The sequence below is a fragment of the Cervus elaphus genome, chromosome 9, assembly GCF_910594005.1.
Source record: "Cervus elaphus chromosome 9, mCerEla1.1, whole genome shotgun sequence".
In the NCBI taxonomy this organism is placed as follows: Eukaryota; Metazoa; Chordata; class Mammalia; order Artiodactyla; family Cervidae; genus Cervus; species Cervus elaphus.
Genome location: NC_057823.1, coordinates 74,124,877 through 74,269,055, shown reverse-complemented (window position 1 = coordinate 74,269,055; position 144,179 = coordinate 74,124,877). Strand labels below are relative to the sequence as shown.

The window sequence follows — 144,179 nt, the reverse complement described above, 5'->3', positions numbered from 1 at the left end:
TTGTATAGCAGAAACTAGCACAAACTTATAAAGCAATTATACTTCAATTTTTTAAAAAAGTTAAAAAAGAATACAGAACGTATGCCACGATGGGATTAGTAGAAGTGTGTGAGCTCTGGTTAGTAACATTGAACTCATAACTGAGGCTTGCACTTCACTTTGTTCTAAAGTAATTTTAATATCCACTAACTGTTTTGTTCAGTCTCTTTCCCCCTGAGCTTCTATGATATAACTGGTCCTGCTCCAAAAGAGCAGTACTCTTTCAAGATGGCCATTTTTTTTCCTAACCAATTTCAAGTCCATTTCTGTTGATTTTCCTGTAGCTAGTGTTCTAGCCTCCCAGAGTCTTGGGTATGCTATTATTTCCTCACTTGGGTTGGACTTCCTCTTGTCGGCAGAGTGTTTATCTGTTTCCCACTATCATTGGGCCTCCACTCAGTATAAGCTTGAGAGCAAGCTAGGCCAATCCTGGGCATTTAATTTCTTACTTACGTGTAAATCAACAGTAGTAGTGTAATTTAATTTGGTGGCACAGTGGTAAAGAATCTGCCTGACAGTGCAGGAGACTCAGGAGACATGGGTTCAATCCTTGGGTCAGAAAGATCCTTTGGAGTAGGAAACGGCAACTCAGTCTTGTATTCTTGCCTGGAAAATTCCATGGACAGAGGAGCCTGGGGAGCTATACAGTCCTTGGGATTTCAAAGAGGCAGACACAACTTAGCATGCAACTGACTGACTTGACACATAAGTTTATAATTTTGTTTTTCTTTGGAATTTCTGCTTATGGGTCAGCTTGTAAGGTTGTTGAAAAATATATTTTAATTTAATTAATTGTCATTATCCTATGAATCTGAAAAACCCACATTTAGGAATTCTGAAGCTTAGCTTAAGGAATCTAAAAGTCTACTCATTGCCAATCTGAGATATCAAACAATGAGACAATAATCTGTGGGAAAAAACAGAATTGGGCACCTCTTAGTATCAAAAATGAAAGCAAGTTATTTTTTTTCCTACTTTCTCTTTATGTTCCCTTAGTTGATTATTATTGATTATTTCCCCACTCTAAGTGAAGAAAAATGACAGTGGGAGAGTTCTGGGGGGAAAAAAAGTCTGTTAACATTTCTGAATAATTATTATGGCTATTTGATGGAAGCCAGATTTCTCCCTTTACTATGTAACCTGTGCAGGTTACACAATTTTCCATTTTAGTTACATCACAATTACTTAGAAATAAATTAGATAAGTTATGGCAAATCCTTAGAACATTCCCTGTACATGGTAAGAGTTCAAAATATGGTAGTTATAATTGTTTAAGAGAATCAGAAATAATTAAATTACATTTGAGTAAGTCATTCCCTACTTAACCGGCTTCTCAAGTTTCTGCCATTTCTTTTGCCTGTAACTCTGCCAGTATCATCTCTAAGTGCTCCAGAAAAACAGATTTGGCTCTTTGTTGAGCCAGTTTGTTTAAAGAGGGCCTCTTTGCACATATCCACAGAACTGAAGCAGCATGTAGATTCTGAGATGCATATATTAAAAGAGAAAAAAAGAAAGAGAGACATTGTGATGTTACATGGGGAGGAAAAGGACAGGAAGTACATGTGTTCTGGTTTTAAAGTTCAGAGTGTTTTGCATCACTGTGAAAATGACTAGTTTCTGAGGCTTGCCAAATTAAACCCTGCTGGACCAAATACTGCTAGAGCTCCTCCTAATGGAGGTAACTGATGAAGGCGGGAAACTGGTTGGTATATTATCCTAATGTCTACATGACTAACTAGTGAAAACCTAACATTTTTCCTATTTGCATTAGTGGGATGGTTCAGAGCAAGACAAATATTTCTTTTGGAATACTAGAAAAAAACCATTCTCGTTCCAGCAATGAGGAAAACTGTCCAATTATTTCTCTGGATATGGAAACACAATTGCTTTTAACTGAAAGAGAGCTGATCGAGTGTCGTCTTAATATAATTATGGGCATTTTTCTCACCTAAATCATTCCTTAGCAATTCATGTACAGAATATTCCTTTGCACAGTAATAAAAATATCTGTATTCAGAAAGCATACACATTCATTTAAACCATTAAAGACTGTCATGTTAACTTTGATGTGGGGCTCACAATACAATTTCAGAATTTCCTGTTCTACTTTAGAGCTAACACATGTCACGACCTGTTGCTTCAGTAAGAGTGACAAACAGTCTCAAGTTAATAAACCATTTCTTTTCCATGAAAATATTAGGGGTATTATTTACAGTTAATGCAATGATACATCTAGATTTCTATCTTTGTAGGTAAGTATTATTTATCCCCCTAATTAATTTAGATGCCTCTGTGGGTTTTTCCTTTGAAAAGGAAAAAGTCACCTTAAAATATTTTTGAAATAAATTGTTTTAAGGAAATGAATTGCTTTAAGACAATAAAACATAAGGGTTTATTATAGTCCTGTGAAATATTCTTAAATGGCTATCCTGTCAGATGAGTACAAAAAAGCATTAAGCAAATGAAAGATAACAAATATGTATATTATATATGATGAATAAATAAGCATTTTATCCAAAATATTATATTAATTGCCTTTCTCTTTTTATTTACAAAGGAAAAAAATGTTTGCCTCAGTGCATAAATCAAAAAGGATATTAATTTAGGAGCAAGGACTTTCAGAAACTATTGAGAGGTATATAATGCTAATGCATGCATTTGGCTATTTGTCACCTTGGAAAAGACCTATCTGATTGGTTATAACTGAGAATGAAGTTTTCTTCTTAAGAATAAAATACTTATCCATATAAAAGTGGAGACTATCTCTCCATTTTATCTATAACAAAGAATTATATCAATAGTGTATAATATTTATTGATTCTGGATCTTAGAAAGGTCAAACTACCTGATAACAAGTTTTTAAATGTCTACATTTTAATTTGAAAGAGAGATAATCTCCATGAAAAAGATGTCAATGGATGTATCTTAATATGCTCCTCTCTCCTTTTAAGGGAGGACAAATATTAATTTGAAACTAACTAATAGAAATCAGTAAATATTTTGACTGAATAAAATCAATGCTAAATATTAGGTTAAATGATAATTTGAATTCTGGACTTATAAAACAACAACAATACAATGGTTCCTTCAGGGTAGGGACTGTTTTTTATTAGTCTGTATATTGTTGATGCCTAACATGTACCTAACATATAACATATGTTCAATAAAGATTTATTGAATGAGTAGATAGTGGGTCAAATAGATTCAAGTTAGACTGGGCTCCAGTTCACACTTTTAAGTTTTGGGAGACTAGACTAGTGAGAAACACTAATGTCATATTCTTCTCTCATTGTTAAAAAATAAGATCTTTTTAAAATTGTACTTGTTGATTTATTTCTTGTTTGTTCATAAAACTGACTGAGAATTCATCCTTTGTCCATCATATCTGATATTCATACTCACTGTCAGACACTTGCTAAGTAATATTGATGATATTTCATAAAATTTAATTGGGTTTAAAATATACTTGGTCTGACAGTCTAAGAAACTTAAGTGATACTTAATAAAGTACATTTCTTTATAGTGTGATCTAGTGACCTTGCTAAATACTTCCTCCAGATTCTCCCAAATTTAAAAGGAAATCTCAAGTTCTGCTTGCTTTCTGAATTAAACTTTAGAAGGAACATGCAGAATCAAATTCACAGATCTTTAAATATTTAAGTAACAATATGGTATACTTTTCAAAAATGCCTCACATGCAGTAGACCTTCAAAAAACATTTTTGAGTAAATTACAAAATGTGTGAATGAGAAGTTGATGAGGTTATAGGCTGACTTACAGAATAAAATACATCTGTCACAATGGTGATGGAAAATTCAGCCAACTTTAATATTTCATTTTCACTGTTAAGTAATTCATCTTATTTTTTTCCATTAAATTTTAGCCTGCATTTCTGTTATATTTAATTCTTTAAGGAATCTTAAAGAGAAAGGAAAAATTAAAAAATCAATGGTAGATTTCTTATTGCAGAAATAAAAAATGGTACACTCATCTGACAGATTATATTGTGCTAACTGAGGATAATGGCTTCTTATAAAGAAAGCCCCTTCTCTTGAAGGCTCAGCATCAAAGACAATTCAGTTCAGTTCAGTTCAGTCGCTCAGTCAGGTCCGACTCTTTGGGACCCCATGGACTGCAGCACGCCAGGCTTCCCTGTCCGTAATAAATTCCTGGAGCCTGCTCAAACTCATGCACATGGAGTCGTAATGCCATCCAACCATCTCATCCTCTGTCATCCCCTTCTTCTCCTTCCTTCAATCTTTTCCAGCATCAGGATCTTTTCCAATGAGTCAGTTCTTCACATCAGGTGGCCAAAGTATTAGAGTTTCAGCTTTGGCATCAACATCAGTCCTCCCAATGAATATTCAAGGACTGATTTCCTTTAGGATGGACTGGTTGGATCGCCTTGCAGTCCAAGGGACTCTCAAGAGTCTTCTCAAGCACCACAGTTCAAAAGCATCAATTTTTCGGCACTCAGCTTTCTTTATGGTCCAACGCTCACATCCATACATGACTACTGGGAAAACCATAGCTTTGCCTAGATGGACCTTTATGGGTAAAGTAATGTCTCTGCTTTTTAATATGCTGTCTAGGTTGGTCATAGCTTTTCTTCCAAGGTGCAAGCATCTTTTAATTTCATGGCTGCAGTGATTTTGGAGCCCAAGAAATTAAAGTCTGTCACTGTTTCCATTGTTTCCCCATTTATTTCCCATGAAGGGATGGGACTGGATGCCATGATCTTGGTTTTCCGAAAGTTGAGCTTTAAGCCACTTTTTCACTCTCCTGTTTCACTTTCATCGAGAGGTTCTTTAGTGCTTCTTCGCTTTCTGCCGTAAGGGTGGTGTCACCTGCTTATATGATGTTGCTGATATTTCTCCCGGCAATCTTGATTCCAGCATATGCTTCATTCAGCCTGGCATTTCACATGATGTACTCTGCATAAAAGTTAAATAAGCAGGGTGACAATATATAGCCTTGACATACTCCTTTCTCAATCTGGAACCAGTCCATCGTTCCATGTCCAGTTCTAACTGTTGCTTCTTGACCTGCATACAGATTTCTCAGGAGGCAGGTAAGGTGGTCTGGTATCCTCATCTATTGAAGAATTCTCCACAGTTTGTTGTGATCCACATAGTCAAAGGCTTTGGTGTAGTCAATAAAGCAGAAGTAGTTGTTTATCTGTAACTCTTGCTTTTTCTACGATCCAATGGATATTTGCAATTTGATCTCTGGTTCCCTCTGCCTTTTCTAAATCCAGCTGGAACATCTAGAATTTCACAGTTCATGTACTGTTGAAGCCTAGCTTGGAGAATTTTGAGCATTACTTTGCTAACGTGTGAGATGAAGGCAACTGTGCAATAGTTTGAACATTTTGGGGCATTGCCTTTCTTTGGGATTGGAATGAAAACTGACCTTTTCTAGTTCTGTGGCTACTGCTGAGGTGAATTTAATTCAGATGACCATTATATCCACTACTGTGGGCAAAAATCCCTTAGAAAATGGAGTAGCTCTCATAGTCAACAAGAATCTGAAATGCAGTACTTGGATGCAATCTCCAAAATGACAGAATGATCTCTGTTCATTTCCAAGGCAAACCATTCAGTATCACAGTAATCCAAGTCTATGCCCCAACCACTAATGCTGAAGAAGCTGAATGGTTCTATGAAGAGCTACAGGACCTTCTAGAACTAACATCCCAAAAGATGTCCTTTTCATCATAGGGGACTGAAATGCAAAAGTAAGAAGTCAAGAGATACTTGGAGTAACAGGCAAATTTGGCCTTGAAGAACAAAATGAAGCAGGGCAAAGGCTAACAGAGTTTAGCCGAGAGAATGCACTGGTCATAGCAAACACCCTTGTCCAACAACACAAGAGACGACTCTACACATGGATATCACCAGATAGTCAATACCAAAATCAGATTGATTACATTCTTTACAATAAAAGACAGGGAATCTCTTTAATATCTCCACTACCTAAAACTAATATCTGTATGTCCTTTTTCTAACATTCAAATAACAATGAAACGAATTTTAAAGTAATAATTAATTTAATATTAAAATGATTAACATTCCAATTTATGCTCTAGAAAGCCACAAGGTAATTTTGCTTATTTAATCTTGTCAGGTGTGGCTTTATAAAACAAATAGTCTTTCTCTTTGAACACATCTCTGTGAAACTCTGTTTGATCATTATGAATTATTTCAGTCTGTTGTGATCAGGAAGCAGTATAAAAATTATAATACATGATTCTTATTGAGCATCATTAATTGTGCTCTCTCCTAAAGTACTATATTTTAGAAGAAATAATTCCTTTATTCCTAGCAACACTATACAGCAAGAATTTTACTACTGAATTTTTATAGATGAATAAACTGATACATAGGAAGGCCAAGAAACTATTCAGTTGTGACACAGTTAATAAATAGCAGTTAACAAGCAGCAGAGTTGAGATATGAACACTGACAGCTTGGCTTCTGAATGTCTTGTAGTTGTATAAAACAGAAGCTGAGATATGGTAGATAAAGTTCTGGTCCTAGTAGTCTTGGACAAGGTTTTTGACTGAGTTTCTCAATTTCAAAATAGAAATATTATTTATTCTCTATGGCATAATACAATGTTTGAGACCATAGATTTTGGAGCTACACTGGATTTGAAGCCAAGTTCTACTACTCGCCAGCTGCATCACTTGAGCAAGTCATGGAGCCTATCTGCGCAATGGTTTCCCCACTGAGCGACTGAACTGAACTTCCCCATAAATACTAAGGAAATAGTAAAATGCGTACCTCATTGATGTTCTTAGAATTAAATTAGTCTCCCTCTCTCCTTCCTTCTTTCTCTCTGTCTCTCTCTGACTTGGAGAGTCTGGTAAATGTAAGCACTTTAAAAGTACTTGTTAAATATCATAAAAAGACTAAATTAATTTGAATAAATAATGGCTGTAAAACCCCAAATAGAAACGAAATAGGAAATAGGCATTGTTGTCTTCAATAGAGTATAAATACTCAATAGATAATATCTCTATTTTCATGTTTCATCAATCTTATCCTTGGATTTTGTGCTTTATTCTAAGTTAATTGTAGTTACTATAAAATTCCAGTTTTTCTTCTCAATGCCTGGCCTCTATTTGTTCCCAATATCTGGACAACCTTCCTGTCTCAATATCTTTTCTCTCCTTCCTTATTGCTCTCTATTATCATCATTATCATGCGCTGTGCTTAGTCACTCTGTTGTGTCTGACTCTTTGGGACCCCAAGAACTGTAGCCTGCCAGGCTCCTCTGTCCATGGGGATTCTCCAGGCAAGAATACTGGAGTGGGTTGCCATGCTCTCCTCCAAGGGATCTTCTCAACCCAGGGATTGAACCCAGGTCTCCTGCATTGCAGGTGGATTCTTTACTATCTGAGCCACCAAGAATACTGGAGAGGGAAGCCCATCCCTTCTCCAGCAGATCTTCCCAACCAAGAAATCGAACCAGGATCTCCTGCTATGCAGGTGGATTCTTTACCAGCTGAGCTACCAGGGAAGCCCTAGTCATTTTCATTATCATCATTATGAAGCCCTCAGTCTCTCTGGGAAGGGTTCTCTGGCTTGTTCAAGATCAGTATGGAGCCCTCACTCAAGTATGTTCCTATAGCTCCCTATGTTGTTGCTGTCATAACACTCACCATCAGTCTACATGACAACTGATTTCCTACTTGCCTGTCTGTTACCTTCGATTAAGCACACCTTAAGAAATTCTCTATCTCTCTAGCACCTACCACACTTCCTGATGAAGCATTTTGTTCTGTATGTATACTGAGTACCTGGAATCTTTCTTTTCAATTGATGGGCACTAAGGTCTAAAGCAGTGGTTCCCAAAAGATGGTGTGTGGAAATATTTTCTCAGCCAGTGAAAATAAATAAATAAATGTATCTGGTCACTTTTCATAAAGATAAATTTATTTACTTTTTTAAAGTTCTTATGTTCATGATTTTTATAAAAATATTATCCATTAAATGAATAGGTTTATTTGTAGCCTTTTAGAAAATTAAAAGCATTCAACTTATTAACCCTAGAATCTTTATTTCTTAAAATTTAACTAAACCATCAAATCTAAAATTCTGGTGTCAACAGAATGAGGCATAGAAATATGGACCTAAGTGGGTGATGTAGAAAAGTATGATGGTGAAGAGATTCTAAAAAGGATATGTGGTAACTTTTTTTTTCACAATATTGCTTAGAATTAGTGTAAAATATACTGCAATAGTCATGAATTTTAAACTATTTATTGTAATCTAAGTGAATATTCTATTTGCTGTACCTGTCCCAATACCTAAGTCTCATAGATGGAAGTCATAGAGTTTCTGCATTTCAGTAAGGCATTTGATAGAGTTCCAAGAACTATTATTGGAACAGGTATAGAAATATTTCATATCTGATGATAAAAAAAAGCATGAATTCATAGCCTTTAAGTGATGGATATATGTCAATGTCAGCTTGAAATGTTATGGCATTTTCTTTGGCTCAGGAACATTCAAAATTTTATTATTGACTTGGACTGAGGTCACTGATAGCTTACCTATTTAATCTTGGTGTGACAGGTATTATAAAGAAACAAAGAGAAAATAATAGCAAATGAAGAAACAGACAAAGGATTAATCTCAAAAATATACAAGCAACTCTTGAAGCTCAATTCCAGAAAAATAAATGACCCAATCAAAAAATGGGCCAAAGAACTAAACAGACATTTCTCCAAAGAAGACATACAGATGGCTAACAAACACATGAAAAGATGCTCAACATCACTCATTATTAGAGAAATGCAAATCAAAACCACAATGAGGTACCATTACATGCCAGTCAGGATGGCTGCTATCCAAAAGTCTACAAGCAATAAATGCTGGAGAGGGTGTGGAGAAAAGGGAACCCTCTTACACTGTTGGTGGGAATGCAAACTAGTACAGCCGCTATGGAAAACAGTGTGGAGATTTCTTAAAAAACTGGAAATAGAACTGCCATATGACCCAGCAATACCACTTCTGGGCATACACACTGAGGAAACCAGACCTGAAAGAGACACGTGCACCCCAATGTTCATCGCAACACTGTTTATAATAGCCAGGATATGGAAGCAACCTAGATGCCCATCAGCAGATGAATGGATAAGGAAGCTGTGGTACATATACACCGTGGAATATTACTCAGCCGTTAAAAAGAATTCATTTGAATCAGTTCTAATGAGATGGATGAAACTGGAGCCCATTATACAGAGTGAAGTAGGCCAGAAAGATAAAGAACATTACAGCATACTAACACATATATATGGAATTTAGAAAGATGGTAACGACAACCCTATATGCAAAACAGAAAAAGAGACACAGAAGTACAGAACAGACTTTTGAACTCTGTGGGAGAAGGTGAGGATGGGATGTTTCGAAAGAACAGCATGTATATTATCTATGGTGAAACAGATCACCAGCCCAGGTGGGATGCATGAGACAAGTGCTCGGGCCTGGTGCACTGGGAAGACCCAGAGGAATCGGGTGGAGAGGGAGGTGGGAGGGGAGATCAGGATGGGGAATACTTGTAAATCTATTGCTGATTCATGTCAATGTATGACAAAACCCACTGAAAAAATAAATAAATAAATTTAAAAAAAAAGAAACAATAATGATGGAGAATCAGATACAAAAAGTAATTGACCATTTTAAGAAAAAAATATGTTAACTGATAATACAAATATATACTTGTATGCCAAAAGGAAATTCACAAGTTTACTCATTAAAAGAAAGGTAGATGAGATGTAGGAATTTTAATTCAAAATGAGCTAATAGTATGAAAGACTTAAAAATAGTTGTAATTTCCTTTTGTATTAATAAATTAAAGGGTAGGATAGGCACAAGGGAAAAAAAACAATTATTTGCTTTTGAGTAGTAGACAGATACCACAATGCAAGATGTTTTGATGAAGGCAATGCATATAAAGATGAGCTACCAAATGTTGAAAAGAATCAACCTGAAATTAAAGAAGATTTAGAAAAATTTTGTCTGTATTTTCAAATATTTATTTAACTTTTTTATTCTGGGGAGTATGTGTATAGTGCATGTGTGTGTATGTGTTTATACGTTGTCCACACTTACAGATTATAGAAAGGGATCCAAGAAGAAAAATGCTTTTCATTTATTTATAAAAATATTTCAGATTATATAATGTCAAAATAAATGTTTGTAGAGGCAGTCTATTATAAATGAAGTAATAATGAAGTCACTTTCCTACAAGTAAAGGTCAAAAATATAAGTATTTTACATCCTCCAAGCAACTGCTGAAAAATGCAATTACTTTTCAAACTTATTTAAATATTGAGAGCTGTGAAATATACATCCATTGTAATAAACTTGCATTTGATTTTTGCAGATAGGTAATGTCATAAGTGAGGTTGTGAGCAATATTAGAGGATAATAAGTCAGATTTTAATACCTTTTATACATTTCTTTCTCTGAAAATGCATTTTATTCATGTTAATTAAAGAGAATCAATAATAGAGTGCTGAGAAAATGGCTTTATAAAATACATTTGGTCAGTGTTGAACAGACATTCTGTCAGGGTACTGAACAAGAAGGAATGGAGTCAAATATGTCACGCTAGATGCTTTCTTTCCCCAAATATGGTTCTTCCATCTTGTTCCCACTTAGTCTACTAGGCCTATGAGGTAAAATAAGCATAGAGGTAAATTTGGAGTTACTGTAGGAGAGGAATACTCTTTAACTTGAATAAATGGACTTTTTTTCTTATTCACTACTTTTCTTTTACTACAGATGTCACACTTCGTTGATCCAGCCTACGGCCAATGTGTCATCATGATGAATGCCACCCAGTTCTATGAGACAACAGTCCAGTGAAATGAGGGCTTCATGATGAACTGTAGTTCATTTCTGATTTTCACATAGATTGGTTGAGTGACCTTGAGTAAATTGGGTCATGTCAGCATATTGGAGTTTTTGGCAGCATCCTTGCTTGCCTCATATATAATGAATGTATTGCATGTGGTAACCTTTCAATATGAATAATCAAAGTTATTAATAAGATGTAACAATATTGTACTATATAATTTATCTCAATAGCTAGTTTCTTTATTGAGATTATAGGAATGCTTTTCTACTTGTGTGTTGTATAATTTCTTTAAAATATTTGAAAAATTATTTTTCTTTATGAAGATATAATTGAAAGATAAATTATAAAGTATTTTAAGTATATAATATGATATTTTATGTATACACTGTGAAAAGCTTCCTCCCTACTGAGTTAATTAACATATCCATCATCTCACATATTTATTAATACAGTAGAAAGAGGATATCTTTGATAAGGAATGCACTGTTCTTCAGAAGCTCTAACTAAAATAAATAAACTGTAAAGGGAAAAACTGGTAATTTCCAAAGAGGAAAACAGGATAACATGAGAGATGTTAGAAACTTATAGACAGCCTAAAAATTAGAGTCGGATTTAGTTGCAAGTCATGTCCGACTCAGGACTGCAGCCTACCAGGCTCCTGTGTCCATGGAATTCGCCTTGCCTGAATCCAGACTTGCCTGAAAGTGTCCAGGAGTCTCCAGCAAGGCATGGATCGGCAGTGGCCTGCTGCAGGGCTGGGGACACCAAGTGTAGCAGTGCATGCATAGGACCTTTTGAAGGAGGTCGCCATTATCTTCATTACCTCCACCATAGTTTCAGTTCATTTCAGTTCAGTTGCTTACTCATGTCCAACTATTTGCCATCCCATGGACTGCAGCACACCAGGCCTCCCTGTCCATCACCAACTCCCAGAGATTACTCAAACTCATGTCCATTGAGTCAGTGATGCCATCCAACCATGTCATCCTCTGGCATCCCCTTCTCCTCCCATCTTCAATCTTTCCCAGCATCAAGGTCTTTTCAAATGAGTCAGTTATTTGCATCAGGTGGTCAAAGTATTGGAGTTTCACCCTCAGCATCAGTCCTTCCAATGAATATTCAGGACTGATTTCCCTTAGGATGGACTGGTCGGATCTCCTTGCAGTCCAAGGGACTCTCAAGAGTCTTCTCTAACACCACGGTTCAAAAGCATCAATTCTTCGGCGCTCAGCTTTCTTTATAGTCCAGCTCTCACATCCATGCGTGACTACTGGAAAAAACATAGCTTTGATTAGATGGACCTTTGTTGGCAAAGTAATGTCTCTGCTTTTTGATATGCTGTCTAGGTTGGTCATAACTTGTCTTCCAAGAAGCAAGTCTCTTTTTATTTCATGGCTGCAGTCACCACCTGCAGTGATTTTGGAGCCCCCCAAAATAAAATCTGACACTGTTTCCACTGTTTCTCCATCTATTTGCCATCAAGTGATGGGACCGGATGCCATGATCTTTGTTTTCTGTATGGTGAGCTTTAAGCCAACTTTTTAGTTCTTCTTCACTTTCTACCAGAAGGGTGGTGTCATCTGCATATCTGAGGTTATTGATATTTCTCCTGGCAATCTTGATTCCAGCTTGTGCATCTTCCAGCCAAGCGTTTCTCATGATGTACTCTGTGTATAAGTTAAATAAGCAGGGTGACAATGTATAGCCTTGATGCACTCCTTTTCCTATTTGGAACCAGTCTGTTGTTCCATGTCCAGTTCTAACTGTTGCTTCCTGACCTGCATACAGATTTCTTAAGAGACAGGTCATCTGGTCTTGTATTCCCATCTCTTTCAGAATTTTCCACAGTTTATTGTGATCCACACAGTCAAAGGCTTTGGCATAGCCAATAAAGTGGAAATAGATGTTTTTCTGGAACTCTAGCTTTCTCCATGATCCAGCAGATGTTGGCAATTTGATCTCTGGTTCCTCTGCCTTTTCTAAATCCAGCTTGAACAGCTGGAAGTTCACAGTTCACGTATTGCTGAAGCCTGGCTTGGAGAATTTTGAGCATTACTTTCCTAGCGTCTGAGATGAGTGCATCTGTGCGGTAGTTTAAGCATTCTTTGGCATTGCCTTTCTTTGGGATTAGAGTGAAAACTGACCTTTTCCAGTCCTGTGGCCACTGCTGAGTTTTCCAAATTTGGGGACATATTGAGTGCAGCACTTTCACAGCATCATCTTTCAGGATTTGAAATAGCTCAACTGGAATTTCATCACCTCCATTAACTTTGTTCATAGTGATGCTTCCTAAGGCCCACTTGACTTCACATTCCAGGATGTCTGGCTCTAGGTGAGTGATCACACCATTGTGATTATCTGGGTCATGAAGATCTTTTTTGTATAGTTCTCCTGTGTATTCTTGCCACCTCTTCTTAATATCTTCTGCTTCTATTAGGTCCATACCATTTGTATCCTTTATTGAGCCCAACTTTGCATGAAATATTCTGTTGGTATCTCTAATTTTCTTGAAGAGATCTCTAGTCTTTCCCATTCTATTGTTTTCCTCTCTTTCTTTGCACTGATCACTGAGGAAGGCTTTCTTATACCTTCTTGCTATTCTTTGGAATTCTGCATTCAAATGGGTATATCTTTCCTTTTTTCCTTTGCTTTTTGCTTCTCTTCTTTTCACAGGTATTTGTAAGGCCTCCTCAGACAGCCATTTTGCTTTTTTCCATTCCTTTTTCTTGGGGATGGTCTTGATCCCTGTCTCCTGTATAATGTCATGAACCTCTGACCATAGTTCATCAGGCATCCTGTCTATCAGATCCAGTCCCTTCAATCTATTTCTCACTTCCATAGTTTGGCCCCAGGTAAATAACAGGGAGGGAACACAGCCCCACCCATCAACAGAAAACTGAATTAAAGGTTTACTTAACATGGCCTTGCCCATCAGAACAAGTACCAATTTTCCCCTCAGTCAGTCTCTCCCATCAGGAAGCTTCCATAAGCCTCCTACCCTTCTCCATCAGAGGGCAGACAGACTGAAAACCACAATGACAGGAAACTAACCAATCTGATCACAGGGACCACAGCCTTGCCTGACTCAATGAAACTATGAGCCATGCCTTGTAGGGCCACCCAAGACGGACAGGTCACGGTGGAGCGTTCTGACAAAATGTGGTCCACTGGACAAGGGAATGGCAAACCACTTCAGTATTCTTGCCTTGAGAACCCCATGAACAGTATGAAAAAGTGATTATTAACCCTATATATAACACCAAACATATTAATAGGAACTTATATAAGTAAGGAGAAGGATATGGCAACCCACTCCAGTACTCTTGCCTGGAAGATTCCATGGGCGGAGGAGCCTGGTATGCTACAGTCCATGGGGTCGCAAAGAGTTGGGCACAACTGAGTGACTTTAATACATAAGTAAACATCAGTGGCACAATCTGTAAAAGGCTGGTAGTTTAATTATGCCAACCTATCCTGTAAGTTTCTGAAAACAAATGTGTTAGATGATTACATATAAGCCTTTGCGTATTGGATTATTTATTATTTCTGTCATGAGCATTCATTCTCCCTTCTTTTGGAAGAGGATATTTAGATGGGTCTGAACCCACTTTTGTCTTCTAGGTACCATATGATTCAGTCCAGGGCAATCAAAGCATAATATTCTCCATCTATAGTTATTAGTCTCAAGATAGACACGTGACCCAATCACAGCTAATTCTTGTCTCCATGTATAATGATTTTTCAAGAGAGAGACATTCTTTTCCCTATAGTCTTAAACCTCTCAATGTAGATACTGTCCTGCAGGCAACTATTTCACTTTCATGGGGAGGAAGAGAACAAAGCCAACATGTCTGAGTATTTGAATCCAACATGTGAAAACCTCCTCGTTTTTTATACGCTTAAGCTGATCATCCCCCCTGCTTTCTTAAATCGTTCCTGTTTCTTTGTCAATGTCTAGTTCAGATGTGAACAGCTCTCTTTACTCAAGTTCTTATTTGAATTCCCAGAGCTCATATGACCAAGATAACACACATTTTGGGCACTTCCTTCTAGTCTACCTTGGACTGCTGCAGCTGAATTTTTCCTGGGCCCATATCTTACCATTACCTTCAATGCTCCCCACCACAGACAAATGTACACACACACAGAACACTCACATACAAACATATACCTCGCTCAAACAGTATGGGGGAATGTACTTGTACACATTCTCCACAGATTTAACATATGTTACTTTTTCCTGACCAGGTGCTTAGAAAACACTAATTGATTTACACGTATTTCTCAAAATTTCTACAAAAGACACACAAAAAAGCCAAAATTATGAGCCTGATCCCATTGAGAGCTTTGATATATTCAGAAACCTACATTATTTTATAAAAGGGAATATGTTCTGATATTAAGACTAACTTGACTTGAAGAAATGAGAGTATGTCATTAAATATTATGCCAAATATGATATCCATACTTAGAGAGAAACCCCTCGGGCAAAGGCATATGTATGGCACCAAAGATAATTAGGAAATACTCTTTGAAATGTATCTGGGGCAGGGAAGAAAATTTAGATCCTAAGAACTATTTTGGAATTATGCTACAATTGCAAATATCAAAGGATCTATATTGCTTTTAAAATGAAATTTAATATGTTGAAACATTGTTTTAGACAGCTTTTGGAATCAATAAACATGGAGAATGAAGAGGCTGAGAATGCTACATAAGCATTTGTGTCACCAACATATGCATTGTCATGCCATGAAAATCAACTTAAGGATAAAAAATATATAGCAATATTAAATATATTTAGGCTTCAATGTACTACATCTACTAGCTATTTGAAAAGATCTTAGCTGGGAAAAAAGTATTCTGCTTTCTGTTTCTTTTTCCCATTTCTTTGATCTTTTACCCAGTAAGAGGTAAGCATTGATCAGTAGCCCTGATTATAGCCATACCTTTATATTAGATATATGTTTATTAGTTCTGTACATATCATTGATATCTTTTATAGCTACCTAATTTTAGAGGTTGCATTTGAAGATAACCCAGAAAATTGAACATCATTTTTTAGATGATACTGTTACTTTTTCCTTCAAAAAATCCTAAAGAAAACCAATTTATGCTTCATCATATTTCTTTGAAAAATACATGTGATTTTACAGAAATTACTGGTAAAATACATCTTAACATTATGCTTGCATGAGAAGTCCAAATACTGCAGAAAACAAGATTTTTCTTGTATTGGTTTAAAACTTTGTATTCTGTCACTTTTATTCTACTTGATTTTAAACATAATTTATTTTAAACTACATAATAATTATTCCTGAATGATTTGCATGTTCTTCATTTGGAAACATTTAAAATGTTATTTTCCAATGTTCTTAGCCTAAATTTAATAATATGTCATCCTTTTTTGATTAAGGTTTTTCTTTAGTGCGAATCTAAGTAAACATAAGCATGAGAAGATTAATTAGAATTAGTTACCATGGAGAATGTGTAATAGCAAATAAATAAACAGGAATATATTTAGCAGTCCAAATATAGGAAGAGTATCTTCAGAACACATCTTGATAGTATATGATTTGTTCTTCATGCATATGAGTCATAGTACTAACATGCATAAATCTTTTATCATCACTTGTCCTACAGTGGTATAGAGAATGCTGTATCAGCATATTGGAGGTTGTATTTTGTTCCATTACAGCTATTATCTTTTAAAAGATATTTTTCTGTACTGTCTTAAATAAAGTCAATTCATTATTAATACATTTGGGAAAAGGTACACAATATATTACAAATATTATTGTACCTTTATACAAACAGTTCAGTAATTGCATGGCCATTTTATGTGTCTTTTACAAAATATGCCTTTAAGTTTTATATTTTATCCTAACACCTCAGCTGCTTTGCTCTTAAGTCTCTAACTGAAAGCCATTTCAAAGGTAGGGCACTGTATGGATTTAGATATTAATCTTATTAAAGACAAAAACAATAGTAATAACTCTCCAATTATTACATGATGTACCATAAACAAAGTATAGTGCTAAGTAGTTTTATGAATAATTTCTGTGGTTCATACAGCAACACAAAGGACCTAAGAGTATTCTCCCAATTTAAAAATTGAGGAAATTTTTGAACTAAATAGTTTTAGTGACTTAAAAGATACTGCTGCTAATTAATGGCAGAGCCAGACTTGAGCTCAGGTGTGACTGGAGACTTGAATGGTTATAAACGGAAGACATGTATCAGGAGTATGATGGAGCTTTTCTTTGTAACAAGTTATGAAGATGAGAGCAGAGCAGGGCACATAGAAGTTTAAGAACATTTCTTTCTTAAGCTAGTAAATGGTTCTTAATTTTTTAAAGATGAAAATATAACTGTATTTTAAATAAGTCTCCTAGTCTAGAATAAGATTAGAGGTGAAATATACTAGCTGTATAGTTATATTTTAAATACGTATAATTTTTAATGAATATCAGAGACCAAATGAATTGTACAGCTGATGATTTTAATCCAGTGTGAGTGGGAAACAAATAGCATATGAAATGATGACCCCATCCTTTTGTTCATGCTCTTCTGAGAAAGAACCTTTTCACTCTCTGTATATTAGGGAACATGTTAACCCAATTATACCAACTTTAATGGATTTTTATCAATATGTGTTTTTTGATAGTAGCCCAATTAAGCAAATATAAGTCTTTTATTAATATTATGAACAGGACAGTTTAATACAATTTACAATGAAGATTTGCTTAATTTACTGAATTTTTGTTTATTTTGTGTCTTGATTGTAGTTTCTATGCTTTTGTTTCTTTTCATCTCATTGTATTTTATTTTCTAAAAATGAAATTGGTAATACATTAGTCTCATAAAGAAACAGTCCACAGAAAAACAATTTTTTTCAGGTATACATTTTGTTAGTAAGAATTGATTCTTCTGGCAATTTTAGGCAATGAAAACTTTACCAAGCAGTTTTAGAAACTGAAGTTTTACTCCCTGTTGATTGTGTTGATTGTGTCTGCAAAGTCATCTTTTACTGGGTCAGTTAGTGTTACTTTTAAATGGTATTGACATGAATTTTCTAATTGCTGTCAAATTTTCCTTCCTGAAGTGCTAACTACTCTATTTTACTTTAGGTTGATGTTCTTATGTATGATATGGCCTAAGATCTGAATGAAAGATTTATGATTTGTATTTTATTACTCAGATAATTTATAAAACTATCTCATACATTTCAATACTGAACTACGATTCAAGGTGGATAAATATTATTACTGTACTAGTTTTTCTTTGTATTTCTGAGCACTTTAAGTCTGAGGGGCTTCCCCAATGGCACAGAGGGTAAAGAATTTGCCTGAAATGCAGGAGACACAGGTTTGATCCCTGGGTTGGGAAGATCCCCTGGAGGAGGAAGTGGCAAACTGTACTGGAAATATCCATGCTATTTTCAAAACAAAAAGCAATTGAGTGAGAAGATCAAAATGCCTTCTTAGTAAACAGGTTCTTCTGACCAAGTTAATGTAGATAGAAAAGCAAAGTCAAGATTTGACTTTAATGGAAAAATGATACCAAAGTATTCAGAGTGGTTCACCTCTATCTGTGTGGTGCCGGTATGGGTAATTTTATCTTCTTCTTTTTGATAATCTGTCTTTCAATATTTTCTGTAATAAACATGTATTACTTTTGAAATAAGGAAAAGAAATGAGACAAGAAAGCAAGGAGACAAATGATATATGGAGTTAGAAAGGATTTCTGGGTGTTCTGTAAAGTTCTGTAAATGGCAGTCAACACATCACAATTGCAGAGGCAGATTCAAGTTTTGAAAAAAAAAAATAGCTATGTGTGCAGTCCCTAGAAAATGGACCATTGTGGAGGCTAGAAGCTCCGTTAAGTAGGCTATCATGGCATTGTGGGTGAGGAATGATGAATTCTTGAACTGAATAGGGCATGAAGATGGTGCAAAGTTAGCAGAGTAGCAAAGAGTTATAGCAGGAGAAAAACGTAACCCAGTATAAATAAGAAGTAACGTCCAAACGGAATGAGTTTCAGCCTTAGGCCATCAACTGACTCTCAATGTTAAGAAATAAACAAAACACACACACACACAAGAAGAAATAAATGGTTATGTGTTAAGAATCTTATAGGGAAAATTATTCATGTCTCTGGAAACTTTCATTCAAGTACGGGTATATCTCTAGAGAAAAGTTATTCAATCCAACCTGGAATGAGTTGGCTGGAAGTGGAAGCTGAGGCTGCCACTCCATGCCTGGATGGCAGCCTTTAGGGAATGAGCAGAAGAAAAGGCTGGGGATGTCCCAAGGTACAGTATTTTTACTTTATGTTGCCTGCAATGTCGTTTGGTAGGTTCCCCTATAAAAAGGCAGACCTTTCTGGTGTTTCTCCTCAACTCTCACTCATTCCATTACCTGATCAGGGAACATATCAGAGGGAACCAACTGTGCCCCGCACCACCCCTTCTTCTCTACCCTTTGGGAGCCAGCCTGACCACAATCAACTTCAGGTTCTCTGTGTCATAAATTTCACAGTGGAGAAGTCTACAGGAGAAGCCGAGAGCTTCAAAATTCTGAAATGATAAAGTAGGTAAGTCAGTGTAATTCCTCAGAGAAAAGTAAGGAAGTCTATCTTTGTTTCAGATCTAAAAGCATAACCTATCAAGTGGTGTCTGCTCATCATAAAGCTTATATTTTGATGTCCACCTACCTGAAATATGTCTATATCTCAAATTATTCTAAACTCAGATAGGAAAGAAGGTTGTCATTTATTAGGATTTTTCAAATCCCAAAACCACTATTGTTGGGATGCTATCACACCTGTTTCTTGGTGCCCCAGGGTGGAGCTTACCAGATTGAATTCATCCAGAGAATAAATCTACTGTCTGCCACTGGGTTGGAGAGCTGGCTTGCAGATGTAAGTGAATCAGGGAGAGGGAGGATGTGAGTCATGAGATCTAGGGTGGAAAGTGAAAGTCATTCAGTCATTTCCAACTCTTTGCGACCCCAGAATACTGGAATGGATAGCCTTTCTCTTCTTCAGGGGATCTTCCTAACCCAGGGATCGAACCTAAGTCTCCCGCATTGTAGGTGGATTCTTTACCAGCAGAGCCACAAGGGTGGAGGGGAGGTCTAAAGCTTCTTAAATAGTTTTCCAAGGTATTCAACTTTTTTGGTCCATTCCTCAAGTCCTACAGTTATAAGTATCTGGTATTTCCAGTGGAGAACCTTTTCTTTTTTAATTGAAGTATAGTTGATTTATAGTATTATATTTGTTTCAGGTATACAATATAGTGATTTAATATTTTTATAGATTATACTCCATTTAAAGTTATTAAAAAATAAGGACTTCCCTGGTGGTCCAGGGGCTAAGATTCTCTGCTCCTAATGCAGCAGGCCCAGACTGATCTTTGGTCAGGGAACTAGATACCATATGCTTCAACTAAAGATCCTGCATGTGACAACAAAGATCCCACGTGCTACCACAAAGACCTGGAGCAGCCAAATAAAATTTTTAAAAAATGAAATTTTAAAATAAAATTATTATAAAATAAAGGCTATATTGCCCTGTGTTGTACAATATAGTCATGCTGCTTATTTATTTTATAAACAAAAGTTTGTGATTCTTAATCCCATACCTCTATCTCTCCCCTCCCCACATCCCTCTCTCTACTATAAACCTCTAGTTTGTTCTCTATACTTCTGAATCTTTGTTTTGCTATTCATTCATTTCATATTCATTTTATTTTTTAGATTCCACAAACATGTGATAATGAAGTTTTTCTCTATGTGACTTATTTAACTTAGCATTATACTAGCTCCAACCACATTGTTGCAAATCCAAGTGGAAGAATGCTGAGTAATACTCATGTGTGTGTGTGTGTGTGTGTGTGCGTGTGCATGTGTATTTGCCAAATCTTTACCCATTAATCTACTGATGGGCACTTAGGTTGCTTCTATATCCTGGCCATGATAAATAATGTTGCTATGAACATTGGGGCACATGTATCTTTTCAAATCAGTTTTCATTTTCTTTGGATATATATCCAGCAGTGGAATTGCTAGATTATATGGTAGTTATATTTTTAGATTTTGAGGAAGCTCCATATTATTTTCCACAGTGGCTGCACCAATTTACATTCCCACTGACAGTGTAAAAGAAGTTCCTTTTCTCCACATCCTCAAGAACAACCAAGATGGCAGAAAAAGATGCTGCGCTCACCTTCTCTCACAAGCACACCCAAACCACAACTGTCTGCAGAATAACCACTGATGAAAAAGATGAGAACCTATTAGAAAAGACCTTCTCCAATATAAAGAAGGAACAGCAATGAGACTATGTGGGCTTCCCCAGTGGCTCAGCAGTCAAGAATCAGCCTGCAATGCAGGAATCGCAAGAGACTTGGGTTCCATCCCAGGCTTGGGAAGATCCCCTGGAGGACAGCATAGCAACACACTTGGCCTGGAGAATCCCACGGACAGAGGAGCCTGGCGGGCTACAGACCATAAGGTCACATTGAGTCATATAGGACTGAAGCGACTTAGAACACACGCACACAAGGAGACCATAGTGATGTAATCAAATCTCATCCCCCACTCCAGGTGGGCAACACATGCATTAGAGAATGATTTATTGCTGAGGTTCCCCTTAGGAGTGGGAGTTCAGAGCCCCATGTCAGGCTCCCCAGACCAGGGGTTCGGCACCAGGAAGATAAGCCCCCAGAGCACTCGGATTTGAAGCCCAGCAGAGCTTAACTGCCGGAGCCTCACAGGACAGAAAGGGAAACAGAGACTTCACTCTGAATGGTGCACACAAAACGCCAAGACAAAAGTAGTCGTGTGATAGGAACCTGACTGGGCCAGACCTACCTGCTTGGCTGGTCTTAGCGAGCCTCCTGGAGAGGCGGGAGGCTGTCACTCACCCTGGAAACGTTCCACTTCAGGAAAGCGGCGGCGGCCATGTTGACTCCTTAGCATCCGCACTCCACCTGGCCCCGCCCAGCGGCCTGTGGCGCACGGCCTGCGGTGGGATGCCTCCAGTCACACAACTAGAGGGGCGAACACAGCCCTCCCATCGGCAGACACGCCCCTAGACACGTGAGGGCTCCACGTGAGGGCCAAGCCCCAGCTCATTCTACCAGGGGACAGGCGCCAGAAGCGAGAAAACTAGGACCGGCCACGCAGGTCAGACCCTACCCTGGGGCCTGCTGGGCCCTGGCCCTGCCAACTAGTAGGTCATCCCAAACTTCCCTGACCCCCCATCCCTTACTCAACTATATCAGCAACTCTCTCCCCACCCCCACCCAACTCACCCCACTCTGACCCGAGGAACAATCCAAAAAGAGCTCTGGGCTCCCAGACCTGCAGCCAGACCCCAGGGAACAGCCCTGCTGCCAGTGGTCTGGCACTAACCCCAGGACCTGGCTGCACCTGCCAGTGGGTGGGCAGTAGCTCAGCGTCTCCCCACCAGTAAGCCAGCACTAGCCCTGGCACCCCCTGACAAAGTGAAGTGAAACCACTAGCCACTCAGTTATATCCGACTGTTTCATGATCCAGTGGACCACAGCCCACCAGGTTCCTCTGTCCATGGGCTTCTCCAGGCAAGAATACTAGAGTGGGTTGCCAGTTCCTTCTCCAAGGGATTTTCCCAACCCAGGGTTTGAATCTGGGTCTCCCGCATTGCAGGCTGAGTTTTTACCACCTGAGCTACCGGGGAAGTCCCCAGGGTTCCTCAACCAGCCGTCTCTACATCCTTGCCAACATTTGTTATTTGTAGACTTTTCGAAGATAGTCAATCTGACAGGTGAAAGGTGATATCTCATTGTGATTTTGATTTGCATTTCCCTGGTGGTTAGTGATACGGAGCACCTTTTATTATGCCTGTGAACCATCTGTATGTCATTTTGGGAAAAAGGCCTATTTAGGTACTCTGCCCATTTTGACCAGATGTTTTTTTCTTTAGATACTGAGCTATATGACGTCTTCATATTAATATGTTTGGAATATTAACCCCTTATTGGTTGTATTATTTGTAAACATTTTCTCCCATTCCTTAGGCTGACTTCTCTTTTTGTAGATGATTTCCTTTGCTGTGCAAAAATACTTTTAATCTCATTAAGTCCCATTTGTTCATTTTTGTTTTGTTTCTTTTGCCTTGGGAGACAGGTCCAAACAAATATTGCTCTGATTCAGGTCAAAGCATGTTTGGTCTGTGTTCTCTTCTAGGAGTTTTTTTATTTTAGGACTTATATTTAGGTCTTTAACCTGTTTAGGTCTTCCCAGATGGTGCCAGTGGTAAAGAATCCACCTACCAGGTGGATTCTTGCTATAAGAGACAGAAAGATAAAATGGTTCAATCCCTGGGTCAGGAAGCTCCCCGGAGTAGGACATGGCAACCCACTCCAGTATTCTTGCCTGGAAAATTTCATGGACAGAGGAACCTGATGAACTATAGTCTATAGGGTTGCAAAGAGCCAGGCTAAGCATGCACATACAATCCATTTTGAGTTTATTTTTGTATATGGTATGAGGAAATGTTTTAATCTCATTCTTTTATGTGTAGCATATGGCCTGTGCATAGCAGAGCTTCTTGCTGAGAAGTCATGGGCTTTCTCAAGTTCAGCTTTCTCTGCATTGTCATGTCAATTACCACTTGACCATATGTTTTCTATCTCCCAATGTTTTGTTGATAACTCTAAGCAATATTTGTTTTTCTTGCATACATTTCATCATTTTAGATATGTGCCTGTATTATTGGTTTAGGGAGATTTTAATGGAGGTATAGAGAGGGAACAGTGTTGATAGACCAGTGTTAAACTGGCTATATCTTACTGGCAGTTCCCAAGTGCCATTACCAGGTGTTAGCTAGCCAGAACTGAAGGTACCAACTTCTTCTACAAATAATCATTAATTATTAATAAATCTTAGCAATCATTTTAATTAGTTTATAGAAATGGTGGTCAGATGAATTTCTATTTCTTATTTATTAGTCTAAACTACATTCTGAGAAGAGTATTACAATTATGATGTATTGAAAAAGGTATTTAAGATAAATAAGAGAAATTTTGAGGAAAGAGTGCTGGTCTTGTAATAAGAAATCCCAGATTTCATCCTGGTTCTGTTTACTGACTATTTTGTAGTTTTGAAATGCTGGACCATAATTGTGCTGTGAATTGTAAAATGAAGGTGGGGAAGTGTTAGAATAGAGTGGATCTGCACTGACATTTAGTTTAAAATTTCTGTTTTCTTCCCTTTTAAATTTTAGTAATCATGCCTAAATCAAAAGTTTGAGTGCAAGTTACATGCCCATTAAAAACAAAAGGTTAAATAATTCAAAGTAACATGTATACACTTATTATTTACTAATGTTCTGTGTCTCAGTTTATTTGGGCTGCTGTAAGAAAATACCGTAGACAAGATGGTTAAAACCGCAGACATTTATTTCTCAGAGTTCAGGACCCTTGAGTAGTCCAAGATTAGGGTGCTGCATGGTAGGATTCTTGAAGGCCCTCTTCGTGGCTTGCAGGTAGGTGCCTTCTCCTTGTGTCCTCACATGGTGGAGAGAGGACGAGCTCTGGTCTCTTTCTCACTTTTAAGAAAGCTAATCTCATACAAGGGTTTCCCAGGTGGCTCAGTGGTAAAAATCTGCCAGCCAATACAGGAGATGAAGGTTCCATCTCTGGGTCAGAAGATCCCCTGGAGAAGGGAATGGCAACCCACTCAAGTATTCTTGCCTGGAGAAGCCCATGGACAGAGGAGCCTGGCAGGCAACAGTCTATGGGGTCGCAAAGAATCAGACATGACTTAGTGATGAAACAACAACAATCTCATTTAGGTGGCTTTGCCCTCATTAAATCATCTAAACCTAGTTACCACCCAAAAGCCTCACCACCAAATATCACATTGGCGGTTAGGGCTTCAACATAAAAATGTTGGGAAGACACATACATTGGGTCTATATATTATGTATTAATTTATTAATTTCTATACCAAAACTCTGGGACTAAGATCCTTTAATATCTCCCTTTAGAAGATGAGGCAATTAAGGCGCAGAGAAGTAGAGTAATCTGCCCTAGATCACACAGCTAGAAAAGCTTGTACCAGAAATTCAAGTTACAAAACCCATATTCTTAACCACTGTGCTGTATAACTGTGATGGATTAAATATTATGTAACTGCTCAGTAAAATAAGTTAAATCTTTATCTTTCTCATTAATTTTTTAATAATATACTGTTTTATTCACTCAAACAATTGATTAGTTTCAGGAACTGAAATGATCCTTGCTGTTGAGTATGCCGTGAGAATAAATTCTAATTCTTATTCTGATCTTTGTGCTTTTCCGAAATGTCCCAGGTAAAGTTAACAATAAAGTTTTCCAAAGTAATAGATTTTATGTTAGAATATAAAGCTCAAAAATGAGAAATACCACTAAATGCCACTATCCCCCCACCAAAAAAAAAAAAAAAATTCCTGTAATTCTGCATGAAAAAAAAAATTAAAGACAATGAATTCCTAATAGCTAAAAAATGTTTAAAATGAGTTTGCATTTTATTAGCTTCATTCTATTCTCTCTCTGCTTCCCTCTCTCCCTCTCCATCCCCCTTTCCCCCTCTCTTTCTCAAAGGACAATTTTCAATTTTGTTATATTAATTCCCAAGTCATTCAGTCTGACAACTCAATTTACCTTTAAGGAAAATGTGGATATTACATGATTTTGTGTATTGATTTTTGGAAAATGCTTCATAAATGATTTATGATATAATGATGATTTTTTTTTCCAAAGCATTATAACCAATGATGGAATCTGGAGCACTAGAATAGGAATAAAAATAAATAGTCAGTTGATGCTACAATGAGTAATTGGCAAAATAAACATTTAAATTCACATAAAAGAGGCAACCCATCTCCAGGTGCTTGTGTATAGGTGCTCCATTTCTAAATCTTACTGTTATGTCAGTTATGTCTGACTTTTTGCGACCCCCTGGACTGTAGCCTGCCAAACTCCTCTCTCCAAGGAATTCTCTAGGCAAGAATACTGGACTAGGTTGCCATGCCCTCCTCCAGGGGATCTTCCTGACCTGGGGATTGAATCCAAGTCTCCTGAATTGCAGGCAGATTCTTTACCATCTGAGCCATAGGAGGCAGATATTAAAACATAGAAGAATTGAGAAAATAGTAAGTTTACAAAAAAAGAAAGCAAAATATTAATACAAGAAATTGGTATTAAATATGATTAAAGAACTAAACATTTTATGAGAATAAGTAATGCAAATTCAGTTTTAGTATTCATATCTCACACAACTACAAAGATATATTACACATGTATGTAAAGTGAGTCACGAAGTGTGAAATATACTTGAAATCAATGCTGAAAATAAGTCTCATCATTTTAGAGGAGGGACTATAAACATAATTGCTATTGGGACCAGCAGCTGAAGATTAGTTACAGTGTAAGAAAAACTATAAAGTTTTATTTCAAGATAAAATTCCAAAATATTAAAGCATTCAAATCAGTTCAGGTCAGTTGCTCAGTTGTGTCAGACTCTTTATGACCCTGTGAAATATAGCACGCCAGGCCTCCCTGTCCATCACCAGCTTCTGGGGTTTACTTGAACTCACATCCATTGAGTCGGCGATGCCATCTAACCATCTCATCCTCTGTCATTTCCTTCTCCTTCCGCCTTCAATCTTTCCCAGCATCAGGGTCTTTTCCAATGAGTCAGTTCTTCACATCAGGTTGCCAAAGTATTGGAGTCTCAGCTTCAGTATCAGTCCTTCCAGTGAAAATTCAGGACTAATTTCCTTTAGGGTGGACTGGTGGGATCTCTTTGCTGCCCAAGGGACTCTCAAGAGTGTTCTCCAACACCACAATTCAAAGGCATCAGTTCTTCATCACTCAGCTCTCTTTATAGTCCAGCTCTCACATCCATACATGACTACTGGAAAAACCGTAGCTTTGACTAGATGGACCTTTGTTAGCAAATTAATGTCTCTGCTTTTTAATATGCTATCTAGGTTGGTCATAACTTTCCTTCCAAGGAGCAAGCATCTTTTAATTTTATGACTGTAGTCACCATCTGCAGTGATTCTGGAGCCCCCCAAAATACTCTGTCATTGTTCTTTTTCCCCATCTATTTGCCATGAAGTGATGGGACCAGATGCAATGATCTTAGTCTTCTGAATGTTGTGTTTTCAGCCAACTTTTTCACTCTCCTCTTTCACTTTCATCAAGAGGCTCTTTAGTTCTTCTTCACTTTCTGCCATAAGTGTGATGTCATCTGCATATCTGAGATTATTGATATTTCTCCTGGCAATCTTGATTCCAGCTTGTGCTTCATCCAGCCCAGCGTTTCTCATGATGTACTCTGCATATAAGTTAAATATGCAGCCTTGACATACTCCTTTCCCAATTTGGAACCAGTCCGTTGTTCCATGTCTAGTTCTAACTGTTGCTTCTTGACTTGCATACAGATTTCTCAGGAGGCAGGTCAGGTGGTCTGGTATTCCTATCTTCTTAAAATATTGCACAGTTCATTGAGTGTGTTACATACATTAACTTATCATATGCTCACAATATTTCATTGAAGTAGCTCTGATCATTTTCCTTATTTCAGAAATAAGGGACTCAAATCAAGAGTTTATGGAAATTCGTGGAGAAGAATTTGAACCCCAGATATCTGATTTCATGTGACATTGTACACATATCTCTTTGGGCTAAGCTTACCCAAAATCTACCATATATTGACCACAATTGTTGTCTTAATTGATACCTCCACAAGTCAGGTTTGAGAGTTTATGATTCTCCACATTTTTATCTATAATTGCTATTTTCAAACATTTTACAAATTTGGTATAATTGCATTTCCCTAAATCTCAGTAAAGTTGAGTATCTTTTCATATGCTTATTAGTTGTATAATATTTCTTTAGATTTTTCACATTACATTTTAATTAACAATATTAAAGTAAAATTTAAGCAGAACAAAAATATATAGATTCAACAAATTATGATAAATTATGCAACTCTTTAACCTCAATGAAGCTCATTTTCTGGTATTAACTCACATGCTTGAATACAGGCAAACCCTGACATGCTTTCTGTCTCTAACAAAATTTTCTTTTCTAGAATCTCATGCAGATAAAATTATATAGTATCCAATCTATTCCATTTGACTTCTTTCAACATATTTTTGACTTTCATGTATTATGTTATATGTATTATTACTTTCTTCCATTTATTTGTAAATAGTGTTCTATTGAGTAAATGTATTAAAACATTTTATCTGTTCACTTGTTGATGGACATTTGGATTGCTTCTCAGTTTTTTGTTTTGTTTTCGCTATTTTAATTTAATTTATTTTTTTAATTTATTTATTTTACTTGGAGGCTAATTACTTTACAATATTGTAGCGGTTCTTGCCATACTTTGATATGAATCAGCCATGGGTGTACATCTGTTCCCCATCCTGAACCCCCCTCCCAACTCTTTCCCCATCCCATCCCTCTGGGTCACCCCAGTGCACCAGCCCTGAGCACCCTGTCTCATGCATCGAACCTGGACTGGCAATCTGTTTCATATATGATAATATACATGTTTCAATGCTGTTCTCTCAGATCATAAAACTTCTATAGCATCATATTGAAGTCTTCACATGGATATGTTTTCACTTCCGTTCAGAAAATCTCTTAAGAGAGCAATGCTAAATCATATGATGAATCCACAATTGCACTCATTTCACATGCTAGCAAGGTCATGCTCAAAATCTTCCAAGCAAGGTTCAACAGTATGTGAACCCAGAACTTCCAGATGTACAGGGTGAATTTAGAAAAGACAGAAGAACTAGAGATCAATTTGGCAACATCATTTGGATCATAGAAAAAGCAAGAGAATTCCAGAAAACCATCTGCTTCATTGACTACATTAAAGCCTTTGACTGTGTAGATCACAACAAACTGGAAAATTCTTCAAGAGATGGGAATACCAAACCACCTGTGCCTCCTGAGAAACCTGTATGTAAGTCAAGAAACAACAGTTAGAACTGGACATGGAACAACAGACTGGTTCCAAATTGGGAAAGGAGTACATCAAGGCTGTATATTGTCACCCTACTTATTCAACTTACATGCAGAGAACATCATGTTAAATGCTGGGCTGGATGAAACACAAGCTGGAATCAAGATTGCCGGGAGAAATATTAGCAACATCATATATGCAGATGACACCACCCTTATGGCAGAAAGTGAAGAAGAACTAAAGAGCCTCTTGAAGAGGTGAAAGAGGAGAGTGAAAAAGCTGGCTTAAAGTTCAACCTTCATAGTGCAAAAGCTTTTAAGTTTCATTAGGTCCCATTTGTTTAGTTTTGCTTTTATTTCCAATATTCTGGGAGGTGGGTCATAGAGGATCTTGCTGTGATTTATGTCGGAGAGTGTTTTGCCTATGTTCTCCTCTAGGAGTTTTATAGTTTCTGGTCTTACATTTAGATCTTTAATCCATTTTGAGTTTATTTTTGTGTATGGTGTTAGAAAGTATTCTAGTTTCATTCTTTTACAAGTGGTTGACCAGTTTTCCCAGCACCACTTGTTAAAGAGGTTGTCTTTTTTCCATTGTATATCCTTGCCTCATTTGTCAAAGATAAGGTGTCCATAGGTTTGTGGATTTATCTCTGGGCTTTCTATTCTGTACAATTGATCTATATTTCTGTCTTTGTGCCAGTACCATACTGTCTTGATGACTATAAGTAAGGTGAAAAGACAGCCCTCAGATTGGGAGAAAATAATAGCAAATGAAGAAACAGACAAAGGATTAATCTCAAAAATATACAAGCAACTCCTGAAGCTCAATTCCAGAAAAATAAATGACCCAATCAAAAAATGGGCCAAAGAACTAAACAAACATTTCTCCAAAGAAGACATACAGATGGCTAACAAACACATGAAAAGATGCTCAACATCACTCATAATCAGAAAAATGCAAATCAAAACCACAATGAGGTACCATTACATGCCAGTCAGGATGGCTGCTATCCAAAAGTCTACAAGCAATAAATGCTGGAGAGGGTGTGGAGAAAAGGGAACCCTCTTACACTGTTGGTGGGAATGCAAACTAGTACAGCCACTATGGAAAACAGTGTGGAGATTCCTTAAAAAACTGGAAATAGAACTGCCATATGACCCAGCAATCCCACTTCTGGGCATACACACTGAGGAAACCAGATCTGAAAGAGACACGTGCACCCCAATGTTCATCGCAGCACTGTTTATAATAGCCAGGACATGGAAGCAACCTAGATGCCCATCAGCAGACGAATGGATAAGGAAGCTGTGGTACATATGCACCATGGAATATTACTCAGCCATTAAAAAGAATTCATTTGAATCAGTTCTAATGAGATGGATGAAACTGGAGCCCATTATACAGAGTGAAGTAAGCCAGAAAGATAAAGAACATTACAGTGTACTAACACATATATATGGAATTTAGAAAGATGGTAACGACAACCCTATATGCAAAACAGAAAAAGAGACACAGAAGTACAGAACAGACTTTTGAACTCTGTGGGAGAAGGTGAGGGTGGGATGTTTTGAAAGAACAGCATGTATATTATCTATGGTGAAACAGATCACCAGCCCAGGTGGGATGCATGAGACAAGTGCTCGGGCCTGGTGCACTGGGAAGACCCAGAGGAATCGGGTGGAGAGGGAGGTGGGAGGGGGGATCGGGATGGGGAATACGTGTAACTCTATGGCTGATTCATATCAATGTATGACAAAACCCACTGAAATGTTGTGAAGTAATTAGCCTCCAACTAATAAAAAAAAAAAAAAAGTTCAACCTTCAAAAAACTAAGATCATTGCATCTGGTCCCATCACTTCATGGCAAATAGATGGGGAAACAATCGAAACAGTGAGAGACTTTATATTCTTGGGCTCCAAAATCTCTGCAGATGGTGATTGCAGCCATGAAATTAAAAGATGCTTTCTCCTTGGAAGAAAAGCTATGACCAACCTAGACAGCATATTAAAAAGCAGAGACATTTCCTGACTAAGCTCTGTATAGTCAAAGCTATACTGGTCAAAGCTATACGTGACTACTGGTTTTTCCAGTAGTCACGTATGGATGTGAGAGTTGGACCATAAAGAAAGCTGAGTGCCGAAGAATTGATGCTTTTGAACTGTGGTGTTGGAGAAGACTCTTGAGAGTCCCTTGGACTGCAAGGAGATCCAGCCAGTCCATCCTAAAGATCAGTCCTGGGTGTTCATTGGAAGGACTGATGCTGAAGCTGAAACTCCAATACTTTGGCCACCTCATACGAAGAGTTGACTCATTGGAAAAGACCCTGATGCTGGGAGGGATTGGGGGCAGGAGGAGAAGGGGACGACAGAGGATGAGATGGCTGGATGGCATCACCGACTCGATGGACATGGATTTTGGTAAACTCCAAGAATTGGTGATGGACAGGGAGGCCTGGCGTGCTGCGGTTCATGGGTCACACGAGTCAGACACGACTGTGCGACTAAACTGAACTGACTGATTCTTTGGAATTTGAAGAGTTCATCTGAATTCCAACAGTGTATCAAAACTGCCCTAACGATCAGATTCCTTAATCAAGAGTAAGTTTCAATTGTTGAAATAGATCATTTTTTCCCCTTTGAGGTCAACTTGTTATAGATGGAATAGCACAGCGCTATGTTTATGCTGAAATGGATTTTTGAGCTGTGCAGGAGCAGAGGTGGTAATACATGGCATGATTACATTTAATTTGTATTTCAATTCTGTGTCTCTTGAGTCTCAGGTCTGCTTTCTCATTTTCTTTTTTTGTGACAGTGGTGCCTAGGGTGATGGCTATAGATTTTCATGAGTAACCCCCAAATCCCTACTCACATCGGTATGCATAAGTAGGCCTTCTCTTTAGAATGTTTATGTTTGTTTTGCTTTGGAAACTTGGTGATTTTCTTTATTCCTTGTTCATTCCTCTCTGCTTCTGAAAAACAAAGTTATCTGAAATTTGGGCTGCCATTATATTAACATATAAAAGTCATTAAATAAGATTATATCAAAATTTATTAGCATCTGTATCTTCCAATTAATTGCTGTCAAATTCCATGTGCAGATAAAATTATTTTTGTATTCTCAGAAATGAATAAAGAACATTGATGTATTTGTTAAAGTTGTGGAAAAGAGAGAAGCTGAAATCTGAGTTTTGTAAAGTTGCCATCATTACCAAACCTAGCTTGTTAGGACATTTATCACAATTACTCTTACATGTCCACTTACCAAGGCTTTATATTCGTCTCTTGAATTTAAAGCAAAACCTGCAAGATTGGAATACTATTTTTTTCCTATCTTTATCTTCTCAGATGAAGATTCTACTTGAAATAATTTCATTCTCCCTATGTGAACTAGTACATGCTACCTATAATTAGGCAATGCAACTATAAAATTGTGGTATTAAAAGTCATTATAATAAATGATATGAAAAAGGAAAAAGTTAAAAAACCTTGGATATTATGTTGCACAAATATGAAACTGTACTAAGCACCTTCTAAGCCAGAGTCCTGCATTTAAGTCATATCAATAGGTTTTTACTCATCTCCTGCTTTGTTCCTGGAAATATGCTGGCTACTATGAATATAGCATTCTCTTGTCTTTTTCATTCTACAGGACTAATATCTCTTAACCAATTTGCTCTTGTCTGTCCCTTCTATGACTTCTTTTGTACAGATCTCCATTCATCATCTTATACCTGTATGTCCTCAAACCCCCAGAATGGTCCACCCCAAGCCTCCTTCCTTGTACATTTCCTTACATACAGACCTGCTCAGAGCATACTTCTGTAGAGTGCCAATCCATTGCCCTCAGTTTAGCATTCAGATTTTTCATCGTGATATAGTCAGTGTCTCTTGAGTTTGTTGTTCTTTATTGCTTACATCTCCTCTTGCCAATATGACACTCCTCCCCATGCGTGTTTGTTTTGGGGTAAGCTACCCCTCCCATTTCATAGTGCTCTGTTAGAACCACCACCAATTGTATCTCTCCAAGGAGTGAGTACCTGATCCAAACTGGACCAACCAAAGTCTTCTAAGAATTTAATCCAGAGTAGAGTGCCAAAAAGGAACCAAGGTGGTTGGAGCAGAATCAGTGCAATCATAGTGTCTTAAAGAAAATGTCATAAATTTCTGCTACTGAGTTCTTCGGGAATATCTTAGTTCCTATCCTATGGGCTATATAGCTTTTCTAGCAATTTTGTGATTTAACCAGTTCAGTAAGTTCTTTCATTTATAAAAAGTTATACATAGTTGATTTTGATGGCTTCCAAGGGCATTTATTAGTAGACCTCTCCATAGATCTTCAACCTTTATCTCTTATCATTCCCCCACCTTGCATCTGAGACTTACTGAATTTAGGGTTCTTTGTTAATTAACCAGATTCATGTTCTTATTCTCATAATATACCACAGTGGTTATCTGATTCTGGATTTTAGCTCCTCATGCCTCCTCTCCAAAGAAGTCTCATTCCTTGTATCTGTACTTCTCTAATTCCTATGTATCCTCTAGAATTCAGCTTTACTTGCTACAGTAAGACTTCTTTCATGTTCTAGATGCTTCTACTGTGTGGTTCCGAGTCTCATTTATTATGTTTTTCAGTTGTTGCTAATCTGCTATAAAATATGGAGTTTCCTAAGTGTAGAATCTGTGTCTTTATTCATATTTCATTCTTAGTACCTAGCTCAGTGTCTAGTATGTAAAAACAAATTTGAAAATATTTGTTGAATAATAAGTAAATTAATGAACCTAAGAAAAGCTCATTTAATTCTATAAAAACGTTGTATAACCATGATCCAAATTAAGTATAATCAAAGTCCAGGCAATGAGCCTTCTGGCAAGCAAGCAAGAAATAAAACGAAAGGAGGGAGGAAGTTAGGAAGGAAGGAAGGAAGAAATCATTGCTGGTCAGGTTACTAAGGAAGGATGCAGGAATCACACAGGGCTTTATTTGGTCCATGAAGACAGGAAAGATCCAAGGAGTTGCAAAAAATGAGAACATTTGACCCAGCATTGCAGACTTGATGCTTCAAATTGGTGCTTGTGAAATGTGCAGCAGTTTTCTAGGGTAGCCTTTCATCACTTTGTAGATGTGTTGGCAAGTAAGTTTTATCTCATGTATCACTTCTGACTTTTAGTGAGATAGTGAGTCCTCATCCAGTCTTGGCATGAATGAGTGTGGTGATTGAGTAGCAACAGATCTCTTGGAAGAGGAATGAGGTGGTTTGAACAGGAGTGATAGGTGTTTTTCATTCATGGGTGGTATTATCCATCTAGGTGCCTTTTTTAATTAAAAGGTTCCAGAAATTTCCCAGGGAGATATAGAAAATACTAGTTTGAGAAATGTGTTGAGGGCCTATATAAAAATTATGGAAACATGAAACTGTTAAGATGTCTTGAACCTATCTATTCACTTTACAAATTTGGAAGTCAAGATTTTGAGAGGATAAGAGAACTTGCTCGAAAATGCCCATCAGCAAGAACATTATTTTTTATATTTCTTGGTTTGGAGTTTTCAGGTTACATAATTCAACTTAAACTTCCTTTTTAAATTAAAAACTCTATAAAAGTCTTCAATCACTATGTCTACTTCCAACACTAACACAATACTGTAAATCAAATATACTTCAATTTTTAAAAATAAAGTAAAATACAAAAAAATCAAAGACTGAATTAATAAAAGTAACTTATTACTTGTGACTGTCCAATTTGTTTTAGCCCCTCTATGTTTAAATAAGTTACTAATTTATCAGCAGCTGGATCATATCATATCATATGGATAGTTATTAGTGGCATTAATATGTGGCACAGTGTAAGAAATTAATTACTAGTTGATATTTTCATTGTGATATTTCAGTTCAAACATATTTAAGTGATTCAACTTCCACATTTCTTGAAAGAACGTGGTATCAGTTTTCAAGCCTTGATAAAATCAACTGTGTTTAAGGAGTAGGGCCTCATGTTGTAAAGGGCTATGCATTCCACCATGACTTCCTTATGAAATCTTTCCTTTACTTCATAAAGTGCAGTGATGAAGACAGTCTAAGAAAGTGTAGCTGGGACTTGGGTTATAGAGGGGAAAGTGGAAAGGAAAACTGAGGGATAGAATGTCTATACAAAGAGAAACCATGGAGAGACCAGAGTGCCATGTATGATATTGTAAGCCAGGTTTTCTCTAATCTCATCTCTTTTGTAATCTGGTGTTCTACGTTCAAGGTTAAGCTTTCCTTTTCTGAATATAAATTTTATGGATTATTACACTTTCATTTGTGCAAGCAGAGGCGGTGACAATAGCAGGCATGGCTTTGAAACTTTGCCCAGGAGTCTGAAGCCAAAGTTATTATCCTTAGGAAAATAGTGATTAACAGAGTTAGGCAACAGAGAGTCCTGGGTATAGTTCAGGCACTGACCTAATGTTTATTTATATTATTTTAGTTAAATATACCACAGTAACTCTATGAGAAATATGGTATCCATTTTATGGATAAGTAAAATTAAATTTGCCACAGTTAACTTGCAACAACCAAGTGTAAAAATACAGAAACTTTGTGTCTCCAAAGTCCACACTTTGAACCATCACAGCAGACTGAATCAAGCCCCATACCTCCCTCTTCTTTCTCTTTATGATTTGCAGACAGAAGGTAACGTTTGAGTGCACCATCCACACAGTAATCAGGGTGGAACAAAAGGCAGATCCTTGGGAAACCCTCCAGTCTCAGCTCCTGTCCTGGCTGGGTGTACTCCAGGTACATCAGTTGGCTGGGCTGCTATGAACCATGTGAAGCCTTGGCACCTGCTGTTCCTTCTGCTGGGAAGATCCCTCCTCCATCGTGCCCTCTTTGTTATTTCTATATTTTGGAAAGCTTACCTGACCTCCCAGGTATGAATCAGGTAAGCTCTTCAACACCTCAGCCCCAGGGGCTGCTCACTCCACCTGAGCAGATCCAGGGCCTTTGTACTTAACCTTAGTCACATTTTGTGTGAAAGGGTTTTGAATTTGTTGCCTAACTTCCCACTTTCTTCCATAGGTAATGAAATGAGAACAGGAATCAATTTTATTCTGCTTTTTAAAAATTGAAGTATAATTGATTTACGGTATTGTGTTAGTTTTGTGTGTATAGAAAAATGATTGAGACATACATAAACATTTTTTAGATACTTTCCCTTGTAAATTATTATAAATTATTGAATACAATCACCTGTAATATACAGTAGGTCTTGTTGGTTATATAAGTATTTTATGTATAGTAGTGTGTATATGTTAATCTCAAACTCCAAATTTATCCCTCTCCCCAGCCTTTACCTTTTGGTAACCATAAGTTAGCTTACTATATCTGTGGATATATTTCTGTTTTGTATATGTTTCCTTTGTATCATTTATCTTAGTTTCCACATATAAGCAATATCATGTATTTGTATTTATCTAGTTTACTTCTCTTAGTATGATAATCTGTAGGTCCATGTATGTTCCTGCAAAGGGCATTATTTCATTCTTTTTCATGGATGAATAATATTCCATTATGTGTATGTATGTGCATATACATATATATAGATAGATAGATATAACTTCTTCTTTATCCATTCATCTAAATGGATGAACAACCTAAATGTCCAACTTCAATGGTTGTGGCTATTGTAAATAGTGCTGGAATGATCATTGGGGTGCATGCATCTTTCTGAATTATGGTTTTCTTCAGTTATTTTCCCAGGAGTGGGATTGCAGAATCATATGGTAGCTCTATTTTTAGTGTTTTAAGAAATATTGATATGGTTCTCCTTGATACAGAGTGGCTGTACCAATTTACATCCCCACCATCAGTGTAGGAGCATTACTTCTTCTCTGTACCCTCTCTAACATTTATTGTTATAGACTTGTTAATCATGGTCACTCTGACCAGTGTGAGGTCATACCTCATTGTGGTTTTAATTTGCATTTTTCTAATATTTAGCAATGTTGAACATCTTTTCATGCACCTTTTGGAGTAATGTCTATTTAGATCTTCTTCCCATTTTTCAATTGAGTTTTTTTTTTTGATATTGAGTTGTATGAGCTGTTTATATTTTGGAAATTAATCTCTTGTTGGTCACATCATTTGCAAACATTTACTCCCATTCTTTAAGTTGTTGTTTCATTCTACTTCTATCCCTAGTGTGCAGCACATCAAAGAGAGCCTAATAGATTCTCCAAAAATGTATTACATGACTAAAAAATTAACAATAATTCCTGAATAATTCTATGTGCTGGGCAGTGTACTTAATTTTTCCATATACTACCTCATTCAATTTTTCTAGTCAATCTGGAATTTAAATACTATATCTACCCTAAATCAGAAAACCTAGGCCTAGAGAAGATACAGAGTTTACCATTGTTCACACAGGTAGTTAGTGCCAGAGGACATTTGAATTTTGGTTTCTCTAATGTAGTGTCCATACCCATAAGCATTTTATTTTACTGTATCCCTTCATGAATGGAAATAATACAAACATCAAGACACATGACTTTAGAACAGGATCTCACAATGTAGGTTTCACTCTTGCTCTCCCATTTTTCTCAATGTTCTCATAATATGCCCCAGCTGTTTCTAACTTGGTACATTTGTCCTTGTGCAGTCCTTTTTGCAATCTTCATTACTTCTGATTTACTTATTCAAACCTAACCTCGCCACTTGGGAAGAAGGAACATTCTTCCCTGATGTTGTGAGCTCAAAGGGCTCTACTTACGTCTGATCTCACAGTGCATTTTGTCTCTTCCATTTAGTCCTTGTGGTTTTAGCAAAATTCTGTTGAGGATAAGAGCAGAGTCTTTGGATAAATGGGAGTTGAGTTTGTCATTGACTCAAAGCACACTAGCTTGGTCTTTTGGTTAATGTTGGATCCCTTTACATGTTGGATCCCTCCCTGGGGAGTCGCTGGGACAGGAGCAGTCCCAAGATCCTGGGATGGGTGGAGGCGTGAGCAGGTAGTGAGGCTGTGGGTGCTAGCAAGGCACATGAAGGCTGGGTTGTCAGCAAAGAGAAGGAGGAAAGTGAAAGACAAACTTGCAATTACATGGGATGAAGTAAGAGTTAGAAATCTTTCTAAAACAAAATTCCTGCCACAGAGGTTGAGGGAGAATTTCAGGTGGTTGAAGTGTAACCTTTAATTCAGATACTCATAGGAAGGTTAAGTTCAGTCCAGAGACTTAACCAAGCCCATGCAGGAGGCAGTCCTCTCCAGGGCAGGAAAATATGTGAAAACCACACATTCTGTTTGTAAGAGCTGTAGAAAATCTTTGACCTTGTGATTCTCTGCCCTTTTCAGCTTCTGACAAACAGGCTCTTTTTGTTGTTTTGTTTAATTTTCCCTTTTAGGTTTGTATTTATTTATTTATTTCTTACAAATACATACGTGCTCAGTCCCTCAGCAGTATCCAACTCTTTGCGACCCCATGGACTATGTAGCCTACCAGCTTTCTCTGTCCGTGGAATTTTCCAGGCAAGAAAACTGGAGTGGGTAGCCATTTCCTACTCCAGGGGATCTTCCCAACCCAGAGATTGAACCCACATCTCCTGCATCGGCAGGCGGATTCTTTACCAGTGAGCCACCTGAGAAGCCCTATTCTTACAAATAAAAAAAAAAGGAAGTATTTGACTTGTCCTTAAAAGCAGGTCCCCTTTGCTCCTGGGGACACTTGTATGGAATGAAAAAAGGCCAAATGGAACAGGTGGAAAGGGAATCTTCACTTACTTCCCCCGTGTTGTACTAGGACGCCCCAATCTCCACACCACCTGCATCGTTTAGCAGTCCTGATTAAAGGGCACAGGGCCTGGCAGTCTGTGGAAGGCTGCTGCCTGGTGCTGCCTGGACCGCCACAGGCTGCTCGCAGCCTTATGGTCTCCAGACAATCTGTCATTTCTGCTTTGTCCCAATAACCTTTTGGCAACAACAAAAGCAAACAGGTATCTGAAAACCAAGGATGCCAATGTAGAGACTTTGCTCTTCATTTTAAAAAATGCAGGTGTCATTGTACCGCACGAAGTCATTGGCTCTTGGGAAAGTTCATTTAGAATCTAGATCTCCTATGGGGTTGCTATATTTCTAGATTAAAAAAATAAACCAGCATGTGATCACCATCTTCTTTATACTTTTTGCCCTCTCTTCCCAAATTCTGCAAATAGGAGGAAATATTTGGGGAGGTAATAACTAAATATGTATATGTGTTTGTGTGTGTATCTCTTTTTATCTCTCTCCTTCTGTATTTATCTGGCTACAACTGGAAAGAGAGGGAGAAATACAAATAGACACACACACTGCATGACACATGTACAAGTACACATACATATGTATTATTTCCCCAAAATGTGAGAACAAGGAAGTTAAAAATCCTAGGTAATTGAAGAGGACACTGCATGCAAAAGTCTAACAGCTGTTTCCATTGAAATGTGGAGTTTTATAGTCCAGGGGCCCCCAAGTGCCTATAAAGTTGAGAAAGATAATCTCAATGAATGAAGCTGAGTCTCAATTTCCTACAACCCTCTGGTAAGCCCCACTGGTTTTCAAACTAACCAGCTTATCTTCTCAGTGCCAGACCCCAATGCTGGGGCACCCGATATGGAACTTGACCTCCTTGCCTTTTAGGCAGGATTCCTTAACCTGTGGTATGCTCCTTCTCTTCTGGGTCACCCAGCAAGGATGTGGGTCTAGACTAGATTGCTTCTTTCCTCCTACCAGGCTCTCTGTGGTTCTTTCTTTATAACTTTGGTTGTAGAAGAGCTGTTTTTGTTCTCACAGAAAGTGGCTCCATATGTGATTGTAGTTTTGATATGTTTGTGGGGCAAGGTGAGCTCAGGGTTTTCTAGTCCATCATCTTGATCTCACTTCCACCACTGGCCCTTCCTAATTCACTGTTGGCAGTTTTTTTCTAAGAAAGACTAAGTTTATAACAAATTACAATCTGTACCTACAATTTTCCATATATCCATTTCCTTTCTCACCACTTACACCCATCTCCTGACATTAGACAACCAATAGGAAACGAATAAAATTCACATGGTAAAACATACCTAAACAGAAGACATACTGGTTAAGTTATTGTTCCAGGAAAAATTAGATTTCATAGTCAGACACAATAATCTCATTGTTGAGTTTTTCAAACTGGAAAAATAGGCTTTTTTTGTTTTTTTCAAGGTGTCATTAAAAAAATGTTCACTATAATCTTGAATCTACCTTTAGCAGGGAGTTTATCCATTATGACTTTCACTATTTATTATTTATAAAGTAAAATAATTAATTTATATAACCTTTTAAGTCCTTCAAGTTCATAAAAAGTGACCTAGTTTCAATCCTGTTTTGAATCCTGGTTTGGCATATTATATGGACTTCCCTGGTGGCTCAGACGGTAAAAGCATCTGCCTACAATGCGGGAGACCTGGGTTTGATCCCTGGGTCAGGAAGATCCCCTGGAGAAGGAAATGGCAACCCACTCCAGTATTCTTGCCTGGAAAATCCCATGGACAGAGGAGCCTGGTAGGCTACAGTCCATGGGGTCACAAAGAGTCGGACACGACTGAGTGACTTCACTCACTCACTTGGCATATTATAGCTACACAGCAGTGGGTTAGTTCATTCATGTTTTAAAACCTCAGCTTTCTCATCTGTAAAATGGGATTTTCATTACAACATCACAGAAATATGAGAATTAAATAAAATAATATGTGAAAATGATATAGTGTAATTCTTGTCACTATGACAGCAATATAGTATTTTTTTGCTTTTTCTAGTTAGAGTATAATTGCTTTACATGTTGTGTTACTTTCTGCTGTACAACATGAATCAGCTATATGTACACACAATCCCCTCCCTCATAAGCCTCCCTCCCACCTCCCCCATCCCTCCCCTCTAGGTCATCACAGAACACTGTTCTGAGTTTGCTGTGCTAGGAGGTAGCTTCTCACTGGCTATCTGTGGTACACATGGTGGTGTATATATGTCAGTGATACTCTTTCAATTCAGCCCACCTTCTCCTTCTCCTCACTCCCTGGTGTCTGTAAGTTCATTCTCTACCTCTGTGTCTTTATTCTTGCCCTGCACAAAGGTTCATCAGTACCATTTTTCTAGATCCCATATATACTCATTGATATACAATATTTTTTTTTCTCTTTCTAACTTAGCTTCATTCTGTATGACAGACTCTAGGTTCATCCACATCACTACAAATGACCCAGTTTCGTTCCTTTTAATGACTGAGTAATATTCCATTGTGTTTATGTTCCACATCTTCTATTTATCTGTCAGCAATACATTATTGGGAGCTATAAATTAGTTTATTTTCCCATGGAAAGTTTTCTTTAGGATCCACAGAATACATAGATGTGAATGAATATCAAGATTTAACTTTTTAGGGGCACAGCACCCAAAATTTGTTGGGGAGAAAAATCCCTTTTCTTTGGATCACATAGCACGTTAATCTTACTTTTGAATGATTCTTTAATTAAGAAAAAATTTTTGAATCACAAATGTTCTTGAGAATACTTCTTTAAAGAGTACTACTTTGGCCTTGAACTTAAAAACTGTTTCTGTTTTAGTGGTGGCCATGAAAAAATAAAGCTGAATTTATGTGGACAACTGACATACAGATTTGTGGGTTCAGTTTCCACATGGCTAATATACCAGCTCCCAGTGGTGGTCTGTGCAGAAATGGGGTTTATGAGGAGCAGAGACTCACCAATATTAACAAAAACAATTTTAAATGCATACCTTTTAATAGTTGAATATCTTTGTTAAAGAGAAATGCTCAACAATAGCCTGAGTACCAGACCCTAATGAGTACTCAACAATATTTTGAGTAAAAGACCCTAATGCACCCCTCACCTTGAGATAATTGTGATGCCAGAAATCCAAATTATATTCAACAATGTAGTTTTGTAGCCATCAGTGTTATAAATGTCTAGGCAGTGTTTTTGTTATTGCATGCCAGCTCTAAAACTAGACCATTCTGAGCAGAAACTATACTTCATCTTTCAAGATTATACAAATTTATAATAATTATAATATCCACAGAGTTTTCCCTGCTCTTCTATCAGTTGTAAAACTAGAGCTGGTGGCCAAAGTCAAGACAGCTACAAACAGCAGGAATGAATGTTTCTGCTTGACCTACGAATTGCTGTGCTGTACTGTAGGGGGAGAGTATAGTCTCATTTATGATGTCTGAAATTGAGTTCCCTCTTTAAAGGACAAAGCAATTTAACTTTCCAAAATATTTGAGTTTTACATAAATGAAAAACCCTCTGATTTAACAGGTTCATTGAATTTTATTTTTTCGTTGAACTTGTACTCATTCTTCCTTTTATGTGGGAAATTTATTATAGTTACTGGTTTTATACTGAATGAGAGAAAATCTCCAAGATTTATTTTAATGAAACTTTGAACTCCTTATCATTGTCAGTAAAATGTATAGCCTTTCCCTAGTAATGCTACAGCTTACTGTTTATATCTCCAGTCCTCCCTCCTTTTTCACTTGCAAGTATTGTTACTTTAGTTTCTGATATAAAACCGATGAGTCCAAAAACATAGGATGTGGGTAATGTTGAAACCTTATGCAAATAACTAAATGAAATCTCAAATCTGCTTTTGAGCTCCTCTAGTAAAACTTACTCACTTCAATTATTCTTATTTCCAAATCCAGATTTTTCCTTTAGATTTACTTTTCTAATGATATCTATCTCTCTGCTGAGAGTCTGTATTTAATGGAATTTTTTTTAAAAAAATGTATCTATTTTGGTTGCACTGGGTCTTCGCTGATGCGTTTGGGCTTTCTCTAGCTGTGGTGAGCAGGGACTATTCTTCCTCGAGGCTCCTCATTGTGGTGGCTTACTCTTGTTGCAGAGCACAGGCTCTAAGGGGTGTGGCCTCAGTGGTTGCAGTACACCAGCTTAGTTGCCCTGTGGCATAGGAGACCTTCCCAGACCAGGGATCAAACCCATGTCCTCTGCCTTGGCAGGTAGCTTTCTATACACTACATCACAAGGGAAGTCAGAGATTCTGCACTTAATGTATCATTGTTATAATAATTTTCTTTATTATTTGAACACCACGTTTTTCATCTTTTAACACATTTTTATACTGGTTTGAAATCAGCCCACTATAAATGGTCTTTTTCCCTTGTTAAATTTTCTTTTCTGGCTCTTCTTCCAGTTATTTGTTTGCTTTAATAAGGATTGTAACTTCTGGTTACCCTCAGTATTGGCTTTCCTGTTCATTTGCCTACAGATTACTACTAATTTCATGGGTATACAACTTTTGCATACTTTTTTCCAGTTTAAGTAAGACACTTACCCCACCCCTGCCCCAGTGGTAACAATGCTTATATACACAGCTCTCCTTCACTGGTAACATTATTGTGAAAATGGAGCTAAAGAGGCCATGAGTGCAATTGCAAATTTTGAAACATTACATATAAACATTCTTACAAAAGCTTCAGTAGTTTGTTGTTGTTTTTTTTTTAATAAATACTCCTTACTTTGTTGTTCATTTCTAGAATCTTGAAATTATTGCTTCAGAAAATTTATCAAGTTTTACTATTGACCTTGAGGAGTGGGACTGCTCAGATCCTTACTGTGTCACTCTAGAAATGTCCACATTGACTACTGTTAATCTTGTTTTCTTCATAACTGAAGCTCAGAAGGAACCGTGCAATGGGTCAAGTCAGTATTTGCGGTGGGATCCCTGACCCCAGTGGTCATGCTTTTTCTGTTACAATGGATAACAAAGAATGTGCTGACCACACTCATCACCTCTAACTTTTTTCAGATGACTTTTCCTTTGACCTGAAAGGCCAATTTTTTTCATGTTTTTTTTTCTTTATATGATGATTAACTTTTCAAATAAAACATAGACTACTAGACAAGGAGATCCAATGTAAGTTTTTTAAAAGATGAGTTTTGAAATTATCTTTAAGATTAAGTTCAAATTACTTTCTTAATCTGACAAAATCACTTACACAGTGTTTTAAACAAATCAATTGACTTATACGAATTTCTTCTTTTGTAACTAGCCTATGGTAAGATCAAAGAAGGTAATATGCGTAAGTTATATTTTGATGGACTATTAATTAGGACATCATCTTTTCTGTAATAACACATACTACATGTTATAGAGAAAGGCAGGTAAATTATCAATCAGAACAAAAAGAATCTTTATATTTTACAATCCCATGGAAACTTTGACCTCTTTTTAAACTATAAATGTTTTATTGAAAAATAATGTGGCTTTTGAAAATGTAGTACATCAGCATTCTTTCACATAGAGTTTTGACATTTGCTAACTAATACAGGACTCTTGAGAAGAGTCCCTTGCACAGGTAGGAGATCAAACTAGTCAATCCCAAAGGAAATCAACCTTAAATATTCATTGGAAGGACTGATGCTGGAGCTGAGGCTCCAACATTTTGGCCCCCTGATGCAAAGAGCCAACTCATTGATGCAAAAACCCTGATGCTGGGAAAGATTAAGGGCAGGAGGAGAAGAGAGTGACAGAGGATGAGATGGTTGGATGGAATCACCGACTCAATGGAAATGAGTTTGAGCAAGCCCTGGGAGATAGTGAAGGACAGGGAATCCTGGCTTGCTGCAGTCCATGAGGTCACAAAGAGTCAGACACAACTTAGTGACTGAACAACAACAACTAAAGCAGAGAAGGACAGCCTTCCATTTCTCTCTGAAATCTTAACACCAAACGTAGTATAGCTGCTTAAGTAATGATTACCAAATGAGTGTGTGGATTTGTACAGATACTCCGAAAAAAAGAGCTCACTATTCAGCTGAATTACAAGTTCGACTGGCTGACACATTGACATGTGACAAACAGTAGTTTCAGAATGAGAATTGAAAGGAAATTCAAAATCAAATGTTTGGCTTTTTGTTGTTGTTACATTGGAATACATAGCAATGTGAGGCTCCTTTCCCCACAAGGCACTGAATATCTGGAGCTGAGGCTAAAGAAACTGGACATGTGCTGTTTTCCATAGTTCCCATTGCTTCCCTTAATGTGATGTTCTACTTTACACATACATGCTAGTTCCCTGGCAGTAGGCTTTGTGACTAAGTTTTAATGTGTTATCATCATTGAATAAAAAATATGTCCCTTATCACAGGCAGCCTCCCCAAGACTAAAGTGAAAGAAAGTGAAGTTGCCCAGTCGTGTCCAACTCTGCGACCACATGGACTTTAGCCTACCATCCTCCTCCATCCATGGGATTTTCCAGGCAAGATTACTTGAGTGGATTGCCATTTCCTTCTCCAGGGGATCTTCCCAACCCAGGGATCAAACCCAGGTCTCCTGCATTGCAGGCAGACGCTTTACCATCTGAGCCACCAGGGAAGCCCTCAAGACTAAAGTGCCTGATAAATGTTGAATTATCTTTCAAAACCTAGCTCACCAAACACCCCACCCTCGCCTTCTCCCACAGAGTCCAAAATTCTGTTCTGTACATCTGTGTCTCTTTTTCTGTTTTGCATATAGCGTTATCATTACCATCTTTCTAAATTCCATATATATGTGTTAGTATACTGTATTGGTCTTTATCTTTCTGACTTACTTCACTCTGTATAATGGGCTCCAGTTTCATCCATCTCATTAGAACTGATTCAAAACCACTACAATATTGTAAAGTAATTAGCCTCCAACTAATAAAAATAAATGGAAAAAAAAAAAAAGAAAACCTAGCTCTGCTAACACTTTCATCTGAAGACCTTCCTCATAACACTTTCCAAGTATAAACTCCCTCTACTGGGCCCATTTATTCGTAATTGTACATCATTTTTAGTGTTATAACTTGGAGTTCACTTGCATTCTCTATTAAATGATGAGCTTTCCAAGAGCATACGGTTATCTTCATCTCTGTAATCTCAGTACCCACCATAGTAACTGAGGGATTCTAGGGTGTCCCAACTGTTTAGTCAGTGGTTAAGTGGTTAACAATTCACAGGTTGGTATTAAGTCCAAGGCCACTGTCTTATAGTGCAGGACCACTTCAATTCCTCTTATATTTCATCTTAGACATTATTAGTTCCTATAGAGTCAATGAGCTAGCCTTATGAAGAGTGGCAAGATACCCCTGTTCTGTGTTTCATAGCATCCTTTACTTTCCTTATAACATTTTTATTATTATTTTTGCCTAATTCTTTGTTTTCTTCCTCTATCATAGCTTTTATTTCCTTAAGGATAAATAACATGAGATATTTATCTCTACATCTCTACCAATTAGCACAATACTTAACACAGGGTAGAGACTCAGCAAATGTTAGTAGAATTTAGTTAAATTAACATTCAGAGTTAATTTATTTGAATAAATCATGGCTGTAATGTAATCACATCAGCTGACTGTTCTTGTTGGTCACAAGAGTGGGATGGATGTTAGAAAACTCAAACAGAAGGTCTTAATGAACAGGTATAATTAAATTCAAACAGATGGTTAGTCATAATGCCAAGTCCATTCTTATTTTGATTCCTTAGATAATTACTATGGTGAGCCTTGACATGGATGTAGTTTGATAGCCAAAATAATCATCATTCACTACATTCATTTTTATGAGAGCCAAGAAATCAATGAGTGTGATTGTTCACCTAGTTTACATGGGCAACTTTATTTGACTTGAGTAAGTCATTTCATTGAACGATTTTAAAGTATTAATTTTTCTAAATCCTGAATCATTTTTTAAGAAGATACATGTTCCATTTGTAGAAATATAAAAAAAGACACAGAAAGATTTTGCCTCACATGATCTTGTCTGTAGGAACCAGGCGCAGTTTTATGCCTATTGTTGAAATGATTTCTGCATTGTTATTCAAGTGAGTGTATTTTGTTAACTTTTTGCTTATAGAAGCATTAAGGGACATAATAGCTCTGGAGGAGCTTTTAAGAATATAATGCTCAGATTCTTCCCTAAAACTATTAAACCAGTCTCCCAGGAGTAGGTCAGAAGACAAATCTACTGTATTAACAATAGATATGAACAAACTACTATTGATTCAGTATGTTGATTCTTTTCTATCTGTGTTTTATAAATTTTGAGTTCTGGTGCTACTGGTGACAACAGATATTAGGTTTTTTAGAATTTCTCTTTCTGAAAGTGACTCATTTAAAATCACAGTTTAGGATCATACTGTTGACACCTCTTCAAAAATCTTCTGAGTAGCCTAGATTCATGTTAGCACTTGGCACTTTTAGGTGCTCCTACTTGAAAATGTTTTGAAACAGGTAATGGTATTGGTAATAGGAAAAGAGAGTCAAGCACTCCATTTTGTTATTGAATAATGTTAACTTTATTATTATAATAGAATACAGTATGACATAAAATTAAGAGCTTTTGCTAAACTCTGTAAAGCAATACATGCATCTGCCATAAACAACCTCGATTCATGTTAGGTTTTATTGCCACTTCACTGCACTGAGGTGCCATAAACATTCAATGTCATCTTTTAAAATTTTTTCCTGGGAGTTAACAGGAACTGTCCTCTATAAGAGTGTATCTCTATTTTCAAGGAAGACTTAACTAGTGTTACATGGTTTAGCAAAGCACTGTAGAAAAGCTACATAGAATCATTTGTCTTTGATAAGTTGTGCAATCAATTTATACAATAGAATACTGTCCATACATACTAACGAACTAAAAAAACGATAGAAATGCAGTCATTGCATAGCATAAAGCAGACTAATAAGAAATATACACATCTAATGAGCAAAATACAGACCAAATGTTAGTCATGAGGAGTCTGGAAGATAAAATACTCTTAATAAACACTTAGATTAACGCTAAAAAGAAAAAAAGAAAAAAGAAAAACCAAGATTAACAGCAACACAGAAATTAGAGCCATATTTTACTTTATTTTCTATACATGATATCTACACATGATACCAAAGAATGAAATATCCTTGGTTCAGCCTTTATTGGCCTAGCTCATTGAATTTAGGCAGGACCAAATCAAACAATAAAGCACATTTAAAAATACCAGAGTTTGTTTAGGAAAACACAAACTGTATTTTCCTGTGTTACTGGATAGCAGCTTTTTGAGACAAACATCGCTCAAAACTTGGGTATGGATCCCAACTGTCTTATTTGGTAATTATGACAACAGGTTTATGTCATAGTATTCTAAATGTGGTTAGCACATGACCTGTGGATTCTGGATGCTAATTTTAAATATCTCTGAAATTCTGTCAGACAAAAGGAGACTTCAAAAATACCTTCTTCATAAATATTTATCTCTAAAATATCTGGGAAGTAATGAAAGAGACTAGAATTTTCATAGGGAGTATGAATGGACCTCTTGTCATTAAAGCCCTTACGTAGTATGCCTACAAATATATTGCTACAGTATAAATGAAATGTAATATTACTCAATAAAAGCTAGTTCCTGTACATTCTTTCATGTATTTTTATATTTAATGCTACATATGGTACAACACTTATTGAAATAGTTGGTATCAGCAAAGATAGCAGTAATATACAGTTGATTTTCTAGCTCCCACTAATGCTTTTCCATTTTCTTTCTATATTATAAGAGCCTAAAATAGGGAAAAGTGGGATGACTAGAGTGGATAACAACTGATTCACTACTGTACACGGGACAACAGTTTGAATTACAAGCTTTCCCTACATAAGTAGATTTTATACCCATATATTGTAAATTCCATCTGATTCCTTCAGACTGTTCTGGTCTTAAATGCAGGCTCTAAAAGTATTTCCATAGCATTTAACAACATTCTAACAGCTAAGAGCGGTGAGTCCTACACAATATTTTGAGAACACAACTTTTAAAAAAGTAAAAAAAGGTACAATCTCATGCTGCATATTTACATATATAATTTATATATTCTATATTTGTTTATTAGTCATAAATTTCAATCTAAAGCTTTTAATGTACTGTTATATAAAATAATACATTCAACAATTCTAGAGCTTGCAAAATATTTTTGCCCCTCTAAAAACATCTTCAGAATGAAAATCAAGTGATTACTGGATGCATGTGTTATCTGGATAGAGAGAGGGTGGAAAATAAATCTTTTAAAATTGTTCTATCTAAATTTATAATTATTTTTTTCTTTAGTTTTATTGAGTGTATATATCTGTTAGAATGATTCCTCATTGAGTCTACTGGTAAAAGCTCAGATGACAGTAAAGCAGCCTATTTAAAGCATTTGTCTCCATTGGATTAAATGTGCTCTTACGGTGAGACACTGCACCTTTGCCTATGCAATTTCCATGAATTTTAAAATAGCATTTAACAACAAAATAATGCCCTAGGCATTTCTTAAAAGAGAAAGAATGGGGATCTTGAGCTTTGGAAACAAACTGTTAAAGCTATACATAGGTTTAAGAAACAAAACAGAAATGTGAGAAACACATCGTCATCTGTGCAATAAAGACATAGATTTTTTAAAATGTTTCTTCATTAAACATTTATATTCTTTTAAACACCTTCACATAAAAATATTTTTGACATATACAGTATCTTTTTTTCCCTAGAATATTTGGAAATATATATCTACAAATGACCTGGAGTTAAGTTGGATTTTCCTTCTACTTTTCCTCCTATCTTTGGATCTACTTCCCCCTCCTTTTCTCTCTCTTCCCTTCTGTCTCCTTCTGCCATGATTTTGCTCTCTGGCTCCCTCTCTCAGAATCCTGTCTCTCAGCTGTATGCTCTGTTCTTCTCTGGACAGCCAGACAGGGGTCTGTTGTTCTTATATGAATTATGGAAATAAGGAAACCTTCAAATTCTCTAAGACAGAGGCAATAAAGCAGATGGGAATTACCACGTTGAGAACAGAAAGCAATTCCCAGTGCAGAGGACTGAGCAACAGAATGTGAATGACAGGACCTATTGATGGGGGGTGGGGGCTTTTAGCTGAGGCTCTCTGTTTAAATATGTTGCCCAATAGACCAAGTTAAAGATTCCAAATAACAGTGGGAAGGCTATTCTTGACAGTCGGTCAATTTTGCTGACACTGTTAAAGGTTTTCTTCGGTTCTGGTGGTTTTGTTTCCGGCTTGACTTCTTTTGGTTCTATGGTTGCACTTTTAGCAATGGTGGCTAAGCCGGGGTCACCCCTGGCCAGATTAGGGGTGTAGCTGGTTGCTGTTGGAGCATAGGTGTTGTTTTTCTTAATAAGAGGGTCCTTCACTTTCTTTGGCTGTAAAGGAAAGAGTTAAAGTATTTTGTTTAGTAAATTGTGGGAAGCAAGTTTATAAGTTCTTGAGCAAAGTGACCTTTACTTTAGAACTCAAACACGTGCTTTATTTAATATCTAAGGAATGGAATTTATGACAGCATTTTGGGAATAAATGAAAAACACAAACACTAAGGTCTAATTGTAAGATTGACAAGTGACCTGGTAGGACATTTGGTCCAAAATGTCCATAAGACAGTTGATCTGTAAGACATTTGGTTTACGCCAATGGTCCTTGCAATTTGGTCCTATCCAAAATGTCTATGAACATACTGGATCCATGACAAATGTTTTGGGCAGGACCAAATATAAAAGTCCTTTGTTGTTGTTGTTCAGTTGCTAAATTGTGTCCAACTCTTTGTGACCCCATGAACTGCAGCATGCCAGTCTTCCCTGTTGTTCACTATCTCCTAGAGTTTGCTCAAACTCATGTCCATTGAGTCAGTGATGCCATCCAACCATCTCATCCTCTGTCACCCCCTTCTCCTCCTGCATCCAATCTTTTCCAACATCAGGGTCTTTTTCCAATGAGTCATCTCTTCACATCAGGTGGTCAAAGTATTGGAGCTTCAGCTTCAGCATCAGTCTTCCCAATGAATATTCGGGGTTGGTTTCCATGGTCCAAATGCCTTATGGACATTTTGGACAGCACCTAATATACTAAACCATGATGACTATAGATAACAATACTGTATCATATACTTTAATATTGCTGAGACTAAATCTTAAATGTTTTCACCACAAAAAGGATTATGTGACCAGTTAGAGATGGTAGCTAATACTCTGATGGTAACCAATTCATCATATACAATATATCTAATTAATTACATTGTACACCTTAAACTTACACAATGCTATGTGTCAATTATCTTTCAATAAGGCTAGAGAAAAATTCAGATAAACATTTTCCAGGCTCTCCAATAAAAAAATGGAAATAGAAAATATTTCCCCACTTATTACATCTATACTTGTGACTCTGGCAGAGTGATGCTGTGCCAGCTTAGGACCCTATCCTCAGGAAGCTTTGCAGCCTCACTCTTTACTCTCTGGAAGCATGCCACAGAAGCATGAAGCCTGGATTAGACACTGAGGGACCAGAGACTATGTCCAGTGAGAGATCCAGCCAGCATCAGGCTCCATATACGGGAGAAAGGCCATTGTAGATTTTCTTGCCCTGGTGCGGGAACTATGTCAGTGAGCCCATATTCAACTAACAGAAATAATATCAGGTTTTTCCCAGCCCAAAATGCTTGGTTCTTGCTTTAGGTCACTAAGTTTTGGGGCAGTTTGTTTTGCAGTGATACAAAATTGATGAGCCAATTATTATTTGCTCCTTCTCCTCCGGCTTCCAGTGCATAAATGACAAAGCAGGGTTAGTCAGGATATCCTGGATTCGATTTTTGCTCAATGTTACCTGCTCACTGATGTTATCTGTGTGGTAATTGATAACTGCAGCTTTTCTTAGTTGCTGTCACATAGACACTTCTCAAAAATAAAGTAGGTAATTGTTCAGAGCTATGTGGTCTGATATAGTTGCATATTCTCTAAGTAGTTAGTATTTAATTTAGCAGTTAACCGTATGAGGGTGGATCTTAAGAAGGCCACTATATATTCACTTGAAAATGTGATGCCCTATTGGGATTTTCTTTTTATTTTCAAGTTATACCATGTCAGAGATCAAAACTTTAACTCTCCTGAAAACACTTACCTAGTTACAGGAAAAAAAAAAAATGTATCCTCTCTAAATGTCAGAGTGAGATCTGGATCACATTGTGTTCACATTTCCTGTTTTAAGCAAATCAAACTGGCAAAGCCCTGGGGAAAATTTTTACAGAGACAAAAATACATTATAGAAAATATTCTCTTTCTTAATAAGATGCCAGATATGGGAATAAATGTATTGTTTATGTATATGTAGATGTCTATGTACATATGACTATAGCTGTATCTATATATGTACACTGTGGATTGATAGAGATTGAAATATTTTATTTGAGACAGCACTTAAAGACTAGTACACAGTCAGAAAGAAATCTAAACTCAATTATGAGATCAACCCAATACCTCAACCCAAATTCTATGCTTTCCTGATCAAGTTCAATTAATCTAACAATTCATTAACAACTGCAACTGACAAGCCACAGTCAGAAAGACACTGACTTCTTGCAGCATGCAAAGAAAGGATTAGGATAGAAAAGCAACTTTTCCCAATGTTTGCATTTCATTTTTCAGTTGCATATCACTAATGTTTGTGTATCATTAATTCTGAAGAACTTTGGTAGAGTGTACCAGTAGTTCTAAGATGTGGATTTTAAAAATGTCCACAGCTAAAGTTTTGGGCTGTGTCTCACAGTTTGTAGTTTCTTATGATCACACATCTTCAGGGTCAGTGCTCTTTCCTTAGGGGTTGCCCTTCTGTTCTAGGACAAATGGAGGCCATCAATGGCTAAAGTAAGTATTGGACAAAAACTGTCTCCACTCTCTCACGTCTTTCTCCATCTGGTAACTGCAGTTTCTTTTGTCTTGTTTCCTCTCTACTGATCCTGAGACAAGATTCTTGGTTTGGAAATTCAGATATGTTTCTTATACTAAGTGAGGATGTGTCAAGGCAAGGTGAATTTTGAGGACCTGGATCTGGTCCATTTTGGTTGCTATAGCATACCCCATACAGAACTTCCTTTGCTTTGAGTTGTGTAGGAGATCACTGGAGTATTCAATAGATCCACCTGTGGCTGAATGGTAAATCTCAAAGAGTTTTTACGTGGCAGCATATTTTCTTTCTTATGTACACATAAATTACTGGTACATCTTAGAATCAGTAACACTATAGATTCTATTAAATGCAGTAAATGTTTCTACAAAGGACCCTCTTTTCTAGTATATCCATGGAGCTGTGGGAAAAACATCATTAAATGAATTTCTTTACTGTAGACCCTCTCAGTCTGTCTAATATACTGTGACTCTTTGACAGTTTTCAGAATTCTGTAAGTGTGTTTGGCAGCATAACTGTATTTTTAGAGACCGATTCAGGACATTGGTACTCTTCATTTGCTGTAGGAAATTCCTCCTAGATTACTCCTAGATGTCTTAGAACCTCTGGAATTCTGACTTTGCCTTTCTTTCCACCATCCCAAGACTTTCTTGCCTTTTGACGTATTTTTCTTTCAAAGCCCAGAATTAGAAATATCCTCCCCAACTGTGCTTTAAAAGTCACTCCAAAATAGGTTCTAACTGAGAAGAACAGTGATATCCTTGCCTTGATAATTTTCTACAATGTAGAAATTTTGTGAATGTGTTTTGATTCTTAGAGCAAACCTCTCTTTTGGAAAAAGAAAATATGTTTCCTGACCTTTACTTCAGTGAAAATTAGAGATAATGCATTTTGCAAGCTCAATTCAGTTGAGTCATTAAAGTAATAACATTTAGGACCAAAGTTATTAGGTTCAGAAAACACCCAAAAGACTATGATTTTCAAGTCACAAAAATTATAATGGTGTAATTGCTCCCAATATCAAGTTTGTTAAAACTGTTCTCACATTAGTGGGGACCATAGGAAGCCATATTTGAATAGAAATGTTTACCTTTGTGTTTCTCCTTTATTTCCTTCCCTTGACTCTGCACACCTATCCACGGAAACAAACTCCTTCCTTAGCAGTGAGGAAATTCTCACAGCACTTAATCATTTATGACATAAGAAAAAAACAATCTTCTTTATCCTCTCTCTGCATCCTTCAGCCATTCCCCCAAGCTCACAGATTCCATCTTACAGGTTTAAAAAGACATAATGGTGCTATATCACAGGAGATATTAAAGCATTTACCTTTTCTGGAACCACACTTTTCCCATCCCATGCATAACCTCTCTTGGTGAAGTAGTTTACTGTGGCAAACTCGATCAGAGCTGAGAATACAAAGGCATAGCACACTGCAATAAACCAATCCATAGCAGTTGCATAAGCCACCTTAGGGAGGGAATTTCTGGCACTGATACTTAAAGTTGTCATGGTGAGCACAGTTGTGACTCCTGCAAAGAAAGAAAGTGAATTTTTAGGTTCATACTACAAACTCCCATCATTGAAGTCACCTGACTTGTGTAAAATGAAACATAGGCAGAGTATGTTTTCAAGTTCACCCCGTTTGGTCTGGGATGGATGAGTTTTAATTAAATCCTGGTGTAGTTTGTAGTTCATGGTATGGCAGTACTGAAGGGCAGTTCTTGGAGGGATAAACTGCTCTGCTATTGAGAAGCTGTGAATAAGATAGTGAACTCCCTTAAATAGGCATTTGAACACAGTGCCCTGGGTAGGAAAGGAAATAATATTCCTTCACTGTCACCAACTCTAGGAAAAAGAAAGCAAAGATTGTCACTGTCCAGGATCCATGAGTAATCACTGGATCCTCAGCTCTGTTTAATATTCTACAGAGATAGTGAAGGACAGGGAAGCCTGCCTGCTGCAGTCCATGGGGTCGCAAAGGGTCAGACACTACTGAGTGACTGAACAACTCTTGAATATATAAACCATAAAACCAATAACTTTTTGATAATTGATCATTGACAGATAACTAAATTATCTTAGGATCATGTTTTGTTATGTTATTAACTCTTTGTCTTTTATACTATTTTTTTCTGATTCTTGAAATAGCTGCTTTTCTGAAGAAATTACTGAAATAAGTCTCAGGTGACTTGTTTGAGGTCACATAGTGCAGAAATGGCAAAACCAAATTTGAATACATTCATCTGATTCAGATGTCCAAAGTCTTACTCTGCTAATGCTGCTATATATCTTCCCTAATCTATGAATCTATCCCAGCTGATTAAAATCACCTCTATTCAAAGCAGTTTTCAAGTCAGTTGCTTTCAGTTTGCTTGTGTGCTCAGTCGCTTCAGGCCTGTCTTGATTCTGTGACCCTGTGAATTGTAGCCCGCCAGACTCCTCTATTAGATTTTTTAGGCAAGCATGCTGGAATGGGTTGCCATACCCTCTTCCTGGGGATATTCCCAACCCAGGGATCGAACCCATGTCTCCTGAATCTCCTGCATTGCAGGCAGATTCTTTTACCACTGAGCCCAGTTATAGGAGTTTGTATTGGATGATGACATTCAATAATATCCATTTAACAAGTTAATATTTTCAACCTACTATATGTGATGCAATCTATGAGTTAGAATACTGTAAGTCTCCTTTTAAACCATTTGAAAATTTATAGAAAAAAACATCACAGGAACCCAATAACTTAGGCTGCATGGTGTGGAAAAAATCTTAACCTCTTCCAGTAGCTAGTCCCTCACTATTTATTAACTCTATAGCCTTGAGCAGTGAGTTAGCTCCTAGGGACCTCAGTTTCCGTAACTGTAAATGTGGTGACTTACACTTCATTCCCTTGATTGGTATATATCATGGTTGAAATTCTAAGAAAGGAAAACTTTTACACATTCATAAGATTAGAGGATTAAACATAATAATATGTAGAAGCATTTTAAAGATAAGTCAATTATTGCCACAGAAGATATTGTCATCCCATCTGTCTAAAACTCATACCTATGATTCCTCTTTTGATTAATTTTAGAGAATCAGTAGGGTCATGTAGCTGGTAGGCGGCTAAATCTTCTAAGGTACTTTAAACCATCCAATATTCCCAGTTTTCCATGAATTTCAAGGTAACTTATCTTTGCAACCCTATTAGGAAGTGATAGGATTAAGAAGAAACACTGAGATTTTCAGTAAGTCATATTGTTGATACATGGTCACAATTTTAGGGAATAGACTTACTATGAGCTTTGGAGGTATTGCAGGATATTTTGGGGCATTATCCATATTACATAACCAGCAACTGGTTGAAGGAATATTAGCCAGGAAAAAGCCCCCAAATTTACATATTAACTTGAGCAAAGAGCAAAGTAATTAAATGTCAGTATTTGGGGAACAGAGCAACCCAGTTTCAAACCTCAGCTCTGTAATTGCTGAGTAACCTTGGGAAGATTGTCTCACAAGTTTGAACTTCTGGAGTTTTTTTTGTAATTATTCCCTTGTAATTTAATTTGAATAAGTCGAACTCAGAGGGCTATTGTGAGTATTAAATAAAATAATGTAATAAAGTATTGAGCCTGATGCTTACTAAGGGCAAAGTTAATAACTTATTATTGACAGCTTCACTCCTTTTGGATAAATCCCTGCTAAAGTGAATTCCATTTTTTTTTTAAATTTTGGTTTATGTGGTTTATGTATCCATAAATTAAAAACAGTTAAGAAAAGCATAAAGAAAGGCATGCTGTGTGTGTGTGTGTGTGTGTGTTGTTGTATTAAAATTCTGGCTATAGAGAAAGGGAAAAAAATTAAAATGTGTTGAGCATCTATTAAGTTCCAAGTACTGAGGCTGGCAATATACAAATTTTATTTTATTTTCCCCACCTAATCTTTTAAATGGCACTGTTTCATTTTAATTATACTCTCATTTTATAAGTAACCAATACTTAAAAGATAAGATTGAACCAAAAACGTGGTGTATCTGGAATCAAAATCACATGACCACACTGTCTTCAAATAAGAAAGAGCAGGAAGGGTCAAAAAGATGATGTTTTAAGACATAAAATGGCTTCAGCTTTGTTGCATTCTGGATGCCATTTAATAAACTGTTGCAAAGTATAGCTTTTGCTTTCCTTTTCCTTTTGATATTTTTTCTTCAGATACCTGTGATCCTCTTAGTCATCCCCCATAGCTCAGAGGAATGTGCTGAGTACAAACTAAAAAGAATAGAGACATGTGTATTAAATAAATTTTAAAAGGCTAAAGGTCTTGGAAAATTGCACTTGTGATTTTATTGAGCTTAAAACACTAGAAATATATAACTTGATACACAGAAATACTTGCCATGGTTGTATTTACAAATATGTAGTTATGTTCACCAAAAGGGCATGAGTTGGCTAGGAGAGCAGACTGTTGAAACTATTAAGAGCAAGATTTTTGACTTATAAAACATTCTGAAGTGCTTTATAGGATTTCCAAAAAGGAAGAGTAGGATTTGTTGGGGATAGGGGGGCAGAAAGTGAGCTTTTAAAAAAATCATTTTTACTATAGTGCTGGGCTCATTCTATAATAATAAACATAAAACATAAAGGAAATATCTCATTTGTTCTAATTAAAACATTCAAATGAATAAAGGGCTCAAACTACATACATATATAGAATTGAGCATCTGACAAGAGTTCAATCTTCAGTTCTAACTAGTTAATATTTACAAATTGTGATAAGGGAAAAAAAGAGTTTTAAATGAACTACTCTTCCGCCTGGTGGCTGGAATAATTTTGGGTCTTGATTTAGCTGATTAGGGCTCTTAGGCTGATGTCACAACAAAGATTTGGTGGTTCCCAACCCAGTAACAACTTGCCCAGATTCTTTTCTGGGCCCTGGTAGCAGAGTCTTGCTGTTTTCCTGGGATAAAGCCATGATGCCATAGGGGTCTTTGCACAAGAACAATCCTCAGAATAGACTGTAAGCATCTGAAGCCTTTTGTTTTGTAGTAAAGGGTTGTAAACATAGCATGTGCCTGTTATATATTTGAATGAACCTTGATATTTCTGGAATGAACCCGTACCTTTCACCAATTGAATATGTGGTTGTTATTTCCAAATGAATTATGCTGCCTACAACAACCCCATTCCACGCCTTGTCAAGGAATAGGTAGTACATGGGGATGGTACCTCATCATCATTAAGTACACAGGCTTTAAAGCTGAGAGACTGGATCTTATTCCAGATTCCTTCACCTCATAGCTTCTGACCTCGGGCAAGTTATTGGGTTGGCCAAAAAGTTCATTCAAGCTTTATGAACATGTTGGCTAACCCACTACTTAATATCTTGTCCCTTAGCTTTCTTGTCTAAAACACAGGAGTAATATTACAGAGAATTTTTCTAGTGTTAAATAACAGAGTAGGGAATTATATCATAGAACAGAGAGTGCTATTAAAACACTCAGTAAGTATTCTGCAAGATTTTACTGCTATTCAAATTTTAAACTCCCAAATTTATGAGAGGAGCGGATAGTGTTATGGTGACAGCTACATTAGAACACAGTAGGACCTCATGATAGATTTCAAAAAAAAGTCAATGACTAAATGAGTGAATGAATCATCAAGTTTTTGTTAATGAAATCTTGTGTTTATTATTCTGAAAAGTATACTTAAGACAGTGTACTATAATACAGGCAGGAGCTCTTTATATGAAATACACACTTCTAAAACAATGAATTAGGCATGAGTTTTCCTATTAGTAAAAGTTATTACCCTTTAAATAATTTTGCATTAGATTGATTTAACTCAAAGTATCTAAGGCATTTAGAATATTTTCATAGAAAGAAATATTTGTAACTCTTCAGAAGTACACACATTAGTAAAACTGAGATATTCCTTTACTGGTATAATGGTCATCACTAAGTTATTTCTATATAAAGAATCCCTGCTTTCATATATTAAGGAAGTAGTTCTGCTGATATTTTCTCAGATTCTCAAAAAATATACTGACACTTGATTATGTATTCTAAATGTATGGTTTAGGTATAAGTGTTCCTATGTGTATATTTTAATCTATCACAAAGCATTTTATGCCTGCTTCATTACATTTCTCTCTTAAAACAGCAAATCAAGTGTTCATTAATCCCATCAACTAACATGCACTAAAACAGCTTGCTATTTTAAAAAATAATTTTTTACAATCATGTCATAATGAAAATGGCAATACCTTGAACCTTTCTGTTGTAGTAACTTCAGATTTAGTGTATAATTATTTTTTTCATTCTATCTGCAATGTCACAGATATGAAAAAACTTGCCCTTGCAAGTGACCCTTGCATGTGTTTCTTGACTGGCGCTTACCAAAGACAGTCCTCGCTGGTACAGACTCTCTGTTGAGCCAGAATGAGACTTGGGAAAGAATAACTGTCATTATGCACGGCAGGTATGTTTGAATAACAAAATATCCGATCTTTCTCTTCAGGTGGAAATGAGTGGTCATAACAACATACTCTCCTAGAGGGTAAAACAGACAATAAGGTGAGCAATTTGACCTTGAAAAGAAATCTCTCAGTTTTTCTGTCAGTAGCAAGAACCTGGAGGTTAGACATAGCCTTTCTCCACATAACATCGGGTTCCTGGAGAGAATAGCTGTTATCCAGGAAAGAAAAAAGACATTTGCAGAACACACTGGGACTTCCATGGTGGTCCAATCGTTAAGACTTCGCCTTCTACTGCATGGCTTGTGGGTTCAATCCCTGGTCTACATGCTAAGATTCTACATGCCTGAAGGTCAAAAAACCAAAATGTAAAACAGAAGCAATATTGTAATGAATTCAGTAAAAACTGTAACAATGGTCCACATCAAAAAAAAAAAAATTAATTAAAAAGAAAAATCTAGTTTAAAAATAAAACACACCAAAAAGGCACTGAGGATGAGACTGAGGTGCCTGACGTCTCACTGATATTATGTCATAATCCTGGTGACTGATACACTGAAGAGACTAATCTGAGCATATATTTACAGACTGGCACTCATAACCCTGAAGGTAATGAATTAGATCTTGATGACAGACACCAATGCATCAGAAGACACCAGATCACCAGTATGTCCACTGCAGGAGAATCAGGTTATCTAATGAAGGAGCTTTGGTGTTCAAGTCAGGGGAGCTGAATTCCAGCTCTAGCCCTTTCTTTCCTTAGCTGTCTGACCTTGAATTCGGCTTAGTCTGATCTCTGAAATGAGGACTGTGGGACAGAATTCTCAAAATTTGTTTTAAGGAATATCTTCACCAGAATCACCTGGAAAGGTTTTGAAACATGCAATTCTTCAGGTCCCACCTAAATACACAAATCATCCTTTACGGTGGAGGCAGGAAAACCCATATTTGTCACTAGCTTTTGAAAAGTCTGATTTGATTAGAGGCCCGAAAAAATGAACACACAACTCAAATTGTAGGAGGTGCTTTTTTCTAAGTTGATGCTATAGTTCCTTAATTACAAATCTTTGAAGTTTTTCATTTTATTCACTCTAAATGTATACTCAGTTATCTATGTATAGGTAGGAGAGAACTAGGTATATTCTTACTAAGAAAACATTTCTTTGGTATTCACATCTTTCTATTTCCCTCCTTCTCTTCAACTCAAAACGTTTCTCTCTTCATCCTATGATTTATGTCTCAGCTCATGACCATCCAGCTTCAGCTGCTATAATATGGTTAAAACTGCCCACGATCTTAGTATCCATAACTGAACATCTCAATCTGAAAGGAGAGCTCAGTCTTCAAGTCCACCACCACCTTCTTTGTAGTATTAAAAATTGAGCAATGCTGAATGTGCCTACCATCTTCATAGTACTCTGTAGAGTCACATTCTCCTTTTCTCTCTCATTTTCAGTTTCTTTTGCTAACTCACTGGCTATTTTAGCCATAGAGTACTGAGTTCTTCCTGTCTCTCTGGCACTGGTCTTCATCTTTCTGCAAAGCAAATGCAGAAGTTCCTGGTATAGTTCTGTCCTCAGCTGTCATTTCCGTCTTTTTCTTAACTCTGATAAGAAATTTTCTTTCTCACCCCTGCTCCTAATGTCATTTTGATCCAGATGGCTGTGGGAATCTACATCTCTAAGTGACACTGCTTTCAAAATCACTGCATTTCTAAATATCTACTGGATAACTCATAGATAGTGATTTTTCATTGTTATCACCAACTAAATATGTTCATAAGTGATAGTATTTAAACCTTTTCATAAAAAATAATTACTGGCATATAGCAGGGCTTCTTTTCCACTGAGCATCCATTTCTAAAGTCATGGCACACTCATCTGTCTATCCACTCAGTCTAAAAACCTGGAATTAATCGTTGGGTGTTAAGTAAGGCTTCCAAGAGAGAGAGAAACAAATCAACTGCTCATCACAATTTTAATTTCACCTGTGCACTATCTCTCAGTCTCTCTCTTATCTCATGGTCAACACTTACCTCTTTAGAGATTTACAGTGTAAATCTGCAATCATCTGTGAACTGCCTTGTTGGTGTCCAATCCAACTTTCTGTAAGTTCTGGGATCAGAATGATCATTTTAAAGTATATATACATATCTTAAAATACCATAATGGATTCCCACTATCTACATCAGGTTTCTCAACCTCAGCTCTTTCCAGAACATTTCAGAAGCACTAACGATGTACTGTGGGCACTGTCTTGTGTAAAGTAGGACAGGTAGTCACATACCTTGCCTCTTAGCCCCTAGATGCCATTACAATTCTCCCTCCCTTCCCTGTGACAATCAATGTCTCCAGTGCTACGCACTAACAAGCACCTCCCTAACCAGCATTCAAGACTCTCCACATCCTAGCTCTGATCGCATTTCAGTATTCCATCTTGTGTCTCACCACACATTTTTATATCTCAGTATTTGGACCTAAAAATTCCTCATTTTGACCTCTTCTATAGCTGAATATTTTCTTTATCTATGGGTGGGATTCAGTCCATAGTAGAATAGGAACAAAGTTACTGTAGAGGTGAGTTTGTTAGCTTTGGAAGCAAATGAATTTGGGTTCAAAACCCAGCTATACTACTTTCCTGTTGTGTAGCCTCAAACTCTCTGATCCTCAATTTCTCTGTTTATAAGATAGTGATAAGTATATTGCGGGGAGAATAAAGAATGAGGGCTCCCGTGAAAATCATGCTACATTAGAGTTTTAAAACCCTTTGAGTTCCTTTCTCCATTTTTTTCTCCCATTTCTCCAGTTGGAATTGGTGGAAGTATTGGTAGAAGAAATGCTCCCTATATTCGCTATAGTAGGAAATCATCTGTGCATTCATTTGTGCTTTCATGATTGTTATTAAGGATGACACCTGCCATTTACTGATTAATATTAAGTAACTTCAAATTTATTTACAGCTTCTGTTTACGTTTATATTGTATGCATTTTATTTTAGCTACTTATATGCTTATACCCTTCCACCAAACTTAAAGATAGTTAAGAAGAGAGACAGTTCTTTACATATAGCATGGGCTTAAAAAAAAAATTATTTATTTGGAAAAGTAGATCTTAGTTGTGTCATGCGAACTCTGAGCTGTGGCATGTGGGATCTAGTTTCCTGACCAGGGATCAAAGCCAGGTCCCCTGCATTGGGAGCACAGAGTCGTAGCCACTAGACCACCAGGAAGTCCTTATGGCATGGCTTTACATATCCTAAATATTCAGTACTTGCCTATGATGAAAAGGGATGCATGAGATTTAAGAACACTCACTCTAGTTAACACCTACTAGCATCTCTTTTTTGAAAGGTAAATAAAACACTATCTAATTTATTTATATTTTTCTGTAGATAACTTGGATAATGTCTCCAAGGTCATCTGAAAGAAATAAGTGATTCAAATTTAAGAAAAAAGAGCAAAAACAAACCAAAAACATTTTTTTCCTGAGACTGCTAAAATGTAGTCTTGGGTAGACACAGGTTACACCTCACCTTCTAGGAGTAGGCATTATTATTCCTAATCATTCATTCAATTGTAGCCTGAAAAATGTCACCAGCTCAAAGGAAAAAAATCCATCTCTCATATAATGCCATAAAAATGAGTGTCTCTATATATTCCATTATTATCTTTTGTTGTTCACAGTGTGACATTTTGGGAAGATTCTGCAAAGAATATTTTTTGGATGAGCTGTTATTTGACTTCGTGTTTATTTTATAAACCACTTCCTCTCTAACAAACTAGAGAAAGTAGAGGAAAACTTCAAATCTATTGAAATCACCTTCCTAAATTAAATAAAATTTAAGAAGTTATGGTATAACATGTTGATGGAAGAAATTTCCACCTAGTGAGGTATGGGGAAGTCATTCTGGCTTATACATGATTTGGTTTATACATGATGCTAACTAGAACAGCCTGCCTTGTGGCCTATCAAACATACATTGTATATCTACTTTAACCATTAAAGAAAAGAATACATTTAAAAATTTAAATGGAATAACTGAGGTTCATACAACCAAAATGGATCTGGTTGGCTACTGTGGATGTGGTTTTACATACATTCTCATATCACTGAGAACCTGACTTTTCTGAACTCTATCAGACTTAAGGACACCACCTTGCTATTCTCAAAACAATATCTACCAGCAGTGGCCAGCTGCAACATTACAGCTTCAAGTTTTCCCCATGTAACATTTCAGACCCTAACAAATACTAGCTTAACAAGCACCCTTACTTCTTGCCAGCTCCAATTATAGTTTTTGAAAACAACTTATGTAATATTGTTGTTCTGCTCTTTACAAGCATCCCCCATTTTGCAGCCTGGCAGAACACAATTCAAGTACTTCTTGGATCTGTGTCTCCCAGGCTATAGTCCATGGTTTGGTTAAAATAAACTCTTCTTTATCTCTATTGTAGATTGTTATTTATTATTTCCATCAGTAACATTTAAATAAGAAAAGGAAAAGTGACAAAATCAGAATCACACTGCAATAGTTTAAAAATGAAAGAAAATTGCAACAAAAAAGTCACCTAAATTGGATTGAAAGAGTATCTCTAAACATCAAGTACTTATGCACTAAGCATGTCAAATTATTTCCCTCTGATTCAACAGTCAAGAAGAATTGTAATTCAAATATCCTTGCACATCATGTAACCCCAAGGGAAGCTTGTAAATTAGATGAGACAACATTTTTGATGCATTACAATATGAAATTAAGGAGAGACAAGAAAAGAAGCAGGAATATAATTCTGTAGAGCAACACTGCAGATTTCTTTATATCTGGCTTCCAACTTTTTTTTTTTAATCTGGCTTCCAACTTTTTTTTTCCCAAATGTTAGTTCCTTAGAGTACATCCCTTGCTTAACTTTGACTTTAGTTTCTCACTTGTTGAATAGAAATGATAGTGTGCTTGTTGTTTCATAGGATTCTCTGAGGATGACATGAAATAACAGATGTGAAAATTATTCTAAAAAATTCTGAGTCACAGGCAGATTTATAGTGTAAAGGTAAATCAGATAGAAATATATTCTCTCTCTAGCTGAAGAAATCCACCATTCATTTCTTTAACAAAGTTGTAGTGGACACTGATTCCTTGTAAAGCTTTTCAAGTGTTCTAAACTTTTGTGTTTTCCAAAGATGCTACCTTTTTCAAAGGGATGAGGAATCAAAAATATCATTGAGGGAGGGGCTCATAGATATTAAACTATCTGCTTCAGAGAATACTTAAATAGCAATAATGAAACAATGGTTATAGTCCTAGGCCACTTACATCTCTAGACCTGTTTCCTCATCTGAAATATGATTAGGTTGACCAGACGACTGTATAGGTCTTCTCCCTCTCTACCTTCCCTTCTATGAATTTGTTCTCACCTTTTATAGTTATATTATTTCTCTGGAGATCATGTACTAAGCTGCAAAAATAGGGGCCGTGAGGCCCCTTTGAAGAAAGTCCATCACCACTTTTGCTCCCTGGTCAGTGAAAACAGTTGCTTTCCTCATTCATTTTGACCCTGCCAAGGCATCCTTAACTCATCCAGTGAAGACTGTCTCTAGGAAATAGGATCCTACAGTTTCTCTTAGTCATCTGTTCTAAGGATAAATAATAGTCTTTCACAAAGAAGAGACATTCTCATTAGACAAATCTCACCTATGTTTCCTTTGATCACAATAGTATCTATTGACTTAGTAAATATGACTTTCTAGTCATCATTGTTGCATTTTGAAAAAGCATTTTTATTACATCTTCTTATTTTATACCTGTGATATTATTCTTATACCTAATGACTAATTTAACAATTTTGCTTCTCTATGTAAGTTACATTGCCATGCCCTTTAATTACAATTATAATTTTTATGTGGGCTTTCCTTAAAGAATTACTTAGGAAGCAAAACATGGTGTAGTAGAATGAGATAGGGGGCCATGCATGGGATCTAGTTTCAAACTACCTTCCCTGATATTTCAAGCAGAAATGAGTTCTTAAGTGTCATCATATAGACTTCTTATATTAACTTTATCATTATTAATAGTAATAGCTAATATTTATTACATGATTTGTGCATGTCAGAAATTCTGCTAATCAGTTTACATGCATTTTTCTCATTTGAATCTCACAGAACCCCAAAGAAGTAGATCCTCTGATTATCTCCAAAGTACAAGAGAAAAGATGAACAAAGGTCATGCAGTTAATTCATTGTAAAACCAGCATTCAAAACCTCCCAATATACTCCAGAATCCATCTCTTATGCTCCATGACATACCATATTGTTGCCTTTTTACACTTGTCCATCCTGCCTGTTACTAGTGTTTCATATGGTTGAGAACATACATGCTATAGTGAGATTTCCCGAGTTCAAATCCCAGTTCTGCCACTGCCTGGCTGTGTGACCTTGGAAAAATTATTAAACCTCTCTGGGCCTCAATTATATACCATCTTCAAAATGGAGAAAATGATAATACATACATCCTAGGACTGTTGTAAGGATTAGACCATTCAATGAATGTTAGCTACTTAAATCACTCAACCCTGAACTTCATTTTTTTCCCAATTATTTATTGATTTACTCATTTATTTATTTAATTTGGCTGTGCTGGGTCTTTGTAGCTATGCACAGGCTTTCTTTAGCTGTGGAGAGCAGGGGCTACTCTCTAGCTGTGGAGCACAGGCTTTAGAACACAGGCTCAGCAGTTGTGGGCACGGGTTAGTTGCCCCAAGGCATGTAGGATCTTCCTGGGCCAGGGATTAAACCTGTGTTCCCTGCATTGGCAGGTGGATTCTTATCCACTTGACCATCAAAGAAGTCCCAACCATGAGCTTCTTGAGAGCAGGAAGTATGTGTCCCTCATCTCTTTTCTCTAGGTCATTCACAGTGTTAAACACAGTAAAGGAGAAAATTGTTGAAGGAATAAATGAGTAGATAACAGAGAACTGCATCAGATTTGAAAGTTGACTAGACTCATCCTTCTGTGTCCTTGAAACAAGTTTGTTCTGCCAGGTGAATGAGTGCACTTCAAACCAAGTCTTTGACTCATTTCCCCCCAAAGACTGATGGCAGATTCCAATGAGTGGACTGTCTTTCTAATATGTTTGCACTGAAACAAATACAAATACTAGATTGAGCCTCATATTTTCCCCCCTATGGCACTGAAGTGATCTAGAGGTATTTGACATGAAAGGGGCCAGTGGTAATGTTGCGAGTGTGTGTTCATGTGTGTGCTGGTTGCAGGCCAACACCTTCTAGAAGGTGACCTGAATTGCTTCTCTCCTCACAGAGAATTTTAAGGTAGCAGAAGCTGTTCTTTACTTAATGATTCTCAATGTATGTGCACTTATCTGTCACCCTTCCTAGTCTTCTGGCAGAAACAGGGAGATAATAACACTCAATGTCTTTTATCTTAATGTTGTCAAGGCTCCATGTTGTTGTTTAGTTGCTCAGTCATGTCTGACTTTTTGTGACCCCATGGACTGTAGCCCCTCAGGCTCCTCTGTCTATGGGATTTCCCAGGCAAGGATACTAGAGTGGGTTGCCATCTCCTTCTCCAGGGGATCGTCCAAACTCAGGGCCTGAACCCATGTCTCCTGCACTGGCTTGGTGGAGTCTTTACCACTGAGTCACCTGAGAAGCCCAGTAGCAGTGGATATTGTGACAAAAATTGAAATAACATCAAGGATGCAAAATTCATAGCTGTGTGCAACATGGCAAGTATCAGCTCCCTGCTCTTTCTCTTAGTAAAAAACTGACTGCTGCCCTAATGACACTTTTATTAATGGACATTCAAATTGGTCCATTTTGCTAAATACGGTCAATTATGAAAAGGACTAGTGGGGAGAAGCTAAGCTGCTAGATTATCTGTGCCTTTGGTTTGTCATGATCTTTGCATTCTCTAGGCTTCAAGTGCATAGCTGATCATATCCAGGGAGCTGTGTGTTTAACCCACTTCCACTGTGTGTGTGACTATATCTGGTCTCCTGTTAGAAGGACATGCGGGCCCATACAGACCTCTCTGAGTGTGCTGTCATCCATGTTTTATGGTACCAAACTCAAAGCCACAAGCTGCCTCATAGGAGATGTGAATATGGGGTTGAAGGCCTTACAAAAGATCTTTGTTTCTTCCCACGGAAATCTTTTAAGGTGGATTTTTGAGGTGCAAATGTAGAACCAAAGGAAGTGTAGTTCAGGGTTTTATTGTGGAGTGGAAAACCACATCAAACTGAGTTCCTAAATTTGAGAATGTGCTCGTTATTCTCCTCCTCCTCCCTCCATATTCTATAGAAATGACAAGGACACACTCTTATTTTGTACAGATAAACTTGCTGCTCTAACACAGAATGATGACTTTTAATGGACCTAACTTATGAGGTCCAGCCAGCTTGGTGGTGGTGAATTGGACCCTTCTTTCTCACCTGGTGTCCTTTTGTGACTCTTTATCTTTTCTGAGTAACAAGAATGTAGGTAGGCTGGCTTAGAAAACCAGAAGGGAAAAGGTCTCCAAGTTCATCAGACTAAGCCACTTATTTTGCAGACATAGGAACTAGAACATAAAGAGGGATCCTGTGCCGTATCAAGGTGATTGGCGCTAGAGTAGAGTGGAAGCATCCCTTCCTCCCAACAACCTTCATATATACTTGTCCTGTTGCTACTGCACTTGAAATACTGTTTCCTGAACATCATCCAACCTCCATTCTAATGATAGTAGGGAGAGAATTTCTTGAGGGGAAGTTTTAGTTCTATTATTCTGAATGCCTTGGCCTAGAATAGCGATTATTTGACTCAACAAATGCATATTAACAAAATGAAAGTCAGCCCCTGAAGCAATCCTTCCTTGATTATCCCAGGCTGGATTCACTAATTTTTTATTCATTAGTTCAAAAATATTTACTTGATGCCTCTTCTGTTTCAGATACTATAGTAAATCATAGGGACACAGAAGACAGGAAGGACTTGCCCTCCCAAAAATGTTAATCACAGCACTTAACACCCATTTTGATAATTATAGTTTACGTGTTTGTCTTCCCTTAGACTTCAGATTTTATGAAAGCAAGATATATGTCTTGTCTATCATTGACTGTAGTGCCTGTCACAATATCCAGTCAATTACAGCATTCAATTTTTAAAAGTAAACACTGCTCATTTTAGTATCTTTTCCAATATAACTTGGTGAGAAAAGAAAAATTTTCAGTATTTTGCATGTTCTAGGATATCTTTAGGACAATAACAACAACTACAACATACCATTTTGAGCATCTACTGTATAACACTCTGCTTAACATTTGATATTATCTTATCTTTAATACAAAATTAGAGGCTCCCCATTCTTAGAAGAGAACAGTTTCTAATTAGATAAGTGAACGTCTCAATGTCACCAGGCTTCTGAGTGGCAGGACTAGGACTTGAGCCCACATCTTTCTCACTGCAAAGCCTAACACATTCCCAGTATGCCATGAGCATTTCTAAGGTAGGTAAAGCACAATGGAGAACAATATTTTCATTTTTCAAAACAAGACACATAAACGTTTCAACTTCTAGAGTAACCAAGGATGCTATAAAGTGAGCAAAAGATAAGTCCTATTAAGCAGTGGTTATCCAATAATCAGAGTAATATATTGACCTATCACTTGAATTTAGAACGATCAGATTATGACCATGGTCCTAATATAAAGTTTGAAATTTAAGGGAGAAAATTTTCTGAGATAAAGAGCAATTCTGCCCTTACTTATCATTTAACTTTCATTTAACTTTCTTTCTTTTCTTTTTTTTTTTTTAGAAATTGCAAATCAAAGTTAATGAATGAATTTCAAAATTAAAAGACAGTTGCAAAATTGTTGACCCTTGCTAAGCTTTTAGTAATTGAACATAATTTAAAAAATTGGGATTGAGGGAGTAAGTTTTCCTAATATTTAGGATACAAATTTTATCTGCAATTATCTGGCCCTATGATCACATATCAGTTAGTCACAAAACAGATACCTGAATAACTAAACTCATCTTATTTCTTGAAACAACTTCAAAAGTTTAAAATTTTGGATTTGACTGCTTGATAGAAAATCTGATCTAATTCTGAGTATTTCATTGGTAAAACAGTTACAGCACCAAGAGAGATGGCGGTCCATCCACTTTTAATTCCAAAATAGAGTGATCAGTGTAGGTTTTAGCTGTGGAAGTTTCCTGGCTAGAGTTACAAATGAAGTTAGGTGTGGAGACAGTGAGGTGGGGAAGGTGTTTGGGCATCCTATGTGTAATGACTACTGTTAGAAATTTACCAAGATTTATTGATCATGACAATAAAAGATTCCTAAATGATATTAATAGCTAACATTTATCAAGAGTTTTTTTTTTTTTTTTATGTGCCCAAAGTGTGATAGTTTACTCTTCATGGATATAATTTATTCCTTCCAACAACCCTATGAGGTGACCGCAATTAACTGGCAACTTGAAGAAGTATTCAACCCATATATTCTCCTCTAAGAGTTCACATATCTAAATCCAGTGCTACCCTGATCACAGAGAACAGTTCTTTAGTTTGTAAATAAACAAACAAACAAATGAAAAACCAGAGATCAAAAGGCATGACATGTCAAATTCAAGATCACAGGTCTATAGAGGTTAAACTTGTTCCCAGTCTAACTGTTCCCAGTTTAGTGTAATTTTTCACTCTCCTTACTTTTGTTATTGAAGGACTTAACTGAATTTGCAAGTTTCTACAAAAAGTTTTTCAGCTTCTTCTTTCCTATCTAAAGTTACCAAATAGCACTTACCTGTACTAGACTGAACAATTCCAGAATCTACTGTTTGTCCAAGAAGATCGTACTGGTTTAGGCGTGAGCCATCTTCTGCTACAACCACTGAGCGTGCTGGCTCTCTGGTCCACTCATAAACAACTTCTGCTCTTGTATAAGCATCTAAAAGGGAAGAATGGAAAATGGTCCAAATGGAAGGGTCTTACCAAAGAGGACATCCTGGGCTTATGGTACCTGGAATCATTGAATGTTAATGTGGAAGGACTTTAGAGCCACATTGTTTATCTCCTTTTGTTTAAGTGGCTCAGTGATAAAGAATCTGCCTGCCAAGCAGGAGACACAGGAGACTTGGGTTCAATCCCTGGGTCAGGAAGATCCTGTGCAGAAGGAAATGACAACCCACTCCAGGATTCTTGCCTGGGAAATCCCATGGACAGAGGAGCCTGGTGGGCTATCGTCCAAGGGATTGCAGAGTAGGACACAATTTAAAAGACTAAACCACCACCACAGTTAATTTGTGGGAAAGCCAGACTACACCACCACAGTTACTTAATAGGGTAACCGATATAAGAATATAGAATGCTATTCATTCTACTCCACTGCTGTCAAGAATTTTCTAGAGAAAAAAATCTCTACTATACGCTTAAAAGCCAAGCAAAGATAACTGGTGGTCATGTAAATAATGATGAAGCCTATTCTAGACCCGTGTCTTTTCTTGACAAATTGGAGCTCTTGTGACTTTGTTGCACTGTCATTAGCAACAGTGCCTAGATCTGTCTTTTTATACTTTGTCATGCCTTGCCAATGGGCTGCTACTATAGTTGTAGAGGGAAACAAAAAGTGTTACCTTCAACTTATATCAAATGATTCAGTATCTCATTCCTTGCAATTTCTTAGAAACTCCATTGTGTATGAAATCCACCACAAATATGCTATTGTTGTCAAAGTGGTGGTTACTCATTGCCTTTATCTCTTAATAAAAATCTTCCAAAATGTAGAGTAAATTCACATGATGAAATTTCTTGTTTTAAATATAGAAGACAGATACACCTAAAGCCTCAATCTAAAGCTCCACAATAGGTGATACATCTTATTATTCCTTTGTGTCAGTATCTGAGAAGTAGGACCTATAAAAACTTTTTTGATTTGACACTCTTCAGCCTAGAGAAAAGATTAGAAAGTCTTCAATCACTTAGCCAAAAATGTTAAGCTCACATTTCAAATAAATCAGTAGATAAGATAAAAATTTTAAATGATAGGAGAAGGGACTACCGTGGTGGGTCCAGTGGTTCAGACTTAGCCTTCCAATGCATGGGTTGCGGCTTTGATCCCTGATCAGGGAGCTAAGACTCTGCATGCCTCAAGGGTGAAAAACCAAAGGTAAAACAAAAGTTATGGGTTTTCCAGTAGTCATGTATGGATGTGAGAGCTGGACCATAAAGAAGGCTGAGTGCAAAAGAATTGTAAGGCCTAGTGCTGAAGCTGGAGCTCCAATACTGCGGTCACCTAATGCGAAGAGCTGACTCACTGGAAAAGACCCTGATGTTGGGAAGGACTGAGGGCAGGAGGACGAGATGGTTGGATGGTATCACTGACTCAGCAGACATGAGTTTGAGCAAAGTGAGGGAGATAGTGAAGGACAGGGAAGCCTTGCATGCTGCAGTACACGGGGTGGCAAAGAAGCAGACATGACTTAGCAACTGAACAACAGCAAAACGGAAGCAATGCTGTAACAAATTCAACAAACACTTTTAAATAAACTAAAAAAAAAAAGAAAAACAAAGACAGCATAGACAGTATTGAAAGGGCACCTGCTAATTGACACTGTCACTTAGGTTTTATGAGCCTTTGTTTTTTCATTTGCATGAGGCAGGTCCACTAAATAGTTTCTAAAATTATTTATTATTCATAATTCTTTCCCTCTCTTCTTGTTTATAAGACACTGCTTGGTAATCAGTCAGGAAACGATCATTTATTAAATCCTGACTACATCTAGCACTTGCCTAGATCTTATTACCCAAATATAATCTGAATCACTTTTTCTAGAATCAAAGCCTTATACTGTATATTCCTCAGAAATCAGTTAAAAGATGTCAGCTGCCTCCGTATATTATCTTTGAGTTATCTGGCCTTATACAAAGGGTGTTATCCCTAACAAGCAGAAAGTGTCATGTAACACTGACATTCAGAATCTCATGGAGAGTGGTAAGGAAGTCATCTGCTTTTCCAAGTTTGGTTCTTATCAACATATGCATGAAGTTACTTCAGGTACTTTAAAAACTTTTACTACATAGTGCTTTAATAAATTATCACAAAATCATCTTGCTTATCTCTTCCTTATTCTCTTCTCTGAGATTTTGGCAAGGTGTTTCCTTTAAAAGTTGAGTCAAAACATTTCCAGATCACTTTGCCTTAACTTCTTCGTCTCTGAAATATGCTGGGTAGGCCAGGTTAGAGAAATGACTACACAGTAAGTATACAACCATTGCCATTTCCCACACCACTGGCAGGCACAGCAGTTCACCATGGTCCTCTTTCCCACCAAGCATATGCCATCTGAGCCTACTATTCAATTTATGTCTTTTCTGTTGAGGTTTAAATCTCCACAGTCCCTAAACTCTCTTTTCTGAGGCTTAAATACTGAACAGATATTTAAAACCTGATTATATTCTTTACCCATTCAATAAATACTTCCTGAGTGCCTACATTTTATTAGGCTCTGTGCTAGAAAATGCAGAACAAAATAAATTTTGCTCTCAAAGAGTTTACAGTCTCCAGATAATAACAATGTTAAAACTAACAATTATCTCGGTGATAAATGGTATAAAATAAATGTGTATTATGATCAAGAAGACTGATGGGACTACATACACATTTTGAAAGGTCCTAGAAACTAATATTTACACTGAGATGTAAGGGATAAATAAAACCAACTATGCTAAGAAACAAGGAAACGTAACTGCGACAGAGAAAAGAGCATATGCTAAGGCTCTGAGGTAGAAAACAGCTTACTTGTCTTTAAATTTCAGTTTTCTTATATAAGACACTATTTGTGTTCCACTCATCCATTTTCTTCAGGATGACAGTGTGCCTAGCTAAATGTGCCTAGTTTCTCCAGCCTCCTTTGTATTTAGCATTGGTCATGTGATACAGCTTTGATTAATGAAATGTGAGACGATGTCTGTTAGGATTTTAGGGAAAGTTTTTTTTTGATACAGGCACTACTCCTTTCTTCTCTGCTCCCTTTTTTTCTTTATTTTGAAAGTGGAGGCAATGGCTGGAGTAGCAGCAAACATTCTGTCATCAGGAAGAACTTCTAAGAATATCTTAAAACATCATCCTTATTAAGATGCTAAATTAACCAGCAGTTAACCAATAATCACTTACCTTCATATATCTTGTATGAAAATTTAGACTCCTTTTTTTAAGCTCTACTCACTGCTTAAAAGTATTCCTGGCCAATATACTAAACATATAGTTAAATGTCTAAAACAAGATATCTCTGAAGACAAAAGGGGATTCTATTAGTTATACTAGGACTTTAGATATAAATCAGTACCATTTCAGGCAAAAACAGTACTGATTTTGTATGATATCTTGAACTATAAGGTTATTTTGTGGATTAGCTGAGTTGATTCATATACAAATATTTAATACACTGCCTGGCATATAAGTAACACATAATACAAAATATTATCATTAAAAATGGAACTGGTAATCAGAAAAAAGAAATGTAATAGGTCATGGCATAGAACATACATTACATTGGGAAAAGGATTGAGAGGGGATAGTTATCACCAATGGCCTGTGTGGCTGACAGTTTTTGAAGTAGGTAGTTTATCCTTGGATTTTAGTATAGAATGAGATTTATAAATAGAGAAAGTTGTCTCTCCATGATTAGTACTGTTAGGAGCCTGAAGGCCCTTTGCTATTTTCTTTGCTTGCTGTCTTCCTACACTACCACTATTTTTCTTCTATGAATCATATCTTCACCAAAATAGTTGCTCAGATTGCCTGACTAGTGAGAACAGAAAGCTGGTTAGGTTAGTCCAGAAGTTGAGTCAGTCCTTATATGTAACTCCCCTGCAGGAAGCCAGGAGTACATTATTCCTCCTCACTATATGCATGCACGCTAATCAAAGGCAGAAAAACTGGAAGACCAGAGAGACTAACCTGCTGGCCACTGTTCTCTGAGCTTCTCTAATGTGTACCTGCATATTTTAAAGATGTAGAAACCTTGAAAGTTATTACAAAGTGAATTTATCTAAGATGTCTTCAGAAGCAATAATATGTAACTAAATTTCATGAGCTATCCAAACAGATCTAAAACTGTTTTAAGACTATAATTAACTTCTTTTCTGGCATCATCTTTAGGTTAAGGTTTCATTATTAAGAAAACCTAATTATTGTCCTTTGCCATCTACCAATATTTCCATCTGATAAACAAGTCAAATTATTAAGAATAAACAAATGTCAGTAATGATATAAAATAAACACAATGACCTCCATTTTTTGGAAAGAAGATGGTATCTATGAGGCATACACATCCATACTCCATTTGGTTTTCTATGAATACAACTTGAACGAAAATGGAATTTTTCTACTAAATCGTTAAATTCATTCTTTCTACTCCAGAGGATAGGGAATAACCCCTTCCTGAAATGATATTAAAAAGTGAAGTCAAAGATGGTTACTTATAGAAAGCACTTGCAATAAATCACTGTTTAAGTTTTCTTGATACTCTTTATCTGTCTCTCTAACGTTCATAATGAATTGGAGGTTGCTTGGTTAAAGACATGCTCTCATAAGAATCAAAAATAAAATAACTTTACTCACAGCTTCCAAATTTTAGTGGGCAGGCATGTGCATCCATAGGGAAATCCTCCAAATGCATTGGACACTCAGCTCTCACTGTCAGTCTTAGAAATTAAGAGAAATATAGGGTAGATTAGATACTTTCTGATCAACCTGATTGGGATGTTATTACCTATAGCAAATATATTAAGAAAGCAGGAAAGAAAAGCACAAACAGCAGTGTCATCCTGAGTTGTTAATAGTCAAAGGATCTGGAAAGAATTACATGGAGCTCTGGGGCTTGAGCTCCCTGCACGTACGTATTTCACATATGGTAATGTCTGCATTTCAGTGCTGGTCTCTGGGACCATCTAGTTCCCCACATCATTCCCTAAAATAGCACCAAATGCATTAAACAACAAAGGGATAGGTGAGGGAGGAGCTATCCTCAGACTTTGTGAAGCTGAGAGTCACTTAGACTCCTTTATATGTGATTTCACTCTATTTCAACTGTTTAGTTTTATTTACAAACCCACTGCCTAACGGAAGCCAGGACTCTGCAGAACTTCTTTTTAGTCCCTGTGTTCTGGGAACATGAATTCTATTTATGTTTTAAAAGGGTAGTCAAGAAAGGAATTCACTGAAATATATTTGATCTCATTTGGCGGAACTATGGAAAATTTGTACCTAAATTCCTCACATAAGTTTCAGAAAATATCTTTATCTATATTATTAGGTAACTCAAGAAATGTGATAAGGTGTCTTTGTAACCAGTAAAATCATGAGGTCATTATAATATTAATTAAAGTAAATAGGAAATGTTTAGATTAATAATTAAACTCATATCCTTAAGTCAAACTATTAAGGAAAGTGGTAACAAATTAGCAAAGGTGGTGAGACATTTCAGAGAAGGGGATTATGTTAGTTCCTGATAAAGAATATTAGACACATCAGGAATCTTTAATAGATAAACTTCTTAGTATGTACAAATCCCTCCTCACGTAACTGCCAGCTAGTAGACATACATGCTAGATTTAGGCTCAAAAACAAGTGTAGGGTATTTTACAAGGGAAAAATATTTCCAATTTCAAATATAAACAGATCTTGCTTGGAAGATCTGGAAAGTTCTCAACATACCTTTCCACTGATCCTCTATTTTCTTTCTCTCTTTTCTGGATTTTTCATCCTTTCAGTCCTATTACACTTTTACTAGTTGAATCCAACATCTATCTCCAGTGGCACCTGAAGCATGTTTTATTTGTTTCTCATTTGGATATTTGGGTATAAAAAGCTAGAAATTTTGGAAGCTTTCTCTAAAGGCAAAATATCACTCTACTTTCATTCTAAACAGAATCCTCCAAGTCTAGGAGTTCCCTTCATTACCTTTTCATACCAAAGGAATAACTGAATGGCCTAAATTAGCAAGTGCTGGCCAGATCTACAAAAACAATATTTCAACAAGTCATTTGGATATGAAATAACAGGTGCCTTTAAGAATAAGTCCTCATTTAGGTCCTCAATGAGTTTCTCATAAATAAAAAAAATATCTAAAAATATTTAAAACTTTTTTTTGGATTCATGCTTCTTTCATCTAACCATAAATGAATGATTGGTTCAGATGCTGAGCTGTCCAGTAATCTCAAAATGGGGGAAATATTTATAAAGTAAAAATATACATGCAGTTTTCAGTTTAAGCAAAATTGGTAATATTTATATTCTTTCTCATTAACAACATCATTGTGAATTAATACACTTCAATATGTATACTGCCACATGAATTTATGTTGAAAAATTTTGAACTTTTTCTATTTTCCACTTTTTCCCCACTTCTTTTTAAATAGAAACATTTTCAGATATATACCTTGAGATAGCTTCTAGAAATTTAATCTACACCATACTGTAAGGCAGGAAGCCATGAAGTAATAGTAGAGAGAAGTTTCTCTATTGAATTAGAATAAATTGGAGCTATAAATTGCATTAGTTAATATACATTGTAAACATCTTCTTCATTTTTGTCTGATCATTTTACTTAACACTTTGACTTGCATAATATCTCAGCCTGTTTAGTTTTCATAGCAGAGTAAGTATTAAACTTGGAAAACAGGGAAAACAGGAAACCGGATGTTCTACAGCGGCCCATCAGCCTGATGCTAATCTACACGTGGAAGCGAAGGTCTGGAGAGCCCCGGGGCGGCGCAGCCCCCGTACCTCATGGTGTACAGCAAAGTGCCGTCCTCCGTGATGCGCAGGAGCTTGTTCGGCATCGTCATGTTGTGTGCCACCGACTTCTTTCCGTTGTGGAAAAAGGTATCCGGAGTCCAGATTTTACTTGCCATCAGGTTATTTAATCGGAGCACTGTCATAGGTCCTTTAAATTTTAACCTTTCATCCTTCCAGCTTTGACGGAAAAATACATCTATTGTATATTCCTAGGTAATTTGGGAAAATGGCAGAGAGTTCACTGTGCTGTATTTTGTAATGCAAATGTCTTATAAAGACAGTGCATCCTTTTTGAAACTTTAGAAGCAAAACACGAGCTGGATGATAGTTCTACAAATAAATTTGTGGTGGCCTGAACCTATTGGTGTCAAGTGAACCCTTGGTTGGCATAATCACTTTAAAACATGCTCAAGAAAAAAAAAAAAAAAACTCTAATTCAGTCTTTACCTCTATATTAAAGCCTGACTCTTGTTTATATCAAGCCTGAGTAGCTTTTTGCTCCTTTTTTATGTAAATGTGAAAGACATAATCTGGTGAGTTTCATTAATTTTAGTTAAATTATTATTATTACAGAATAATATATTAAAGTAATAAGACTTTACATTTTCCCCCTCTTTTTGGACTTAATGAGAAAAAAATAAAAGGATTAGCTGTTAAAAAAAAAAAGATAAAAATATCTAAAATGTCAAATATTATTTGGTCAGAAAAATTCTGCTGAATGTTTTCTCAGATATGTGAAAGGAGCTTAGTACCTTACTTCCACCCCACCTCCATCATATCAGTACTCAAAGGGACAGAATATATTGCAAATAAAAACAGAACTCATGTTACAGGTTATTACATACATGAAAATGTCTAAATTAGACAATTTTAGTTCTAAAAATGGAGTATAACATTCTAGGGACCCTCTCATGGTCTCTGAAAATCCCAATCCCAAGACATCCATGATGCTAATGTTGAAATAATCTTCTTTTTGGCTAAGTAACCATTTTTTTTGGCTAAGTAAACATTTTCCCCCACAAATAATATATACAGACTTTCAGGTCTACACAATGAAGAAGATTATAAAAACAAGAAATCCATTTCAATGGTAATTTGCATCTTTTCCAAAAAAAAAAAAAGAATTCAGAGTATGCAGGTGTGTGAGTGTGTTTTTGTGAGTATATATGTGTATGAGTTTCAGCTGAAACGCCAATACTTTGGCCACCTGATGGGAAGAACTGACTCATCTGAAAAGCCCCTGATGCTGGAAAAGATTAAAGGCTGGAGGAGAAGGGGACAACAGAGGATGAGATGGTTAGATGGCATCACTAACTCAATGGACATGAATTTGAGTAAACTCCGGGAGTTGGCGATGGACAGGGAGGCCTGGCCTGCTGTAGTCCATGGGGTTGCAAAGAGTCAGACACGACTAAGCGACTGAACTGAACTGATGTGTATGAGACACATGAGAAATGATGTGAAGCTCCTCATCATTCATAGCCAGGGAATCTATTTATTTGAATAAATGCACCATTCTTCATGGCAATACCCAGAGACAAACGTCTGCTAATCTGAAAACAAGCAATGAGATTTACCAGCTCCTAAAATTGAAAGGGGTAATAATATCAATCTTTCTTGCAGGACTTGCTACACTGACACTAAAACTGGAACTCAGTGGTTTGAAATAAAGACTACCATATTCCCCGTTAATCTTAGAATGCTCCAAACTGGAAGGAAAGCTAACTTAAAAACATCATGCTCCATTTTCTTAAACCCCTAACCCTGATGTATCAGAAAGCTGCTTTTTTTCTTTTTTTTTTTTTTTAAATCTTATACATGTTGTCTGTAGGGCATGTAAAATAAGCAGTATCTATGTTCAGTCTTTTTGGGCATGAATTTTACTACGTCTTTCTTTCTGAGCATTAATGCAAAATTGGGTAAAGCTTGAATGAAAATTTTCAGAGCACTAGTTTGGCATTGCTGAGCCCTTACTGATCAAGTAAAAATTATTATTGGTTAGTCTATAATGAGGGGTTTTCCTAGTGGTTCAGCAGTAAAGAATCCACCTGCCAATGCAGGAGATACGGTTCGATCCCTGGGTTAGGAAGATCCCCTAGAGAAAAAAATGGCAACCCACTCCAGTATTCTTGCCTGGAAAGTCCCATGGACAGAGGAGTCTGGTGAGTTACAGTCCATGTAGTCCTGAAGGAGTTGGGCATGACTTAGCCACTAAATAACAACAACCAAGTCTATAATGCACCAGGCATAGTGGTAAATGCTGATTGAGATAAGAAATAAAAAAGTGTAACATGACACCAGTTTATCTTTGCAGGCAAGAGAAGTTACTGTTTTTTTCTGTCTGGAAGTGTCAGATGAGAGGCACTGGGATATGTGACGTAGGAATTTACTTAGAAACATGTGTTAAGCATCTGTTAAATTTGACAGAGGGAGAAACTGTTTAGACTTGGAAGCTATAGGAGAAACTCGTGGAGGAGTAGGATGGGCTTAGAATAGTGTTTTTCATGGGGAGAGAAATGAGGAGAGTGCCTGTGGATTGCATTAGGAAGGGATCCAGAGTAGGAGTGCTTGCCAGGGAAGCGGAATGGATGGGTTTAGTCTGGGCTGAGCATGTTCTCTTCTCTGGAAAACAGACAAACTTGTCAGTCAGGGCTATGACAATGATGCTATCTATGTCTATTACTCAGGAGTCAGCCACATAAGCTCTATACTTTATTAGGCTGCAAAACTTTAGCCTGGTCAACAGTGGAGGCAAGGGTCATTTGTAAATCAAGGCTCCAAGGATGTCTAAGCTGACCATATTACCATGAATCTAAAACATTTTTTCACTTGTTTGCTTGATCCAAGGAGGTTTTTGAATATAAAATAAATGTTACCTATAAGATAAAAAATATTTATCATCAAGTCTTTGACAAGATGTAACCCAAAGGCTAAGATTCCAAAAAAATGTCAAAACTTGCCAAGCTCCTAAGGCTTACAGTTTAACATATTTAGAGCTAGCTTTATTTCCCTGTGTTAATGGTGGACAATGAAATCCCAAATTTATTTAAGATACTCTCTTTTCAAATATCGTTCTCGTTACACAAGCGTGCATGTGCACACACATGCATACACATGCACAAAGAGCAAAATTAAATAAGCTTTAATTTCTGTGTTTTCCTCTGTTAGAATTACAAATTAAAACTGATATAAAAGCAGTTGATCGTGAACACTTCTTGCCTAATCAAGGATGAAATATTTGGTTTCCCATGTTTTGGGAATGGCCCCTGCAGTATTGCCATGGTAGCTGCAGGCAGCTCCAAGTAGCTACTTGTATAGCCTGACCTCTCCCCATGATCGAAATTCACTAGACCAAGATGTGCCAGAGCTCCTTCTTTAGGAAGTCAGAACAAGAAGGAGAGGGTAGAGCCATGGCATAAAGCTTACAAATGTAAATTATAAATCTGCTAACTAGAACTGAATTGTCCTTCTTCCAGATGAACGGCCTTAGGCCATTTTCTTATTTACTCTAATGCTCTTGCTGCCAATAAAGTAGGGATCATTGCAATACTCATTCCACTTGCCTGTGGTCAGAAGTGAGCCAACACAAGTGAACAACTTGCAAGAAGGTCTAGAGCTCAGAAGTTCTCAGTAAACGTTAAAAGTTACTATTAGTCTCCCATTTTATTTTTTTTATCAACACAAATTTGTATTAGATTTCAAGGTATCGGGGAATGAAAAAGTGCTATTTCTTTGGAAGGGTGGTAGGACAGGAAATGGAGAAAGTGAGAAAGTGGTCATAACTAAGTAAAACAAAAAGAGAATGCAAAAGAGAAGACTCCACAGAAAAGTGTTTGGACAAATATGAAGTGTTGGTGAATACTTCCTTCAGGGTTCAGTGTTCCAGCCTCCACCACTCAAGCGAAAATTCTCTCCCAGTTCCCCTTTTCAATACAGCAGGTCCCTGGAGAATATGAGCCTTATTCTGAAGACAGGGACACAACATCCGTTATGTTCCTAAATAAATATTGTACTGAAGTGTTCCCACTTGCACAATTTATTACCATCTGTGTGTGCCGTGATTTAATACATTTTAAGCACTATGGAAAACAGGGCTTTCTGATTGTGCTGCCTGGATATTTTTGTCAGAACCTTGTGCCCTGGGAATGTGCAGTTTGATTGCCAATTAATGGTTTTTAAAATAAAGTTAAGGAGTTGTCCTAATTTTGTTTTCTATTCCAGATGAAGTCAGATACTTTGGGATCTGTGGAATCTCTAAGGACAGACAGCCTGAGTTCAAGTTGCTACCTAGCTGGGTTACTTTTCTACTCTGGAAAATGTGGATAATAATAACATGTATCAAAAATTTTGGCATGGGGATTAAAAGATATATGATCTATAAAACCCTCAGCACAGTGCCTAACATAAGCATTTGATAGTGTTTAATGTTGTTATGGTTATTATTATTTAGTTCTTTATTAATACTCAGTTTAAAAACTACATTTCCTGTCTTGAAAAATAGCTTTGTCATTCTGCCTTTTAATTTTGATACCCTCTAAATCATACCACTCTTTCTTATGGATCATTCTCCCATAATATAGTTTAAATGTTAATCTTCTCAAAAGTGGTTAGGTACAGTTCCCACTAGTCACTTAGGAAATCAGTTGCAGACTTATGGCTAATTTGCTTCTTTGACAGAACAATTCAAATGTTGGCTTGTTTAAGAGTTTTAGGCAAAACAGTGTCACTGGTTTAGACTCTGTTCCCTTCTTCTTAACTGATTATTTGACCAAAGGCCCATGTGTAAAAAGTAATATATGGTACTCTTAGGGTTTATAGTGTATCCAAAATCCTAGTGAGAATCTTTTGTCTAAGAGAAAAGACATCACTGTTCAAAATATTTTTCAAGATAAAAGTGTTTGACTGCATATGGCTTTATTTGGGCACTGTCCCTCAATAATTTCTATTGAGCATCTACTCATGAGACATCATGCTAGGTGCCAGAGACACAGAATAGTCATTTATTATTATTATCGGGCTTCCCTGATGGCTCAAACAGTAAAGAATCCACCTGCAATGCAGGAGACCTGGGTTCAATCCCTGGGTCAGGAAGATCCTCTGGAGGAAGGCATGGCAACCCACTCCAGTATTCTTGCCTGGAGAATCCCATGGACAGAGGAGCCTGGTGAGCCACAGTCCATGAGGTCACCAAGAGTCAGACATGACTAAGCAACTAAGCACAGAGCCTTATTATTATGAGGAGAAGGAGTAATATCTTTATCAGTGTGCACTATCTGTAATGCTTTAGCCCCTCTCATGGTGTGTCCATCTATGAGAAGAAAGCTTCACCAGTGCAAAACTTCTGAAAGTTCTCCTTTCTCTCACACTCTTCAATTCAGAGAGGGGAGAGAGGACAAGACTTGACAGAAGAATGTGGAAGGAGAAATTAATCTTGCCTATCTCAACAACTTCCTCTTGTCTTCTCCATTTTTGATACTGGTTGTCCATTAGACTCACAAATGCTATTGTGTTCCTCCATGCTACACGTTTTATGTGAACGGTCTCCACCCTTGCAGAAGGAAGCCAATGCTGCCTGCTGACGGGTGGGTGACTCTGGCTGACCCTGATGTTTACTCTCTGGAAACCACTTGTCTGCAGATACAAGCCACCTTTCAGAATACCATCATTATTAGTAATAAAGATGATATCCTCCTTTTTCATGTCCTTTACTCTGCTATCTTATTTATCAAAACAATCAGAACTCAGGTAGGAAACAGGGTGTTATTTACTGAGTCCCCGAAGACCTTAATTTTTAAAAGTCAATGTAGACTCATAAACCTTTTACCAAGTCGAAATTAAACACTTACTGTAAAACAGCAATGCATTGATAGTATAAGAGATGTGAAACAAGCTTGCCTTAATGTCATTTGGCATCACTTTAGGAAAATAAGATACTAATATAAGTAACTTAACAAAACAATGCTATATATGAGACCAAAAGCTAAACTGTATTTTACAGGCAATTAATGTGATTGAATGTGCAGAAAGGGAAAGTTAATTTGTTATTGGATGAATAAAAGAAAAGTTTTCATCAAGCATTTGGGTCTTGATTTGGACTTTTGGGGAAATACAAAATTTAAATGGATAGAGATCAGAGGAAACTTTAACAAGGGGTGCATGCCATCATAACAGGTTCAGAGACAAAAATAATAATAGTATTTATTGAGCACTATCTATAGACCCTTATTTATGTATCTCATTTAAAATTCCTAACAGTCCTACAAGGATGCTGTTGTTGAAGTCTTACAAGGACAGGTAACTGTGATAATATATCAACTTCAGAGACTTTGAGCCTTAAAGACTGATTCGCTCCAAGGTCTCTCTGCTGCCAGTGATGAACTTGAATTCAGCAAGGCTGAATCCTAGAGTCAGTCGTTCTAGCCCCCAAGGGTATGCCTCACAGAAAGTAATACTTATGCAAATCATAAATAGTCAATGGGAACAAGTGAGGACGAGCGGTAAAATCATGTATGGTTATTACGGGATACAGGTAGAGGAGCTTAAATTTGACCTTAAACTGAACTGGGATATATTCAAGTTTCTTAATTAGAAAAGCAGCATGAGAGAATAATAGTTTTGTGGGAACACTGAGTCACGATGTGGGAGAATCACAATAGTTTTCAGACCACAATCAAGTTTGTAAAAATTATTACATTGCACAGTATTTCAATAAAGTGGTCTATAGACTGACCACAATGGCAAAATGAATTACCAGAGGAATAAATCCACCATTGTGGCTAACTTTAATATTTCTTTTTCTTACATAGTGATAATGGTTGACATTTATTGAGTGCTTAGGATATGCCAATGATTTTTAAGTGCTTTTCATATATTAATTCATTTAATACTTGTGATAGCTCCATGAGTTATCATTATTACCCCCATTTCACACATAAATAAGCCGAGGCAGAGACATACTAGTAGAAGGTCTGGTATTATAAACCCAGGCATTCTGGTTCAGAAATTTGTATTCTTACCTACCACTCTGCTTATCTCTCCTATGCTCCACTGACTCTAATCTGTACAGGTTACATTCATAACCTGTCTTAGGTGTAAAGTATCTAATTATCCTGGGGCTTCACTGGTGGATCAGTGGTAAAGAATCCACTTGTCAATGCTGGAGACATGGGTCCAATCCCTGGGTTGGGAAGATCCCCTGGAGATGGAAATGGCAATCTACTCCAGTATTCTTGCTTGGGAAATCCCATGGACAGTGATGCCTGGTGGTCTACAGTCTATGGAGTAGCAAGAGAGATGGGCATGACTCAGAGACTAAACAAAAACAACAAAATCTAATGATCCTAAGTCAGCATTGCCCAATGTTTGAGTCATAGAATGTCAACAAGCATCACTTGAAGAAAAGGGTTTGGGGCAAATATGATTGGAACACACTAGATTAAGTGTAGTTCAACAGTTTACCTTACCTCGGGCGGGACTGGTCAGAGTTCTAACCCTGCCCATCTGGGTGCCTTGTGAATTTCCACACTTTGGAAAATGTTGGCCTAAACTGTTATTTTCTCTAACATTTACTCTGAATCATCTGAGCTATTAGGAAATCAGAAGACTTTTAGGATCGTGTAAACAAAAAGATACTTCAAAAATAATATTTAATTAATGTATCTTCAAAATAGCTGTAATGATGTGTCTCATGGCCTCTTTATGATTTTTTGCTTCTATAGGAGTTTGGCTGTCAAGAGTTCAGAAATATTATATAATATCTGCAGAGCTCTACAGACTTACCAACTCCCATCAGATAGAAGAGAAAATCATGTTCATTTGGATTGGGGAAAGAGAGAACAGGTATGTATTCATTTTATCCTCACTCTTGGTAATAATTTAATGATTGCCTTTTGCAGTGAAGCTGAACCTTTCCCACAGGTGTTATTTCATTCTCAGTCTAATTCTGGTCAAGTATTTGCTCAGCTTTTATACACATTTCTCCTTTTTAACCAAAAATAATTCAGAAATTGAGGTGTTTACAGCTATTCTATAACAGTCCTAGCCATCCAGAAAGCGAACATTCTTCAATCAATATGTCCTCCTAACTAAAATATAAGGTAATTCACACTATTTGAATCACAGAACATAGACCAAGGCAAAGGAATAATGTCAGTGATGGAACAAAAGAAGACTGCAGTGGTTGATAACTATAAACAGGCCTGGCCTGAAAAGTAAATGGGTATTTTCCATTATGTAAATATTATATATACATATATCACATATATATGATATATTACTTATTATGCACACAGAGAAACACAAAGATATAGCCAGGGCACTGCAAATTACTTCCTAAAAATCTAATCCATATTTCTCCTTTCAAAAGTTAAATTTAGGAAATACTCCAGGAAAACCAAAATTGCAGAGTCACTTACCATATCATGGTCTGAAACGGGTCCGAAACTGGTGACGAAGATGTCAGTCTTCACTTCAGTTACACGCTCTGATGAAGCAGGAAATTGGGACAGTGAATGTCTATCAACAGCCCTTATTAGATCTCACCACCACATACTCACACCCAAATGGGAAATTTATTGGCTTTGATTAGCTATTTCTAAAATTGCTCCACTGTGTAGTCCTGATAATTTACTGCTTACACATGAAATTTCACAGTGAATATTTTTCAATGGAGATGGAAGCCTAAATATGCCACTCTGGGAGACAGATTTTATGGAGAGGTCAGATGATTCTTAATGGATTCTGTAAGAATGGACACACTTCCTGAATGATACCAAGCCATTTCATGTTGTAATAAAAAATATGTTAGCATATGGGTATGATTTAAGCTGAACTATTCTTACACAGCTTGCCAGATTCTCCAGGTATTTAGGCTACTCTTGGGACGTATATAGTGCACTGTAGCAAGCTTTATTAACTGTTTAAGGACTCAAGGGTGTGTTTTATAAATGATTGCTTCCTGGCATTAAATCATAAGTAGATTATCCAAATTTCTCCCTGGGAAAAAAATCTGACAACCTATGCAAGTATCTTCAATTTTGAGGACAAGAAGCACATATGATACAGCAAAAGTTCATTTAATAGGTTCCATTTCAAGCTCAATGTAATTTTATGTTAGTGGCTCTGAGGCATATATATCAACCAATAAAACTTATGTAGTTTGGTGACAATCCAACACAGATATATATTTTTTTTAAATGTTGCTTGTATAAAAGGAAACCTTTGTTGAGAGGTAAGAATGAAAAAGATGACTTTGTAATTTTCAACTTTAGCTCTGAGACATAACAGTCCAGTATTTTAAACAATTCATTTCATTGACCAGGACATTTGTATCTTTGGTGTAGTATATTAAAAAGTTGACCCAAAACATGCAATAATGAATTCGTTTGAAAATCAAAAATTTTATCCCCTAGCAATTCACTTGTAAAGAGTTAAATGTTCAGTATAAATTTGGCTCATGGAAGTCATGTTATACACATAATGTGTATCTCAAATGATAGAATAATTTTGAGGTGGAGATACTCCCCTCCATAAACAATCCATTATTTTTTAGGTTTTGTCCCCCACCCCCAACAATTTCATTGGCTCCAAAATGCTTAAATGAGCCTGCTGATATAATAATTATGTGGGATTTACTGTTCAATGTTTCAAAATAAAGAACATAGCTTGAGACAAAGAGAATAGAGTTGTGTTTTTAGAACTCATTTCCAACCTCAACTTTAACATCCAACATCCTGTAGCAACTGCGGAGCTTAAGAGAATAGCTGTCAGCACTAGGTCTCAGATATATTAACCACTTGCCTCTCATACCATGTCCCTCTTCTCACCTCTTCCAGCAGTCATTCCCCAATACATACATCTCTCTGTCTACTGCACATTTATTTCCATATATACATATATGGAAATATATATTTGTATACCTTTTGTTTCTTAAGAGTCCAGCAAGAGCTCACATTTTATTAGAATGTCAGAATGACTTCCAATTAAAAATCATAATACAATGAAAACACACTATCTAGTCACAAAAGCTGGAATTCATCTATTCATTGAGCTTATTTTTGTCCTTTCTCTTTCAAGATTTCCCTTTATAGATCAAGTAAAACAATTCATTTTGTTCTTGAAGTTGAGTTTTGGGTCTCTCCAGATTACAAGCTATAAGGTTTATGATGAATATTTTATGGCTTTGAGTGACACTTATGGAAGTAGGATTATGTCCTTTCTTCCATTTTTATTTTTAAGGCAGGGACCTATCGTTAAATGCACACTTACTTGGGGAAATAAGTGTCCCTGTTTTCACACTTGCAAATGCTTCGTGGCGTGGGACAATTCTCTTGGACTCCTTTATTAGTATTATCTATTTTGGGAGTGTGAGGAGAAAATACTCCTCGAGGTAGCTAGCTTTTCAAAGCTTGGCTTACCAGATGTTTTAGGGGCAACCAATATGCTTTTTTCTTAAATGCTGAGGAGGATGTGGAGAAAAGGGAACCCTCCTACACTGCTGGTGGGAACGTAAATTAGTGCAACCACTATGGAGAACAGTATGGATATTCTGTAAAAAACTAAAAATAGAGCTACCATATGATCCAGCAATCCAACTCTTGGGCATATATCCAGAGAAAATTATAATTTGAAAAGATATATGCACCCCAGTGTTTATTGTAGCACTATGTACAATAGCCAGAACATGGAAGCAACCTAAATGTCCATCAACAGAGAAATGAATAGAAAACAAGTGGTACATATATACAATGGAATATTAGCCATAGAAAGGACAAAATAATGCCATTCACAGCAACATGAATGGACCCAGAAGTCATCATGCTGAGTGAAGTCAGTCAGAGAAAGACAAATATCATATGATACCACTTATATTGGAATCTAAAAAAAGAATACAAATGAACTTATCTACAAAACAGAAATAAAGTTACAGATGTAGAAAATAAACATGGTTACCAGGGGGGTAAGGAGGTATGGGCTGAATTGGGAGATTGGGATTGACATATACATACTACTATATATAAAATAGATAACTAATAAGATAACTGATAAGTATTATATAGCATAGGGAACTCTACTCAATAGTCTGTAATGGCCTATATGAGAAAATAATCTAAAACAGAGTGGTATATGTCTATGCACAACTGATTCACTTTGCTGTACATCGGAAACTAACACAACATTATAAATCAACTATACTCCAATAAAATTTTTCTAAAACTCTGTTCTATCTATCATTAAAATGCTCTGAAGAAGTGAACTTGCCAATTATATGGAATATTTCTCTCTGCTGTTTTTAGATTGTTAGAAGATGATTTCATCTGCATCCTGGGGGAAGCAAGATAATCAGAAGACTCACTTTCTATACTTTCCCTTCTAATATAGCTCCCTTGTCACATGTTCAAGTGGTTTTATTTGTCATCAGTGAATATATGGTGGAAAAAGAAGTTACCATTGCTGTCAAACTGCTTATTATGTATACTGCTGAAAGATATGTCTTGGACAGTACCATGCTCATTTCTCCAAGAAACCATGTTTTAAATGAACGTGGTCAACATCATCTACCCCTGTGTTTCCGAAAATCACTTGGGAATGCTACTCTAAAACATTACAAAAGCTTTAGAGTAAGAATAAGCCCAATATAACATATTATGTCATTTACAAAAAAAATTTTTAATAAAAAATATAAGTTCATAATTTAAGTTGAGACGCTTCAGAAAAATATTTTTAAAATTTAAATTCCCTGAAATATCACCTTCCACATAAATCCACTGTTAATATCTTGGTGTATTCCCTTACATAGTTTTTTCTATTAAAATATATACTTAATGATTATCCTCAAACCACATTCTCACTCAGTTGAGTATCATTTCAGTGGCAAAGAAGAGAATCCTTTGACCAAAAGTGTCCTTCACTTCAGCTCACCAGGGAGTCCTTAAGTGGCATGTGAAGTCATTCTGCTTTAAGATGAACATTTTATAATCTGGATTGCAAAGGTTCAAGATAGAGGGTCATTGTGAAGGAACTTCAGCCAAATTATAAATAGTGCCATGGTTAACTTGCTTTTTTGAGAAAATAATGGTGGTTTGAAATCCAGTCCTCTTCAGATCAACCAGGCTTAAATGGAAAATGCACTCATACTCATGTGTTTTGGCTGAAAGCTAAGGCAATGGTTGTGGAACCTTCTTTTTCCCAATTCTGGAAAAACATTGTCATTTCCCCCCTCTCCCCTCCAGGAAGAATTTTATATTTATACATATATATAAAATTTATTATTTAAGGAACAATAGAATTTAAATCACATGCTCTAATACCAGACTTTCTTGACTTAGCATTAGACTCTGAAGTTATTAGAAATATCTAGAAAGTATTCAAGGCCTTTCTCTGTATCTCATGGGAAAAGTAAAGAATTTTATGCTTTGAAATATTCTATTTGAGAGCATACAACATGAGGCAGAAACTTCTAATGAAGTTTAGCTAGGAAGATTACACACCTAACCAAAGTTATACATGAATTAACCTCTTATATAATGAGGAAACTGTCTGCAAGTGGAAATCAATTAAAATAACTTGGTTGGAAGAAATGTTCAGAGACTAGATTAATCAGCAATTAATTTTTTTCCAATCCAATATTTTTGTCACAATAATCCTCTGTCCAGTGTAAAATAATCAAGATTCTTTAGAATTAGTACTAACTGTATACACATGTTCAAGTTTTCAAAGGATAAAGATGGAATAGAGTTATGTAAAATGAAATTATGATGGTGGTTATTATTACAGTGATTAAGGATATCTAAGACAGTACATCAATGTAAATTAAGTTTATGATGATTAAAATTATTTTTTAAACAAGCACACCCTTCAAAGATATGTTTCACATACAACATGTACATATTATTTATATTACATATATGTGCACACACATATATTCACAAACACACATATATGCATACACATATGTACACACTATTATAACCTCTGTAACAGCTAGACAGCAGTAGATCTGTTTTTACTAGGGATTTCCTACAATGCTGATATCCTGCTGATAAGTATTGAAGTAACAGATGTTTTGAAGTGATAATTCAAAAAGATGATTAGCGCTTGAGGCAAAAATCAGAAAAGCAGTGTAGTATAGTAAGTAGTAAGCACATTGGATTAAGAGTCAAAACACTTGGATTTTAACTCCGATTTTCCTAGAGAACAAGCTATGCGATTTTAGGACAATTCTTTAATGTCTCTTAGACTATTTTATTACTTCTTCAGTGAAGAAATAATACCTGCACAATCAACTCCATTCTATTGGATTGAGAGTCAAATAGATGTATTTTCTGGGTACATTAGTCAACAAATGTTTACTGAGAGTTTTCTATGTGCTAGGAAGGCACTTTTCTAGATAACAGTAATACACTGGTTAACAAAAGTACAATTGTTCCTGTTCTTCGGCAGCATATCTCATAGTCTCAGGTAACACATATTTTAGGTAAATAGGTTAGAAACATAAATAGGTAAACAGGTAGGTAGATAAACAGAATTATATACATAACTATGTATAAGCACATATGCACGAATTACACTAGTTAATGTCAGATCATTATAAATGCTCTGAGAGAAGAGGTGGCATTTGACTTGTGACCTAAAAGGTGAGAAAAATTCAAGGATGAACAGATCCAGGCAAAGACATTTCAAGGAGAGGAAAGAATAAAGCAAAGATCTAAAGCATAAAAGAAAGAATAAAGCAAAGATGAGAATAAATGCACTTTGTTTAAGAAAGCCCATACATCTGGAACTTGGTGATGCCGATGATCATGGTATAAGATGACACTGCAAGAGACCCTGATGCTGGGAAGGATTGGGGGCAGGAGGAGAAGGGGACGACAGAGGATGAGATGGCTGGATGGCATCACCGACTCGATGGAAATGAGTTTGAGTAAACTCCGGGAGTTGGTAATGGACAGGGAGGCCTGGCGTGCTGCGATTCATGGGGTCGCAAAGAGTCGGACACGACTGAGTGACTGAACTGAACTGAACTGCAGAGGTAAGAGGGTCCACATTTAAAGAGCTTTTTATAGAAGCAGGTGACCTTTGTTCTAATGTAATAGGAAGCTTTGGGGTAATGAAGTGAAATAATGTTTCTTGTGGTTTAAGAAGACAACTGATTCTTTGTAAAGAGTGGAATGTAAGAGTGACTAATGTTTTTAAAAAATGGAAGAGGGAATCAGTAGTGAAGAATTGTAGGTGGTATTTTGTTAGGGATTCCTATTACAACAATTTAATATGGCACTGGCCATATTTTCAATGGAAATGCTGTCTACTAGGAACTCAGAATAGTAGGAACTCAGAAGAATATTCACTGGGCCCAGTTCTGTGTGCTTGTAACTTATGAAGGAGGTTTATTGCCTCCTGCAAGCTACTTTGCTGCTGTTAATTCACAGAGGCAGTCACTATATGGGGTCTGAATTGGCTAGCATCAGTCATTATAATAAAGTATTTCTTAAAACCCCACTTTGAAATGGTCCTGTTTAGAAACTGAAAATATCTTGAGCTCACTACATAACCATCAATTTATACTCCTACCTTCTGTGGGGTCGCACAGAGTCGGACATGACTGAAGTGACTTAGCAGCAGCAGCAGCATTAGACAATGTTTCAGCTCCCTGCCAATCTGCCTGGAGCAGCGTTTTTGCTCCTTGTCCTTCATTTCCATTCCCTTAATTTTTTACCGTTTTCTCCTACCTGCTAAAGTAGAGCAACTTAAAGTTCGTGATGCAACTGCTAAATCTGGATATGGAGTAGAAAATCACATTTTGAGATGTCTAGCCAATACCTGGTCCTTTTGTGTTTTCAGATTTCCAGAACTCAGATGATATAAGCATCTCCCAGCGAAAAAAGGTAAACATATTACAGCAGATACTCATCTCTCCTCCACTGAGGATGTCCCTCCTTCACTCCTTATATCACGGCATTTCTATTGGGAGAGGGCAAAGCTTTAGAAAAGGATGTAATTGCTGTATCGGAGAAATGGGTTTCTTTCAGTCTGTATAAGTCTTGATCAAAATTGCCCAATATGCAATAGCTTTGAGGCATCATACTTTCTATTCCCATTATGTAATTTTAATGAGATTTAATGATTTAATAATTATTATATAAGAATAATAATCTTGGAGGGATATGCCATCGACTTAGGATTCGGTTTCAAGTTTTCAAAATGGCAGAGTCTGTGACTATGAACAATAAGATTCTTAACTCAGAAACACTACAAACATGATTTTTCAAATTAAGAACTCAAGTTCAGGCTGTAAAACACCGACCATCTAAAGAATATATTTATACACACACACATACACACACACACACACACACACACACATATATTTAATAGTTCACATTGGTTCTAGTATCAAGCGAGGAAATGTTAAATATATAAAAAGGTCAAAAGTAACTGCACAAAATATAAACTGCAGTTGTTTACTAATAATTTGGCCTTTATAACCTGAGCATAGTCTCAGAGGCTACATTTTATTTTAGGAAGTGCTTGGCACCATGATCTATACACAAAAAGGAAAAATGGAAGCAGGAAGTTTTTAAACATGCTAAAACATTCCTCTGGGCATCTCATTTGGATTCACTGGACAAGCTGGCTTCATGAGCTGACTGGATCTCTTAGCCAGTAAAGGTTAAAAGATGTTCTCTGTTCATTTTAACAGTTCTTCTTGTGTCTTTGGTAACTGCTTTTCCTCTAAAATTCAACTGAATTATGGACTGTCTAGATATAGTATTTCAGTGGAAATAGACTACATTAAGCCAAAGTCTGAGCATCTGCTCCACACCTTGCATTAAAAGCACCAGACAAAGCTATCGCAAATTCAAAAAGAAGAATTCTAGAGTAGAATTTCAGAAGTTTATATGACAAGCTATTAATTGGTAAAGTAAATATATCAACAGCAATAACAAATATTGGAGAAGTCTAATGTTTTAAATTGTTTTGGGGTACTGTCAGTAATTCAGGATCTTTTTTTATTGAAAGTGAATATATTGTGACATAATATCTTGTCCTCTAAATTTTTGAAATTCTGGCTTTTTAATATAAATACAAAATGTGCGCTTTAAGTTAGGTGAACATAAATAAAATGATTGCCTCTGATTTCAACATCAAACAGCATATAAAAACATAAAAAGATCACATGAATATCAGATTTCATCTTGAGATAAAGTCTAGTTACCTAAAGTTTGTAAAGTTGCACAAAATTTTACAGAAGTTAATCTGACTTTTTTTTTTTCCTCAGAGCACTCTTTAGTGTTCCACCTTGAATTATTTTGACATAAAGAAACATAACCCAAGATGCCAAGTTAATTCCCCAAGGAGCCAATACCACTTTGCCAGCAGCACTCATATCCAGCCCAGTCTCCTTGCCTGGTGGGAGATCCTTGTTATCTTAAAGCTGAGATCTCTCACAGTTATTAGGCTAAAGGAAGTCTAAAAGGTCTCATACAGGCATAAAAAAAATCAAAAATTGGGAAAATCAAGAAGATAAGGAGTATGCTTTGAGGCATAGATTGTTTAATCAGATAGTATGTCAGTGCTCAAATACCTTGAGAGAAAATCCCAGCTACATTCCAGTTATAAATACTCATCCAACTGATAGCTTCAATTAAGTAAAATCTAAAACAACAACAACAACCCAATTCTGCAACACAGGAAAATGAAGAAAATCTTAACTAAATATGTTAAGTATATAGAAGGAATAAATAAGTAGTTTCACTGGTGGTTCAGTCATAAAGAACCTGCCTGTAATGCAGATGTGGCAGGAACCTCGGGTTTGCTTCCTAGGTCAGGAAGATCCCCTCGAGTGGAAAATAGCAACCCACTTCAGTATTCTTGCCTGGAAAATTCCATGGACAGCCCATGGGGTTGCAAAAGAGTCAGACACGACTCAGTGATTAAAAAAATATCAGGAATAAAGTCAATTCTCTCCCTACATTCCTACCTACCTATTTACTTCTCCCATCCATCTGGGTTTGTCGCATGATGAGTACACACGGGTACTCTTTCACTGCAAAGAGAGACGCAGCCTGTCTAAATGGTGGGGCAGAGAGGGCGGGAAAGATGTTACTGGAAGCACACTGCTTCTCCTTAAAAACCTGAAAACTTTCTTCAGAATGCAGTTTTGGATCTTTGTTTCTGGATTGTTCTTACCCTGACTCCTAGAGTGCAGGGAAAGCCAATGAGATGGTGGCTGAAATTTTACCCAGATAGGTGTAATTTGGGGGAGAGCATCATTTAATGTTTTAGAAAGTTGGAGAAAATTTAGGCTTCTTTAGTTTTAGATTCACAGCCAATAAGGAGAAACCTTGAGAAAACAGATTTCCTCAGAAGGTGTTTGGTTTGTCTTGATTTAAAATGAAAAAGGAATCTTGATTAATCAAGGAACACCTGAGCCTAGCCAGCCTCGTAACCCAGATGCCTCTCCCGTACCAGCTTCTCTAGTTGTTCTCCTCTGCCTTCTCCAGCTCTCTCACTTTCCTCCATTCTTTCTCCTTATTTTCAATACCCTCTTGCTCTCCTTTCTGCTCTAACCTTTCCTTTCTTATCTTGCCTTTTTTGGTTTTTTTTTTTTTTTTTTTCTGGATTTTACCTCCTCTCCTTCCTCAGCCATTTTATTCTTCTGTGGTAACCATGCTTTAGGCAAGAGCCTTTCAAAAACATTCTTTGGTCCCTGGTTGCAAGGAAGAAGGAGCCCTCTACACCATGCCCTCAAGGAAGGCAATATTAGATGAGAATGAACTCAACAATCACTGAAAATTTTGATTTCTATTTTCTGGCTACAGATTATTTCAATTCAAGTCTATTTAAAGCTTCCTTCCTTAATTTTGTACTTAAAATATGAATTTGCCAAACGTTTTTCTCTTTATGTCCCTGAATAGAGGATATTATAGAATTCCACACACTATCCTTTTTAGTGTTATCTTTTTTAAATTGAGATAGACTTCCAGGATATAATTTTTTATGTTGTCCTTAAATTTGTTTCTTAATTTTTGGATCTAGGGTGTACATTTCCAAAGAGTGGTGTTACACCTTTGGATGCTGTGTGTATTTCTAAAAGACAGGTCATGATGAAACTGCACGTACTAGAGTTTCTTACGTTAGTCTCAAGTCTTAGCTTATCACATTTCTATATTTTATCAAGACATTCAGAACAAAATATCCCTGCCTTCTGCACAATGTTGTTATTTTTATAAAACCAGACTTTTATCATAATGAGACAGTGGGCTCCTTTCTCTTGCAAGAAAAGATTATTCCAGCTATGATCATGAACCCACTATGAGGAAATTTTTACCCCCTTTATAAGCTAACGATAATCTTTCAAGTATTGCCTCTACATAGTTTTTGCATTGAAAAGCAAATGAATCATGTAAAAACTTGATTTTTACAATGGAGAGCTACTAGAATGCATGTTAAACTTAGCTTACCAGAAATCTATGGTAAAGACATAGAATTAAATAATTCTGTAGAAATGTATGTAATAGATAATTTCAATTTATAGCATCCAAAAATCATGCATGATTTTAACATTTTTCTCTAATTCTGTAGCTTATTATCTTTATAAAATATCTAAAAACTGTGTTTAATATTTAAGGCTGTATTTTTCTAAAGACAGATAAACATTCTTAAAATGTACTTAAACAGGTAAATGAGATAGGTAATAAACACATCCCATTATATCCCTTAAAACTGAAAAGGCACTCCAAAAAAATGACAAAAATTAAGATAGTGTTAAAACTTTTTCATAAACCTCAAATCCATCAGATTTAATTGCAGTATTTTCTAGGATGACAGATAAAATAGAAATAAAGGAAATTATTTAGGCTACTTTAAAATTTGTTTTCATGTCTATCATAACCTCAAAATCACCATTTCCAGAAATCACAAATATCAGAAAATCCTCTTTAAAAAGAATAAAGCAGACCCATTTTAAAACTTTTTCCTGAGCCCTTGAATCCTCTACTATGGTAGAGGACATTATATTCACTTCAATTAAAAAGAATGTATCTTATCTATATTTAGGCTACCACTACTCTGTTCTTTACATAACTATCTGTTATTCTGAGGGGGTTAAGTAGATAATATATTAGATTCCATGAAAATTGCTGCCTGAATTAATGTAGTTGTTTCTGTATAATAAATTCACTATTATCCTGAGTCTTGAAAGAGTAGCTTTTAAACTCATTCTGAGTCTGTATTATGTATCTTCGAGGTTTGTGGCTCTCCAAGATTTAGGTATGCATATGAGGAGTAGGTGAAATGCTTCCTGCTTACACTATATTTGATTAAAGAATTAACATATACATTTATTAAAGTTATTATACATAATTAAATTTAAATTAGCAGTCATGGGTGTGTTACCTGTACTCCAAATAACAATATGACCACATAGCTGATTATTAAAGAAGGTGTATGTGTGTGTGTGTGTAAAATTGTTTAACAGACTTAAAACTATGCACAGAACTTAAAAGAGGATATTCATATTCACATGCTAAAGTATTAAATGCAACTTCCTAAATTAGAATGAGGATAAGATTTTCTAGATATATTATAAAATTCTGCAGATTTTCTATGGATTGATATGGAGAAGGAAGATGAACAAGTAAACAAATCAGATGCATGCCCATTCGTAAACGTTATTATCACTATTCTGACTCTTTTTGTCCGTTCCTCCCCTACCTGCGGTCTTTGCAATTTATTTCAAATTTTATAAACTAAGAACAATTTTCCTGAAACTGCTCTAGATGTTTAGATATACACAGATTTTATGTTAATACAGCACACACATATTTATGCACTCTATTTTGTGACCAATACATTTTATTTCTTAATACTTTTTCAAAGAACTTAGTAAGGGGAAACCAAGTGGAATACAACAAACCTGGGGGAATTTGTATAGCATGTCCTAGAATGAATGCTTGAGATTGATAGGAAGGGACACCTGGTGAGACCTTTGACATATTTCTGAATTGCGCCTTTGACAAAGGAGTTTCCCTTAAACCTCTGAGACACTAATGGCATTTGGCGGTCTCAAAGCAGACCTACGACCCATAGCCTTGTGATCACACTACCTAAAGTATTAAAATGAAGATTCTAAATCCATGTTACCATTCTGTTTTAAAATCACAAATTGAATTCTTAGGCTTCTTATTCTTTGCATATCTTTGCTGTCTAGATGGAGAAGAGATGAATTTCTTAAAACTGCCATTTCATAGTAATTTAAATATTTCTATTACATAGTTTCAACAAATGCTCTGGATAAAGTACAGCATAAATTATAGTTTGGAGTCATAGATTCTACCCTTAGTTTCTTATGTGACTTTGAACAATAATTCATTTCTTTGCCTCATTTGTTTTACTCTGAGATCAATATTTTGTTTTGACTTTATTATTCTTTGCTTAACTAAATAAGATAGGTTGGTTATCTTATTCAAAGGCCATTTAAATAAGTCTGTAATGTCTTGTACTATTTGCTTTTATTGTTATAAATATTGTATTATTAACTGCTGTCTTCTTCCTGAGTAGAAATTCATTAGTAAACCATTAACTGGTATACAAAGAAAAATACATTTTTACTACAGAAAATTACAGTTTAAGTTTAAATGAACCGAGATAAAAAATACTACCATCTATCTCATTCACCTTTCGTCCCAGAGATGGGGTTCATCTAACACGAAATAGTGGATCAGTCTGTAATATTCTACAAGAAATGTTTACAGCAACAGATTCAGAGATATTCTAGTTGAATCCAATGCAAACAAAGCAATGTGGAATGAAATAGCAATGCAGTCTTTGGGCTGGAAGGAAGACTATTACCTGCCTTTCTCCCTTGTAAAATCAAATCATACTTGCAAATGGTTATGAATGTCAAGTAAATGTAACATTACTTTCATGACATTATAAGAAGTTTGAATTGCCTTTTATCACGTTTGGGTATGTGCATGGGATGACCATGGAAAATTGAATTAGCATTGGGCAATCTATTGAGAATAGGATGAGTCATTACACTACATGCTGTCATTCTTCTTATTTTACCATGTAGAGGGAAGCAATGTTTTACTAGTAAAGGCTTAATATTGTTCTCTAAAATAAAACACAATAATGCTACTCACCTCCTAATCCCGGTCTCAGGCGATTGTCATAACCATCTAGGAGTCGGTCCAAAATCCTGGTGAAGACAGTGGTGTTGTCTTTAAGTTCATCTTGTAATGAGGGTTGTCCATAGCTGAAATATCAGAGGCAATAGCTAAATTATACATTTTGACTAAAACCTTTTCCAAATAAAGCCTTCCGCAATTTTTTCAAATTCCTTTCTATTGAGTCTTAATTTGAAAATTCCTTCTGATAAAGTAAAAAAAAAAAATCATAGCTTAATTCTTAACATTTTCTCATATTTGTTCTCATAGGTGATATGCTCTATATTCTAATATTTCTAACTATGGAAGGAAAATTATACGACATGAGTTGTCTCTTTACATTTATAATTCTCAGTGTGTGTACAAAGTTGTAATGCATGTTTTCTCTAGTGAAGCAAGAACATTAATGCACACTACTGAAAAACTGAAATCTGGGAAACTTCTTCCCAAATTAAAAAAATATATTTATGAACTACCAAAGTAATTAATAGCTTTGTTTTCATTTAATATGTAGAATAATCCTAAAATTGCATCTACCAACATGCCTCCCTTCGTCCACTTCCTATGTTTCTTTTGTGGTTTTTGATGTTCTTTCAGGTGTTTAAATGAAAAAAATAGATAGAACTTGTTACTTATGATAATTATTTGTTCACATCAGTGTGTAATTTCTATTTCCATTAAGGTTTATGAACCAATAAACCAAAACGTTTTATAATTTGTCTATTCAAACCTCTAATTAATTGAATTTTTGTCCTTGTTGGTCTTAGAAGTAAAATATACCCTGGAAAAGGTAAGGTCCAATATTCTAAATTTATGGTTTTACTAAGCAGTAATGCAAGATTACTGTTTTAAGACAGCACAGCTATTTGTGAGCAGAGTTTGAACTAGAATCCAGTTTTCTTTAACTTTTAGTCTAAAACATTATTTTCATTCTTCTATGTCAGAGTAATTATTCCTGTTTAATTCTTTCTATATGAATATCTAGTTTTTAACTCCTTATCATTACTAGTCTTTGAATTTTGATCATGTAATAACCACAGTTCAAATATTGTATATTTATTATATCAATCACATTATTATCTATGCTCCTTAAGTCATATTTTATGTAATGGCTAAGATGACACTTCCAAAATCCTTTGGAAGAAGAGTCTTCTATTTTAGGATAGATCACACTTACTGAGACATTTCATTGATAGCTCTGACCTTGAGAAAAAACAAATATAGAGTGTAAACTAAAAAACTGACATAAAAATATCACTCTCATACTTTCTACGTAATATGCTTTTGGCTTCTCACTTGTGTGTTTATATTACTGATTAATCTAAGAAAAATAGTAACAGTTGAAACCAGGATTCACTTATTTGACAAAAGCAAGAAATATAATCAAGTATCAATTAAAAAACAAACACTATTGTTTAGGTAATTAATGTTATAATGGTAAAATGCAAAACTTTTCTGATAAAATTTTAATAAGCTATTATAATGAAAATCTATTCATGAATATGAAATATATTAAATGTACCTCTTTGAAACAGTTTTACAGTATCATAAATTCAATATTAATACCATACAGATTGAGGGTTTCCTCTCTTTTGGCAAAATGAAAGATCTTCCTGGTTTCTGAAATCAAATTTTCAACAAGCTCTGTGTCTTCCAGGATGTCTCACTAGCAGATGACAGCAGTAAAGCAAAAATAGTTTTCTGAAGGCAATTATTTTTAAAAACTCATTGTCACAAAACCTACTGCCATGCATGCATCTTTCAAGGATACTAGAAGGTCATCTTGATAAAGGTGGGAAAGAAATGCTAGCACACTTTGAGTTGTAAATAGGGCCTGATCAAGTATTCTAAGGAAGAAGCACTAAAAGAAGAAGGGGGAAATGATGAGATGAAGTGACATGACAGAGCATATTAGATTGCGAATATGGTTCCCCCAAAATGGAGTGGTCTATTACCTTTACCTGCATTTCCTTTGTTTTTATAGCATGTGTCAAATTCAGGAAAGGCTTTTTTCCCCCTGGTTTGATTTTATAAATGTTGTTCTCACCAGTTGTTTGCATTGGAATACAAATGCCAAAAGAGTCTTTTCCCTCCCTCCCAGCAAACCATTTCTGCTCTGCCAACTGGAATGATAATCATTCTTTTATGTGATTTTCTTAATCAGGTTATGCTTCATCTTTAATTCTCATTTACTATGTAATTGTCAGAGAATAAGCCTAAGATAAAGATCAAGATTATTTATTTGCTATTAAACACTCATGCCAATGTAATGTCTCCTAAACTGAATATATAATTTATAATTTGTAGAGAAATGTCAGTTGCAGTACTTGATTTTGATTCCGTATGAGCCACTATATAATAAAACACTGTGCACTAACTCCATCTACAGGTCATCACAATAGTAACACTTCATATAATTTTTCAAAAGCAGTGAGGAACCTTTTACTCCTCAGATTAAGAGTATTTGACAATAATGCATTTCCTGTTCATCTGGCAGTCATTATTCACCATGCACAATAACAAACATTAAAAATGGACAACTTCTCAATTGAAAAAAATCCTCCTAAATCCTTACATTTCCAGACTATTCCATCTCTTTGCCTTAACTTGTAAGGGTTCACTTTTCGTTACATTATGGAGAATCTTAGATTTTTATAGTATGGCTAAGACTTTGGCCACAGAAATAGATTATACTAGAAATATAAAAGCAGATAAAGGAGAATCTGAAATACTTGGTCATTTATATCTCTGCTATTATAATGTATCTATAAGCTTGATGGGATCATTAACTAATATTTTGAATATAGTTAATCACATTATTACATTTTTCTCATAACTTGTCTCCACAGTAAACTTAGAGAAGTTCAGTTTTATCTACCGTTCTTAAATGTGTCTTGTATACTCTACTTCTATTAGTTATAAGTAATAGTTTCAAAACAAAATGCACATGCATTTATAAAAACATATAACATTCAAATTAAAAATATTATTCTAAAGTTTCTACTTGCACATAGTCAGAAGTTACTCTATGATCTTTGCAACTAGTTAGAAATTTTCTTGTTGGAAAATCAACTTACATAGTATGCAGATATTAATTGGGGTAACTTTTTTATGAATTAGGAAACTGCATGTTTTGTTCGGTTACAACTGAGCAGTGAAAAGTTCAATTTAAGAATTAAATGGTGAATTAACACATTCCTTAACAAAAGCGTGTTAAGTGTATTCTAACTAACATGCAAATAAGATGATTATTTTTTCATACTGTTCTACTTTATTAGCGGGAATTTTATTGCAGTTAAGTTTTTTTAATCCCCTTAGTCATGAATTTATCCAAGGTTAATTTTCTTCACTCTGAAAGAATAAATGAAAAGTTACAGAAATTCTCATGCAGATTTAAAATAAAGGGTCCCCACCTTCTTCCAGTCAGTGTGGTCAGAAAGAGGGTCCAGGCCCAAAGGTAGTCTGAGAGACCCGGACTTTTCTTCATTGCGGGCTTGTGCAGCTGAAAAGTAGAACAAGTAGAGATCAATGTCTCTTGCAAGAAACATCAGGTTATAACCACTAGGGCTGACTGAGGCAGTTCAGATAAATGCTTTGAAGTCAGGAAATGACCTCACTGGGATATGACACCTCATTGGAAGCAATGGAAACCTGGACCATCCATTCTCCACTTTCCCTTCCATTTCTCCATTCAGAAATATCAGTGTCTTAATTTCTCCTGTAAAAGAATACAAGTTGAAATGCTCTCAGGTGATAAGATTGCTCAACATACAATTGTGAGTTGTTTTTTTCTCTAGGCTTTATATTTCCAGTATAGTTTGAATTACTGTCCTCTTGTTTATCATCTGATAAATTTGACCTTTCTGATTTGAGTTCCCACAACTGCACTGTGCATTAAATATCTTCAGCTGGTGTCTACAATGGAGAGAGCCTGTTCGGGGGCTGTGATGGGGTAGGTTATTATGCTTTGATGACTGAATTCATCTTGGGGTTCTGGATACACCTTGATTTCAGAAGCAACTGCTATTTATCTTAAAAAAAAAAAATCATGAGATGTGCTATTGAATCCTGAAGTCGTGCTTGTAATTCTCTGCCTGTGACTGCCTTGTTAAATATGCTCACTAATGCTTCTGTGGGGCTAAAGGACATACTTTATAGTCAGTCCATGTGCTGGTCTCTCACACACAAACCACACTCACATAAATGCACACAAACATGCCTACACATATCTTTTAAGCCCTCTTGGATTCTGCTGGATTGCTGCTAGAAAATGTTTCATCTCAAACAGATGGAAACTGGAGTGCTTTGCTTTGCATGAATAAGGGAATCTTTTTTCCCTCTTAGGTAAAGTGCAATCAATCACCGTCTGATTGTTGAATTTAGACTTAGGTAGTGGGATGCTGGAGGGATGGAGGAGTCTGGAAAGCTTTGAGAATTTTTAAAATTATCTATTTGTGCAGTTAGTTTTTCAAAATAAGTACACTACCTGGAGAAGGAGAAGATATGGTAACACTTTATTTGAATGTGCTATAATTGATTCCAGTTATGAGAATGTTCAAGGTAAAATTTGTTAGCACTTCCCTGAATCCCTCAGGAGGGTCAGTGATTAATGGACTGCAAGTCTTTTAAAGCATATTTTTCATGAGACACTCTATAGTTTAATGTGGTATGCCTTTAAATACATATACACAAATGCTTTCCGCACTCTCTGGAATCATTTATATCAGTAAAAATCATTCCAAATGGCAATGTAAGCAATGAAACATAATTAAGGTGCTTACAGAGGACAGTCTAGATCTAGAGATAAGAACTGTGAGATTCACAGTTTTTCCCTAAATTAGTGACTGCTTTTAACATAGAAGAGTTGAATAGGATGAGGAATATTGGATAAATATCCTCATGTTAAAATATTGCATCTAAATTGCATAATTATATTAATCTTTTATTAATCTTCAACATCTGTTATGAAGGAAAAACAACTTCCCCTACCCTATTAATATTTGTTGATCTTTATAAAAAAAGGGTAATTCCCAAAGGAATAAATGAAACAAAACAAAACCCCAAAGCAAGATACCATTGCTTTCTGTCCTCCTCTGACATTTTAAAAAGAGGAAAGCAAACCTATCATGGCACTTGAGTTGTTGAGTAAGAAAGTTTCTTGCAAATACAAACATAATAGTTTAAGAGAAACGCTAAGCTGTCTCCTAACCCTTTTCCACCTTCAACCTCACCTCATCAAACACACACTCCAAACACCCATATCCCATGCCACTCACATCAAATGAGAACTTGAGTTTTTTTTTTCTTCGTGTTCAGAATGGGAGAGACCCCTACACCAGAGGGCATTTCAGCAGCAGCGTCCACCGGAAAGGAGAAAAGAGGCTTTTTTTTTTTTTTTTTTGCACCCAGAAGGAGAGTGCCTTCCCTAAGATATGCAACGTTGAGACAGGTTTTCTACACCAGCGTCTTAACTTTAGAGGATGCCCCCCCCCCAACGCCCCTCCCCACTTCACCTCAGCTCCCTTTTGCCAAAAAAAAAAAAAAAAAAAAAAGGAGACCAAAACAACATGTCACCACCCACCCCGCGGAATACATTCAAATCTGCCTGCCAAAGGAAGGAAAGAAAAGAAAGACGGAGAAAATAATAATAATGACGATAATGCTCCTAGACCGCTGCGGTTTTAACCCTGACAGAAAAACATTCGCTGTGTCTACCTGCTGTGGGATCAGGTTCTTGTCCTGTTCCCTTTCTCTTTTCCCTATTGCATTCTGGTCTCTCCAGCAAGGAAAAGGCACGTTCAAAGCCCTGCGTGCTGCGGTCCGAAGCCGCACTTACCTCGGGCCCCCTCTGGGCACAGGATCGCTCCAGACCCGGGAAAAGTCTGCGAGAGAAAATCGTGGAGAGCTGGGAGCCGGCGCGAGTCCGCGAGTCCGGGCGCGCCAGCAGCGGAGAGGCGTCCTCGCTCCGCCGCTCACTCACTCGGTCTGAGCGGGCTGAGCCATCATGGACTCTGCGTGCTCCTCTGCTGAAGATTTCACACCCGAATTTGCTTCCCAATATTCCAATCTGCAGCTATACAACAAAAGATTTTTCTTTACCAAGACAGTAGTAATACGTCCCAGGGCAAACCGGATGTGAAATAGGCGGTGACTTCATGCCAGAGAGATTTTATTTTAGAAAGGAAGGTGGTACCAGCCTCTGAATCTAGAGACCAATCCGCCCATTTTTTATTTGCAGCACAATTTAACTTGCACCGCTCTGGCCCTAATCCCCTTCTCTGAGCTGCAGACTCAAATCCTTCTACAATCTGCTGCAAGCTTTCCCTTTTTGGGGGGGAGTGGAGACGGGGGAGGGAAGAGTGGAAAGGGTTAGAGGCACAGGGACCATCCTCAGAGTCTCTTCACACTTGCAATGTACGGACCCTCTATTTTAAGGTGTGCCTATTAAAAATACAACCGATCAGTATAACTATTCCACCTTTGATCAAATATTTAACCACCGCATGCATATGAATGGATGCAAGCTATGAGAGGGAGGCGCAGGGTTCCACATGTGGAAAGCGCACTCTCCCCTCGCCTGTCTCGCTCACACGCACTCACACGCGTCTGAGTCCTTGTGTCTTGCAGAGTCACGAATGACGAGGGCTAGGAGGGAAGAGCTCTGGCCGGTGGGAACTTGGCCACAGGCGTGAGAGTCTTTGCACTTTCACAGGTTATCAGCGCTTTCCACCTCTCCTCAGTCTGCAGTTTAGAGGACAGCAAGAACGCGCTCTGGAACCGGGTTTTTTAAGCTTTGGAGGAAACTGTTTATGTCATGATCGAGAAAAGATAACCTCCTTTAAATATGAATTATGCTGGCTTCCTAGGACCAGGAGTATTTAACTTTAAATAATTCACCCAAATAATTTCTAGGCAAGCGTCGTATCTCTGTTTCCGGATTCATTTCCTTGCCTTGTAACTCCATCATTCTCTGGATTAGAAAAATGAGAGAGAGGGGACGAGAGATGAACAGAAAGATTTTTAGAAGTCAGGTCAAACAGAGCCTGCTTTTACTTTTTTTTCCCCCTTTCTCTTTCCTCTTCTATTACCCTCCGTGGTGGCTCTCCACCCACAAATAATTATACACTGAAGGGAAGGAGGGTGTGTTTCAACATCAGTCTAACTACATTTCCAAGGAATCAGGGACGACTTGTAGTTCTCTCGGATTTTGTGAATGGGTGTTTGTAGCAGAGAGGAGGTGGGTGCTGTGTTTCTGGAAGCATTTACTGAAATGACCTGATGCTGTGGGAATTGTCCCTTCAGCACTTTCTTTCCCCTGGACTAGGTAGCAGGTGATGAAAAGAAAAGATGGGACTCCTCTATGCAAAGCTTCTGGTGAACAAAGTGTGAACTTTGGTGAGCTTCCTAGCCATTTTCCCAGGAGGATTTCTAGCAGAGGAGACATTTCTGATATGGTTGTATCTCTGGTAAGGGAAGAGAAAAATCTACATGGCCCGTTTATACCACTCCTGCGTTTTTGATTCTACAAGTGTTCCTTGACTCTGTGCTTGCAACGCAATCAGCTTATATGATTGAAACTTAAAACAGGTGATTGAAATAATAAGAAATATGTAATTGAAGATCACATTCAGAGTTGGGCTTGGTTCTTCTGAGTTTTGAAGGAGAAGTGTCATTGGGAAGTTATTTTAGAAATGAATCTTCAAAGAAGGGAGATTTGAAGATTATTTCATAATACCTTTGTTTTTGGGCAGTAATTGCTTACTCTGTTCGACACAACAAATGTAATGTATTCTTAACGATAGCCACTGAAGGAGCATCAAGAGTTTTCCTATGTGACATTACCCAATTTTTATTTATGTGCTTATCCATTAATTTACTTATTTATTAAGGAGTTCTGAGAATAAAATTCACTTTAGTAAGGTTTTGAAACCCCAGGTTAACAATTAGAAAGCATTATTTTCTTACCTGACAATATAAAATCCAATGCAATAGTTCTGTTTTGACTTGAGACAGATACTCCTAGATATGACACAATTTAGACTTTTTTCCCGCCTTTGGCTTTATAGTCACAACTCCTTTTACTTCTCTTTACAAATTGAGAATGATTTTTATAACTAATGACATACAACCAAATCACTCTGCTGATTGTTTTTTTGAGCATAAACACTGAACTTTATCATTTGAGCAATGATCTCTGAAAACAATGCCAATCACATCTTACTTGAGACTAAAAGTGTTATGTGACTCTCCAGCAAGATACAACTACACATTTCCATAACTTTCAAAATAAATGAATATTTATGAATAATTATCAAATTTATCAGAAAACTATGGTAAAAATATGAAAATGGAAATACCCATATGATGATTCTCTATTTAAGATACAATATCCACAAGATAGGTTTTGCTAGATGATGTATATGTAATTTCTTTTGGGACATGTATGTTTTTAATGAATAAATTGTGGATGTTTAAAATATTGATAGTTTGACTATTTCAAAAAAAGCAATTGCAATTCTAAATTATGAATGTGGTTATTATTTTCCATCTAAGTTATCATTAACAGGTGCACATAAAACCAGGGAATAAACCATAAGAAATTAATGGCAAAGCAGTCATTTATTTTATATGGTCTTGTTACATTGACTCTTTTAGATAAGTGTTGACATTTTTGTTTTTTTGTTTTACCTAGGGGGGGAAAACCCTTTAATGTGAGTGTGCTTCTGATTGAATTAAGTTCCTGAAATCACAATAACCATGACATTTAATATTCTTAAAATATTTACTTATTGCCAAATAATGTGCTAATCAATTTGCATAAATCATTCCATTTACTTCTCAGATCTGTGAGAGATAGTCGTGTATCCCTCGTTTACAAATCATTCAATAAATTATGGATTAGAGAGAGTAAGAGATTTGCCCAAGGTCCCACAGCTAGTGAATGTTTGTGCTAGAATGCAAACTCAGATCTTCCAACTTCAAAGCTTATCCTCTTAACCAGATCTCTACATTACTTTATTTCCTTAAGATGTGGTTGTGAGTTCATGTTTAGATCTGTTTTATTTTTATGGCTATGTTTGACCATCTTCATAGCAGTCACATAAAACCTACCTCTGAGTATTTAAAAAAGGTGTTACTTCGTGATGAGCTTCTTTCTTTTGATGGTGTAATACATCCAATTGCACCGTGGTGTCAAGCTGACTTTAGTAGTTAGAAGTTTTCTGCCATTTTCCTTCTGTCTCATGAAGCTAGTTGTGAAATCCCCTTGAAACAGTCACTAGTTCTGGGCAGAAGGGACTTGAGGTCAAACTTAGGACCAGAGATCCTGGGGAGGTCTAATAGCTCTATTTCCAGTGTTGCAGTCTGGTACATTTTGCTTTTTCTGTCAATTTTAAATGGCAGGAAGCCCTGACCTAATTGAAGAAGTGTACTGATTCTTTTCAACAGAAATGTTTTCACTTTATCCAACTAAATGTGAACCAAATGAGAAAAATAATATCGAGCATGTTCTCATTAATTTAGGGTGGCTTTTCATCATTTACAAAATAATTTTGGGTGACGGAGAAGAGGTAAGTAAAATGATAAAATATCAAATAAGCTTCAGCTGAGATCTTGGGTAAAGTGTTGGTTGCTCAGTCGTGGCCAGCTCTGCAGTCCTATGGATGGGTAGCCAGACAGGCTTCTCTGTTCATGGAATTCTCCAGGCAAGAATACTAGAGTGGGTTGCCATTCCCTTTTCCAGAGGATCTTCCTGACCCAGGGATCAAACCCAGGTCTCCCACATTGCAGGCAGATTCTTTTACCATCTGAGCAACCAAGGAAGCCCAGAGGGTAAAGTGGTCTTTTAAAATGTATTTGAATGGCTCAAATATATACATTGGAAATATATTTTAATGTTAATATTTTAATGGCCATCTGTCTATAACAAGAAATGTACAGGTGGCAGTTAAATAGAATTTCATCCTCATTTATATATATCCAAATATATATAATTTATAATATTTGGATATTTATATGGAACCATTTCACTCACTAAACTTGCTCCCCACTTTCTAATTTTGCTGTATATGATACTGACCGTCTTGTTAATGAACTATACACATGTCCACAGGGGTAGCCCTTCAGCTATAATTGATATTGAACTAATAGTTCAGTTCAGAAAAAGAAAAGAACTGTACTTTAAGGTAATAAGGTAATTCTGTACCTTAAGCTAGACATCTTTGTCATCATGTTAGACAATTTTTCCCATGCCTGAAGGCTAGTTTGACATCTCAGCATTGGTAAGTACAGTAAAAAGAAAACCAAAATTTTCTCATACTTAAGTCATAAATGTTTGACATTCTAAAGGCATGTAGAGATTGTTTGCTCCAACCACTCAGACAAATAAAAAAGATTATGTAATTTTTTTCAGTGATTTTTGCAGGTTAGCATGGTGCGGAAGCCACGTGGGGCTTCCCAGGTGGTGCTAGTGATAAAGAGCCGCCTGTCATTGCAGGAGACAAAAGAGACCTGGGTTCAATCCCTGGGTTGGGAAGATCCCCTGGAGGAGGGTAAGGCAACCCACTCCCATATTCTTGCCTGGAGAATCCCATGGACAGAGGGGCCTGGCAGGCTACAGTCCCTGGGGCCACAAAGAGTCTGACACAGCTGAAGTGACTTAGCACACAACACATGGCAGAATGATTGCTCATATATGGATACAGCTCTTTAGTCACTGACACCTAATAGACTTGTGGCCATTGGTATTTACTCAACTTTTCTGAACCTCATTTTCTGAAGTTTTAAAATGAGTTACTATTATCTCATTAGCTGGTTGTGGCATAATATGGGAAAACAAATGCAAAATACATAGTCATCTTGTATAACACTGTATATATCCAGTGAATTTGTTTCCTTCTCTTTGATCTTAACACAAATTCATTATTTATCAAACATTTTAGTGCATTATCTTCAGCATGTTCATATAATTCACAATACTGATTATTTTATCCACGTTTTCCATAAGCTTTAACTGAACCAGAAAATTCTCAGTTATCAGACAAGGTACCATGACAAGCAAGCTCACATACCACCTTAAATCCTCAGCCCATATTCTAAGGTATTCTGAGGGGGGAAAAAAAAGTTTTTTTCCTTACACCTGCCTTAGGCATAGAGTACTTTACATACAATCCAAACCATACATCTCTATTTAGTTGTTCTTTATATTTTCTAGGGTTAGTCCCTCAGTTGTGCCCAACTCGTTTTGACCCCATGGACAGACCCTGCCAGGCTCCTCTGTCCAAGGAACTCTGTTGAAAACTTCTAACTTCCTGCTCCCTGCATCCATTCCCCTCCTGAGTTCTTTGATCATCTTGACCATCATTACTCTGACCTCTTTCTCTAGTAGATTGCCTCCACTGTCTCCACCTCACTTAGTTCTTCTAGGGTTTTATCTTATCTCTTTGTCTAGAACATGTTCCCCTGCCACAACTTTTGTCTAAGTTGCTATTTGTATTTTTATGTCTGTTATATAGGTTAATTACGTATCTCCGACCTTGGAGAAGTGGCTCTCTGCAGGAGGCATTTTATGCATCCCAGCGGTGCACTCTCCTCTCATCACCCAAACTGCATGCGTCTGGGTGGTAGGGTGGGCAGAGTTGGTCCCAAGTCTGGTTGGTTGCCAGGCCTTACCATCTGCGGATGCTGCTGGCTGTGGTTTAGTGGAGCCTGGTCACGAGGCGGCTGGGTGAGGAACCCTAGGGGGCCCCAGGGGCTAGTGCTTGCTCACTGGTGGGCAGACTCGGGGTCCCAAAGACTCTGGGCTGCTGCCCACCCACTGGCAGGTGAAGCCAGGTCCTGGGGTTAGTGCAAGACCACAGGTAGCAGACTGTTTCCTGGAGTCTGGCTGCAGATCAGGGAGCCCAGAACCCTTTCGGATTGTTCCTTGGGTCAGAGTGGGGAAGATGGGATGCGGATAGGGGGAAAATATTTGTTGATACAGTTGAGTAAAGGGTGTGGGGGGGTCACAGAGCTTGGGTTGGTCTGCTAGTCGGCATGGTCAGGGCCCAGCAGGTCCCAGGTTAGAGTCTGACCTGCGTGGTAGATCCTAATTTTCTTGCTTCTGGTGCTGTCCTTGGTGGGTGGAGCTGGAGCTTGGCCCACACATGGAACCCTCACGTGTCTAGGAGTGTGCCTGCTGATGGGCGGGGCTGTGTTTGGCCCCTTCAGTTGTTTGGCTTGAGTCCCAGCACCAACACATGTACCGTAGCCTGCTGGGCAGGACCAGGTCTGGTGGTGATACTAATGAGTCAATATGGCCACTGCCGCTTTCCCATAATTGAATGTCCCCAGGGTGAGTTACCGGAGGAGGCAATGATACCCAACTCCATGGGATTTGCCTGGAAAATCCCATGGAAGGAGGAACCTGGTAGGCTGCAGTCCATGGGGTCGCAATGAGTTGGACACAACTGAGCGACTTCACTTTTACTTTTCACTTTCATGCATCGGAGAAGGAAATGGCAACCCACTCCAGTGTTCTTGCCTGGAAAATCCCAGGGACTGGGGAGCCTGGTGGGCTGCCGTCTGTGGGGTCACACGGAGTCAGACACGACTGAAGCAACTTAGCGGCAGCAGTAGCAGCAGCTGGGTGAGTGTCAGACTCTGGCCTCTCCAGGAGACTCTCCAAGATCAGCAGGTAAGTCTGGCCCAGTTCAATTCAGTTCAGTTCAGTCGCTCAGGCATGTGGGACTCTTTGCGACCCCATGGACTGCAGCATGCCAGGCCTCTCTGTCCATCACCAACTCCTGGAGTTTACTCAAACTCATGTCCATTGAGTCGGTGATGCCATCCAACCATCTCTTCTTCCTCATTCCCTTCTCCTCCTGCCTTCAATCTTTCTCAGCATCAAGGTCTTTTCAAATGAGTCAGCTCTTGGCATGAGGTGGCCAAAGTATTGGAGTTTCAGCTTCAACATCAGTCCTTCCAATGAACAGTCAGGACTGATTTCCTTTAGGATGGACTGGTTGGATCTCCTTGCAGTCCAAGGGACTCTCAAGAATCTTCTCCAACACCACAGTTCAAAAGTATCAATTCTTCCATGCTCAGCTTTCTTCACAGTCCAACTCTCACATCCATACATGACTACTGGAAAAACCATAGCCTTGACTAAATGGACCTTTGTTGGCAAAGTAATGTCTCTGCTTTTTAATATGCTGTCTAGGTTGGTCATAACTTTTCTTCCAAGGAGTCTGGCCCAGGTACCTGTCAAATGACTGCTTTGCCGTGGTATTTTGTGTTCCCTGCTAAAAGTGAAGTCTCTGTTTCCCTCAGTCCTGTGAGGCTCTGACAGTTAAGCTCAGCTGGCCTTCAAAGCTGAATGCTCTGGGGGATTATCTTCTTGGTGCTGGACCCCTGGGCTGGGGAGCCTAACATGGGGCTCAGAACTCTCACTCCTGAGGGGGAAACCTCTGTGGTAGAATTATTCTCCAGTGTGTATGTCACCCACCTAGTGTGGGGATGGGATTTGATCACATTGTGCATCCACTCCTCCTACTGTCTCATTGTGGTTCTTCTTTTATGTTGGAAAAGGTTTTCTTCCGTGGGTTCCAGTCTTTTCCATTGATGGTTGTTCTCAGTATAGTTGTGATTTTGGTATGCTCCTGAGAGGAAGCGAGCTCAGATCTTCTCACATCATCCTGTCTGCTCTCCCCCAAACCAGAAAGATTTAAAGAGAATATGTCCCAAGAGAGAACCCATCAGATACATTCTAAGCACAGCTACTATAGTCAGCAGTAGTTTTCCCCAAAGCTACAGTTTGTGTTATTTTTCCATAAGATTTAAGAAGGACCCAAGCAATAACCATCAGGAATAAAATACATATGTGAGAGCCAGACTCTCCTTAATAGTCACATAAGTAGGACACTATCCAGTTTTCATTTGTGGCAGTTTTCAGTTATAAGTAACTCACGTGTAACCTAGATTCACCCATTTTCTTTCAAAGTCTTTTCTTTGCACAGATGTCAACCCCATCAACCCAAGGAGAAAACTGCAGTTTTATTCAGAGTTAAGAGGAATTATAATATGCTGATAGTTGAAAGAAATTGTTTTCAAGTGTCAAATAAAATATCAATGATTCCTAAAACTTTGAACAAGGGTTTTGGACTCTGTAGATTCCGTTTGCAAATTGAGGAGTAAGGTGTAAGCCAGGAGGGAGGTAAGAAAACACACATAGTTAAAATGCTGTCGCAACCCTAGAACAGATGTTTTAAAATGCTATATTCTATATGACTTGATTCAGGAAACATATATTCTCTATTTTTATGGCAAAATGAAGACATTCAGGATGTGTATGTGCTCCCATCAGTAAAGCTTTGAATATGTGCGTGTGTATGTATGGTCTCTGTGTAAAGTCCTTTAAACCATTAGTATGTTTATTTACATCTATTTTTCTTTGTTAAGATAAACATAATGAATAGATATTCAATCAGTATCATTTATTAAGTATCTGACATGCAACATGGAAAAATAAAAATCTCAGTCAGGAATCAGTTTACAGGGTTTATTTATCAGAAATAATAAAAAAACATTAGGCATGTTTGTACCAAGAAACTGCATTTATTATAGTATATGCAGAATCTTCTGGCATGATTAGGATATGCCTAGTTTACATTATTTTAATATTTTAATATGGTCTCATTATACTGCTTGGGCACCTGAGTCTACATATTTGTTTGAAATTGTAAAACACAAAAAGTGACATGAACATTAAAGCTGCATTTTCAAAATCATTCATTGTGCCCTGAATGGCTGTAGGATTTGTGGAAAGGATATGAAACGGAAGGATTTACTAGAACAAAGATCAAGAATTAATGCCCCATCTGTTCAATAGCTCCCAATTCTTGATGTTTACAATTATTGTGTTCAGTGCAATGAAATGAAAACGACTTTGTGGATGTGGATATATTTTTATTAGGTTGTTCATAAATATATCTAAATGTAACTAACGTCCTTGTGTTAAATGTAGAAAAAAGAACTAATGGATTTTTAAACTATCATTTACAACTAAAGAATCTTATCCTAACACATTTCCATTTTGCTTATAATAATGTTCATCAAGATTTTTCTCAGAGAATATTTCAAAACCTCCATTATATTTATAATATAATATATATTCAATTATATATATGAACTTGTGCAGGAGTAGAGAAGAGCTAAAGAGTTTTAAAGGTGGATGATAATCACTCTTGAGTAACTGTATTTATGAAACAAAAAAACCCATGCAAACTTCATAAATGTAAGCTATTCACTATGAGAACTGGAGATCTGGCCCAGAAAGCATTTCTCTTAGTGAGTAAAAGGATACAATGTATAGTCTGATACCAAGTTAACAAAAAAAAATCAAGATGACAAATAAAGATATATTTATTTGTCCTACATTTTAACTGGCTATAAAGATGACAGCTCCTAATTGCCTTTGAAAGATGTAAAGTGTGATTTTGAAAGCAGTTGAGTGGGCTTACTATTTGTCACTACACGTACTCAATGTTAGAATTTCAACAGAAAGTAGACCATTCATAAATTTCATTTAGGGAGATGAGAGAATGATCTCGAAAATCTATTCCCTCCCCTCATAAAAGAGGTTATCTCCAATTTAATGACTGGAATATACCCGACACTGTACTAGTTTCTCCCTCCTTGACATGAACTTTGCAATTACCTTCTTATAATTATGCTGTTTACAGATAGAGAACCTAGGTTCAAAAAGAATAAGGGACTTCCTCAACGACACATGGGGTATAAATCAGAACTTGGATTTGACCACAGGCATAGATTTTGTGGCTTCCAAAAATTCATGATTATTAAGCAGTGAAGGTAGTTCCCTTCCATGTAATCTGGGAGTAGAAATGGCATGAGGGGCTGATGAAAATATTTCTGATCGCAGATGTTTGTGACAGTGAAATATAAAATACATTTTTAAATGTTTGATATAGGAAGAAGAGCTTCTCTGGTGGTTCAGTGGAAAAGAATCTGCCTGCTAATGCAGGAGATGTGGGTTCAATCACTGTGTCGGGAAGATCCCCTGGAGAAGGAAATGGCAACTCATTATTCTTGCCTGAGAAATCCCATGGACAGAAGAGCCTGGAGGGCGATAGTCCATGGGGTTACAAAGAGTCAGACACAACTTAGTGACTAAACAACAACAAATAGAGAATAAGAATAACCTATTCAAGAATGTAGAATTTAGAGTTAGACTCTTTCTTAGTAAGTGACTTACTGTTTGGTCACTGGCTTCTCTAAACTTAAGTTTCTTTATTTGTATTGTATTAGGTGATTAATAACTTTATTTTACATGGAATATCCATGGTATACCTATACAATATTTTCAAAAATCGGCAGTTATAGTTACCACAATCTTTATAGTGTAATAATTTGTGATAATATATGACTTTTCCAATAACTTAGATTTTCAAATATTGAAACTAAGGTTTTACACATGTCCACCAATTAAGCTGAAACTTTGCAGTTGAACCAACACAGTCATATTTTATCAAATACCAGGTTGACCATTTGGGCTTTTGCATTATATAGTTTGAACTTATAGCAAGAAAATATTGGTCTTTGCAGGGAAAGCAAATTCATTATTTCAGAAAAATTTGACTCAGCAGGTGGTAGCACAAAAGACATAAAATGCTTAAGGCTGAAGCATCTGCAAGACTCAACTATAACCCCACAACAGAAGATAAAAAACTCTTCTTCCTTCAACTTCTTCTGCTTAACTATTTCACCAATAAGACAACTCACATTGAGTGAAAATATAAGATAGTTTAATATTGAAAATAGAAAAAAATGGAATATAAAATAAATGACACGAAAACAAAGGGATAAATAAGTTCAGGAAAATTATCTACTCTTGCTATGTTTTACTCTTTTCTGATAATTGGTATAGTTGTTGCTGAAGTAGGAAGCAGTCCAAAAATTCTGGAAAGCAACATTGAAAGACAAGCCATTTATTATTGATTTGGCAACTTCTGGAATTGAAGATAAATCAAAGAAAGCTTTGCTAGACAAATAAGGTATCAGGGAAACTCTGATGAGATCCATTTTATGCCATGCTTTTCCTGTTTTTAATGTGTTGGGGAATCTTTCAGAAGGGCAGTTTAGCAGGGAAGTTCCTTGATGAACCAAGTGAATCATATCAATGTTCAGAAATTCAAATTAAACACAAATATCAACTACTATCAATTGAAAATTGCAAAACAAAACATTTTTTGTTTTGCAATTCTCAATAGATAAATTAAAATTTAAAAGATGCTTATATTTCTTTTAAAGATCCAAATGGAATGCATCCAGAACTTAGAAACAGTGTCTGAAAAGCAACTTATCTAGACTGATATTCTGTTCTTACCCTTCGTTATTAGTTTGGTGAACCATGTTAAAATACTGTAGTTACTCTTTAGGTGACCTTGAGAGACTCCATACCTCTAGGAAAACTAGCTATTTCAGGGATTGAACTGTCCTAAGTTAGTCTGACAGCCATATGTTTAAATCATGATTTCAGTGCCTGGAGAAATTTTTGTCAGGCTCGCAAGCAAGTCCGCGAATTCAGGAGAACTGCCCTGTGGCTTTGGAAGAACATGGTTGGGGAAGGTCAGTGAAGGTTTGGAAAGCCTTTGTCAAAGGCTTAAGGAGGACACAAATACAAGCCCTGCTCTCAAACAGAGCAGCCACTATTGCCCACACATACATGCTCATGGGAGGCCCCATAAATTATGAAAAAAAATCCATTACAAACTGTGGCCTCCATCCCCTGCATTTCCCAAAATCAAGATGTAATTTGGTTCGGAGCAATATATAAGAACAAAGGAAAATAAAAAAAATTAAAATAGAAGGTAGACTAATACCACCTTCCTTGAGAAGAGCTTGTGAGGCACCAGGAAAATGTGAGAGGGGAAAAATCCAAACATTTTAGGACTAAATTAGTTTAAACCTTATAGTAACCCATCTACTATAATGTAAGGATACAGGTAGATCCAGTGTTTGTAAAATTTGAAATTGTAGTCCCAAATTTCCTTGTCCTTCTTTTCCTTTCAAATATCATTCTTACTCTAAAGTTGCTAACATCCCTTCTTTTTTGAAACATTGATTAAGAAAGAAAGATAAATATAGTCTTCGGAGCTCAACACATTAAATGTATGGAAAAATAAGCTTCTATTTAAAATCTAAAAACATGATGCCTGGACAATATTAAGTAGTTACTTGTTCATATCGCTTTTATTTGAAGAACCCTCAGTAACCACCCTTATCATAATTTCTATTTGGTTTTCAAATTCATATTCAAATTGAAGATTTATTTAAACAGCATAGTACTCTATTGAAGGGCACACTTGCTTAGAACTACTGGTTTCGCTTTCTCATTCCCATTTGCAGAATTCGTATCTATGTGTATATTACTGCCTGGAGTTCCCAGAATTTATTTTATTCAAAATCTTTACATATGTACTAAATAATTAGTCAGGTTATCCTTAGACCTGGTAAAATCAATTCACAAGTCCTTATTAAGGAGTATATGTGAACAAAATCAGCAAGAATTTTTTAGGGGAAAGAAGGTCTAGGCATAGACATTGTTCTACCAAATAGAAAAATGCATATGAAAAAGTATAGTAAATAAACTCAAGATTTCTGGCCCTGAATGATCTATGTAGCTATTTAAAAAAAACAATGAAAAGCCCAGAAACATTCATGAACATGTGATAAATTTTATATGAAAAAGTAATATTCCAAATCTGTGAAGTAATTTATTATTTAATATTTTTGGCAACATTATGAAGCATACATTAAAGTCAAACAGAAACTTTTCATTTGATTTGCACCTCCAACTGTAAATAAAAATGGATTCTTACTGAAGGAAGAAATTTACAAAAATCCTATAGATCAGTTAAATAAATAATAAAAGACAACTCACAGAAAAGAAATGAGTACAGAAGATGAAATGTTATATCAGTAAGATAATTCTACTAATAGAAATATAAGAGCAGGTATCTAACTACAGTTGTGATCAAGAAAATACAGACTAAAACAAGATAATGTCGTGGTTATCAGATTGATACAAATATTTTAAAGACTTTAATGTTCTGATTTAATGTTCATCTGAAAAGTTGCTGGTAATAAAAGCAATGTTAGTATATATCAAATGACAAAGATATATATTCAAAATTTCTATGAGTAATACTATTTCTAGGAATGCATTCTTTAGAATTTTAGTACAAGAGGGAAAGTGTGCATATAGATGGAGGTTTAATGTAGAATCATTAGTAAATACCTATCTCTGAAATTAGAAGCATAAAAGTTCAAATATAGGGGAATGGTTGAATAAATTTTGATATATTCACATCATGAAATTGTATGCAATGTTTAAAAATAAAACTAAGTAAATCTTTATTCATTGACACAAAAAGATGCTTGCAATGTATTGCTGAATCAAAAAGCAAATGTAAATAGTATGATTTCTGCTTTGCAAAATACATATAAAAAACAAGGTAAAATATAGGTCTGAAATGGTGCACATTTCAGACAAATGGTGCACATTTCAGACAAATAAAACTATCTGTAGATGCCACACCTTTTTAATTTGTCATTTCTACATAGTACAACTTTTAAATGTATATACGTATTTTGTAACAACTTTAATAAAACAATAACAGAAAGAAAAAGTAAAAGGTTGTGATATCAGTTTCCTGATACAGAAGAAATCAATGACACCTGAATTCACTTAAAACCAGAGAAGTCTCTTACGTGTTTGCAGAGTCAAATTTGTATTATAATTATCACCCAGAAAAAGTTGTATTCTCAAAATTGCTGAGATTTCATTCACTTCTAGAAGTTGAAGAGGAAGTGGCAGTCTAGTGCTAGAAGCTCATACTCACTTTCTCTGTTCTCCTAATTACATAGTCATCCAGGAGTAACACTTCCCTTCAGAAATAAGATAACTTAGTTCAGAATCTTAAGTTCTGCTTCAAATAATGTGCTTATAGGTTTACTATAAACTCAGTAACAGATGATTGAAAAACAGAGGCTGTCAATCAACTGAACAGACATGGTTGAGTAGGAAAGACTGGCTGGGTGCATGCTATAAATACCAGAACAGTTTACAGTATCACCGGTGTGGAGACTTACAGCCCCTCCCCCATGTTTGGTTTGTTTGTTTCAGGCAGAATTTGTTTTGTGCTTGCTAGCTAGCCTAGGGAGCATGTTTAAGTTTGTTAGCGTCACATGGATGGAAACCAGAGTTCTTTGCCTAGTTCTCTGTCTGCAGACGTTGGAACTCCACTAGCCCTGTAATTCTCATGGGCCAATTGTTAAATAAGTCCCCTTGTTTCCCTTACTTGAAAAGATATGTAAGTTTAGTTCTGTGATTTTGCCAACAGGTATGTAAGTAAACAGCTCCAAATTCCTACTAAGCATGCTCTTTTCTCTCATATGGAAGGTTTTACTGTTATTTTTTTTTTTTTAATTTTTACATAGCCTCAACAAAGAGAGGCTGTTTTAAAACAGAGTAAGTTTAAAACTCTGCTTTAAAACAGAGTAAGTTTAAATGTCCCAAATGTCTTTTTTTTCCACTCGTAAAAAATGTACCATCATAAGTCCATTGCTTATGGAGATTTTAAAAAGTTATCCTCATGGTCAAGAGAAACGTATAATTCTGCTTTGCATCATTGTACAAAGAAAGAAAACAATTCTTCCTAATGAATATATGTTGCACTTTGGGCATCTATTTTCTCTGGCTCGAAAGCATGGCTTTCTGTCTAAAGGATGAAAAGGTCAGGATTAATCACTGATAAATATATCTGCAGGATTTTATTGCAACACTTCTAATTTTAACACTCTGATGATTACATTTTACTACTGCATCTTGGTAGATGAGAGTAGCATTTTCTTATTTCCAACCCAGCTTAAATAGGTTTGCATTTCGAAAGAGTGAGTAAAAATTAGTGTGCTAGTCAAGGTGGCACGGTTCAGGGAAGTAAGGCATACATCGGTCTCGAGGGCTTCCCTGATGGCTCAGAGGGTAAGGAATCTGCCTTCAGTGCAGGAGACGCAGAGACATGGGTTTGATCCCTGGGTCAGGAAGATCCCCTGGAGAAGGAAATGGCAGCTTGCTCCAGTGTTCTTGCCTGAGAAATCACATGGACAGAGGCGCCTGATGGGCTACAGTCCATGGGTTTGCAAAGAGTCGGACGTGACTGAATGACTGAGCAGACTGGTTGCAAAGAGAAGGACTGTCCTTTTGCTTCTGAGATGAAGTGAGAGCGGAGGTTGGAGGGATGGGTCAGATGTCCAATCTCGGATGGGCACAGAGGTGGCAGAGGTTTTGTTCAAAGCAAATTCCATGAAGCATATATCCAGGTAGACGGACAGCAGAGCATTTTCACAGAAACAGGGGTCATGTCCTGGCTCAGCGAATTACTGAGCAGAGACAGATTACTTAACCTTCTGTGTCTCTGATTATTTGCCAGATAATTAGGAATAAGAGCTACTTCAAATTTTTCCTGTGAGGCCTAAATTAGGTAAAGTTCTTAGCACAGTGCTTATACGCGCTAAGTCACTTCAGTCGTGTCCGACTCTTTGTGACCCTATGGACTGTAGCCTGTCAGGCTCCTCGGTCCTCGGGATTCTCCAGGCAAGAATACTGGAGTGGGTTGCTATTCCCTCCTCCAGGGGATCTTTCTGACCCAGGGATGGAATCTGAGTCTCCTGTATTTCAGGAAGATTCTTTATCATCTGAGTTACCAGGGAAGCCCAGTGCTTAGCACATGATAAATACTCAATAAACATTTTTTAATGTAACTGATATTATTTCTAGCCTTAATATTACTATCATCACTACTGTAATAAATCTTTCTGAGACGCAGTCTCTCTACAGATTGAGATTAATATTCGTTCCTCACAGTGAGGATCAGTTCAGTTCAGTTCGGTCGCTCATTCGTGTCCGACTCTTTGCGACCCCATGGACCACAGCACGACAGGCCTCCCTGTCCATCACCAACTTCTGGAGTCTATTCAAACTCATCTCCATTGAGTCAGTGATGCCATCCAACCATCTCATCCTCTGTCGTCTCTTCTCCTCCTGCCTTCAATCCAGCATAGGCTCTTTTCAAATGAGTCAGCTCTTCGCTTCAGGTAGCCAAAGTATTGGAGTTTCAGCTTCAATGTCATTCCTTCCAGTGAACACTCAGGACTGAAGTGAGATTAGAACTCAATTATCTGAGGGAAATTTCACCATAGGTATCATTACTGGAGTCAGTGACACTGTAAGATTTTATTTTTTATTTTTAAGGAACACGGCTGTTGTCACCATCACTTGAGAATTTACAAAACAGGCATGCTAATGCTACACATCAAGCAACACATGTCTCCCTGGATGCACTGTACAATTTAGGATTTAATGGATGAATTTAAGATTCCTAAAAGTGGTGGCAATGTCTATCAGCGTGGGCAGTCATTATAGGCTTTAAATAATCCTACCTTAAAGACTGTAGTCTAGTTATAAGTGTTTTGAAAGATTGAGATCATACAAACACTGAAGTTAGATCAATCAGAATGTGCAATTACTTCTTCTCCTTGGCTCCATGAACCTCTGAACAGGTAAAAAGAAAAAATGTTAATGTTGCAGTTTGCAAATTGTATAATATAGCCTCTACACCCTTCTCTATTTATTTTTGAATGCTATGTCTCTTATTGCAACTATTAATCGAGAAAATTATTTTCCTATATATCAGTCCATGTGTCCTTTATGTATAAGGCAAAAGAACTTGCTGATTATTTTCAAAAACTTGACACTCAGATATTGGTGCCTAGGCTTCTACTGGACTAAAAACTTCCCTCCTCTAATCCAGTCCTTACAAATACAGACTGATTACATTGCAAACTATGACAGGCACATTTCCATCTCCAAAGTATTGGAGCCCTGCTGGTTAGGGATCTTCTGATTATTACGAATACCAACAATAGTAAATCATATAAGGGGATTTTCCTCAGTGCAATCATTCTTAAACTTCTCCTGCTGAGTTTAATATTTCCAAGTGCTTCTGTAGATAGCCAGCCTTCTGTTCTCACTGGAAAGCATTACTACTTCTTGTCTAATATCCCTAGAGTGATGTCGCTGAGAAACAGTGGCTGCCACTTCGAATATTTAGGGGCCTGTACTCACAGGTTGGGGCAGGTAATTTTGGTTTGGGAGCTGGAAAATGGGTTTCCTTACTCACTGATATTAGACTATAAGCTTCCTGAGAACCAGGAGCATTCAGAGTGGACAAATGGATTGAACACATCATAGAAGGTAGAAGAGCAAAAGAGACACTGGGGTGAAATGTGAGGAAGAATTAGAACGACCTATTGGAAGATAGAAACATGCATTTTCTGGCATTTCTGCACATCTTATGAGCAGGAGACAGTCGTTGCTTTCTTCCACATTATTTTTTCATAGATGTTTCTTTAGTAAACATCCGTATAAGAGAGTATGTCTCTTTAGAGCAAAAAGCAATTTTTCTTATAGCCTTGGAAGGTAGAGATAATGTTTCCATTTGGAACAAAGCGCAAGCATGCTTATTTCTCATAGTAAGACATGTGGGTCCCCTAAATTGGAGTTTCCTCTCCTATAATGCACCCCATGCAATTTGCAGATGTCACCTGGCCCTCTTCATGTTACCCTGTGAAAATTGGGGCATGGGACACTGATGCAAATGTGATGCTCATGCTGCATGCCTCATGCTGCGTGCTTGGAATAATAAAGTCCTTTGTTTTTGACATGGGGATCTTAGGTCTTTTACTAACATTCTTGAAATGGCAGCAGAATAAAGTATTAGCTTACAAGTAAATAAACATTAGATACTTTATAGGTCTTGAGAGATTGTAGGAAAAAACATTTGCAGCATATAAAAGAAGTATAAAAAGATAAAAGACTAAAAATATCCTGTGATTCCCTTCCTTCATATTTAGTAGAGGTTTGTGCTGTGCTGTCTAAATGGCTTCAGTTGTGTTCAACTCTTTGATCCTATGGACTGTAACCCACCAGGCTCCTCTGTCCATGGAGTTTTCCAGGCAAGAGTACTAGAGTGGGTTGCCATTTCCTCCTCCAAGGGGTCTTCCTGACCCAGGGATTGAACCTGTGTCTCTTGCATCTCCTGAATTGGCAGGTGGGTTCTTTACCACTAGCACCACCTGGGAATCCCAATAAAGGTTTCCTTAGCATTAATTCACTGATTCAAGTATATATCAAGCATCTTCCAGATGACAGGGATTATTCCAGATTCAAGGGATAGAGCACTAACTATGACCAACAATTCCCTTCCTCTCTTGCTGCATGCCTACTGGTGAGCAAGGACAAATATAAAAAGGTGAATACATAGATGTAAAAATCTCAGATGGTTATAAATATTATGAAGCTCAATGAAAAGAATAATATCATTAGGAAAGCTTCTTTAAATAGGGTGGTCTGGAAAGGCCTGCCTGAAGTGACAGCATTTAAGATAAAGGTCTGTCATGTAGACTTTCAGGGGGGAGAGAATATTCCAGGAAGTCAGGGAAAAGGAGAGGGAGAGAAAGTGAAATGGAGGGGAAAAGAGAGGAAGAGAGAGAGAAGCCAAATGAGTAGAGACACTGAAGCTTGAAAAAGAGAAAGAAAAGCTGTGTGGCTGAAACATAATGAGTGAGAGGAAAAGGAAAACTGGCTGAATTTAGCCATTTGTGCAGGAGCCAGATCGTGTTGAAAATTATAGACTACAGTAGGCAATCAGATGGGATAGATGCTGTCTCTGTTCCTTTGTGAATTAAACTGGCTCACATTCCTCATTATTTTTAAAAAAGACACAAAGTCTATTGATGCTATGAGTCTTCTGAAAATAAAGAATACATTTGCACAATGGAAGGCAGGTGTATGGATTGCAAAGGGAAAAAAAAAAAAAGCCTTCACCTGAAAGTGTGTGGAGAACAGAATAAAGTATATTTGCAACTAGCTATTACTATTACAACATTGATACTTCTACAGCCACTAAAAATAACAATCTAAAGATGAGGAAAAAGATGAGGAGGGGTGGGGAAGGAATAAGAAGACAAGGAAGATAACAAATTATGGAGGAGTACATGTGCCAGGAACTATGCTCAATGCTTTACTGGCTTTTTTCTAAACCTCAAGATTATTCTGCAAAATGCTTTGATGCTCCTTTCAGAGATGGGAATTCAGGCTCAGAGAGGCAAAGCTCTTTTTGGTGGAAAATTCGAAGATTTTCCATACAGCCAATGCCTAAGCCAAGATTTGAACCTTGGAACTATCTGGCTTCAGAGCCAGGATCTTTGCAGAATATATAGCCTGTATTTTAATGCAGCATCTTTTATGCTGCAGATGTTTCTTCCCTTATAAAGCAGGCAGCTTTGTCATCATTTGATAGAGAATTGTAGTATCCCAAAGATTGGTAGGTTCAGTAATGGTACAAAATGACTGGTGGTTTTTATCTTCACTGTTTGAAAAGCCTGGCTCTAGACAGCAGCTGAAATACGGCACGTAACATTTTCTCTTCCAGTGGATGCCATAGGAGACAGCAGACTGTCTACACAATAAGATGGGTAGAAGCACCTGAATCAGTCTTCTAGCATAAAAATATAGCTGACCCATCTTTATTCTAGGTGCTTCTAGACTTTGGTCCCTTGGAAGAAAAATGACAGGTTTCTGGTGGAAGAAAAATGACAGGTTTCTGGAAAAAATCTCTAAAGAGAAAGGATCATTACCATCCTAGAGAAAATGTTTCATAAATGTACAGAGCCAAAGGGAACACAAAAAAGTTATTTGAACTAAACATGCAGGTTTTGATCTAATAAAATAGTGGAATATCAGATCTTCGGGGATCTGAAATTCCTGCCTGGGGTAACTGATAATTAATGACATGTTTTTACACTGGGAAAAATGTTTCAAAGAGATTGCCTAGACCGTTGTTTCCGAAACTTTATTTCAAAGAGTGCACGTTTCTAGCAATGCTCTTGTTTTATGAAATTAGGATTTCATAGTTTGAAACTCCTCTAGCAGAATTTATTTATCCATCTCTCTTCCTTCTTAGTAACAGAACACCAATTAAAAAAAAAAACAAACTTTTTTATTTGGAGATAGAGTAGAACCAGGGTAATATATACATTATAACCAGGTGAATATATTTCCCAGTCTATATTTCACTGAGGAGGCCGATGAAATATAAATCTAATTTATATTGTGTTATGAGAAAAGTTCTTTAGAGAGGGCTGTAGGTAAGATTGGAGTGGATGCATTTTGCCACTTTTCTGTTTTACTTTTCGGCTTGGTATTTATGTATGATGGCTGGAGTTCCAGTAGTTCGTGCTCTTCGGACACTGGGTTGTTTTTAGGGTAAAATCCCAGGAGTTGGCATGATAGCACTGCTCTGTGCCGGTCTCAGTCTGCTGATGACCCGTGTCCCGGGGGGGCTGGCCCTTGTGGTTCTTACTGTGACTGGAAGTGTGGGAGAGGAAAAACTTCCCTCTACCCTTCTAGGTTCTTCTGGTTGGTCTAATAAAGAAGTGATGTGGGACAGCTTAACTGGAGTAAAGCAAACAAAAAAGTTTAATAGCATGTACCCGTGAAAGAGACCCAGGAAAACTGAGTAATTCACCAAAATGTCTGAAGCCCTCACCTTAAACACCATCTACAGCAAAAGACCAAAGACAACACTGAAGGTTTTGGGTTGGGACTTCAAAAGGAAGGAAGGCGATTCACAAGGAGATGGGAAAACAAATGTTTTATAAACATATGTTTTCTGGGGACGCAGAGACAACAGGATACAGAAAGGACACTGGTCTCAGGCCCTGCCAAATTCCTTCTTCCACACCTAACCCACTAGTAGGTATCTTTGGTGATCGTTCTGTTGTTACTGTAGGGACTCCCTCGTGGCTCAGATGGTAAAGAATCTGCCAGCAATGAGGCAGACCCCAGTTCAATCCCTGGGTCAGAAAGATGCCCTGGAGAAGAGAATGGCTACCCATTCCATTATTCTTGCCTAGAAAATCCCATGAGCGGAGGAGCCTGTCGGGCTACAGTCCAAGGGATTGTGGAATTGGATAGGACTGAGCGACTAACATCTCCTTTCTTTCCATTCTTGTTATAGGCCCTTTTAACTAATTTATTAGGTAGCTAAGAGTGAAATGAAAACAATTCCTGAGTCTTCTTTTACTTAAAAATAATCTTGCTGTCACATTGGTTTGTAATTTTTTAAGTGTTTACCTCTTGGCTCTGCCACGTGGCCTGTGGGATCTTAGCTTCCCCCTCAGGGATCAGACCTGAGCCCCCTGCATGGGAAGCACAGAATCTTAACCACTGAACCACCAGCGAAGTCCTGGGGTGCAAAATTTTGATTCCACACACAGAACACCCTCAGCAATAACCATTAAGAGACTTTAGGGGAAAGAAAATGGGTATTTACAAGTCTTAGAAATTACATGACACATCTAGGGGCACACAGCAGGTCTTAAAGACAGAAAGTGTGCAACAGGCCTGGAGTTCTGCTTTATTGCGGTCTAGGATGAGGGCCTATAGTTTCAAAGGTTCGTTCTGTATCAGTGAATTTAAACACAAGTGTGGAAATTTAAGCATACGAGGAGAAATCTTTGTCCCAAATACTCGGTTATTGAAATTAACCAAGGTTTCTCAAACAAAGTAGGTGGAGCATGGCCTGACTCTTTAACCAAGGTTTCTCAAACAAAGTAGGTGGGGCATGGCCTGACTCTTTAACTGGCCCTGTGGTTGGCACTGTATTCATTCCAGATAGCCATCATTGAAGTGGATGCTTAGGCAGATTTTAAATTAGGCACTTGCATTACAAAAAGAAAAACTGTCAGAGCTTATACTTCAACGCCCTATGGATGAAACTTTAATTTACTTTGTGGTACTGCCACATCAGCCCTTGTGTGTCTATCTCTGATCTTGATTTTAGTGAAGATATAAAATCCTAATGTTTTTAAGCCATCCCAATCAGGTCTCTCTGCCAGCAATTCGGTGAGATTCCTGATACACCCTGTACATCCACACTCCTCTTGAAGGTTTACAGACACATGTTTTTCATTACAGAGCCAGAGAATTATAGTCATAAGTATGACATATTTACGTAAAAGCAACTATTAAGAAATTAGCATGTGCTAGCAACTGTGCACATACTGAGGATGTGGGAAAAATAAAAAAAAGAGAATGACTGATTCTCAGTATTTCATGGAAGTTGTTCCAAAAAAAGTTGCCTAAGTTTTGAGTGTTGAATAGGAATTTTGCAAGTAGAGAAGAAATAAAAATGCAAGATGGGTAGAAAATGTAATAAATGAAAAGAGACAGCAATACGGTGTTTCCCAAGAACTTCAGCATCTTTGGTATTGTAGTTGTTCAGTTGCTCAATTGCGTCTGACTCTGCGATCCCATGGACTGTATGTAGCATGCCAGGCTTCCCTGTCCTTCACCGTCCCCCAGAGTTTGCTCAAACTCATGTCCATTGAGTCGGTGATGCCATCCAACCGTTTCATCCTCTGTTGTCCTCTTCTCTTTATGCCCTCAATCTCTCCCAGCATCAGGGTCATTTCCAATGAGTTAGCTGTTTGCATCAGGTGGCCAAAGTATTAGAGCTTCAGCTTCAGCATCAGTGCTTCTAATGAAAATTCAGGGTTGATTTCCTTTGAAATTGACTGGTTTGATGTCCTTGCTGTCCATGCGAGTCTTTAAAAGTCTTCTCCAACACCACAGTTCAAAAGCATCAATTCTTCAGTGCTCAACCTTCTTTATGGTCCAACTCTCTTGGCCCAAATCTTTGCTATAGCTAGAGGATAAAACTGAGGTAGTCCTTAAGTGGATACCTGGTCCAGGGACAGAATTACAGATTTAGAGAGGTAGACAAAAGCAAATAACGAAGGACTTTCAAGTCTGATTTAAGGGTCTTAGGCATTATACTCTAGGCAATGTGACACTATTAAGCAATTTTAGGCAAAAAGAAACATGATTAAACATGTGTTCTTGAAAGCCCTCTCTGTGGAGAATGGATAAGAGAGGCTAATTTGGGGAGGTAGGGGTGGTAGGGCACAAAACTAGATATGAGGAAGCAAAATTGGGGTGGCTGGAATGGTCCAGAGCAGATATCAAACTACTGCAGTAGTAACATGTTTGGCAAGTAACAGGTCACTAGTATTTATTCATGAAGTAATGCCAATTCCATGAACCTAGCCAGCAGTCATAGGAGAAAAAGAAACAGTGACTTTTTGTCAATAGAAAGCCAATATTTGAGGAAAATGATAGTATGAAATAAAAGATTTTAAGAGTTATATTCTCCAATTTTTTTAAAGAACCACTTTTTTTTAAGGGCATATAATAATGATGCTTATTTGATCTAATCTGATTCTCTACTAACATTCAGCTTTCTCCATGCTTAAAATGGTTTTGATTTCTCTGCCATTTTGGAAACCTCCAGTCATCCCAAGATAGGAGCATAGAATCTGCTCATCTCTTCACATTTGTAGTCAAGAAGACTTTCATTTTCCCAAGGCTTACCATTCCTCGTATTGAGAATATGCTAAGAAACAGTCCACTGTGGTATTTAGCACTGTGCTTACTTTGAGCATTCTGACTGAAGCCATGTTTTTTTTTTTTTTTAAAACCATTGAAGTAGTGCCATTTTTACTAGAGAACCAGTGACCACAGCATCCACAAAAATCTTCACAGTTTCAATTTCAGGGTAAATGATCATTTCCTTGAGGGATAATAACATTTTTAGGATCCCTTAGCCTTTCTAAAATTAAAATAGCAACAGTGTTGCAATTGTTTATATCCCTTCCACAACTCTCATCACCTCCACTCAGTCAACTCCATTTCTGGGAGAAATCAATCAGCTTATGAAATAGGTGGGAGCGGGGATCGGGATGGGGAACACATGTAAATCCATGGCTGATTCATATCAATGTATGGCAAAAACCACTGCAATATTGTAAAGTAATTAGCGTCCAACTAATAAAAATAAATAAAAAAAGAAAAAGAAATAGAACTCAAGTTCATCATACTGCCCTCACATACCATCTATATCCCTTTACAAAGATTTCTGCCTCTGGCATTATTCCCTTAGGAAATTTTTTACTTTTAAGTTCATGAAACACATACCCTCATGAAAGAGAATATATCTAAGAACCACTACTCACAAAGCTTTTGGCAGAAAACATCACTACCTCCACCAGATTATGGCAGAGGCTGAGCTGGTAGGGGGCGGGGAGGAGGGGCTGGGAAATTGTATCATGGTATTGCATACCCAGTTGACTTAATAAACAGTTGAGAAAACAATGATTAGGTAGATTAGACACATATAATTAATACAAGAAAGCAGCCTACTTATGGAACATAATATAAAAACATACCTACTTCTGTTTATTTTTATTTGGACTCCATCTAGTTCTCAAAGAGAATAATATGGCATGCCTTGCAGTATTCACTACCTCTGCGTTGTTATCATTATTCTATTAAAAGTTTTACTGATGTCCTAAAGCACAAATTCAGAAGAAGAGGACATTATTGCACAGGGTAGAACTTTCTGTTTTGTAACAACTAAATTCATCTCATTTCCATAAGAGCAGTATATTCAGTGAGACAAAAAGGCAGGAATAGATAATTTGAGAATTAGGAAAACAAAGAGTCAGGAAGCTTAGTCTTTGTTTTTTCACAAATGGAGAAGAAAGCAGTGAGATAAAAATCATGGAACTGGCTGCCTCAGCTTGTCGTAAGGCAGAAACTAACGCAGCGCTGTAAAGCAATTATCCTCCAATTTAAGAAAAGGGAAAAAAATCAGAACTGAACCTTTAGAACAGTTACAAAACAAAACTTTTCAAGGACTAAAGGCATTTCTTTAAGTCTAGAAAACATCCTGACTACAGCCCTATAAAACTAGTAAAAATCACGAAATCTCAGATCTTGAGATGAATCAGTTTATGGAATCATGATTCTTAGCATTAACCCAATGCCTGAACTTCACAATAAGGAAACAAAGATCCCAAGGCAGTTAAGCAACTTTTCCAATGTCACACAGTCATAGAGGCTAACTGAGACCTCCTGAACATTACTTCAAAATTATCACTATGTGAAGTGCTCCCAAGCAATGTATTCTAGGGGGACAGCCTGGTCCAGGACTCTAGCTTTTCCCCTTCCACCATGTAGACAGGTCTATGTATGAACTAGGATGTGTCTTTCAGAATTTTTGATAGAAACTACATTCCTGATTTAAAAAAAAAAAAAAAACTAACAAAAACCAACTAAAGAAACATTTGACCCAGTATAAGAGGTCAAAGCTTGAAGAGTCCTCTGTTTAGAAACTAAATGTGACATATTTCAAATCAGATTTTTAAAACTAGGTAGAGCACTTCATGTAATTACTTCCCTTAAGGAAGGGAGACCAGAGAACACATTCTGTCAAAAAAAAAAAAGGCCTTTGTTATATTCTACCAGTTAAAAGATGAAAGATTCTTCCCTAGGTTACTAGGAATGCTTGATAACCCACTTTCCTGAGATTCTATTACATCACAGCAGGGTTGTATGTTTGAGAGTTCTTGGATATAAAAGTTTAACCTACAGGAAAAGAAAAGCCAATCTAGTGGAAAGGCAGTACTCTCTTTTCTTGAATTTCACCTTTAGTAATTAAATTAATCAAACAGATATTTTTCACTTTCCTTCCATGAAATACATATTTAGAGACCATTCAAATATAAATTGCTCTCATAATCATGCTAATTGGCTCTCTGGTAATTCAAGAGATGACTTCTTGATGAAGATGATAATGATAAGCTCTCAAGGGAGTTTAAGAAAATTTAATTTTGAAGAGCAATCCTATTCACATTTTTTCACATTATAAATAAGAAGAAACACTTTAGAAGATGGAGAGCATTCCTTAAAGGGATAGTAATGTTGCTGTTCACTGTCTCTAATCCTCATGGTGAAAAGAAGGAATTCTTTGAATTACAATCTCATAACCTGAGTAAGAACCACAAACTCTCACACAATAGAATGAAGCCGTATATTCTACTTAGCTTCACCATTAGGATTTTCCCAATATGTAAAATGTTTGCAATTATTTGTATTTTATTATTTTATATGGAAGAGAAAGATCATCTCCATCTTTGTGCTGCAAAAAAAAAAAAAAATGTTTAAAATTTATAGACCAGAGAAGTAGAAATATTCCTGGAATCCAGGAGCTTAGCTGTCTCAATTGGTTTTCCCATCTGCCTGTTTCTTTGCTATAGAATCTCTATTTGTTTAGATCCTCCCCTACATATGATGCAGGAAAGAAAATAGAAGGGAAGAATTATGATAGGTCTTCTCCTCCTCAGCAGTCATTAATTAGGCATGAATGACCCAATGTTTACCAAAAGAAGGGCTTCCCTTATAGATCAGCTGGCAAAGAATCCACCTGCAATGCAGAAGACCTGAGCTGGGAAGATACCAACTCCAATATTATGACATGGAGAAGTCCATGGACTATAGTCCATGGGGTTACAAAGAGTCAAACAACTGAGTGACTTTCACTTTCACTTTCCCAAAAGAAATGAAAATCACTCAGTTGTGTCTGACTCTTTGCAACCCCATGGATTGTAGCCCACCAGGCTCCTCTGTCCATGGAATTCTCCAGGCAAGAATACTGGAGTGGGTCACCACTCCCTTCTCCAGGGGATCTTCCCTACCCAGGGATTGAACCCAGGTCTCTTGCATTGCAGGCAGACTTTTTACCCTCTAAACCATGAACAGGCAGGTAAATCTGTTAGTGTGGTTGCACCAATAAAAGAGAAGCAAGAGTAGAAAGATCCCTTTTTCTCTAGATTAAGGTGCATATGTCAGTATGATACCAAGAAACTGCTGCAAACCTCATAGCCATGAGGAAAAATGTCTCCAACTTGCTAAGGATAACAGAGGATGGAAGTCTTAAACCCCTAGGTCCATATGTGGTGATTTTCTAAAGCCATCCTGGAATCAACCTGCAGCTGGGCTTTGAGAGACAATTTTTCATGGGTCTCCTGCATTTCTACCTATTTTACCAGAAGTGGTTCTGACAGACTTTGTTTCTTGCTATTTTATCAAGGATATTTGTCTAAAGAAAAGGCTTGGAGAAGATTGATTCTCCTTCTGCAACAGAGCTGGTTTGTTTACTTTTCAGTGTGATAAAGATGCATCACCGACTTGATGGACATGAGTTTGAGCAAGCTCTAGGAGCTGGTGATGGACAGGGAACCTGTTTTGCCGCAGTCCATGGGGTCACAAAGAGTCGGCCGTGACTGAGTGACTGAAAAGAACTGATGCAGGTGAGTCATTGCAGTTTTATGTAGAGTCAGATACCTATACTTCCAAGCTCTGCCCATTTATGGGACACAGTCTTGTAACAATGAGTTCCAAGACACTTAAATGATGTCTTCACCCAAAGGAACCAGGGTTTCTTGTAGAACTATTTCTAGGACTAGGCAGATAAAGTATGAGACAAGCCTTGAACATCATATTGTATCTGAAATTAGGGTAATGCCCAGTGAATATTGCATGCTATGTTGCTTAGCCCTTAGCAATCAAGTCGATGCTGCATCTTTATGATACTGAGAAGTAAACAAACCAGCTCTGTTGCAGAAGGAGAATCAATCTCTTCCAAGCCTTTTCATTAGACAAATATCCTTAGTTAAATTGGAAGTGGTCAAACAGGAGATGGCAAGAGTGAACATCGACAATTTAGGAATCAGTGAACTAAAATGGGCTGGAATGGGCAAACTAAACTCAGATGACCATTATATCTCTACTGTGGGCAAAAATCCCTTAGAAGAAATGGTGTAGTCCTCATAGTCAACAAAAGAGTCTGAAGTGAAGTACTTGGGTGCAATCTCAAAAGCAACAGAATGACCAAGGCAAGCCATTCATATCATGGTAATTCAAGTCTATGCTCCAACCAGTAATGCTGAAGAAGCTGAAGTCGAACAGTTCTTTGAAGACCTACAAGACCTGCAAGAACTAACACCCAAAAAAGGTGTCCTTTTCATTATAGGGGACTGGAATGCAGAAGTAGGAAGTCAAGAAAAACCTGGAGTAACAGGCAGATTTGGCCTTGGTGTACAAAATAAGCAGGTCAAAGGTTGACAGAGTTTTTCCAAGAGAACACACTGGTCATAGCAAACACCCTCTTCCAACAACACAGGAGAAGATTCTACATATAGACATCACCAGAAGATCAATACCGAAATCAGATTGATTACTTTCTTTGCAGCCAGGGATGGAGAAGTTCTATACAGTCAGCAAAAACAAGACCAGGAGCTGACTGTGGCTCAGATCATGAACTCCTTATTGCCAAATTCACACTTAATTGAAGAAAGTAGGGGAAATCACTAGACCATGCAGGTATTACCTAAATAAATCCCTTACAATTATACAGTGGAAGTGAGAAATAGATTTAAGAGGCTAGATCTGATAGACAGAGTGCCTGATGAACTATGGATGGAGGTTCGTGACATTGTACAGGAGACAGGGAGTAAGACCATCCCTAAGAAAAAGGAATGCAAAAAGACAAAATGGCTGTCTGAGGAGGCATTTCAAATAGCTGTGAAAAGAAGAGAAGTGAAAAGCAAAGGAGGAAAGGAATGATATACCCATTTGAATGCAGAATTCCAAAGAATAGCAAGGAGAGATAAGAAAGCCTTTCTCAGTGATCAATGCAAAGAAATAGAGCAAAACAGTAGAATGGGAAAGACTAGAGATCTCTTCAAGAATATTAGAGATAACCAGGGAAAATTTCATGTAAAGATGGGCTCAATAAAGGACAGAAATCGTATGAACCTAACAGAAGCAGAGGATATTAAGAAGAGGTGGCAAGAATACACAGAAGAATTGTACAGAAAAGATCTTCATGACCCAGATAATCACAATGGTGTGATCACTCATACTCACCTAGAGCCAGACATCCTGGAATGTGAAGTTAAGTAGGCCTTAGGAAGCATCACTATGAACAAAGCTAGTGGAGGTGATAGAATTCCAGTTGAGGTATTTCAAATCCTAAAAGATGATGGTGTGAAAGTGCTGCAGTCAATATGTCAGCAAATTTGGAAAAATCAGCAGTGGCCACAGGACTGGAAAATGTCAGTTTTCATTCCAACCCCAAAGAAAGGCAATGCCAGAGAATGCTCCAACTACTGCGCAATTGCACTCATCTCATACACTAGAAAGTAATGCTCAAAATTCTCCAAGCCAGGCTTCAACAGTATGTGAAGCATGAACTTCCAGATGTTCAAGTTGGATTTAGAAAAGTCAGAGAAACCAGAGATCAATTTGCCAACATCCGTTGGATCATCAAAAAAGCAAGAGCGTTCCAGAAAACCATCTGCTTTGTTGACTATGCCAAAGCCTTTGAATGTGTCGATCACAATAAACTGTTGAAAATTCTTCAAGAGATGGGAATACCAGACCACCTGACCTGCCTCTTGAGAAATCTGTATGCAGGTCAAGAAGCACCAGTTAGAACTGGACATGGAACAAAAGACTGGTTCCAAATCAGGAAAGGAGTATGTCAAGGCTGTATATTGTCACCCTGCTTGTTTAATTTATATGCAGAATACATCTTGCAAAATGCCTGGCTGGATGAAGCACAAGCTGGAATCAAGATTTCTGGGAGAAATATCAATAACTGCAGATATGCAGATGACACCACCCTTATGACAGAAACCAAAGAACTAAAGAGCCTCTTGATGAAAGAGGGGAATTAAAAAGTTGGTTTAAAACTCAACTTTCAGACACCTAAGATCATGGCATCCAGTCCTATCACTTCATGGCAAATAGATGGGGAAAAAATGGAAACAATGACAGACTTTATTTTGGGAGCTCCAAAATCACTGGAGATGATGACTGCAGCCATGAAACTAAAAGATGCTTGTTCCTTGGAAGAAAAGCTATGACCAACCTAGACAGCATATTAAAAAGCAGAGACATTACTTTACCAATAAGGGTCCATCTCGTCAAAGCTATGGTTTGCCCAGTAGTCATGTATGGATGTGAGAGTTGGACTATTAACAAAGCTGAGCACTGAAGAATCGATACTTTTGAACTGTGGTGTTGGAGAAGACTCTTGAGAGTCCCTTGGACTACAAGAAGATCCAGCCAGTCCATCCTAAAGGAAATCAGTCCTGAATATTCATTGGAAGGACTGATGCTGAAGCTGAAACTCCAATACTTTGGCCACCTGATGTGAAGAACTAACTCATTGGGAAAGACCCTGATGCTGGGCAAGCTTGAAGACAGGAGGAGAAGGGGATGACAGAGGATGAGACAGCTGGATGGCATCACTGACTCGATGGATATGAGTTTGAGCAAGTTCCGGGAGTAAGTGATGGACAGGGAAACCTGTTGTGCTGCAGTCGATGGAGTTGCAAAGAGCTGGACACAACTGAGCAGCTGAACTGAACTGAACTGAAGTTGCTTCAGTTGTGTCCCAACAAACAATGACAAACACAACAGACAGTGAATGTTGGGACGTGTCTAAAGCACATAGTTGGGAGCCAGTTTGAATGAGATGATTTTGTCATCAAAATAAATAACAATAACAATGGACTGAAACCCCACTGGATAAGATAGTAATCCTTGGTATTATAGTGATATATGAATGAATGGAATTGAGTTGTGTTATAGATAGTGTGTGGTTATATACACATATACTCTACTATAGCTATATAATTACATATAGGTAGAGATAAAATTAGTCCTCATAGTAGAATGCCAGCAACTTTTGAAGGAATAATGGAAACAAAGAATTGACCTTTGGCAGCCATCAGAAATCGTGGTTAATTAAGTAGATGTTGTCAGTGGATACTAAAATTATTTAGTGGTGGTTTGGTGAGGAATGGGTTGATGGCTTCACTTTGAAATACTTTCCTACAATATACTAATAAATTTTACTGGAGAAATAGTGACTGCAGAGCCCAGTATTACTGAGTGGTTAAATTTAAAGTGACCAGAGGAAGAATTGTTCCACATCAAGTGTCTCTGGAAATGATGTACCAGGAAGTACGTAATATCATTTCTGTGGAATTTCTACCAAAAGTGCATGACCTGAGTCAGGACATGAAGAATCATCAGAAGGACCCAGTTTGAGGCTTTAAACTACTGGAATAAGAAAAGGGAACCCAATCCAGTATTCTTGCATGGAAAATTCCATGGACAGAGGAGCCCTGTGGGCTACAGTCCATGGGGTCTCAAAGAGATGGACATGACTGAGTGATTGAGCAGAAGCACCTTTAAACCTATCAAAAATACAAAAGACAGGAAAACACTGAGGAACTAATTCAGGATGGAAGAATCAGAAGAGAGCTGACAGCTGAACTCACCATGGTGTCTTAGATAAGCATTAGAACTAGAATGGGAAAGGTATCATTTTTGTGGCAGCTGACAAAATTTGAATGGGAACATGGGCTTGAACGATGATATACTGATTTTAGGCTCCTGATTGAGGAACTTAAATTGAGAAAGGGTTATATGATTTTTATTCAAGAAAGTATTCTTGTTTGGGGAACATGAATACTGTAGTTTGGAGTGAGAGGGTATTCTGCCTGCATCTTACTCTTAGAAAGTTTAGGAAAAGATGGAAGATAATGACTATATATTTATGTATAGATTGGGCAATAGAAAAAATGAGGCAAAATTTAACAATCAGAGGATTGAGTAAGACACATATCAGAACTCTTTTCCATAAAAAATCTTTAAGGGACTTCCCTGCTGGTCCAGTGATTAAGACTCCATGCTCCCAATGCAGAGGGCACAGGTTTGGTCCCTGGTTGGGAAACTAAGATCTCACATGCTGCATTGTGTAGCAAAAAAAAAAAAAATCTTAAAAAATATATATGCATATATATGTATATGTATATGACCATTGGAAAGAATAGTTCATTTATATTTAAGTTGATATGCAATATGTCATTCATTAGTCCAACAAATACTGAGATCTCACCATGTTTGTTCCAGTATTTTAGGTATTTATTCTATAGAGGGAACAAGATGAACAAAGATCCCAGCCACAAATATCTAGACTTTAGCGAAATTAGCATAACCATGTGAGATCTGTGATTCTCTTCCTGAAGTAATTAATTCATTAGAACCTTATTTTTATTTATATTATTTTTAGACATTCCAGTGGCCTCGTGAAAGGAGGTGAGGAAATCTGAGGAGGAAATAACATTCATCAGAAAAATATATCCACTGAAACCTCTTTTTTATGGCAAACATTTTCTTTCTTAATTTCTGGGATCTTGAATCTAAAAAGTATGTTATAGTCTGTTACTGTTACCAGGATTGCAAATGGATGGAGTTTTTTGTTTGTTTGGTTTTTAACTTTTTCCCATACCTTCACAAGCTCTGATCTCCTTTGTCAGAGCTGAGAGAGGCCTGGTTGTGCACTACCAACTCAAATAATCAACACCGATTCTCTTCCTTCCAGCTTCCAGTTCCTTGAATTTCAAAGGTCAGTAGCATTCTGAACAAAAGAATAAAGACCAAAAACCATTATAAATTGTGATAGAGGCCTTTAGTGGAAATATTATTTTTAAAGTGCTTTAAATCAAAACCATAAAAAGGTGGTATCCACAGTATATTGATGTATTTCTCCCAAGTTCAGTTTTTTAAAACAAGCTTGTCATGGACCTTTAATTTATCCTTTTATTCTACATTATATCTTTCATAAATATAGACTTCCAAAACTACAAAGGAAAAAATTAAAATTGTAAGGAATGTTTGCAATTTCACTAAGAATTTATGTTATGTTTCCTTTTGTCAAGTTGCAATACATTTTGCAAGGAGGACTAGACAAATTAATAATAATTATCCTGGTTTCCACTTTTACTTCATAATCTGAATTTGCATTATTTGCACTTAAATGGTAGTTATTCAGAATATCTGTGTAGATGAAAAGTAGAATTCATCCTAGAACATATTCCTTGAATGGCCGAACCATCTCAAGCTGAATGCTGCTAGACACAAGAAACATAAAACAAATGAGAAGTAATCCCTTAACAGGAAACTCATTCTGGTAATAAGTAAATAGCAATTTGATAAAGAAATTCATTAGTATATACATAAATAAGGTATAGAGAAAATTTAGGAAAAAGTGTAACTGCCTCCATTTAATAGAATACCAGGGATAGCTCTCTGGGGAAGATGACAGCAACTGAGGTCTTAGGATTGAATACAAGTTTGTCAGATTAAAAAGTCAAATATCCCAAAAGATATAAAAGCCTGGAAAAAATCATAGGATGCGGTGACTATATCCATTACTGTTTTAGCACTAGGTATGTGTGTATGTGTGTTGTGGATATGTGATGGATGAGTGGAAATTGCTTATAAAGGTGAAAATAGAGATGTAGGGGCCAGATCATGAAGAATGTCTTCAAAATTTACTTTATTGAAATATAATTGATTTATAATGTTATAGTGTGTTAGTTTTTGCTGTACAATGAGGTGATTAAGTTATATGTGTATACTTTTTTTTATAAATTTGCATTATGGTTTATCATAGAATATTGAATATAGTGCCCTGTTCCATACAGTAGAACATTTTTGTTTACCTATTCTATATATTATAGTTTGTATCTGCTAAACTCAAACTCCCAGTCCTTCTCTTCCCTATCTCCCTCCCCCTCAGCAACCACAAATCTGTTCTCTTTCTCTGTGAATCTGTTTCTGTTTCATAGATAAGTTTATTTGTATCATATTTTAGATTCCACATATAAATGATATCATATGGTATTTGATATTTTGCTTTTGATATTTGTTTTTTCTATCTAAATTACTTCACTTAGTATGATAAGTTCTAGGTTCATCCATGTAGCTGTAAATGACATTATTTCATTATTTTTATGGTAAGTAGTATTCTGTTGCATATGTGTGCACATCTTCTTTATCCATTCGTCTGTCATTGGACATTTAGGTAGCTTTCATGTCTCAACTGTTGTGACTAGTGCTACTATGAACATTGGGGCGCAAGTATCATTTTGAATTATAGTTTTGTCTGGATATAAGTCCAGGAGTGGGATTGCTGGATCATATGGCAACTCTATTTTTAGTTTTTTTTTAGGAATCCCCATACTATACTCCATAGTAGCTGCACAAATTTACATTCCCACCAACAGTATAGGAAGGCTCCCTTTTCCACGAGGAGCTCTAAATGCCTGAATTTTATCCTAGGAAATACAGGAAAAAAGAGCTGGTAAAAAAAAAAAAATTAGATGTAAGCATCACATAACCAAGAGAAAAAGAAAACTATAGTTAGTAGTCGGATAGCATTCAGGAATAAAATACACTTTAACAGAAAATATGTGTTATGTACTGAATGTTTTTCATAGAAAATTATATCTCATTTAGTGTTCCACTCATATCAGAGTTGCAATCTGTAGGGCAAGGCCTTATTCTGTGTTAGGTTGCTCATACTGCTGCGAGGGCAGGCAGCTTGGACAGAGAAAGAGGGAGACATACCTGTGTCTGGTGTTCAGAGACTGTCCTAAACTCCACTGTTGCCATGTGCCTAATCTGTATAAAATACTCTCTTCCCCCATCCTTTATACCTCTCCAAAGGTAACAAGTGGGGTGTGAAGGTATAGAGCGTGTATACATATTTCACCATTTCTTTGTTTTCCACACAACAACCAGAGTGACCATTCAGAAACTCAGATCATGTCACTCTTTAAACTTGAAACCTGCAGTGTCTTCCAATTGTACTTAGAATAAAATCTGAATTCCTTTGCATAACCTACAGGACTATGTAGGATCTGGAATTTGCCTACCCTCCAAACTCATTTCAAACACGTTTCTTGTCACTTACTAAATTCTAACTATATTGGCCTTTTGTCAGTTTATAGAATAATCCATGTTCTTCCCTGATATATAAGCCTTTGAACTTACTGATTCTTCTGCATAAGATATCCTTCCTAGTGGCAGAGTGACTTCTTATATATTTCATGTTATAGATTAAATAGCACTCAACCTAGGAAGAAAATTCCATATGACTCAAATTCCTATTACATTATGCTGCTGTCCATAGCCACAGTGACATTAACTGTTGGAAGCAAGATGGAGACCATTGGAACGATGAGATGCCCATAGGGTTTGGACTCAAATCTGCAGTTAAAATTTCATTTGTACAACCTACCAGTTGTGAACATTGGATAAATTCCTTAAACATAAGTTTCTTTTAGCCTCATTTATTCTGTTTTCCATTCACAAATTCACTCATTCATTCATTCAGGCATTGGGGTTTAAGGGGTAACACTGGGGTTTAAGTGGTGACCAAGACAGAAAACACCTCCACATGACTGGATGTATTTATAAACTGCATGTTTATAAATACATGTTGCAATGTATAAATACATGTTACAATTTCAGGGGGTAATGAGTGACAGGATTTGGGTAGAATCTCTTTCCCTCAGTGTAATCAGGAAAGTCTGTCTTTCTTAAGAAATGGCATTTTCACATAGTGACAATGGCATTTTTCACATTCTGTGGCAGAATGTCAGCAAGTACCAATCCAGAAACAATACTTGAGTGCTCCCAGATTAAAATGTATGGTTACTGAGATCATTTTACAGGCTTGCTGTTCTGGGAATCAGTGAACTGTATCACTGAAGTCTGCTCTTCATTCCTTCCAGTGTGTTTATTTCAGCTATTGAATTCTTCATTTGCTGATTGGGTCTTTTTTATTTTCTTGTTTCTTGCTAAAGTGTTCACTATTTTTACCACTTCCGCTCCCTAATTCAGTTAACATTTTAATTCTCAACGCTTTGACTTATTTATCTGGTAAATTGTTTATTTCTGTTTCATTATTTATTTTTCCAGGCGTTTTCTCTTGCTCTTTCAATTGAGAGTAGTTCCTCTGCCTTTTCATTCTGTTTGACTTTCTCTGCATCTATGAATTTGGGTGAAATAGTTACTTTATGCAGTCTTGAATGAATGTCTTTATGTGGGAGCATCCCTATACAAACTGTGTGCCCAACGCCTTTGGCAGGGTTGGGGCTGGATTTGACGTGGATGCAAGTCACATCTTTTGTCTGGGTGTGCTGGCTCTATCACCTTGCTAGGGGGTGGGTTGGAGGTGAAGGGGCCAGAGCTGTAACACACGGCATGACATGGGACTTCCTCTCTGCTCAGTGACCATCACTACCCTGTCAGTGGGGTCTGATCCCAAGTGGCTGGAGTAGAAGCCCAGAGGGTCAGGCCCAAGCTAGTTATGTTCCCTCGGAGTGTGTGTGTTTTTTTCCCTACATTGCCCTGGAGGAGGCAGTGCCCTGGAGGAGGGAAGTGAGGCCCCTGAAGGTTCTAAGCTCAAGTGCAGGCCCCAGTGGCTCTTCTCAGACACATCCTTGAGTCCAAGTCTCCTTTGTCCATCACAGCTGATCCCTGGCCCTAGCCTCTGCGCCCCCTGCTCTGTTGCGGAACTGCTTTGCAGTGTGGGCAGGCCCATGTGGACTCCTGGCGTGTCTCAGGAGGTGAGCTGTGGTTGTGCAGCTGCTGTCAGGGATCTGAGTTGTTTTGGAGACACTTCCTGAATAAGCACCAACGGGGATACCACCCGAGCTGTCCCAGGACTGAGTCAGTCCGTGTGCCGTGGTCCAGTCCTTGCCCCAGTCACAGCCACCCCAGATCCAGTGCCGCGATGTGACGGGGAGTGAGTGGGGTTGAAGTGTTTGCTACGCTTAGACTGGAATTCACAGCTAGGTGGCTGCTGGAAATCCAGCAGCCTTTAGAACAGCCTCTCTCCACCTGCCTCTGAGGCAGGCCAGCTGGTGTGCTCCTCTTGGGTGCAGTCAGGCTTCCCACAGCCATCCTGTTGGGCCCAGTGGTCCTCCAGCCAGCCAGCGGGCTTGTCTCCCTCTCAAAGGACCCCAGGACCATGGTAACCCATCTGTGGCTCGAACTGCTCACTACCCAGGGAGGGTGTCCTCCTGTGTAATCTCTTTTTTTCCCCCTGAGACCCCTCACAAGGGCACAGGTCTTGATCCAATCACTTTTCTTCCCTTCCTACCCAATTAGGTGTATATCTTTCATATAGCTTTGGTTTTACAGGAGTCCTTCTGACAGTCTCCAGGTACACTTTGTGAGGACCATTCCACCTGTAGATGCATTTTTGATGTGTTGATGGGGGAGGTGAGCTCCATGCTCCTCTTAAAGCACCATTCCTGATTTGAACTGCCTACTACAGGTTTATAGTAAACCTTGAGACCCGCTAGCGTCAGTTCTCCAATTTGTTCTTCTTCAATTTGGTGTTGATGATTCTGGATCTTTTGCCTTTCTTTATATGGTTGAGAGGGTTTCCCAGGTGGTGCTAGTGGTAAAGAACCTGCCTGCCAGTGCAGGAGACATAAGAGATGTGGTTTTGATCCCTGGATCAGGAAAATCCCCTGGGAGGGGGCAAGGCAACCAACTTCAGTATTCTTGCCTGGAGAAGGCCATGGACAGAGGAGCCTGTTGAGCTACAGTCCATAGGGTTTCAAAGAGTCAGACATGACTGAATGAACAGACACATAAAGTTTAGAATGATTTATTGATATCCACAAAATGACTTGCTGAGCTTTTGGTGGGGATTGCGCTGATCCATTTAGTATTATGATAAATAGTTTTTACAGGTCTCTCAGTGCTCTTTCTATACTGAGGTGTGAAACAAACATCTTTAGACTTGGTTTTAGTCTCGACCTAAGGACAGGAGTGCCCTCTGCTGAGGTATTGCCTAGGTTTCCTTAGCTGGCCCAGAATATGGACATGGTGAACCATAGGATAAGATCAAGTGGTATATCTGTGATCCATATAAGTCAAAGACATGGTGGATCATTGCTGTTTTCTCAGTTCACAATAAAACCACTAAATCAGTCATCTTCAGTAAATGTTTCAATAATTATGGATTTTTAATTATTTTGTGATATTTTTTCTTACAAGTTTTTCTTAAGCCCTTTCTATCTGGCTCTATTTTCAGTTCAGTTCAGTTGCTTAGTCACATCCGACTCGTTGCGATCCAACGAACTGCAGCATGCCAGGCCTCCCTGTTCATCACCAACTCCCGGAGCTTACTCAAACTCATGTCCATCGAGTCAGTGATGCCATCCAAACATCCTATCGTATGTCATCCCCTTCTCTTCCACCTTCAATATTTCCCAGCATCAGGGTCTTTGCTAGTGAGTCAGCTCTTCACATCAGATGGCCAAAGCATCAGAGCTTCAGCTTCAACATCAGTCCTTCCAGTCTATATGCAGGACTGATCTCCTTTAAGATGGACTGATTGGATCTCCTTGCACTCCAAGGGACTCTCAAGAGTCTTCTCCAACACCACAGTTCAAAAGCATCAATTCTTTGGTGCTCAGCCTTCTTTATAGTTAAATTCTCACATCCATATATGACTACTGGAAAAACCATAGCTTTAACTAGATGGACCTTTGTTGTCGAAGTAATGTCTCTGCTTTTTAATATGCTGTCTTGGTTGGTCACAGCTTTTCTTCCAAGGAGCAAGTGTCTTTTAATTTCATGGCTGCAGTCACCATCTGCAGTGATTTTGGAGCCCAAAAAAGTAAAGTCAGCCACTGTTTCCATTGTTTCCTCATCTATTTCCCATGAAGTGACGGGACCAGATGCCATGATCTTAGTTTTCTGAATGTTGGGCTTTAAGCCCTCTTTTTCACTCTCCTCTTTCACTTTCATCAAGAGGCTCTTTAGTTCTTCTTCACTTTCTGCCATAAGTGTGGTGTCATCTGCATATATGACATTGCTTATATTTCTCCTGGCAATCTTGATTCCAGCTTGTGCTTCATCCAGCCCAGCATTTCTCATGATGTACTCTGCATAGAAGTTAAATAAGCAGGGTGACAATATACAACCTTGACACACTCCTCTCCCAATTTGGAGCCAGTCTGTTGTTCCATGTCCAGTTCTAACTGTTGCTTCTTGACCTGCATACAGATTTCTCAGGAGGCAGGCCAGGTGGTCTGGTATTCCCATCTCTTGAAGAATTTTTGACAGTTTGCTGTGACCCACACTGTCAAAGGCTTTGGCATAGTCAGTAAAGCAGAAGTAGATGCTTCTATGAAACTCTCTTTTTCTTTCGATGATCCAACAGATGTTTTGATGATCCAACAGATGTTGGCTCTGTTTTACTTATAGGTAAAAAATATATATACCAAGGAATCTTATGAGAAAATACTTGCCTTGATTTTGTTGCTATTTTGCCTATTCTTAAGTCATGGTTGTTTTTCCAAGTGATAGATGCAATACATACTAAACCTAAAATAGTAAAATATTTAGAAATTTAAACATGGAAAATGCAACAATAATCTCATTGTTCAAGTATGTCTATCATTAATATTTTATTTTGCATTCTCTTTAACTTTTGCTGTACATGGGAAAATAAATACCCATATATAGAAATTATTCTCTTTTCCTCATCATAAATGCTGTAAAATAATGAGCACTTTTAGAAATCCAGATTAAAGTTACTGAACAGTATTAACATGGCCCTAAAGTTAATCCTGCATTCCATAAATGGGATGGATTTATATTTAGGCTGGCAGCAATTTAAATAATTTATTTAATTAATATTTTCATAATGCCTCTGTACTTTAAGTATACTTTACCCAAACTAGAATCTTTCAAAAATTTAGTTACTCTCATTCTTATTCCTGATGCATAACATTTTTCCATGTATGTAAATTTATTAATCAACTGTCCCATATAATACTCTTCAAAGGGCATTTTCAATTTAATCAATAATTTCTAACTACTTGCCAAGAAGATACAAAGCGTTAAGTATAGAATATTGTTTTTTAAAAATTTTTTGTATGCCTATCACATTGTGGCTAATATATATATATGTATAAATAAATATATATGTATGCATGTATTATCCACATATGTATATATGCTATATGTGTGTATAAAATATACTTGTAAATATGTATGAATATGTATTTTTATATATGTGTGTGTATGTATATATGTATATATGTATATATATATATATATAAAGGGTGTATAATGGTATACCATTGCCCTTAAATTTCTATGCCTATAGAATATGAGCACTCTTGACTTTACATAT

The 144,179-nt window shown here is 37.1% G+C and overlaps 1 protein-coding gene across 1 annotated transcript; it reads right to left on the bottom strand.

Moving 5' to 3' along the window:
• Positions 1–47,234: 47,234 nt before the first annotated feature.
• Positions 47,235–104,351, bottom strand: GABRA1 (gamma-aminobutyric acid type A receptor subunit alpha1). Its single transcript, XM_043913479.1, has 10 exons — positions 103,904–104,351; positions 101,481–101,569; positions 98,044–98,156; positions 85,312–85,379; positions 76,886–77,106; positions 74,720–74,802; positions 69,902–70,045; positions 59,033–59,185; positions 53,986–54,188; positions 47,235–50,129 (listed from the first exon to the last, which is right to left on the bottom strand). The coding sequence occupies exons 2-10, from the start codon at positions 101,552–101,554 to the stop codon at positions 49,818–49,820; spliced, it is 1,371 nt and encodes a 456-aa protein (XP_043769414.1). The 5' UTR covers positions 101,555–101,569; positions 103,904–104,351; the 3' UTR covers positions 47,235–49,817.
• Positions 104,352–144,179: the final 39,828 nt, after the last annotated feature.

Bases quoted from the DNA above. Each gene is read 5' to 3' on its own strand.
- GABRA1 (XM_043913479.1), bottom strand. From the start codon at position 101,554: ATGAAGAAAAGTCCGGGTCTCTCAGACTACCTTTGGGCCTGGACCCTC. The intron at 59,186-69,901 runs GTAAGTGCTATT...TTTACCCTCTAG, and splicing joins AATTGTTCAGTCTAGTACAG to GAGAGTATGTTGTTATGACC. The intron at 50,130-53,985 runs GTAAATGCTTTA...TTTCCTTTACAG, and splicing joins AAAGTGTGGTTCCAGAAAAG to CCAAAGAAAGTGAAGGACCC.